This window comes from Vicugna pacos, chromosome 16 (genome assembly GCF_048564905.1).
Source record: "Vicugna pacos chromosome 16, VicPac4, whole genome shotgun sequence".
Classification (NCBI taxonomy): Eukaryota; Metazoa; Chordata; class Mammalia; order Artiodactyla; family Camelidae; genus Vicugna; species Vicugna pacos.
This window is the reverse complement of record NC_133002.1, coordinates 45,465,187-45,605,007: the sequence shown is the minus strand read 5'-3', so window position 1 is coordinate 45,605,007 and position 139,821 is coordinate 45,465,187. Positions and strand designations below refer to the sequence as shown.

Here is a 139,821-nt window from a genome sequence, read left to right as displayed (position 1 = left end):
GCTGAAGGACTCTTGGTCAAGGCCACACTGAAGTGGGTCAATTTTCCCAAGGCTGGTGGGGCCCACAATGGGGCAAGAAGAAAACAGGGGAAGGGTGTGAGCTGGGAGAGTGTCTGGAGGGGCTGAGAGGGATCAGTGAAGAAGAGTCAGTGTCACCCCCTTCCTCTCATCTGGGTCCCGGATCTCAGTGCCTGGAACCCCAGGGTAGAGCTGGAGTGTCTCGAGGCTCAGCACTGGGGACAGCCAGCTCAGCTTCAATGGCCAGGCCCGGTTAATCGTGCCTTCTCGCCTTTCTCTGGCTGCCTGGTCCAGGGCTGGGCTTCTCCAGACCCCACCTCAGTGAAGAAGCTCCAGTTTACAGACACCACCCACCTCCACCCCTACCCTGCACCCTGTCAGCTGGAAAGCCTGGCTTGGTCACACTCCCCTTTCCTCCCCCACTCCCTAGGCCTTTCTAGAGCAGGTGCTCAGTGCCTACTTCCCTCATGCCCATTTGCTTTCCAAGCCCTTCTCAGTCACCTGGGCCAGGGGAGACAGGCCCAGAGAGGCAGATAGTTCACAGGACTGATTGTAAAATCTTCCACCTCTCCCAGGTGGAAACTCCGGTGTCCAGTGGACAGTCCCTGTCTGCAGTGGGGTCAGGGACCGAGAGGTGGTGGAGTGGATAGAGCAGCTAAGGGGCCTGAGGGGCTGGAGGAGCCTGCCAGGAAGTGGGGAAGGGGGTCTGAGGTGAAAGTGATTTAGTATGAGTGATGAGGGGGCCAGGTCCCATTGCCCCCGTTGGGCACAGGCAAGGATGGCACTGGCCCTTTAAGTGGGGGTGCCAGTCAATGCCCTCCCCCAGCCAACCCAATTCGTGGGCACACTGAGCATGTGCAGAAGCTGTGCAAGGGGAGGGGAGGGAAGTGGGGGGATAGATTCCGGAGGGAGCTCCTCACCCCCCTACTTCCTGTAGCTGCCCCCACTCTCCTTCCTGGGTCTGACAAAGGAGCCCGTGGTGCTCAGCCAATCCCTTCCCCCATCCCAGACCCCCAGTGGGTGCTGCTCTCTGGGGGCACTGGAGCCTGCAAGGGGTGATGGGCAGCCTCTCTTGGCCCTGGGAAGTCTCAGGGAGCCCCCCCTCTGCTGCCCAGAGGTGACTCCCACATTCAGCCCAGTGCCATCCTCACTTCTCCGGTGTGGGTGGTGGGTAATCTTCCTGCTGCTTAACACGTTCAGTTTCATTCCATTGGTGCCAAGGTTTTTAAAGGAATTATCTACCTTGATGACGCTCTGCTCTGAAAATTAAAAACAGCTAAGATGAGGTCCTGCCCCCACCCCCAGGAGCTTCCAGTCTAAAGTCTGAGGGGAAGCAAACAGCTTAGAAGCTGAAAGCTCCTGTCCCACTCCCTCTCCTCGTTCTCCCTCCTTCCTCACAAGTTCACAGGAACAAACTGCTTCCTCAACCAGCTGCATCCTCCAGGCCACCCTCCCCTGCAGCCTTGGAAACCCCCCTCCCTCAAACCTTTCCCCCACCCCAAACTTACCAGTTTCTACAAGTCCTACTCCCTCCCTCACACCTGGGGGAGGGTCCTCCACCTTTCCTTCCTCGACACTTGCTCCCTCTTCTCCTTCCTTTAATCTCTTATCTATTATAGGTATCCTTGTTTTCAATTGAGGTGAAAGTCACATAACATAAAGTTGACCATTTTACAGTGAACAGTTCAGTGGCATTTAGTACCTTCATAACGTGTGCAACTGCCATCTCCACCTACTTCCAAACCTTATAAACCCAAAAGGAAACCCCATACCCATGTGGCTACTCCCCAGTCCTGCCTTTCTCCAACCCAGGCAACTACTAACCTGCCTAATGCCTCTATGGATTGATTTATTCTGGATATTCTGGTGGTAGAGCCAAAAGGGAAAAGGGAAAACTGGTCTCCTGGGCCTGCATGTGAAAAGCAGACTGAAGACCTATTGTGGAGGGAGCACTGGACCAGGAGTTCTAAGACCTGTGATCCATCCCAGTTCTGCTTCTAACTCAGGGGCCTCCTCTCCTCTGTTGTCCAAGGGGGTGGGGGGCTTCAGGCCAGTCTAGAATGCTGGGCCCTCTGGGGCTTGCCCCTGGCTGGGGGCTTCTGCCTGGGATTGTGCCTGGCAGGAAAAATATACCTCTTTGATTCTCTTGGCTTCTCCCTGCCAGGTCCAGTGGAGGTGGCCCCAGGGTCAGAGTGATTAATACTATGGGGTTTGGGGTCAGAAGCATGAGATGAGGAAACTTTGGCTCAGACAGGTTGAGAAATTTGCCCAAGGCCACACAACTCCTGCTGCACTAAATCTGCAGCCAGTTCTGTCTGATTGTATTCGAGCTCTTGACCACTGTGTTCTCCTCTCTTCAAAGAGACAAAGTAAGTGAAGGGCTTAGCCAAGTGCCAGCTGTGTGGGAGGTGCTCTCAAATGGAAGCAACCATAAATTTTACTCCTTGCGGGAGATTGCATAATCGTGAATAGCTCCCTTCCAAGATGGTTACGTTGTCTTTTGGAGAGGGTTTCCTCTTTGCCTTCCCCTGGCCTCCCCACAATGACATAATGACAGCTTCTGTGGGGGCTGTGGGGCTGCCTGGGCCCTGAGACTTCAGGGCAGGTGGGAGTGACAAGCATGGCTCCCTCTCCCCAAAGAAGGAGATGTCACTGTTTCCTTCAGCAGGGCTCAGTTCATCCATTTCTCCATGGCTGACATCCACCCCTGCCCCTCTAACAGAAGGGACTTTGTGGACCCAGGAGAGGGAGGGGACCGCACAGGCCTGGCCTGGCAGGAGACAGGCGGAGCAGCTGGCTCCTCAGTTGGCCACTGTGTCCCAGCTGCCTGTGGGCATGGGCATTCCAGAGACCAACTGCCCCAGAGATCCTCCCTGGACCCCATCCAAGATGAAAGGCCCAGATCAGCCCTCAAGGAACCTGCTCTCTTCTGCCTCAGGACAACCAGGATGGGGTGCCTGCCCTGCTCCCTCCTACCTGTGTCCAGTGGGTTTGAGAGGAAATTCTCAAGGAGACCAAGTCGTAAGGAGGACATTATGAGCCATGAATGTGTCCAGAGTCTACCTTGGCCACAGCCCAACCGTCTACGGAGAAGAAAGGGAAAGGGGTCTTCTTGGGGCTCATAATCTCTCCTGGTTCTTAATCCTTCCAGCTCCCTCCTTGGGGTTCTCCATAGGCCCACACCTGCCCAATCCGTCATTCAGACTCCTATACCACGGTGTGAGGACCAGACACTGAAAAGCTGCAGGCTCCCCCGCAGTTGTGCCTGCAGCCAAGCCCATGGCTGCCCGGCTGGCCTGCTCTCTCTCTTACCGTTGGGTCCTCAGGCCCCACTGGCCTTTCTGGTGAGATCTCCCTTCCTTGGCTTCTCAGTCCCAGCCTCAGCTATTTCCCTCTTGGGACTTTGATGATAAGCAAGATCTCTTTTTTTTTCTGGGCCCCTGGTCCAGCTGTCCTCACTTGTAATCCACATCGGCTGTGTTGGTAGCCACAGGCATCACCCCTCCCTGGACTCACCCCGCCCCAGGATCCCCTTTGAATAACCAGGACTTCCCTGGCCTCCCTGGGTAGTGCGCCTTAGCTGCCTCTCCCCGACTCCTCCCCTGGCTCCAGGTAGGCTGGAGGCCTACCTTGCCAACCCAAATGGATTCCCCAAACCCTAACACTATTAATCAATTCTTTTCACCATGATTTGAAATTCCATGTTTATCATAAATCACCTTCATATACACATTTGTGAGTTTTCTATTCCACTAGTTCTCTATCTCATTTATTGATAAACCAATCACATTAAAAAATTATTATAGTTGCATAATATGCTTTAACATCTGATAGCTATATTCTCTCTCCCTATCCTTCTTTTACGAAAGATTCCTGGATATTCTTAGATTTTTTCACTTTTCTAGAGTACATTTAAAAGCAGCTTGTCCAAAAAAAAAAAAATTCAGTAAGGCAAGAAAATAAAAGACATAAAAATCTTAAAAAAAAAAATCACCTTCTTCAGATCCCCTCCCCAACTCCCCAAATCTCATCTTATACATAAAGATATAGTTAGGTAAATAGATTTGCAGATATAGACACAGATATAGGTATCTTGGAGGGAAGCATGTGAGACAGTTCTGGATGTTACCTAATTCAATTTCCTATCTTTAGGCTACATTACGTATCTTTCTAAATCTGGCTCTTTCATGTTCTTTAACCATTTTTAAGTGTACAGTTCAGTGGCATTAGGTACATTCACATTGTTGTTTACCATCACCACCATTCATCTCCAGGACTTTTTTCTTTTCATCTTCCCAAACTGAGACTCTGTAACCATTCAACAATAATTTCCCATTCCCAGCTTCCCCCAGCCCCTAGCAACTACCATACTTTCTCTCTAGAGGCCTTTTAATATGATTGCTTCCCTGCTGCTTTCCAGCCAGCTGGAGTACAGGTTCCCTCTCCTTATTGGACTCCTTTGTCCAATAAATGATTGCTTCTCAACTTGACTGCCTATTGGAATCACCTGGGAAAAAATTTTTAAAGTTCCCCAGTCTGTAGGTGCCACCCCTAGAAATTCTGATTTAATTCTTCTGGGATGCAACCTGAACATTGGAGTTTTTAAGGCGTTCTGGGGGATGCTCAGGTTCAGCCAGAGCTGAGAAGCAGAGTTCTAAGCACCCCAGATGTTCTCTGCCCAGCTCGCCATGGCCAGGAGTGTAGGTGCCCACATCCCTAAAAGGACTCCAAGATGGCATGACCTCCAGTATGCAGACGCCAGACAGGGAGATAGGGTGTTTGGGGGGCCTTGGAGGGCAGACTAGGAGATGGGCAGAGCTCAGGTTAAAGAGCAAGGAGGAATTTCCATCAATCAACTGGGGGTCAAACTGTCCCTGAGACACCCAGCTGCAATCATTGGATGTGTCAGGGCTCATGAGGAAAGGCAGGAGGTGAGACCAGAAAACATGCCAAGGCCCCCTTCAGCAGTTGGGTTCTGAAATTCTGCCTGGCAGAGAACAGTAGCCTCACTCTACAGCAGCACAGCCACCGGTGGTTCTTGTGTGATGATGACTTCTGCCCCATCCAGGCAGGAGAGAGGGGCTCTGGACTGGGGGTTACCCAGGCCTCCTGCTCCTGGTATCCATCTGTGAGCAAGTGTTGTTATGAGTCTGCTGGGAGTTTCAGAATCAAATGCTATCCTTGCTTCCTTTTTTAGTGCCTTCTTGATTATCTTCTGCCCCATTTTTTCTCACTTACCTAGAGCAGAGGTGGGGAGGGAGGAAGCCACTTGGAGGCTGGGCAGGGAGGGTTCTCTTGAGCCAACTGGGCTTCTCCAGTGCAGAGGTGAAGAGCACAGACGCTGGCTTTGGACTGCCCGGTTTCATGTCTGCCTTATTCTGTCCACTGCTGCTCCCCACCTACAGCAGAAGAGGAGGGGCACCTTCCCCATCGCCTGCCTGGACACATACCTCCTTCTCTGCTGCTGAAGTTATGCCGTGCCTCGCTAGAAGCACTGTCTGTCTGTCTAACAGATATTTGCTGGGTGTATTCATCTTCTAGAGATTCCATAACAAAATACTATGAACTGGGACAACAGAAATGTATCGCCTCACAGTTCTGGAGGCTGGGATTCTGGAATCAAGGTATGGGTAGGCCACACTCCTGAAACCTGTAGGGGAAGAAGCCTTCCTTGCCTCTTCTTGGCTTCTGGTGGTTTGCTGGTAATCTTTGGCATTCCTTGGCTTGTAGATGTATCCACTCCAATTCTGTCTTCCTTCTCTGTGTGTCTGTATCTGTTTCTGTGTCCAAATTTCCCACTTTTATAAGAACACTGGTCTGGTTGGATTAGAGCCCACCCTATTGACCTCATTTTAACTCGCTTACCCTATTTCCAAATAAGGTTCCATTTTTATTTGGTATTGGGGGTTAGGACTTAAACCTATCTTTTTTTCGTGCTGGGGGGACACAGTTCAGTTCGTAAGAGTGGGTGTCCATGCTGTAGCAGGCACTGTGCCAGGCACTGGGGAGATCATGGTAAGCTCAATGGACAGAGCCTCTGCCCTCGTAGAGCTTAGCTTCTCTTGTCATCTTTTTTACCTACAGCTTCTTATTTAACACTAACTCTTGTTTATGAATCCCACTGGAGTGTTCAAAGTGCATTTATTTATATGAGTTTATTTGGGTGATATGATGAGATCCCCATTTCACCGATGGGGAGTTTTGGAGAACTAAAGTAACTTGTTCAGGGTCACGTGATTAAGAAGTAGTGACACAAGTGATGACAATATACAGCACTTGCTAGATACCAACCAGTGCAAGCTTCCCACACTACATCACACCTTTGATCCCCACAAGCATTTTCCAAGATGAAAAATGGAAGTAAGTTACCCAATGTCATGGGCTGATAAGAGGTTGCATTGGACTTGAACCCAGAGAGTCCAGTTCCATGTCCATGCTCTTGGCCACCACCATATGGCTCACTACAGTGAGATGCAACTCTGTGCCTTTTTGGCTGCTCTCTGCTCTACTCAATGTGCCCTCCACACCTAGCAGAGAGCCACCTCTTTGCCCTTTCTTATCGAACTTCTCTAAAGTCTCCCTTCCTTCTTCCTTTCTGTCCCTCTCACTCTGGATAGAGTTGCTTTTTTCAGCTGTTTTATGTACTATATCATACGCTAGACATAAAACAAACATCCATGTACCCACCATCCGGTTAAAGAAATAGCAGTATTGCTATTATTGAAGTCCCAGCAGCATATCACTCCCCCATTGCATTCCACACCCTCGAGAGATCCAGGATCCTGGACTGGTGACAGTCATTTCCATACATCTTTAAAAACATGATGTTGCTTTCGACTGACAGTAAGGGATTTTTCAGCTTGATTCTTGACAAGGAAACAGAACAGGAGGTGGGGATCAAGGCGGAGGTGTAGCTTGAACTGACTCTTGAAAATATATTCTCATGAAATATTTCAGACACAGAAAGGCACCTAGGATGGTAGAATGAACCTCCTCCTTAGGAAATAAAACTTTAAAATAATCCCCAGGGTTTTCCTTGCTGATTGCATCCTCCCAGATGAAACACCTACCTGAACTGGGGGCTTATCGTTTTGAGCTGTATCTTGAGATTGGGGGCAAGCAGTGCTTTATAGGCAGGTGGGAGTGGGAAAGGGCATCACTAGCAGAGAGAAGAGCAGGGCAAAACTCAGAGAAGCAAGTTTGGGAAGTAGTGTTGGGCATGGATGGCAGGCTGGGTGGCTGTTGGGGAGGGGCAGTTGGGGGAGGTAGAAAAGCAGCCAGCCCCGCCCTCCTTGGGAATATCACTCTATCATGGCCCTAATCACATGGACTCATAATTATGTTTGCTTGATTCCGAGATCCTAAGGGTAGGGATCCTCTTAGTCACCTTTGTCACCCCAGCATCTAAAACAGTGACTGGTGCAAATGGGGTTTATTAAATGTTAAACTGCTAAATGAGTGGATGAATACCTGTTTAATTGATCACACTCTGCCTCAGTGGGTGATGCCAGTGGCAAGAGCACAGTCTGAATGGAAATTCTGAATGAGAGGGGTTTTGCAGAGAATCGTCATTTTATCCCCGTAAAGCACAGCATGGCCCTACCTCCATCAGTGCTGCCAAGCAGAGACCTTGCTTGGAGGCATATTGGTGATGGTGAGGAATCTGCTGTGCAGATCAGTGTGTGATGATATGACGGATGACCAGACGGGCTTCTCCCAGCTCCAGCCACCACCAGTGTCACTCACAAACCTTCAAAAATGGTTAGCTCTGGAGGTAAGTGAAAAATCAGCCTCCCACAGAGGTAGGCAGGACCTATTTCTCTTTCTTAAAGACAATCCCCTCTGCTGTGTTCATTAGGCGGTAACTCTGCTTACTGCTGCAGAGGCAGCCCCTCATTTGCACGCCTAGAAGCCCCTCTCAGGGCTGGGCATGCTTCGGTGGGTTTTGAGAAGTGCTTTTCTCAAAGGCTGCATTCCACATGGGGCCTAACAAACAGATAAAAATGTGTCTGCAATTAGTGGCATCTCTTCACATGCAAAGAATTAATGTGCTGAGGGCTGTTTGTTGATTCTCTTGCACTAGTCAAATGTGCCCCACAATCCTGTTTTGATCAAACATTGGTTTAGAAAGCCCTCTTTTTCTGTTGCATGGTGAAGACAAATACCCTAATACAAAAAGACACAGAAATTGAGTGATTGTACAGATAAATCTTAAAAAAGGTTTTGGATAAACAGCAAGTTATTAAAAGATTTTGCCCATATGATTCATAGAAATTTAGGCCACCAGATTTGCAGAGTTCTGATGAATGAAGTCGTTTTGTTCCTTCTCTGTACCCTGCAATACAGTAATTCTATAATTCAGTTCAGATACAGAGAGTGTTGAGTGAGGCTGAGGCCTCCATTCTTGCTGCTCCTTCCCAGCCTCTCCCAACTTGTAGGGTGGGGAGCAGTGTGTTGGGCATGCCCTGGACTTGGAATTTGGTGTAGAAAGACCTGACAGTGAACTCTGGCTCTGACACTTTTATTGGCCGAGTGATCTTTCATTCACCAAACATTTGTTGAGTGCCAGGCACCAGGTTGGAGCTGGAAAGACAAAGATAAGGTAGACACAATTTCCCCCCTTTCTCATTTTTGTTTTTGTTTGTTAATGCTCAGGAGTACTTTTAAATGTGTCAGGCAATCAGAAACTTGTAAAGTATGTAGAATAATAAAATGAACCCCTATGATAAGAATCACCTAGCTTCAGAAACAAAGCTAGAAAAACACTTGAAGTTCCTTGTGCATACCTAAGTCCCCTCTCTCTCACTAAAATGGAACCTCTGTTCTGCATTTGGTGTTTATCATCTCCCTGTATGTCTGTTATTTGTATGACCTCGGTATGTATGCATAAACAAAATGTAATGTTAGGTACTTTTAAAATTTCTATGAATCTTAAAAAAAGGGAGGGAGATATAATAGCTCAGTGGTGGAGTGCATGCTTAGTGTGCACGAGGTCCAGGGTTCAATCCATAGTAAGTAACTCCATTAAAATTTAAAAAAAAATTTTTCTATGAATCGCATGACCCAAATCTTTTAATAACTTGGTTTTTGCTTTAAAATGTTTTAAGATTTATTTATATGAATGAATAGCTCAATTCATTTGTCTTTTTTACATGAGTGTAAACTTTTCATTGAAGTACAACATTTGTACAAGTGCATAAGTTCTAAGCATAGTGAATTTTCACCAGTCTAACATACTTGTATAACCACACGCAATAAAGAAAGAGAACCCTACCAGCATCCCAGAACTCCCCAAGCCCCGCTTTTAATCACCAAAGGTACCCTCTAGCCTGACCTCTAACTTTTATTAGTTGGCTGTTTTGCGATCATCTAAGAAAATAAACATGCTCTAATACACCTATTTTGTGCTCAGTTTCTTTCCCAACATTATGTCTGTGAGATTTATCTGTGTTGCTGTGAGGAGCAGTCGTTCATTCTTTTCCATTGCTATGTAGTATTCCATGCATGACTACCCTAAAATGCATTAATTCATTCTTATGCTGCTGGACATTTGGGTTGTTACTAGTTTTTGGTGATTATGATTAGTGCTGCTATGAAAAATATTTCATGTGTCTTTTGGTGTACGTGTGCACACATTCCTCTTGGGTCTATATCTAGGATTAAAATTGCTAGGTCATACTGTATGCATATAATTAGCTTCAACAGGTACTGCTAAATGGTTTTCCACCTCTACCATTTGAGTATGAGAGTTCTTTTGCTCCACATCTTGGCCAACACTTGTCTGCTTTTTTCACTTTAGCCATTAAGGTGGGGACAGGATTCCCTTTTTAAGTTAAATTTACTGTGGTAAGCACTTTATATGCATCTTTTTTTTTTGCATCTTCTAATTTTACCATTACATCAACCTTATGAGGAGGGTACTGCCATTAACCTTGTTTTATAGATGAGAAAACTGAACTTGAAGAAATTAAGGAACTTTCTCAAGGCCACATATCAAGGGCTAGAACAGGGCCCCCAGGCTTCACTGTCCCCAGTCATGTGGTCTGGAACCTGGTCTGGCAGGGGTGGGTGACCCGTGAAGACAACTGCAGTAACTGAGACATCATGTGGGTGCAGGGGTGGCCCCAAAGCTGAATGAGATCAACCCCACTGGGCAAGTCAGGAGGAGTCACAGAGGAGCACTGGATTGAAGTGGATCCTTGGACAAGCCAATAATAATAGTAACAAGTAATAGGGCCTGTCTCCAATGGTCCTAGGAAGTATTTAAGGTGCTGGCATGAAGTAAAGCTCCTTGTACCTTGCACAGAGCTGGTGCTCAATGAAGGGCTGTTAAAGGAATTACTGACACATTGGATTGGGAGAACTTAACACAGTTACAGTCCTTTCTGGAGACTGGGGGATGGAGAAAATGACCTCTCTAGGCCCCTCTCACCCTGAATCTGGGAAGGCCACGTGAGAGCTGGAGTAAATAGCCAGCTCCACCTCCCAAGCAGGGAAGACCCCCACCCTAGTCCACTCTACTGCAGAGGGGCTGTGAGAGCAACTCCTTTCCACACAGGGTTTCAGGGCGCCTCAGCACCCTGTCCCCGCCTCCTCATCTCCATCCTGGATCCCTGGACCCAGGGGAAGGAACTGGGGTCTAGGTGGAACAACTCCTGGAGAAAGGCCCAGGCAAGCTGGGGATGGTCTGAGGAGGCGTGTGTCTGTTTTGAAAGCCTGGGGCTGCTCTAATAGGAAAAGGAGGATGGGGGCAGGGAACGAAAGGAGGAGGGGAGAAGTGGAGAAGAGGGAGATGGGGCAGAGAAAAGGACAGTATTAACTTGCTACTCAGACTCTAGGGCTGAGGACTGAAGCCTCTTCCTGCTTATCCCTTCTATTCCTCCACCAGGCGTCATCCAAGGGAGTTGCTTTGGGACATCCAAGGTGGAGGAGGGGGTACGGGGAAGCTGAGGGCCTGGGAGTGGGAAGTTAGATCCGAGCAAGGATGAGCGAGGCTGCTTACAGACCCCTGTTGGTTGGGTTCTGGAAGACACCTGAAGGGCTGACCCTCTTCAGGTCCCGCCTGAGCCCTTGCCAGGTTTTGCCAGAGCTGGCTCAACAGCGGCATCTGCTGGCTGGGGCCCTCCCTGCGGGGTGGGGCTCCCCCCTCCGCCCAGGGAGCCCAGCGGGTGAGTCACTCCTGGCTGGATTGGCGGCTGCCCCAGCTGTCAGATTAGAAAATGTCGGGGCCGAGGAATGTCCCCAAGCGGTGGGCCTCGTCCCTTTGGGTCGCCACCCGCGCCTCTAATGCTGCCTCGTACATACAGGACACCCACTGAGGGTCTGCCCTGTTCCAGGCCAGGGCCAGCATTGGAGGAAAAGAGCAGGATAAAGGACCCTAATTTCAGGACGCTCCTGGTTTGGGTAGAGTTTTGTTGTTATTGTTTTTAAACTTTGTATTTGGAAAAATTTTAAGCTTACAGAAGCGTTGCAAGAAGATGCAAACATCCTCCATATGCCCCTTACCCAGATTCACCAGTTGTTAAAATTTTGTCTCATTTGTTCCCTCTCTTACTCTCTGTGAAATACAGATTTATATTCAACATTTATTTATTTCCTGAACTGAGAGTAGTAAGTGGCAATCATCATGCCCACTTACCTGTACATACTTCAGTGGGTATTTTCTGAGAACAAGGACATTCTCTTGCATAACCACTCTTTTCAACTTTGGAATAACATTGACACAATACTTTCAACTAATTTACTGTCCATATTCCAATTTTACCAATTGATTCAATAGGGTCCTTTTTTTTTAATTCCACAATTTCATTTTTAAAAAAAAATTTGGGTGTGTTTTTTGGGGGGAGGTAATTAGGTTTATCTATTTATTTATTTTTCAATGGAGGTACTGGGATTGAACCCAGAACCTCGTGCATACAAAGTACATACTCTACCACTGAGATATACCCTCTTCCCCACTATGGGTCCTTCAGAGTAGTTTTTCCCTCTAGTGTAGAATCCAAACCAGGATCACAGATTACATTTAATTATCATGTTTCTTCATGTCATGTCAGGCGTCTTTCATCTGGAGCAATTTCTTATCTTTTTTCATCTTCCGTGACAATCTTTCAGAGTAGACCCCACTGCCTTTTCTTCTTTTAATTGAGCATTCCTCATTTTGGGTTTGTCTGGTGTTTCCTTATGGATAGATTCAGGCTACACATCCCGGATGGGAATACTACATAAGTGATATTTTATGTTCTTGAGGGGCGCTTTATGTCACTTTATGGAGTTCATGGAACCCCTGAGGCTCTAAGGATTAACCCATGAGTTGTCTGTAAAAACTGGAACCAGATTTTCAACACAGGTTACAAATGGCACCAATAATTATGTGTGTGTGTTTCCTGTCTTTTGATGACTGGCTTAGATTCTGACCCTCTGGTCACTCCCTTCTTTTCTTCCTACTGCCAAACTTGCCCTTGAAATTCACTGGTTCATGTTGAAAGCATTATTCTTTTCAAAGGCCACTAGGGACACCCTAATTGCCCAACTCAGTCGTCTTCATGGTCCCTCCCCTCTAGATCTCCTCCCATGGCTGGACTCCCCTCCTCCCGGAAACCTCCTGGGGCCTGCTTCCCCAGTCTCCGCCCATCCTCCCTCTTCAACAAAAGACCAAGTGCTTGCTGTGCCTGCTGGCTGCTGTGGGTGTCAGCCCAGCAAGTGTGGTTTATCCGGGGAAATCCACAGGTCCTGGTCTTTGTTGTGGCCTCCCCACAGCCCACTGAAGACATCCTCCCAGTTCTTGTCCTCAGATGGGTCTCTGGATTTGTTCATCTCCCTGGGAGAACTCAGCCTTCTAGTGACTTCTACATCCCCTGTCTTCTTCACCAACCTAGGAGGGCAAGACTGGCCCAGTGTCCACCCTCCTGTCTGGACTGGCCCAACGAATGCCCCTCAGATTCTAGGAATTCCAAACGGAACTGTTTACTTCTCTTGCAATCTGTAACTCCTCCTTCGTCCTTGTCCCTGTATGACCTGCCATCTTTCCGTCTCCTGCCTTCCAAACATGAGCTGTCTCCACCCTTACATCAAAGCCATGTCTTCCCTCTCAAAGGTTTCTCCCTTCCCTCCCCTCTGCTTCTCTCTGTTGGTCTGTTCTGTTTTGTTTTGAAATCCCCAACTGGTCTTCAGTTCTTCCTTCTTTTTCTGATGTGCCCAGCTGAACATCTCTTGCCCCTCCTGCCCCCATCAGCCCCTGGCTCAAGTCTCATATCCTTAGCATGGCCTCCCGGACCTTGAAGATTGGACTTGTGGATCCTCCCAGACTCTCACCCTCCCCCTTTTAGTCCCACGACCCTCATTCCAGTGGCCACTGGACCTTTGCACATGCACACACTGTTCTCTCTGTTTGAAAGGCCATTCACATTCTTTTTTTCATCCTCTCCCACTAATTTGGTCAAATGCTCAAAAGACACCCTCTCTGTGAAGATTTTCTGACATCCTCAGGCAGTTCTGCCTTTATATCTGGGCAAGGGGGACCCACCTCTGCCTCCTCCAGCTGTATCCCTCCCACAGGGTCAGGAGCCCGCTGGGAGTCCTGCCTCACTTTCTAGACCAGCGCTGTCCAGTAGAATTTTCTGTGGTAAGAGAAACATTCTCCATCTATGCTGTCCAGTGTGTTAGCCACCAGCCACATGTGGTTATGGAGCACTTGATATGTGGCTCAGTAGGACTGAGGAACTGAATTTTAAATTTCATTTAATTTTAAATAGTTGAAATTAGCTACATCTGGCTAGTGGCTACCATATTAGATAGCCCAGGACTTGACTATACCTAGGTACCTGGAATCTTGGGGTTCCCTGCCCAGAGGGCCCCAAGCCTGCTTCCAGGGCCTGCACAGGCCACCCCCCGAGGTTTATCTCCTAAGGGCAGAGAGTACAGCCCTCAGTGAACAGCCCTCTGTGTACAGGTGGGTAAGGGTGCTTGGAGGGTGTGGGTGTGGAAGGGGTTTGGCTGTGCAGCCTGGTGTGTGTGTGTGTGTGTGTGTGATTGTGGCTCCTCTCAGAGCAGGACAGATCTGGGGGTGGGAAGAGAAGGCGCACTCTCCCTGAACAGTCATGTTCCAGTGCAGAGCTGTAGTTGGAGAATTGACTTGAACCTGGCTTGCCGGGTCCTCTTGAAGGTATGTTTACGTGGGTGAGAGGGTAGAATTTATTTATCTGGGTTGGCCTGCTTTATAACTTTTAAACATTTAGATGAACTGTAAGCGGGTTCCTGTTGACTTCTTGTCCCGGACCCCCAAGTGTCAAGGCTGGGGCTGGGGTTAGCTTCTTCTTCCATGGCCCCTGTGGCCACGGAACCTCCCCTCACAACCCCCACTGCAGCTGTGAGCTTTTCCAGGGCAGGCCTGGGTCTAGTTCTCTCTTCCCCGGTGCCTGGCAGGCTTTTGGCCCACCAGAGATCCTTATCAAATAATGAGGAAAGCGGTTCAGCTGTTTGCTGAAGGCCTTGCCCTGATCTTGGCTTTCATCACAGTGACCTCCCAGTCAGCTGGCTGAGAGGGAGACTTTCAAAACCGGCTGTCCCTGTTCCGGGGGAAATGGTAGGGAGAGCTGGGCCCCAGGCCTGGGTTCTTTTCTCTGCTCTGCCACTCTCTTGACCTTGAAGAAGTCACAGAATCTCTCTGAGCCCCAGTCCCCTTATCTGTAAAAAAAAAAAAAAAAGGAATGATAATACCAACTTTAGCATGTTACCGTGAGGATCAAACTAAAGTAAATGAGACCCTTTCACAGGCACAGTGACTGGTATTCAGCAGGTCTTCTAAAAATGTCCCTTCTGTCAGCACTCATTAAACACTTATTGTGTGCCAGGGTCAAGGCTCCCCATCGTAGTTGACCTCTAGCCTGGAGGGTGGGTCTGGGTGCCCCTGGTGGCTCCCTCAGCCCAGCCTCTTCTCTCAGCTCAACAGCTCTGGACACTTGTGTGCCCAGTCCGTGTGGCCGCTGATTGGATGGGGCCTCATCTGCCCCAGTCTGTGTGGACTTTAGGGCCCTGAAATGAAAGATCATGTTTTTCAGTTCTGGCTGGGCTAGCAGAGCTGGTTGAGACCCAGCAACAGACAGATGGACAGACCCATGAAGTGACGGCTGTGGTTTGTGGCCTCTCAGCTCAGCCAGACACCCCAGAGCTTGAGAGGAGAGTAGATGCCTCCTTGGCAGGCTGTTTCAGACACTTGATCTGAGATCAAGATTTATTGTTAACCAAAAAGCTGGTCCTTGCCTCCCTCGGCTGTCCCCTCGGGGGCACCAAGGGGGCACCAAGGAAGCGAGAAGGCCAACTTGGGTTTGCATCCTGGCCATGCCATTTTCTGACTGGGTGACCTGGGCTACCTCCCCATGAGCAGCCTCGGTGGCCTCATTAGGAAAAATGGGGCCAGAATAATCTCCAACTCACAGGGCTATTGTTTGTAATTCATCCTTTAGGTCCTCCCTTCCCAGACTCAGTGGTGACCTTCAAACTTGGCCCTTCACACTGTACCTCCTTTGACCTCAGAATGGACTACCGTCAAGTTTGCCTTATAGACACCCCCCCACCCCTGCCCCACAAGGTGTTGCTACATCCTCGTCGTCATCATTCTCACTTCCGTTCTTAGGGCACTATTTGCTCAGGGCTTTACACATATTCTTTTTTTTTTTTTTAACATTTTTTATTGATTTATAATCATTTTACAATGTTGTGTCAAATTCCAGTGTTCAGCACAATCCTTCAGTCATTCATGGACATATACACACTCATTGTCACATTTTTTTCTCTGTGAGTTATCATAACATTTTGTGTATATTTCCCTGTGCTATACAGTGTAATCTGCTTTACACATATTCTTGATATTCTCTTCTAAATAATTTCTTTTAGGAGTTCTTCATCCCATGAATTATTTAGAAGTACATGCATTCTTATTTTTTATTGAAATATAGTTGGTTTGCAATGTTGTGTTAATTTCTAGTGTAGAGCATAGTGATTCAGTTATACATATATATATATATTCCTTTTCATATTCTTTTTCATTGTAGGCTATTGCAAGGTATTGAATATCGGTCCTTGTGCTATACAGTAGGACCTTGTTTATCTATTTTTAGAAGTGCATTTTGACATTTTCAAATGGATGGGGTGTCTTTTCTTTTTGTGTCGTCTTTTGATGATTGATTTCTAATTTAATTATATTGCCATCAGATAATGAGGTCTAAGTGATTTTTTTGAATTGATTGAGACTTGCCTTATGGTCTGATATGTGGTCACTTTTGTAAATGTGTGCCTGCAAGCAAAAGTGTGTTCTCCAATAGTTCACTGGAGTATTCAAAATATTCAATTAGATTAAGCTTGTCAATTGTATTGTTCAAAACTTCTACATCCTTACAGAATTTTTTTTTTGTCTGATTAAACTACCAATTACAGAGGGAGGTGATTTAAGTCCTTCTTTATATTGATGGACTTGTCTCTTTATCGCTCTATTTCTGCTTTATAATTCAGAAGCTATGTTATCAAGTGCTTACAATTGTTGAATGGTTATATCTTCTTGATAAATTTAGGCAGGCAAGTATCCTACCATCTCTCTCTGCAAGGTGGATTTTTTTTTTAAAAATCAAGTTTATCCAAGGATATCACCTTTTGGGCACCTTTCACTTTTTGTGAGGGCAGAGTATCTCTGATCCAACCTTCTATCTTAAGAAGCCCCAGCTTTTGTCTTGTTCCTTTTTGGGTTTGTGTCTCTTAGGGATTTTTCTTTTCTTGATAGCTCAGCTTTGCATTGAAAATAACACACACACACACACACTTTATCTTTTATCTAGTTTTCTATCACTTCTAGCTGTTTTGTACCAGAAGGGTTTCTCTGGACATACAACCCACGTTATTGTTGGAAACAAAAGTCTGTTAGCCCTTTACTTGAAATTTTATTTAATATTCAAAAATTCTATGAAATCCTATCACCATTTTTTCAAAATGAGAAACCTGAGGCTCAGGGGGTTTATTACTGCGTTTGGATCCTAGCTGTGACATGACCAGCTGTGTGACCTTGAGTAAATCAGTCACTCAGGAGGACACTGAGCTTGGAGAGCATGGCAACTACATCTGCCTTGCAGGGCTGCTCTTCAGTTTTGAATGGCACATAGAAAGCGACTGCCTCTGCGCCTGCCATGGTGTTGGTGTTTGGAAGACATCAGTGACCATTTCTTCAGGGAAGGGACGTGGGCCTGGTACTAGGGGCTTGTCCTCTGTTCACTGGGAAGTACTGACAAGGATAGTTCAGTGTCCGCCTGAGAGTTAGCTGGTAGACCATAAAAGGCACAGATCCCTGATTCTACCTCCCCCAAGATCCCAGATCCCTGATCCTACTCCCCCCAAGATCCCGATTCTGATGCACAGCCATGTTTGGGCACCTTTGCACCAGGGTTGTGGCTCACAAGGCATTGTATATCTCACTCCCCTGGGCTGTCCTCTGGTGGGTCACTTAGAAAGGTTGGTGTAGTGGGGTTACTTCCCTCACTGGTGTACAAGTTGCCACCAAGAGGGACAGAGCAGCCCTCCTTGGTAGGCAGCAAGCAACTTGCTTTTATTTTCCCTTAATTTTTTGAATAGGCAATAAAAGCATGTGCTTCAAAAATCAAAATGATATAGAGAGAAATGCACTGAGAAGTCTTGCTCCCACCTCTGCCTGGTCCACCAGGTTTCTCCAGAATCTTATGGGTTACTACTTTTATTACCTTCCTTATGTAAATTCAAGTAAATGCAAACATTTATTCTTATTTCCACCTCCCTTTCTTACACAAAAGTGAACATACTATATATATACTGTTCTGCACCATATTTTTGCTTCAAAATATATCCTGAAGATATTTCCATATCAGTACCTGGCATCCTCATTTTTTTTTTATAGTGTCATAGTTTTCCATTGTGGGGATATACCATTATGCCATAGTTTATTTAACTCTTCACTGTCCAGTATAGTAGCCACATGTGGCAATTTACATGTAACTTAACTACAAATAAGTAAAACCTGAAATTCATTTCTTCAGTTGCACCTTTCGAGTACTTAGTAGCTACATGTAGCTAGTGGCTACGATATTGGCCAGCAAAGATAGAGAACACTTCCATCATTGTAGAAAGTTCTATTGGATTGCTGGTTTAACCGATCCCCTATAGCTGAACATCTGACTTATTTCCAATCTTTCGGCAGCTCAGGGATGATGAGGCCCATCCCTGGGATGCATGAGAGCTGAGGGAGAGCTGCCCAGGGGATGCTGGGCCTCCGATCTCAGATCACAAAATCTGGGAGGCTTCTACAAGGGGAGGGCTTTGGATTTGGGGCAGAGGCTTGACTGGGGCCTGCAAACAAGAGTGGCCCTTAAAGCCATGCTTCATCCTTAACTCTAACCCTTTACTTCTCCCTCCAGGCCTACCAAAATGGAGTCCCTTTTTCTGTCATTCAATATTCAAGTCCTGTGCTGGGGAAACAGGGACAGAAAAGACACCGTCTTTGCCTTGAAGAAAGAGGAAAATCATCATCTGCCTTGTGACAAAGACTTTCAAAGAGGCTTCACCAAAACCTCAAAGGCCTGACAATACCCTCTGTTAGGATGGGGGAAACAGGCAATCTCATTCATTGTTGGAGGTTGCAAATTGGTGCAAACTTTTTGGAAGGCAATTCCAAATCTATCCAAATTCCAGTGAAAATCTATACAAAATTTAAAAGCATATAACCTTTGACCCAACAAAGTCATATTTATAAGTTTGTCTTACGGATATATACATAAGTGCAAACAAATATATGTACAAAGATATTTCCTGAAGGCACCATTGTTTATAATAACAAAAGGCTGACACAACCTTAATGTCCACTACGAGGGGAATAGTGAAATGAACTGTGGCACAACCAGATGATGGAAGACTATATAGATTTTGAGAGACAAATATAAATGAAAATAGCAAGGTGCCAAACGGTGTGGAGTATGTGCTACCATTTGTGTTAAACACACACGCGCGTGCATACACACACACACTGCTTGTATATATCCAAAAATATCTCTGGGAAAGATACATTAAAACTTTTTGTTTTTAATTGTGCACATGTATTATTACCTTTAAAAAAAATTGAGGCAGCAAGTGAGTAAAGGTGAGCAGGGAGGAGGAGGGAAGAGATTCCTGGGGAAACCTGCTCAGTTACCTGAGCTCTGAGTGTGTCCAGTGACTACATAATCATTCCATTGGAGGTGACAAAGTGACAACAGTTCAGAAATGTCACCCACGCTATGACTCCATCTCTATCATTGCTGGAGGCCTCGCCCTGTCTTGGCTGTCATACCTTCTGTGCCCAGCAGGGGGAAGCACAGACCCACCAAGGCATTGGTCCCAAATTTCATCAAGCATCCCTTCTAGGATTTCCTCCTTCGTGGACCACGATTGGAAAGATACTTCCTGCCAAGCCAACCAAATCTATTAGGTAATAATTGATTAATTTTCCTCCTTTCCCTTGTTTTGGGTGTCTTACATGAGAGAGAGATAATGTAGGCTTGCTAAGTTGATCATTTTCCACACAAGAGGTCCTACTTAGAGCAGGCTTATTTTCATCAGGCCTTGGGTGGGTGGTGGGCGGCAATGGCCTGAACACCCCCAAGGATTGAGGATACTACTACATTAGAGGCTACCTAACCCACTCGGGTTTTCAGCTGCTGGGCACAACTCCCACCCTTGCCCTACCCACTTAAAGAAGTAGTTCTGGGCAAAAGGAAGCATGAACACCTGGTACCACAGGCTAACTAGTAGCAGCCACCCTCCTAGATATGTTTAGACTCCATCCCTTTCTAGACTGTGAGCAGCCCAAGGACAGAGACTCTTCTCATCTGTCATAGAATCTCCAGGAGTGAGCACAGTGCTGGGTACACAGCTGGTGCCAAGTAAAGGTTTATTAAATGGAAAGAGACAGCCACTGAGGAGGTCAAGGACTAAATTTTTTTTAAAAAAAGGAAGGAAGGAAGGAAGGAAAGAAGGAAGAAAAAGAGAGGACATAGCTAATCTCAAGGGCAAGAACCCAAGGGCAGAAACCCAAGGGCAAGATTTCGATCTGCTCTAGGCTAGAGGTGAGGGCAGTGGGCATGGAATGGACCACCTTCTTCACCCACCCAAGGCGAATCCTGCTTTGTCTTACCTTATGGTCCCTGGCTGGGACACGAAATAAGTGACAAAATCTCTCACCTGTCAGAGTTGCTGGTTACCTTGGCAGAAGAAAGGCTTAAATCAGGTCAGACTGGGGAAAGGGGCTGGCTCATTCTAGGGCCTTCTTTAAGATTAGATTTTTAAAAGTTAGATATAAACTTCCCAGCTCCTGCTTAGACTCTTGTCTGTGGTTCTGAGTTTGAAAGGGAGGGCAGAAGGAAGAGGAAGTTATAAGGGGAGGGGACACTTATGGCCCTGGCCTAGCCTAGAGAAAATCTAGGGCTCATTAATGGGCCCTCTCTCCTCAATGCCTTGATAGTGTAAGGAGGGACCAACTGGGGATCCCCACAAATGAAATGGGGAGCGAGAGAAACAACTGAAAGAGAAAAGCCTCAAATTCAGGCTGAAGATTGTGCCCAGAATTGGGGTTCTATTGCCCCTTGCCCCAATACTCTTTCATCCTTTGGTCCTTCCTGATTGAGAGGGTCAGTGGGAGGCCAGGACAGCAGCCCCAGGGCAGTGTAGATTCTGAAGGAGGCCTGTTTTTGCCCTTTATCAGCTGTGTGCCCTTGGGCATGTCACTCAAGTTAGCCACTCTGAGTCTCAGTTTCCCCATCTCTAAAATGACGATATCAATACCTACCTTCCCTGGTCATTGTCAGGATGAATGAAAGAAGACATCTGGAAGTATTTCTGCAATTCCCAGACATCAGAGATTGTGGTTCTCCAAGGCGAGAGGCCACTCTAGCTCCCTGGAGGTGATAGCGTCAAGGAGATTTGCTTCCCCTCTGTGGTGCCTGCTCCTTTCCCTGGCGTGGATGCTGGCTTTAATCCTCCATTCCCCAACCCCTGTGTTCCTCTTTGAGACTGCCTTGGTGGTCCCGGATTCTCGGAGCCTGCCTTTTCCCATGGGAGACCCCATTCTAAAAGCACTGGAGATGCCGGCCCAGGCACAGAGTTGTTCCAGAGTGGAACTGGTCACGGGGGTCTCCGCTGGCCTGGATCTGCGCCCTCTGCCCTGCTTTGGGATTCTCATTTGCTGATGGTTCCCTCTAGTCCTCAGCTCGGTTCTGGGCTAAACAGAGGAGAGAAACAAGGGGTTGGGGGGCCTGGAAGGGGGTTCCCACCTTCTCTGTCAGGAATCCGAGACGGGGAAGCAGCCCTTGCGCTCCAACGCCGCATCATCATGGGTCTCCAAGCCGCCCTCGCAGGTGCTGGCAGTCCTCGACTCCGAGAAATGTCCCCTCTGTCCCTCGGGCCTTGACCCTCTTCAGCTAGACCCCGCCAGCCCCCCGGCTCCGAGCGAGCTGGAGCCTGCGGCTCTAGGACCCGGAGACGCCGCCGAGCGCGCCGCCGCTTCTTCCTTGCCTTGGTCGCTCCCGCTCCGGCAGGTGAACGCGGCGCCGGCCGCCCCCTCTGCGGCAGGTGAAGCGGGTCGGCAGACCCCTCCCCGCCGCGCCATGGCTGCAGGCGACCCCCGGCCGGCGCCCGGCGCCCGCCCCCTCCCTCCAGCCCGCCCCCCTGGGGCTGGGTGCGTAGCTGCGGCGGCGGCGAAATGCGGTTTGCGCGCACGCGGAGCGACAGCAGAAGTTAGAAGATCGCCGAGGGGGGAGCCCGCGCCGCAGCTTCCTGCCCCCAGCCCAGCCCTCTGGCCCCGGCGGCCTGCAGCCTGACTTCCTCCCCCCACCCCGCAGCTCGCCGCGCGTCTCCTTGGACGGGGCCGCCCCGATGGGACGCCGCGCCCCGGCCCCTGCGCGCCACTGAGCCGAGCGCCCGCGTAGCTGATCCCCCGCCACAGCCGCTGCCGCGAGCCGCTGCCCACCTCGCCCCCCAGGCCAGGAGCCTCGTCCGCGCTCCCGGGGAAAGCTGGATTTCCGAGGCTGGAGGCGCCTGGCCGGCTGGGTGGGGACAACCATGGGCAACGCGGCCGGCAGCGCAGAGCAGCCAGCGAGCCCCGCCGCGCTGTCTCCCAGGCAGCCCACGGCGCCCAAGCAGCCGATGCCCGCTGCCGGAGAGCTGGAGGAGAGGTTTAACCGGGTCCTGGTGAGTGTGACCCGCTGTGCGCAGGGCTCGGGTGGGGGGTGGCAGGGGCTCGGCGCGCGTCCCCGCCCCCGGGGGTTCAGGTACCGCTTAGAGATCCCCGGCCCGGTGGCGGCCCCTCCAGGGAGTGGGAGTGACAGTGGCTTCTTTCAGAGTGACTTAGCACTCTCCCCCCAAAACTTTCTTCTGCAATAGTCCAGTCTCCCTCCCCAAGACACCCCCCCTCCCCCCTGCGCTTCTGGGTCTAAAGGTCTAAACAAAAATGTCCCGTGAGGAAGTTAGGAGCAGAGTACGCAGGAGGGAGCCGGGCACCCCCTTCCCCACTGCACCCAGGCCCAGCCATCAGGTGCAGGTCTGGAGCATCATGTGTCTCAGGGTCAAAGATGGAAGGGGTTACATTTTAATCTCCTGGGAGGTGGAAACTGAGTAGAGGTGTTTGGTCCCGATTTGCTGGTGCCTGAGCTGCTGGGAGCTGGGTTGTCAGATCATTCAGATGGAGTGTCTGTGTTTCTCACTCCCTGTACATCTGGGAGAGGTTGGCTGCGGGTCCTTGTCTTGTTTTGTGCATCCCCTCCTACCCACTGGAGGGATTAAGGTTAGAAAGGGTGGGTTGGGGATGGGTTGGTCACTCTGGCTTGGGATGGAACAAAAGTCTGGAAGCCCCCTGCCACATTGTCACCTGCTCCAGGGAATTGGGGGGCTTGGGGACTAGGCCACTGGGGAGGAAGCCATCAGCTCAGGCTGAGCCTGGAGCCAGTTAGGATGGATTTGGTGGGTGGGGGCTACAGAGCAAAAATCAGGGTTCCCTAAGACCTCGTAGAAGAAGGGGGGAGGGGCTACTCATTCTCACTTCCCTCTCCCTACCTCAGCCCTGTCCCAGGCTCCCTTCTTTAACTAATTGCCTGGTGGCCTGTCTGCTGTCAACTCCCTTGCCAGACCCTGGGTGACAGGCAAATAAGGCCGTGCTTTTCCCCAGAGGCACTTCCAAGTCTGAGCAGCCTGGCACTGCAGGTCTGAGGGTGGGGGCCCGAGGGAGGCACAGATAGCAGAGCAATACAGGCTGGTGACAGTGCTCAATTTTTCATCCCCTCCACCTCCTTGACATCATTTCCCCTCCCCTGGCCCAGTAGGCCAGATTGCATGGCCCTTCCTAACAGTTCCTGGAAATCTTGGCTGCTGCCCCCTCCCAGGAGGAAGGCTAGGGAGATATGGAGGAGCTATGGAGTAGGATGGGGTCTGATCCTTCCATGTGAAGGTACCTGGCTTGATTAGGGGAGAGGGAGGGACTCTGAAGGACACCTTACGCCAGGCTAGGCTCTGAACACCCCATCTCCACCTGCTTTCCTTTCCCCAAATCCAGAGCTTGACAGAGCTGAGCTAGCTGAGCAGATGGGGGAGGGGGAAGAATGAGGAGAGAGTCTCCAGAAGCATCTGGGAAGCCTGAGTTGGTGGTGGATCCCTGGACCCTGGCCAGCCTGACTTGGGGGACACCAGTCTGTCTTTCCCCTTAACTGTGTGTCTGTGAATGGGGCGGGCTGGGTTCTGAGGGTGAGGTCCAGGCCCCAGCCTGTTCTGTGTTATACACACACTAATGGGGAAGAGCTGTGTGAATAATTCAGACCACTGGAAAATCCAAAAGTCAAGTGGTGAGGTTCTGATGCATGTGTAGGACTTGATTGCCCTGCTTGTGGGTTTTTTTGGCCTTAAGCTGTGATTGGCTGAGACTGACACTAAATGCCACTGGAAGTCCCTGAGAACCAGGGCGTGGAGGGTGGAGGCCCAGAGATGGGTCTGAGGGTGTCCTGGTGGAGAAAGCGGTGGAGGCTGGGCAGAAATCTAGGGCAGCGGCACCCACTGGGACTCATCCCCCCCAACCCACCCCCAGGAACCCAGCATGTTTACACTTCCCCCTTCTTCCTGGGATCAGCTTGTCCCTTGTCTTGTATGGGCAGTATCCAACTCAAGGTCGCTCGGCTAAGAACCTGGCTCCTCTCACTCCTCACCAGCAGGGACAGGAGCCATGACCCTGGGTCCCTGTCTGAGATTGACTGGGGCTACAGATTTGATTAAACCTACAGTCCCAGCAATGGGTATTCCAGGGAGCATCTCCATTTGAGCCCTGCCTCTGTGGCCAGAGCTGAGCCCTGTTCTCTGTGAACGTCTAAGAGGAGAAGAACCTCAGATTGCTAAGTGTGGGCCTACCACCCCCAGGGGTCCCCCAGTCTTGATGGAAGAAGCACAGCCCTCACCTTGGGACCTAGTCACATGGCCCCAGGGAACCTCTTCCTTGGACTTACACTCAGCCCTTTCATCCCTGGTGGGGAGTAGGATCCGGAAATTCCAAACCACTTCTTGGCTCCTGGCTTTGGGACTCCCTTTGTGGGTGAGGGGTGCCCTGACCAAGGCCCACAGTCAGACAGGAGATGAGGGAGCTTGTTCACCCTTTCCCGATGGGCAGCCTTTCTCTCATGCAAGGGTTGGTGGTGGGGGTGACTTTTCAAGGAGGCTGTAAGAGAGAGGAGCGCCCTGTTTAAAATGGGGGTGGGGAGAAAGAGCAGGTTGAGCCAGGGTTTCTGCCTGCTGCCTTAGCAACAGCAGAGGAGTGATGGCTGCCCGGCGACTCGGGTGGGAAAAGCAGCCCGCCAAGCTAAGCGCTCGCCTCTCCTAGGCTGTGCTGCAGGATGGGTGTCTCCAGCCACTTCAGGCCTTCCCTTGCAGGGTCAGGGTTTGGGATGGCAAGGTACTCTTTCCAGGCCTGCGGAAGTGCCGGGCTCATGGCCTGACCTAGGACACCCCTGATCTATCTGGGCGAGGAGGAGCCTGTAACCTTGGGGCAAAGGGCATCATGATTTTGGGCTGGAGGCTGAGTGATGCTGGGTCAAGAAGAGGCTGAACCACTTAGAGAGGAATTTACCTGATGGGGCCTAGCACCCTGGGGTGCCCTTGGCATGTGCCCAGGGTCATGGGCCCTTGGCCAGGCAGGCTGTGTAGGGAGGTCAGGACAGTCCTGAGCAGGTTGTGGATGATGAGAATCCTGCTTTCAGCTGGACCCCTTCCCTGCTGGGACTGAGACTAGTGAGGAAGAGGGAAAGTGGATGTCTCCTTACTGTTGGCTGAAGTGCTGCCTCCTGGACCAGCTGCCTTCTCTGGGGTGGGGCAGATGGAGTATGGGGGAATAGAGCCGTGGTGTCTCTCAGGCCCTGTGACTCCCATTTCTGAGGTCTTACCGGAGGATCCCAAAGGGGTTGTGGCCATGTGGTCAGAGGCTGGGCCAGGCAGAGGCTGTGGGGCGCCATTCCCAGTGGGCAGGGCTGGCACATGCTGCCCCTGGAAACCCGGGGATGTGGTAGGCATGATTCACAGTGACATCTGGGGCCAGCTGGCAAAGAGCTGGGTGAGATGGGCAGGAACAGGTGGGCCTGGGGACTACCTCTGCATTTTTCCTGGGAATGGGGAGCACTAGAAGGTGGCTCGGGCCTCCTTGCCTCTGAGAGGGGCAGAGTTTACTCACGAGAAAGGCAGGATTGCTTCCTGTGCTTTGGGGTCATGGAGTTTGGGAGTTGTGTTTTGTCTTTGCCACTTATTACCTGCGTGGCCTTGAGCAAGTTACCTACCCTTTCTGAGCTTCAGTTTTCCTCATGTGTAAAAAGATAATAAAAATGGTATATGCCAGCCTGCTAGGATTGTTGAAGGGATTAAACGGAGTTGAGGGGATTAAATAGATGGCTTAACACGATGCCTGACACAAGCAAGTGCTCGATAAACACCTTCCACTGTGAGGACGGGATGATGATAGAGCTGATCGGATTCTCTTCATCTTGAAGCCCTTCTAGGTGAAGGAGCCTAGACCATGCCTCTTCCCTCCCACCCCCTCTCCATTTCCAAGATCAACCAAGGGTGCCGTCTTTAGTCTTCAGCCATCACAGGCTAGGCTGCCCTCCCTACCACCACGCAGGTCAGCAACAGTAAGGCCTAGATGAAAACTGTTTGGTGGCCGGAAACCACGAGAGGGAGGGCCCAGCTCTCCTGGAGGGTGGGGCTGCGGCTGTGCTAACGGTAGCTGGGTGCACATGGGGAGGGGGTAGGGAGGCCTCCACTTCCCTCTGAGAGAGGGCGTGCTGGGGGGGGTTCCCCAGTGAGTAAGAGCTCAGTGTGGGCAACAACAGGAAATGTAGGGTACTGGGTGGCAGGAAATGGGGCTGGCTGTTCCTGGTTCCTCAGACAGGGGACTGGGGCCAGGCTGTCTGCAGAAGACCCCCAGGAGGCCGGGACCCCCATTTCTCATTGTCCTGAGGGCTCCTTCTTCCGAGAGAACTGAGTCTTCCTGCCAGCTTACCAGCTGGGTCCCCTCGGGCAAGTGACACAATTGCTCTGTGCCTCAGTTTCTCGTTTGTGAAATGGGGACTATAATAGTATCTACTTTGAAAAACAAAAACCAAACCCCAAAAAACAGAAACAAACAAAAATAGTATCTACTTTGTAGGCTTGTTGTTGAGGTTTAAATGAGTTCGTAGATGTAAAGCGCTTAGAATGGCGATATTTATTATTGTTATTGTTGTTGCTGTTATTCTCCTACCAGCCTGGATTATAAGGGCAGTGCCTGCTGCCCTGACTCCTACCCTGTTGCCATTGCCCCTGCCATGGGGACCCTTCAACCCTGATGGGAGAAGCTGTTAGCTTTTTTGTGTTCGTAGCACCCAATCCTAGGACCGGGTCACCCCACACCCTCCTCTAAGCCTGGTATTGTTTGTAAGAGCCCTAGAAAGTCTATATACTGGAATTTTAAAAAGTAGATAAAATTGATTGTTTTTGGAGATGCATTAAGAGCTCTAAAACCAAGATTGAGCCATATGGAGGTGGATGGGAGAAATGGAAGAGGAAATGGGGGTTGAGGGCTGGCTTCGGGGCCCATCAGGCTGCAGGACCCTTGGGCTGAGCCTGGGGCTGGTGCCCACGTTCGAGGGCATCCTGGGGCTTGAAGGCCTGGGCTTCCTAGGGAGAGGGTCGGCAGGTGAGTTGGGACGCGGTCTCCGCTCAAACTGAAAGTGAAACTGGAGGGTGTGGCTGTGTCCACTTGCAGGGGAGCCCCTTTAGTTCCAGATGTCAGCAATGGGGGGAAGGCGGTCTGCCAGGGGCTGGTCTTGGGTGTGCAAGGCTGGAGGCCCCCCCTGACAGCCAGAGAGGGGTGCTAGGAAGGAAGAGAATGATCCTCACACATTCTAACAGAGGGACTGGGGAATGAGCTCCTTGTCTTGGCCACACCCTGAGCAATTAATCCTCTCTCCCTCTTCTCAAAGCATGGAGGGTGGTGGGGAGGTGGGGCTGAAGGGTCAGTTCATTTTTGGCCAAGCCTTGGAGACAGGTCTTCTTTATCTGGATGTTTTCACAAACTTCTGTTTACCACACCCCTCACCTTGGGGTCTTCAGTGGCCTCCCCCTAACCCCAGCCTGTGAAATGCCTCGTCATAGTGGTACGTCCCTGAAGAGTATTATTACATCAAAACACAGCTTCTCACTGGGTGTTTCTGGGAGCTCTGTGAGTGGGTGAGGCAGGAGGGAAGTGTGCCCATTTTATGGAGGAGGAAGGTGAGGCTCCAGGAGACAAAGAAACAGGTGGGGGAGGTGGGCCCAGAGCCTGGGTTTCCTGAATCCAGCTGCCCCTCCCCTCAACGAGCCAGGTGTGCCCCCCATACACACACCTGGACTTCCCTGTCCTTTCCTGCCCACTCTGAGCACTGTCAGCCAAACTTCTGCTTGCCTCCCAGCCCCCAGCCCCATGGTGCTGCCTCCTTGCTGAGGGCCCTGAGTCTGGGGGTCTGTTGCTGTTTCCAGAATGGCCTCACCCCACATCGAGTGAGTGGCATCCATTGGCCCCTCTCCTGCTCCCTAGGGTACCCGTCTCCTTGGTGGGCGCAGCCGAGGAACAGCTGCTAATTAGTGCTCAGTGCTGTCAGAGCTATTTCTGATTTCCAAGCCTAAATTTAGCATGTCTGGCAGGCTGGCATGTAGGCCTGGGGGCCTGAGGAGGCCCAGGTGGGGAAGGGGCAAAGGGGCGCCCTGCCCTCCACCACCACTGGGACAGGTGTGCCGGCCCAGCGGAGGCCTCCCCCTCCCCAGTACTAACCACTGGCCATCCTGGGGGTGTGGACCTGGGCACTGGTTCAGAGTCAGCTCAGGGCTCAGAGCCATCCTGGCTCCCCTCTTGCTGGCTTCGTAACCTTGGGCAGGTCCCTAAACTAATCTGTGCTCGCGCCTGTAAGATGGGAATAATAACGGTGCCGCTAATGGTGGTGCGGGTGGAGGGCTGGTGTCTGTGAGCAGGGCTCATAGCAGTGCCCAGCGTGGTGAGCATTCGGGCAGAGCTCGCACCACAGTTGCTGGAGTCATTATCATGATGAGTTGCTGCGTCTAGTATTGCTGTTGGGGCCATTCCAGGAGCGACAAGTCCCTGGGGTGGGTGAGGGCCTGGAGAGACCTGTGTCGGGGAGCTGCTCTCTCCTCTCCAGCTCGGATGCTGGGGCTCAGCCCTCCCCCTCACTCCTCTGCACCCTTCTCCTGCTGCCACTTCCCTCCTCCGTGCTGGCCACCGGTCCAGTTTCCCTGGCTTCGCCTGCCTTCTCGCCCTGCTTCCTCCTTTCCCCTCAGCCTTGCCCTGCCCCCTGCCCTGGCCCCCACCTTGGCCTTGCCTCACCCTGGGTCTCTGCGGGGGCGGGGCGGGAGGATAGATAAGAAAGGACCAGGGGGAGAAGAGAGAGAATGGCCCCAGGGACGCCTTCCTGGCCAAATAGGCCCCTCTGCTGGGCTCCAAGGCCCCTTCTTGGGCAGTCCCTCCTGTGGTGGCAGGAGCTGTCCTGGCTGTCGGAGGGCTGGGGGAGGGCGGCACATGAGACTGCAGTGGTTTCCTCAATCCGGCCTTACTTTCGCAATGAGGTAGGGGAATGACGTATCCCCATCCCCAGCCGGCCTGGAGGAGGGTGCCAGTAGATGGGCAGTTTCACCTCGCAAGTGGGGCCCCAGCCGGAAAGCTTGAGTAACGGGGCCGAGGGTAACCCAGCTTCCTGTTGTCTGGGGCTGACCTAAGGCAGTGATTTTAGGGATGAGGTCTGGCCCGAGCCCTAAAGCCAGGCCCAGGCCCGGCACCCCAGAAAGGAAGCTGGCTGAGAAACCTCAGGTGGGTGTGGCCCCTTCTCTGCTCCAGCTGTGGCCTCCTCTCGGGGCCACATGACTGAGGATGTGTAGTCTGAGCCATCAGAGCTGGTGGCAGGGGGGCCTCCTCCACTCTGGGCTGGGGCTCCCTGGGACTCCCACATCCCCCGTGGAGACTCTGAGCTCCTTGAGGGCCAGAACTGTCTTTTGGGGCCTGATGCATAGTAGACCCTCAATGAACCTGGGGTTTACTGAACTGGGGTGACCTGGCATCATCTTCTGGGTCTATCAGAGAGACATGTCACGTCCTGGGGGTCCAGGGAGCCTCTAGGGCTAGAAGTACCTGGAGATTCCATAGCCCCAGGTGGGACCCTAAGTCTGTCCTGTGGGGAGAAGCTTGGCAGGCGTATTGGACCCTTGTCATCTGTGGCAGGGGGAGGAGGCCCCAGACACAGCAGTGCTGACCTTTCTTAGCTCTGGAGGGGAGTCCCAGCCTGGGCCACCAGCCCCACAGGCCCAGAGTGCTGGCTGCTCTCCTCAGTTCCTGTGACTGGGTGACCTTCCCCTGGAATCCCCCTGGCCCCTGCAGCCCAGACACACTTGCTTAGAACCCCTGCCCATCTGCCCTCATCTCCCTCAGCCTGTCCCCAGCTCCTTCCTTCCCGGAGTGAGAAGGTGGGAGGGGACTGGAGAGGGATGGAGGCTGCTGGCTGCTGTCTCTGGCAGAGGTTTTGTGACGTTTATGAGACACTGCTGCCCTGGGCTAGGACTGCACACGTGGTGTCTGATGGCCTGTGGGAACAGGGTACAGTTCATGCCTGGCCACGCTTGAGCCTGGCTGGAGATGGCTCCTTGTTAGCTTCTCACCCGAATAGAAGAGATGATACCCCTCATCACACGTGGGGAGACGAGCCCAGAGGTGCCTGAGGTCTTAGGAAGTTAGGCTGAGAACCCATGCTTCTGCCTCCATGCCAAGTGTGCCGGGGGGTGGTGTGGGGGTGATGGGGCCCAGGCCCTGGCGTCAGACAGACTCCGATTCAAATCCCAGTGTCACTTTCCAGCTGTTGGGCCTATGGAAAGGTACTCGGTGTTCCCATTGGCTAATGCTCCTCATCTCCAGGGGTGGGATGGTGACAGGCATTCATATGTATGACAGGCCTACTAGGGAGCTGGCCCCTAGCGGGCTCCCCCAAAATACCCGTGCTCCCTGTCCCCTCGTGTTGGGGCCCCAAACTCAGCGTCTTTACCTTGCCGTCTTCCTCCCTAGAACTGCATGAACTTGCCCCCTGACAAGGTCCAGCTGCTGAGCCAGTATGACAATGAGAAGAAGTGGGAGCTCATCTGTGACCAGGTGGGTACCAGGCCCCTTCTGTCATTGGGGTGCCCTGCCCTGGCCAGGCTGGGGCTGCCAGGAGAGGGGGCACTACCACGCTGCCACAGGGCCAAGACCCTGCCCGGAGAGCAGTGTAGCATCTGGAGAGGGTGCTGGGTGGGTCTGCAGGACTCCAGAATGCCCCTCTCTTGGGCATGGGCCTCCCCAGGGACTTATGAGTCAGGAGAAAGTCTGGGCCTGCCCTCTGAAGAGCTGACTGGGGCTTGTCCAGGGCACTGGCTGGTGTAGCTGGGTCCGTGTCCCCCTCATCCTCACTGGGCTTCCTGGAGCAGCCTCTGTCAACCCGCCAGCTCTGGGCTGGGGAAGAGAAGGGGCAGCCCCAGGGTTGGACATCTCCGTTCCACCCTGTGGGAGACGGGGAGGAGGGTCAGAAATTCCTGTCCTCCTTTGACCTTGGGTCCAGAGGAGCTGTAGTCAACCAAGGAGCTCTCCAAGTCAACCAGTTCCCAGGTGGCAGAGCAGGGACTCCTGTCCCCTGGTGCTCAGTCAGGCACCTGGGCTTGCCACCTTTGTAGCTCACCTGGCTGCCCTGGCCCCTCTGGCTATAGGGCTGCTGTCTGTGATAGCAGGGAGGACCCCTCTTTTACCGCCAGGGCAGGGTGGTGTCGCAATGATTCAGTGAGGGAGGGAGGCGGGCCTGTGGCCAGGGAGGCTGGGGGTGGAGAGGTGGGGAGCAGGGAGCCTCCCCTGGGAGCCAGGGCTGGGCCTTCCGCTCTTGCTAATGGACTGGGATGGGATGAGCTGGCCAGGCAGGAGTCTGGTAGGGTAAGGGCATGGCTATGGGGAGAGGGTGGGGAGCTGCCTCCAGAGACTTTGGGCTGTGGTAGGGGTCCCTGCCATGTGGCCTGGCATCTCAGGTTGTGGGGCTTGAAGTCCTGGGAGAAGTGGGAGGTTGAGGGTGGTGGCTGGGCATATCTGAGGGGTCTGGGTTGGGAAGGGTGGGAGCTCCTCTGGGTGGAGGGGCCTTTGGCGTGGCCCCTGCCTCTTGTGTGAGTGGTTCCTAGAGCCCTGGGTGGGGCCAGGGAGTTGCTTTTTGAGCACAGGACATGAGCATCACAGGTACTTACCAACACAGGTGAGCAGGGCAGCTGGAGTGGAGCCCTGGGGAAGGAGCTCGCCCCCAGCCGGAAGTAGGGCCCCTTCCCCTGTGTTCTTCCTCCTTGTCCTTCCAGCTCTGGGCTGGGGTGTGGCCCAGGAAGGAAGGGGGTGGGGGACGGGCTGGGAGGGTGCCACCTACTGGCCTGTCTGAGTCCTCCCCCAAGCCCCCACCCCTCGTGGGGTGTATGGTAGGGCTGACCCCTCCATTCTCCACCAAAAGGCTGTTCTAGGCCTGTGGCCACAGAGGGGAAGGAAGGCCTGTCTGGGGACTGGGGTCTTTTAAGGTGGCTGTTTGAATTTATGCCTTTGGTACAAAGAGGGATCTTACAAGAGCCTGGGACCTTGGGTCAGAGCTGAGAGAGGGACTCTGGGCCAAGGGCTGGTCATTTGCTCTGGCATAGCCCTGGCTGGTTCCCTGTTCACCCCATTCCATCTTGGCAGGAGCGGTTTCAAGTCAAGAACCCCCCTGCGGCCTACATCCAGAAGCTGAAGAGCTACCTGGAAACTGGTGGGGTCAGCCGCAAGGTAGCAGCAGATTGGATGTCCAACCTGGGGGTATATGTCTGCCCCTTTTTCTCTGTCTCTTTCCCTCTGCACTTTCCAGGCTCCGGGCAGCTGGGGCCACTGTTGTATAAACTTTTCTGCAGGCTTGTGTGGGTCCATGTATGAGTATGTGGAGGTGCGTACAGAGGACTATGTGTACCCTGTGTGCCCAGGCATGGATGTGCGTGTGTGTGTTATGTGTGTGTGTACCCCATGTGTCTGTGTGTGGATGTGTGAGTACATTATGTCTGTGTCTCCATGGTGCTTGTGTATGGATGTGCACGTGTGTGTGTACCCACAGTGTTCATGTTTGTGTACCCTTTGTCCTCGTGTGTGTGTGTGCTGTATGTCTGTGCAGGGAGGTCTATGTGTGCCCCCTTAGTGTCTGCACATGGGTGTGTGGTGTGTACCCTGTGTGTTTGTGTGTGTGTGGGGGGTGGAGCCTGAGAGTGCTCATTCTGCTGGGCAGGTGTGTGGAGGTGGTAGGGGAGGCTGAGCGTGAAAGGCCAGTTGTGGGGGGAGGGTGGGCACTGCTGGCTGCTGTTTCAGGGCTCAGCTGGCCTGGGCCTGTGGGAGGCCTGGGCTTTGCCTACCAGACTCCCCTGTTCTTGGATCCTAGTTTAAGAGGCGAGTTCAGGAGTCCACTCAGGTGCTGCGGGAGTTGGAGATCTCCCTGAGGACAAACCATATTGGGTGAGCAAGGGCTCAGGTTTCCCTGGGGGCTGGGTAGGAGAGCTCTGCCTCCAGGCAGTCCCTGGGGCTCCCACTTGTCCCCTGTACCTGACTACACCGGCTCAGGCTGTGACTGTGGATCCCCTCCGGGGTGGGCGTCCAGATCAGCTTCCCTGTCTCCTCTCCTACCCACCCTCCGCCTACCCCTTGAGGTCCTGCCCGAGTCGTCTAGCATCATCCCCTGACATCGCTGGGTCTTCAGAGCCAGGGCTGGTTGCTGTCTTCCTGGGGGAAGGGCAGCCCAGGGCCCCTTACTTGCACTCGTTTCTGTGCCCACTCTGGGCAGGACCTCCTTCCTGGCTGGCACTCAGGGAACCCTGTGCCCTGCAGGTGGGTGCAGGAGTTCCTTAATGAGGAAAACCGTGGCCTGGATGTGCTGCTCGAGTACCTGGCCTTTGCCCAGTGCTCTGTCACGTAAGCCCCAGCCCCCGCCCTCCACGCCTCCCCCTGCCTCCCCGTGCCTCACCCACTCCTCCATCCACTTCCAAGCAGTGCAGCCTGAGCACCTTGGAGCAGCTCTGCAGTTGGCCCTGAGCAAGGCCCCTTCCTGAAGGCTGGCCATGGATGGGGAGGGACATGGCCTGTGGCGGCTAGCTGAGATCTGGGTGGCTTACTGTTCCCTCTCCCCTACTATGCCCAGCACAGTGCCAAGAACACAGCCGCCTCCTCCCACCCCCTAGTCTCTCCTGCAGATCTGTCTCTCCCTCAATTCCCTTACCTCTCTCTTAAGTGCCCTGGAAGTGTTGGCCTCCATCGCTAGTTTAACCCCTGCAGGTATGACATGGAGAGCACAGACAACGGGGCACCTGGCTCTGAGAAGAGCAAGCCGCTGGAGCAGTCAGTGGAAGATCTCAGCAAAGGTCCGCCCTCATCCTCGGCAGCACAGCCCAAGAGTCGCCACCTGACCATCAAGTATGTGTGCCCCATAGCGGGGTGGCAGGTGGCGGGGTGAATGGAAAATTCACCCCTGGAGTGTTGTACCCAGCCTGCTCCACCTGGTCCCTGGGGGTGGTGGGAGGGGTAGCCTGGTATCGGGGATCAGAGAAAGGGTCTCACACAGGGCTCACGAGATGGGTATGTTAGGAAGCCTTTGGGGTAGGCACCTAAAGACTGGAATCTTGGTGGGGAGAGGGTCTGGGAAAAAGAGGGGGTTTCTGGGTCAGTGGGACCCCTCTTGTATCCATCTAACCCCCTGTTTTCTCCCATGCGGCCTCCAGGTGTCCCCCTTCTCCCCGGTACGTAGCCACCTAGGGGCAGATGCATGCCTGGTCAGCTCCAGGGTCGGGGTGGGGTGGGGTGAGATGGTCAGCTAATATCCCTGGATCCAGCTGTATCAGATAGGTCATCCTTCTGGAAGGTGGGGAGGGGGAAGGAGATGGCCCTGGAGCCTCATGTGAACCCCCAGCTTCCTCCCTTCCCACTCTGGGTCTAGGGAAGCAGCTTCATATTAATCCCCAAACTCTCACAATATATTTCTTTGTTCATTCATTTAACAAACATTTCTTAGCATTACTGTGTATTAGGCATGATGGTAGGAGCTCAGGAGACACATTACCCTGCTCTTGGGATTCCTCCATCTAGTAGGGGACAGTGTATGGCAGGCTATCATGGAGGTATGACTGGGAGCTCTGAGAAGGGAGGTGGCCACTGCCTGGGGCATCAGGAAGGCTTCCCAGAAAAGATGACACTGAAACTATGTCTTGTAGATGGATACAGGCTTTACAGGCAGCGGTGGGGACAAGGAAGGGTATTTCAGGCAGAAAGAACAGCATGAGCAAAGACTCAGAGGCATATTTGAGCAATGACGGGAGAAGAGTGATGTGGCAGGCAGAGGAGGAGTGGGGCCTCCCAGTGTGGTTGGAAATGTGATAGAATTGTCAAGAGGACTCGATGATGGAAGCATTGACCAGTTTTGTGACAATGGAAAAAAATCACACATCTTTTAGCAAAGAATTAGGGAGAGCATTCAGGCAGCACTTAACGATGTGCCAGGCACTGTTCTATGCTCATTTCATAGTCCCAACAACCCTATCAGGAATGTCCTGTTACCACACATTACTATTTTACAAAGGAAATCGAGGCCCTGGAGATTAGGTAACTTGTCCAGTAAGTGGTGAGCTGGGAATTGACTACAAGGCAGTCTGAATTCTCAAGATGGAAGATAAACCAACGTGGCCATGAGCGCCACCTTGTGGAGAGCATTTCCATGGCGTTTTATAAGCTTTGGCGGTCTTTTCCCTCTGTAAGCTCTCCATCCCCAAAATACAGCAACCCTTTTTAATGCCAGGTTGCTCTTAGGGGTCTTTGCTTCCATGACCCCCTCCTTCACCTCCTCTAGAAATGCCATGACCCAGGCCTAAGGACTGAGGAAGACTCTCTGCCCTCAGCTGGCCTCTTTGGTTTGGTGGATGGGAAGCAGGGTCCTAAGTCTCTAGATGTGCCCCCTCTTACTCCAGAGACCCTCTGAGTGGTGGGGGGGACAGGAAGCTGGGTTTGGGACTCTGACCTGTGCTGCCTCCTCCCTACCTGCCCAGGCTGACCCCTGCCCACAGCAGGAAGGCCCTGCGGAATTCCCGCATTGTTAGCCAGAAGGATGACGTCCACGTGTGCATCATGTGTTTGCGTGCCATCATGAACTACCAGGTTGGTCAGTGGGCATTGGGGTACCCAGGGAGCCGGGCCTGTCCTCCCTGGGGACTGCCTAAGCTGTTGAGGTCCTGGGACCAGCTGTCCCCTAACCCTGTCCCCACTGGAGAACCCTGGGGATTTGGGGTGTTAGCTCAGGGTCTTGAGGCTGAAGGAGTCTTGAGGGAAGCCCAGATTCCTGCCCTCTTCTGGTCAGGTCCCCTAGAGTATCCTGAACATGGCTGGGGGTGTGGATATGCCTCACATGGGGACTTAAGCACAGCTACCAAGAAAAGCTGGATACCAGGCCCACAAGAAGAGCAGCCTGTGGCTTATTCCGTTTAGAGGGGTGACTGGTGAAGCTGGTACCTCCTACCCAGACAGCTTTTGAGGACTTACTGTGTCCAAGGTGCTGAATCTTAACACTGGCTTTTGAACAGACAAAGGTATTTAAAAAGAGGGTCCAGGCTTTGTGGTTGGATATGAAGAACTTCCTGAGCTTGACGGCAGTTAGAGACCCAAATAGTAAGGCACTGACCATGCCAGAGATGCTGGGCAGGAGGATGCTGGCAGTGCTGGGGATCTGCCTGGAGGAGCTGACCTCTTCTCTCTCCCTAGTCTGGCTTCAGCCTTGTCATGAACCACCCAGCCTGTGTCAATGAGATTGCTCTGAGCCTCAACAACAAGAACCCCAGGTGAGGTGCAGGTCCCTAACCTTTCTCCATGTCTAGATTCTCCTCCTACTTAACCCCGGGCTTACTCTCGTCTCAGTTCTCAGGACTACTGCCCAGGCTCATTATTGCCACCCTCCCCATCAGTCCCCTGTCCTCCCCCTAGTCAGGCCCTTGTCCACCCTTGCCTTGGGGCCTGCTGTTCTCAAGGGACAACCTGCCCCTTCTCTCCCCAGAACCAAGGCTCTGGTGCTGGAGCTGCTGGCAGCTGTGTGCCTGGTGCGGGGAGGACATGACATCATCCTTTCAGCCTTTGACAACTTCAAGGAGGTACTGGAGCCCCTTCCTGCACCTCGAACATGTACTTGCCCTCCAGTGTTGCTTGGAGCCCTGTTGCTGGCAATTGTGGCCTCTGCTGGGGGCAGGTGGGGACATTGTGTGGGTATCTGGGGAATTTCACCATCTGGGGAAACTCAAGGGGAGGTACAGGGTCATGAAAGGGCACTGCCTGGGTCAACAGGGATGCCTGTGGGATCTGCTGAACCTCTGACCTTCAGCCTTGCAAGACCCAAACTAGACTTGATCCATACATCTCAGAGTTGCTGACTCTGGTTAACAGGCTCATGAGAAGTAAATGCCAGAGAATATGATGCATGAGGCAGCACACGTTCATGCGCTTCTTTAATGAATGTTCCTTGAATGCCTACTATGTGTCAGGCACAGAGTGGGCACTTGGGACACATTAGTGAACAAAAGAAACAAAGAAGGCAGGGGGAGACAGATAATCAACAATATAATAAATGAGCAAATTACAGTGTGTTAGAAAATGATAAATGCTCTAAGGGAAAAAAGTCAGGGAAGCTGTCGAGGGAGGGGAAACTGGTTGCTGGGTGTTCAGGGAAACCTCATTGAGAAGGTGAGATCTGAGCAAAGCTGTGAGGGCAGTGATGGATTGGTGTGGTGACTGTCTTGAGTAAGAGCACATCAGGCAGATGAACAGCAGGTGCAAAGGCCCTGAAGTAGGAATGTGCTAGGACACCATTGTGGCCAGAACAGCATGAGTGTTGGGGAGTGCTGTGAGAGACTGAGGGGGAATAGAGGTTTTGAGCAGAAGAATGGCATGGCCTGATTTAGATTTCACTTGAGAGGGGCCCGTAAAGCCATATGGGTGGCAGCTGGAAGATGACTGGGACCTCAGTGACAGCCATTTCCCCTATCCAGGTATGTGGGGAGCAGCACCGCTTTGAAAAGCTGATGGAATACTTCCGGAATGAGGACAGCAACATCGACTTCATGGTGAGCTCAGGAGCCCAGCCTGGGCCGGGCCCTTCTTGGGTGCAGGAAGCAGCTAGAGGGCTGGGTATCTGGGATCCGGGCTCTGCTCCTGCAAAGTATGAGGACTGCGGGGTTGGTGGGGGAGGGATGTCAGAGATGGGAGGCTGGAAGGAAAGGATGTCAGGGAAAAATATGGGTAGGGACAAAGCTGGATTAGTAGGGTGAGAAATATGGAGATGGTGGGGGCTTGGGGGATAAATGGGGGTGGTAGATATGGTGGTTCACTGAGAACCCCCCAGCAAGACATAGACCTGCCAACCGCCAGGTGGCCTGTATGCAATTCATCAACATTGTGGTGCATTCAGTGGAGAACATGAACTTCCGTGTCTTCCTGCAATATGAGTTCACCCACCTGGGCCTGGACCTGTACTTGGAGGTGAGCCCTGCACCCCTCCTCCCTGGACTTAACCACTTGCCCACTGCAGAGTATGGCTCAGTGGTTAGTAGTCCAGGCGCTGGGGTCAGACAGACCTGGGTTCAAATCCTGGCTCTGCCACTTCTTACCTCATATAACCTTAGATGGGTCTCTCCCTCTCTCTGAACCTCAGCTTTCCCATCTGTAAAATGGGAGAATCATAGAAATAATAAAATACGGTAACCGAGTAGAATGGGGCCTGCCGCATAATAGACACCCAGTCCTGGGAGCTGTTGTTGCAGGTGCTAGAACAGGCTCTTAGTGGCCCTGGGTCTGGCTCTGAGTCTTAGTGGCCCTGGGTCTGGCCCTGGGTCAGCCTCAAATAGGTGTTCTGACTTGAGCACTCAATGGGGAGCGCAGAGATACTGGGCCAAAGTGGGAGTTGGCTCATGCTGTATGGGTCTGGGTCATGGGGAAGGTGGGCAGGGGAGCTTGGTACTTCCTGGCCCAGCCTGAGCAGAGAAGTTGTAGTTTTCTCCTCTGATTTCCCAGAGGAGCAGGGCCTTTGGGATTGGATTTTTGAAAGCCATGATCAACAAAAGGTGAAAAGCAGGCTAGGGTGATCCATTCAAACAGTGGAATATTATTCAGCCATAAAAGGAATGAAGTACTGATACATGGTACAGTGTGGATGGGCCTTGAAAATATTATGCTGTTATGCTCAGTGAGAGAAGCCAGACACAAAGGCCATGTATTATATGATTCTTTTATATGAAATGTCTGGAATAAGTAAGACCATAGAGACAGAAAGATTGGTAGTTGCCATGGGCTGGGACAAAAGAGAATGGGGGTTGACTGCTAACAGGTACAGAGTTTGTTTTGGGGGATGATGAAAATGTTCTGGAATTAGATATTGGTGATGGTTGCATAACCTTATGACTATATTAAAAAACTACCAAATTGTATACTTGAAAATAGTGAATTTTGTGGCATACGAATTATATCTCAATAAAAAATAAAGAAAAAGCAAAAGCAGGCTAGGGCTCTGTCTGGGCTCTGGTGGTGATGGTGGTTACTGGGAAGAGCCCTCACACCAAGCCTCACCCTGCACCTTCCATCTGGGGGACAGAGACTTCGGCTCACGGAGAGTGACAAGCTGCAGGTGCAGATTCAGGCATACCTGGACAATGTTTTTGATGTGGGTGCACTGCTGGAGGACACTGAGACCAAGAATGCTGTGCTGGAGCACATGGAGGAGCTACAGGAGCAGGTGGCCCTGGTGAGAGCTGCTCCTGGACTTCGCCCAGCACATAGTAGGCCCACAGAGCACCACACTGATATCAGGCACTCAAACACTGGCTCTAGGTGTGACTTGGGAGTGGCTGTCTGCCTGGCCCCTGAGTTTGACCTGAATCCTTTAGGTGTCTTTCTCAGTGAGTGTTCATTGAGCTCCCACACTGGGCTGGACCTCTGAGAAAGGCAGCCCCCCCCCCCTCCAGGTGCTCAGACCCCAGGCTCTGACGGGTGCAGCTGGGTGCCTGGGGCCCTTGCCGGTTCAGTCTCCTCTCCACCTCCCTCCCAAATCAGTGCTGCGCTGGTTTCCCCTCCTGAAAGCACTTTAGTGCTCTCACGACATCACCTATTTGGGTTCAAGTGCCAGGTACGGCCCACCCGCGGCACCCCGGGGTTTAAGCACATCCGGAAGCCTCCCCCAGCCCTCCAGGCAGGCATGCCTGATGCCGCCCCCTCATCGGCGGTGCCAGTGCCCGGCCGCGGGTGGGAGCTCACCATGTGCTGGTGCTACAGCTGACAGAGCGACTTCGGGACGCGGAGAACGAATCCATGGCCAAGATTGCGGAGCTGGAAAAACAGCTAAGCCAGGCCCGAAAGGAATTGGAGACCCTGCGGGTGAGGCTAGAGGCGTGGGCAGGGCCAGCGGCGGGCCGGGCTCCCAAGAACAGACCATTTGGGGTTTCTAGGCTTGAGACCTCCCTCCACGCCGGCAAGAGAATGGGGGCTCTGTGCCAGGCTTGCCGGTGGGTACTGACCCCTCCCTCGGGGCTCGTAGGAGCGCTTCAGCGAGCCGATCCCCACGGGCACCTCCAGACGTTCCCCTGAGCCTGAGAAAGTGCCTGCCCCCGTCCTGGCGCGACCCTCAGCCCTAGAGCTGAAGGTGGAAGAGCTGGAGGAGAAGGGGTTAATCCGTATCCTGCGGGGGCCCGGGGATGCTGTCTCCATCGAGATCCTCCCGGTCGCTGTGGCAACTCGGAGCGGCAGTGATGCCCTGACTCCAGAGGTGCCCTTGGGCTCCCCCAGCCCAGGTGTGCAGGATCTTCGAGGTAGATGGGGTAGGGTTGGGGGAACCAGGGTCTGGAAGGGGAGCCTGGGGAGATCTCAGACCGGGAAAGGTGGAAGAGGTAGGTTTGGGTTGTGGGCGTGGCTCAGGTAGGTGCGGGGGTGGGTGGCCATTGAGAACAGCGCGCATGTGTAGGGCGGGGAGGCGGAGACGAGACCGCCCAAGCTAAGAAATTGACACGCCCTTCTCCGCGCCCCCTCCCCGGTTCTCTCTGGGCTCGGAACTTCCATCTGCAGTAGAGTCGGTTCCTGGAGCGGCAGCACCCCCACCACCACCTTCACCGCCGCCACCGCCCCCACTGCCCGGCCTCCCCACCCAGCAGGAAGCCCCGCCCTCAGCACCCCCACTGGCCCCGCCCCTCCCAGGCAGCCCAGAGCCCCCACCCCCGCCGCCACTGCCGGGAGACCAGCCGCCCCCCCCACCCCCGCCACCGCCACCTCCCGGCACCGACGGACCGGTGCCCCCGCCGCCTCCACCGCCTCCAGGAGGTTCTTCTGATGCTCCTGGGGGGGCTGGTTCAGAGATGGGACCAGGTCAGTGGACTGCCCAGGGTAAGGGGGGAGCAAGAAGAGGGGGGGTCCCCCCAGCCTCAGTGTTCTCAAGGACCCTCTGTCTGTGGGCCTTCTACTGTCTCCAGCCTGCCCTGTCTGGCCTCATTGGGCCTGAGTCCTGGTTACCTCCAGCCACCCCACCCACTACTGCCCGAGTGACCACTTCCTCTCTGTCCCAGGAGTAAAGGCCAAGAAACCCATCCAGACTAAGTTCAGAATGCCACTCTTAAACTGGGTGGCCCTGAAACCCAACCAGATCACAGGCACCGTCTTCACCGAGCTCAATGATGAAAAGGTGCTGCAGGTGAGTGCAGCCCTGCTTTGCTGCCAGTGTGGGTGCCAGGGAAGAAGGAGACCTGCCTGGATCATACTGGGTGCTGGGAGTGGTCACATCCTCTACCCCATTTTACAGATGAGGGCATGGAGGCCCAGGAATGGATGTTAAACTGAACTGGATTAGTGCACCTAGTAGGCAGTGTATCCTGACTCCTATGAAGGCCTTCCCTCCATCCCTGCAGAGAGGCACATCCCTACCCCAAGTCTGGCTGCTCTCTCCTCCTTTCAGGCCCCTCTCCCACCATCTCCTCACAGACAACAAAGGACTCAGCCCTTCTAATTCCACTTTCAGTTTTCCAAAAGGGATGTGTTCTGTTGCCTCCAAGTCATTGCTCATGCTAGTCCCTCAGCCTGGACTCTTCCCTTTCTTCTTTTTAACCCTGGCCAATTCAGCTCTTCCTTCAGAAATGGCTTGTAGTCTTGGTCACCTGGGTTAGGTGCTGCTCCTGCTCCTCCTCTGTGCTCCATGTGCTTCCCCTGTATCCCCCATCAAGGCCTGTTGTCGGGCTGGGCACTGCTTTGTTTCTCTGCTAGTGCCCTGGTCAGGGCTGGATGGGTGGCTCTAGCACCAAACACAGTGCTCAGCCAGGAATGCACCAGCCCCAGGCCCCGCCCAGCCCCACCTCCTCTCCCTGCACCCTCAGGAGCTGGACATGAGTGAATTTGAGGAGCAGTTCAAGACCAAGTCCCAAGGTCCCAGCTTAGACATTAATGCTCTCAAGAGTAAGTCAGCCCAGAAGGCCCCCAGTAAAGCCACACTCATCGAGGCCAACCGGGCCAAGAACCTGGCCATAACCCTGCGCAAGGGCAACCTGGGGGCTGACCGCATCTGCCAGGCCATCGAGACGTGAGTACCTCTGACCCGGGCTTGTGGGCAGCCCAACCCCTCTGCTAGGCCAGGGTTGTCAGGCAGATCTGAGTAAAAGAGCCTCAATTATGGGACAGAGTTCATTAAGCTTCATATCAACCTTGGTCAGGGAGTAGGGCAGGGAACCTTGTTCCCATTTTCAGGTTGAAGAAACTGAGGTTGTACGGTGAGTCCAAGCCCAGATGGAGATGTTCCCATTCCCTGCTTGTCTTCTTGCCCAGCTATGGGCACTCAGGCCTGGGCAATTACAGATGGACATCTGCCACTGATGTGTGATTGGGACTCAGAGCTTCCTAGCTCCCAGCTTACCTTGACTCATCTCTTATTCCCTGAAGCTGTTGGTCATTAGCAAATCTGAAGTTCATTTACCCAATCAAGTAATGGGGTGAGGGTAGGCCTGCTCTCAAGAACAGGTGTGGAGTGATTCCAACCCCTTTCCTCACAGGTACGACCTACAGGCCCTTGGCCTGGACTTCCTGGAGCTGCTGACCCGCTTCCTGCCCACAGAGTATGAGCGCAGCCTCATCGCCCGCTTTGAGCGGGAGCAGCGACCGATGGAGGAGCTGTCAGAAGAGGACCACTTCATGCTGCGCTTCAGCCGTATCCCCCGCCTGTCCGAGCGCATGAACACGCTCATCTTCCTGGGCAACTTTCCAGACACGGCCCAGATGCTCATGCCGGTGTGCGCGGGCAGGCAGGGCGGTGTGGCCTGGGCTGGGATTGTGGAGAGGTCCGCTTGCGGCCTGGGCTCCAAGAGGGCATCTGGGAGTATTTGAGCCCTCTATGGGCTTCTCCTTCCTCCCGCCGCAACTTACCATGCCTCCCCGGCTCCCACCCCCAGCAACTGAATGCCATCATTGCAGCCTCAATGTCCATCAAGTCCTCAGACAAACTCCGCCAGATCCTGGAGGTGAGAGCCTAGGGAGAGGGTCTAAGAGTTGAGGCCCAACCATGACGCCTTGCCTGTTCTGGGTTGTGTGAGAGTGGGGCCCTGCCCCCCCCAGATGCAACAACTATAATGTTCCCACTCTTCACATCCAGGCTCAGAAGGACAAAGCTAAGGCGTGGTTGGGGGCCCTGTTACAACATTGCACCTCCCACCCTGCCTGAGGGCTCATTAGCAGAGCATCCTATTGTCAGGGAACCAATAGAAATGGCTGTTAGAGCTGTGACCTCACAGCCTTGGAGGAGGTGTGGGCAGCACAGTTTCAGGTAGGAATAGCAGAGGGCAAAACTGGGTGTGCCATGGTGTTAGCCGTGCATGTGTGTCAGACACATACACACTGTGTACACGTGTTCTGGTCCTGAGGCATCCACGCAGAAGTGCAGTAGGGGTGGAGTGTGGGGCTTGCTCTTCACCACATTTCTTGTGTAATTTATACTTCAGGGGGTTTCCTCAGCCCCGGTACACTGCTCAGCTTCCCCTTGCCTCTCTGGCAGATTGTCCTGGCTTTCGGCAACTACATGAACAGCAGCAAGCGTGGGGCAGCCTATGGCTTCCGGCTCCAGAGTCTGGATGCGGTGAGAGGGGCGAGGAGGGGTCCCCTGGCCTGGGGGATGGGGGACAGCTGGTGGCCTGTGGCTTACAGCAGGTCCTCATGCAGCTGCTGGAGATGAAGTCGACTGACCGCAAGCAGACGCTGCTGCATTACCTGGTGAAGGTCATTGCAGAGAAGTACCCACAGCTCACAGGGTTCCACAGCGACTTGCATTTTCTGGACAAGGCGGGCTCAGGTAGGGGTGCGGGGGAAGTGGCTCAGCCCTGGGGACTGGGAGAAAGCAAGGCGATCATAGGATGTAACCAGATCGGAATGCTGCCTCTCTGATTTTCTGCTTCTCTCCTGCCCTACCCCCTACTCAGTGTCCCTGGATAGCGTGCTTGGGGACGTGCGTGCCTTGCAGCGAGGCCTGGAGTTGACTCAGCGGGAGTTTGTGCGGCAGGATGACTGTGTGGTGCTCAAGGAGTTCCTGAGGGCCAACTCACCCACCATGGATAAGCTGCTGGCAGACAGCAAGACGGCTCAGGTGGGTTGGGGTTGGCCTGGTCCTGGAGGTGGGGAGGCTGGGGTCGGGGATGAAGGACTACTGAGGTGGGGTTATGTAGCCAAGGCCTGGAGGAGTGTGACCACAGCTGGGACACCTTAGGGGATGGGGCAAGAGGGAGCAGCCACCTGCCTGGAGGAGCAGAGATGAGGTGGCCAGTGTCTTAAGCGGGTACAGAGCAGCTGTCAGGCTCCGAGGGGTCTGTGCTGGTGGGGCTGACAGGCTGTGCCTGCAGGAAGCCTACGAGTCTGTGGTGGAATACTTTGGAGAGAACCCCAAGACCACGTCCCCCTCCATGTTCTTTTCCCTCTTCAGTCGCTTCATCAAAGCCTATAAGGTATGAGTCTGGTGGGCAGGCTGGGACCCCTGCAGGGCACTGTAGCCTCTCTGCATGGGCAGTGGGAGGGGTGCGGGCTCTTTCTGCTGGGGGGTGGACTAGGGAAGGGAGGACTCCCCTCATGTAGACCCACCTTGGCCCCTCAGAAAGCTGAGCAGGAGGTGGAACAATGGAAGAAAGAAGCAGCTGCCCAGGAGGCAAGCACCGATGCCCCAGGCAGAGGGGAGCCCGAAGCACCCAAGGTAGGCTGCTGCCCCTGAGCTTAGCACTGGAACCCAGCGATGCTTGGTATGCTCATTCCAAGGACCTGGCCCTCCTACACACCCTCATTTTATGGACTGAACCTGCCCAAGGCGAGGATGCCCCAGTAGCCTGGGATGGGAATGGGTTCCTTTTCCTTAAACCAGCTCTTCTTGCTGTGGGGACCAGACAGATGTTCTAGGGTTTGGTGGCACAGAGGGCAAGGGGATCCTGGAGCTGGAGCTATACACCCTCCCCCTCCACCCAGTCCCCACCCAAGGTCCGGCGGCAACAGATGGACCTCATCTCTGAGCTGAAACGGAGGCAGCAGAAGGAGCCACTCATCTACGAGAGTGACCGTGATGGGGCCATTGAAGATATCATCACAGGTGAGGGCTTTGGCAGGGCCTGTCCTGCCCTCTGTCTGTCCTGTGCTGTCCTCCATCCACCCCCCAACCCTGGGGGTCTGGCTGCCTCACTGCCTCTTTGCTACTTTTTCTGTCTTTTTTCCTTTTCCCTTTTTCTCCCCTCCTTCCTCCCTCCCAACGCTCAGTGCTCAAGACGGTGCCCTTCACGGCTCGCACGGGCAAGAGGACGTCCAGGCTCCTCTGTGAGGCCAGCCTGGGAGAAGAGATCCCCCTCTAGCCCCCAGGTACCCAGTGGCCTGGCCTCTGATCCCAGTGGCTGCCCACAGCCCTGGGGGCTTTTGGGGGGACAGAATCATGCTGCTCTCCCCTGGGCCATGCATGGCTGGGATGTGTTTGAGGGGGGTCTGGTAAACATAAAGAGGCCCCCTCCCACATTCACACAACCTGTGTCCTGGAATGGTAGTCCCAGCCCTGGGCAGACTCCTGAAAGGTAAATGTCTCTCTTCTTCGCTGTCAGATCTGCGGAACCAGCCCTACATCCGCGCAGACACAGGCCGTCGCAGTGGTCGCCGGCGCCCCCCGGGCCCCCCCCTGCAGGTCACATCCGACCTCTCGCTGTAGCCACTGCTTCTGCAGACGGACTCTTGGAGACCACAGGGGAGGGGGCGGGGGAGGCGAGTGTGGAGACCAGGAGGCAAGCTGGGGTTCAAAGAAGGTAGTCCTCAGCTTGGCTGGGCCAGGCAGCCTCCTCCTGGGCCCACTTCAGATGGGTGGGTGCACCCTCATCTTGCCACAGAGGGCAGCATCTCTGGTCCCTCCCCCAAATGCTGCTTGCAGCACCCCTCTCCCAATAGCCATACTTAGCCTCAGCGGGAGCCTGGCTTGTAACTTATAAAGTGCGACCTCGCGCCCCTTCCCTCCATCTCAACCCCAGCTCTGGGGACTCTCCATGGACCTTATTTTTATACAAGATTAATAAAGACATTTGCAAAAGATCCGCGTCCGTTGCGTGCCCTCCCCGACCATGCGCAGCCCGTTTCGCTTAGCAAACGCTTTACTTGTACAAGTTCTTCATAGCCGGTCTCTGCAAACAGGTTGGATGGGGAGAGAAGGGCTGCTTCTGCACTAGCGTTGGGGGCGAAGGAGCTCGCTTCGAGGGGCGCATACTCCCTAGTGGCTGGCCCATGAACCCTGCGGAAGCGCGGAGGGGGCGTGCACAGGGTCAAGCCTAGTGCTCCGGTTAGAGAAGCAGAGTTAGCCCCACCTCAATCCGCCTTCCTGCCGGCCCCGTCCCATTCCCGCCAGTCCCGCCTCCTACCTGCGTGCTCCGCCCCTTTTCCTTATGTCCCGCCCTATCGTTAGTCACACCGTTGAATTGTGTCATATTGCATTTCCACCTGTTCAGTCCCAATTTCTAGGAGTCCTGTTACCACTCCTCTCCTGCCCCTCCTCTCCCCGCCTGTCCGGCCCATCTATCTGCCCCACCTCCGCTCTATCTTCCCCGTCCCTCTTCTCCCGGTCCCGCCCCGCTCCTGACATGACCCGGCCCCACCCGCTGGCCCCACCTCCCTCGACTTTCACCTTGGCTGAACCGCCCGCGGTTGGGCCGGAGCTTGGAGCCGCTGGGCTGGTAGGACTTGGGAAGTCCGATGTCGAGGCGGGGGGTTCGGTTCTGACATTCTGGCTGCGTCCGCCCATTCAGGTTAGGCATCTGGGAGTAGGGGCTGCGCACATCTGGGGCTAGGAAGCCGGCAGGAGGAAAAGGAGGGGTCAATCCTGAGAGCGGGTCCTGAGAGAGAGTCCCCAGCTCCGCAGGTCCCCGCCCAGCCCGGGGCGCACCTGCTTTGTGCAGTCTGTGCAGGGAGCGCGCCAGCTCGGCGTTGGAAAGGCCGCTGAGGCGGACGGCCTGGCAGAAGAACGTGAGGCCCGCGTGAGAGCTCCCGGTGCTGCAGTGGCCGCGAGACCGTCCCTTCCAACTCGAGTTCAGCCGCAGAGACCGCTGCTTCTTGGAGTAATAGCTCGAAGGAGAAGTGTGTAGCCGCCTCAGACAACGCCTCCCCCAGTCCTCTCCATCTCACCCGCAGGGAAACCAAAACAGAACAGGAAGCCACTTGTTTCGGGCCTGGAGCAAGTTGGGGCCCAGGAAACTGACCCAGAATTCAGGGCTCCCGTCTCAGGGGCAGGGACATCTGGGGACTTCTGCACGGGGAAGAGTCTAATCCCTCCATCCTGAGCCCCAAAGCTCGGTACAGTTGTGCCCACCTCATCACCTCCTGCACCGACTTGTGGGGCACAAAGCCCAGACTCATCAGTTTGAACATCATCTCTAAGAACAGGGTCTCCCGGCCCTGGGGGCCACAGACCCGGCTGTTCCTCACCTGGCCTAGGGGCAGAGAACATGGAAAAGGTAAGGAGGAGTCTCCCCCAGGCCAGGCCCACTCTTGCTGCACCAGCCTTGCCCCTCACCCAAGGACTGAGCCAGGCGGTGGCTGTCAGTGAGGACACCCAGAAAGTCTTTGAAGCTTACAGTTCCATCACCTGGGAAGAGAGAAAGGAGGGGGTGCTGTAGGTGTCTGTCCCCCGCAGTAATCCTACCCTGCAGACGTGTTAAGGGCTTGCCAGCAGTTTCAGACATTAAAGAATCCAGTCCTGCCTCTGGTTGAGTGGGGGAGAAACAGTCCTTGCCCTGGGGGACCCCCAAATCAGGTTGAGGATTATCATAAATGTTAGGGGAGAGGGGATAGGCACGTTGATCAGGGTAGGCTTCCTGGAAGAGGAAACTTTAAAATAGGACTAGGCCAGAGATATTGTGGGGAAGGGAGGCATTTTCAGGGCTAGAGGTGAGAGAGGACAGGAGGACAGGGATGGGGGTACCCACCATCCAAGTCTGCCTCCTGCAGAGCCTCATACATTTCCTGTGGGGTCAGCCGGACACCCATGTTGCCCAGGGCAGCCTTCATGCTGCGCATGTCCACAGTGCCTGTCAGGCTGGAGCTGAACAGTTTGAAGACATCCTGGAACGCTGGGGGCAGGGACGGGGGAAGGTCAGAGAGGTGAACTGCACACACAGGAACCCTGAGATCCACCCACTCTAGCTCAATGGGACTGAAGACTAGTGTTTTCCAACCCCCTGGGCATTATAACTCGATATAAAGAACAATAGCTGCTTGGCACTTGTTAAGTGTCCACTCAATTCTCACATCTAAAACTCATGTTTGGATATGTTTATATGAAAAACATTAAAACCTCATGTCCAAGGTCACTCCACCAGTCAGGGCAATGCTAGGCTTTGGACCCCAGCAGTTTGGCTCTGGAGTCCAGGCTCCAGGAGCCCTGCTGGCACCATGTGGCAGGCACTGAAAATTATTGGTGATAAATAGAATAATTCTGCTTTAAGGGGTCCTTGCCAATATCAGGGCATAATCTTTGTGGGGGCATTGAGGCCCCCAAATGTAGAAGTGATTCCTTCCACCCCTACTCCCACAGCCCCAGACCGCAGCTGGGCAGGGACCTCAGATTCTTTTTCTCCATCCATTCTCCAAATTTCCCTTCTTCCTTCCATCTTGTTCATCCACTCACCATCTATCCATCCACCATCCAAACACCTTGCTGTCTACCAGTCCCTCCCTCCCTCACTCCCTCCTTCACACACACACACACATACCAGTGAGCCCAGAAATTATAGATATGAACAAATTAGACTGGTGTGGGGACAAGTTTACAACACTGTCACTGGCTTCTTGCAGTGACCCCAGCCCCTGGGCAGGCAACCTGCTGTATTCTGCTCTGAGCACCCCTAGTTTTCCTCCCTGCTCCCAGCCCTGAGGCCCTCACCTGCCAGCTGCCGGGGTGTCAGGGGTAGTGGGATCTTGTCTGCAAAGCTGCCTCAGGTGGAAGAGGTTGGAAAAGGCCTTGGCACCTGCTACAGAGAGATGCCAGGCCAGGCAGGCAGGCCTTTCCCCAAACCCAGCACCCCAGGCCTGGCCTCGCATCCCTGCCCTCACCTCTGAGACCCAGTGTTTGGGCCTGACTCTCCTGTATGGGTGGCCGCAAGATCCTTGATCTCCTTTGCCCTCTGCGAGGCCTGCTCAGCCCCTGGGGCTGTGGCTGCTGTTGGCTCTGTCTGGGTCAGCAGGGCAGCGCGCTGCTGCAGCCTCCCCTTCTGCATCCTGCCAGTCTGCTCCTCTCCTGGGTCTCGCGTGAGCAGTCTCTGAGGCTTCTGTGGTAGCCTTGGAGGTGGGGAGAAGACAGGGCAGAGGGGCCTAGCCCACTTGAGTGCTCAGACTCCAGACGACCCGGGACCAGACCTTTGAGTGCATAGCTTCACCTCCCAGGATCCCCCACGCCAGCTGCACCCCCAGTCCTCTCCCCAGGGGATCCTGGGGGCAGTAGCTTGGAGTAGTAGGGGACCTTTCCCCAGCCCTGGTCACCTGTACGTTCTCTTTGCTGATGGTGATCTCTTGCTCTTTTGCCCTCTGCTGCCTGAAAGGCGGAGTCACAGGCTTGGATGCTGGCCCAGTGCCCCAGGCCCGCAGCCCCCAGGCTGGCTTTGGGGAAGATTTTAACAACTTTTGGCAGGGGTGAGTGTCTCCCTCACTACAGGTCTCCTCCTCTCTGCTGGGGAACCTGCTGCTTTATTCTTTTGAGTTTCTGCCCCCTAAAGGTATGTAAATTTGTGACTCCACTCCAAAAGCTAACACAGGATAGCAGAGGCCCAGGGGAGAAACAGGCCCTGGAGAAGGCCTGAAGTCAAGGCGTGGGAGGGTGGGGTCCAGCCAAGGTGGGGCTGTGGCCTACCTAACCCTAGGCCCCCTGGGAGGGAAGGATCCTTTCTTCCAAACAATGCAAACCCACAAACCACATTAAAAGAATACTTCAGGAAGATGCACTCCAATAGCCAAATGACGCTTCTGGCCTAGCCCCTCCCTGACGCTCACCTCTGCGTCTCTTCTTCATCCCTCCTCCCAGCCTCCTGCTCCCTTCTCTGGCCCCTGGACCATTCCTCACTGCTGACCCCCTCCAAGTCCCACTCTCCCAGGCCCTGGGCATGTCCGTCCTCAGACCCCCTCAAGCACCTGCAAGGCTGGGCTTTCACTTGTTGGGGAGCCGTGGCCCGGAGTAGATCTCAAGGCTCACTGGGGCCCAAGGCGAGGTGCTGCCTGCCCTTCTGTTTCTCCTTGACTTCCTTCTTCCTGCCCACGCCATCCCCACACCCCGAATTCCCTTCCCTCTTCTGCCTCCATCTTCTCTTCCAGAAGCTTCCCCACATGGCCTGTCCTCCCCGCCATGGGAGGCTTGTGCATTTGTGTGCATGTTTAGTACACGTGTCTGGGTCACAGGCACTGTGTTTATGTGTGCCCATGTGCACAGCGCATGGGGAATGTGCTACCTTGGCCTGTGTGTACATGTGTTAAGGGAATGTGTGTGTAATGTGCTAGTGTGTGTGTGTGTGTGTGTATCTGGGTTGCATGCGGAAGTGCACTATTACACATGGGCTCTCCCCTGCACTGGAGGTACCTCTAACTCAAGGCCGTGGGCCCCTGGAGGACCAATTCTTTGGCTTCATTCTTCCCTTCAAGCCCTGGACCCTATCCCTTCCCCAAGCCAGGTCTTCCCCATGGAGAGAAGCAGGAAGAATTCACTCCAGACGCCTTCTCACCTGCCCAGCCCCACCCTCAGGAGGCTCTCGCTTCAGATGATCCCAACATGCCTCATTTGGGATGCCCCAATGATCTAAGAAACAGAAGCCCTAGAAATGGTACCGAGGCCTCCCCAAGACTAGTTATGAGTCTTTGTTGCTGGCCCAGAGGTCTGGCTAGATGCAGGTGAAGTGGAACTACACATGGGGAGAGAGCAGGGACAAAGCAGGGCTGGCAGAGCCCTGGGGTGGGGGTAGCTAAAAATGGGGTTGGCATCCCCCCAAAAAATTGAGACCGGGATGCTGCAGCAAGATGAGCTCACTGGTTCAGGAGCGTTTGCACAAAAAGTCTGAGCCGGGGGTCAGCACTGGAGGCTTTACTGGTTTTGTCTAGTCATTTCTCTGGGGAATTAGGGGACGACAGCTTAAAATGGATTTTCAGCAATAATGGATTCCCTTTCTTGGTTCCCGGCACCGAGCTGCAACACAAAAGAGAAAGCGTCACTTGGGCCCCAGTGGAAGGGTCAGGGGAGTGGGATGAGCCCAGAGGCCCCTCTGAGCAAGGCTCTGGGGCTACAAGGGCCTCTTCCTGCCCACACTGATGGGCAGCTGACAGTCTGTTGTGTTCATGGATCACCAGCACGGGGTGCTGGGAACCCTGTGCCCTCATTCTCAGCCTGATGGAGGTGTCCTGAAACCAGGGCTGGAGCCATCGGGTTCTCAGCAGGGCAGAAATGCCTGGGCATTTCCAGTGAGGGTGAGGCCAGCTATGCTCTGGGTGAGAAGCTTCCTAATGCTAGAATGGCCCTTCCCATTTTGAACCCACATCCCTGCCTGAGCCCTGGAGTGCTCACCCTCCATAGTTCCCGGGCCTCCTGCAGTCCTGGCTTCGGCACTGCACCTCAGGTCACTGGAACCTGGTTTCCAGCAGCCTTTATGAGGTCACTGAGGTTGAGACATCACAGCTCACCCCAACCGCAGCCAGCCCCTCATTCCACTGTCCGCTACCTGCACCTGGCTGTGCCCCCCAACCCCATATCCGAGCACTGCCCTCCCCTGGGCCAGCCTCACTTACTCTTTCACAGCTTCTTGCAGCTGAGGGGACATGTTCGGGGGCTGGAGAAACTTCACTTCCCCTTCAATATTGGCACTCTTGAACCCCTGCTTGCTGAAGTCAAGGTAAGGGTGGGGGAAACTCTTGTCTTTCTGCTTCAGAGCTTTCTGCAGCTCCCCGGCTTCTAGTGGTTTCTCTAGCAACTCATTAGTGAGCTTTTCCTGCTCTGGCTTGTCCATGGTGGGCTCTGTAGGAGGCTCCGTGGCCTTCTGGGGTGGGGCTTTGACCATGTGCTCCAAATTGGGTAAGTCCATCTTGCTGGAGGAGGCCATGGCCAGGGAAGATGCGAAGTTGATCAGGTCTGCCAGGCCGATGGTTGCTGGGGAGGAGGATGGCTGGGAGCCTGTGGCTGGAAGAGCTGGCTGGGCACTGGGGTCCTGGAGCTGCTCCTTGGAGCACATGGTGTCCTTGGGGACCGACTGTTGCTCTAGATGGCTGGTGGTCTCATCTGTGCTCTTTTTGACAGGCTGTGGCTGTGGCTGCGTGCTGATCGCCTTCTGCAGGCTGTGTTCTGAGGCCTGGATGAGCTTGTCTGCCCAGAAGAGGTGCTTTGAGGTCTGCACACGGATAGAGCGATGGTTGGTGGACACCTGGTCATCTTCTGAGGAGCCCAAGTAGCTGGAGTTTGACCTCATATGCCATCGGCCAGCGTCTTGCTGCGCGAGCCCCTCAGTGTAGGGGTGGAGCGACTCTATCCTGTACCCCTGTGGCCCAGCGTCTTCACTGCAGAATTCCAGATTGGGCACCTCCAACTTGGGCTCCATGTTCAGCTTGACCTTGGACTTGAGCTTGGCTGCGGGGCACAGCTCCAGCAGTGAGGAAGCCTCGGACTTCTGTTCCAGCTCCAATTCTGAGTCCAGGTCCACGACCTCTCTGTGCGGAGGCTCCAGCTCTAGCAATTCCTTCTCCAGCTGTAAGGTTTCAACAGGAAGCTGAGGAGGTACCTGCCCCTGAGGTCCTCCCTGTCACCAGTTCCCTGTCCTGCCCCCTTTGTCCTCCTGCTCATTTCCTCCCCAACACTTGCCTCTTCTAAGTGACCCAACCTGGGGCAGGGAGGTGGTGTGGACAGCTGGGTGTGCTTGCCTGTGCCGACACTGGCCTGGTACAAGAGTCCCAGAATTGTCAAGAGTAGGGGCTGGTCAGGCTTTAGAGAAGATGGGCCCCAAAGAACTCTGGCCCTTGCCTCCCCCCGCCCCCTAAGAAGTGACACTCCCCACTGTTACCTCCATTTCATCTTCGTCTTGTGTTGGCTGGAACTGGTATTGGTTTATGTTACCCCTAAGACAGAAGGAGACAGAGTGGGTGACAGGGCTCTATGGGGTGGGTGAGGTGGCTTCAAGGGAGGGTCTCTGGAGCCCTCAAGGCCTCCTGCCTTGTATAGGGGCTGGTAAGATGCCCCCAGCCCACTCCCCTGGCTGTGGCCACTCCCACCAAGAGTTCTAGAATAACAGTCTCAAACTTTAGTGAGCTCAGGAAGTGCCTAGAGAGCTTGCCAAGTTGCCCCCCACCTGCAAAAAGGGATCTAGGCTGGTTGGAGGTGAGGCCCAGGAATCTTCATTTAATCAATCATCTCAGTGAGCCAGTGCCCTGAAAGTGGCTCCCCACAGAGGGAGAAGTCCAGAGCCATGCCCTCTCCCAGACTTGCCCAATCCCAGCATGGCAGATCTGAAGTGTGGAGATGTGCATGGAGGGTTCCTTTGGTTCTTGTGGGTAGTTGGCTGACATCTTGGCTATTGCCCTCAGTGCTCAGTCATTGTGACCCCCTCTCCATCCTTAGGCACCTGCCCACCCTCACCACAGAGAGCTCTGTTCTCAGAGATAGGCAGCTCTAAGGGGTCAGGTCCCATCCATGCCTCTGAGTGTGCCCCACCACCCCTCAGTCATCAGGGGCTGGTGGTGGAAGCAGAGGGTGATTGTAGCCACACTCTCTGCTTTTTGGCCTGGATTCTGCCCTCAGAGATTTTGGAAATGGACACGATAGGTGAGGGAGATCCTGGGTTGGGGTGGGTACATGAAAACTTGGCAGCAGTGGCAGCTGGTAAGGGTTGGTGGTCTTGGAGGGTTGGGGAAAGGTCCTATGATAATGGGGGACTGGTTCTCACTGTGTATCCACAATGTCCACCGACTCCTTGCCACAGCAGGGAAATCCATTGGCACCTGACAGGGAGAAGGAGGTGAGGGCAGGGGAGCTGCAGGTGGGGACAGTCCCTGAGGGATTCTGGAGCCCAGGCGGGTGGTGCTGTCCAGCCACTCCTTCCCTCCCTGTCCCTTACCTAAGCCCATTTGCCATCTCCTCTTCCATCCTGCCCCTCGTCTCCTCGCTCTCCCTTGCCAGTGTCACCAGCCCTATCCTCCACGTCTGCTCCCCTCCACTCTCCCTGATCCATCACCGTCCTCCATAAGGGCAGATACTAGCAGTAGTCGCTTCCTTTGATTGAATGCTTCTAGCCCAGGTATCATGCTGAGCACTTTATATGCTTTAGCTCATTGATTCAACACAAAAAATGAGAAGAGTCATTTGCCCAAGGTCCCTCAGCTGATTATTCGGAAAGGCAGGAATTAAATGCAGGTTTGACTCAAGAAACTCTTAGTTCCCCTGCCTGCATGCTGTCCTACCCTGGAGCCCACATCTGTGGGGTTCCCCATCATGCCCAGATGAACCTTCTTCACCTCCCTCCATTCCTGCTCTCCTGCCCTCTTTCACCACTCTCTCTGTCCAGGCTTCAGATCTGCTGCTCACCCTAATCCTGGCCTCTCCTACCCTGAAACCTCTTCTCTCTTTCCCTGGCTTCTCACTCCATCACACCCTGGGGCCACTGACCCCAATTCCAGACCAGGGTTCTTACCCCAGGTGCTTGATATATAAGGATAGAGCGATGCTGACACCCATCTGATTATTTATGAACTCCGATCACCCTCCATAAAGGAGACTAACTCCTTGGGAGGGGTCCCCCAACTCCAGTCCCTTTTCTAGAAGCTTGTATCTTTTACTGCAGAAGTTTCATTTTCATCCTTTGGGGGTGGGGACCACCAGGATGTCCCATTCTCTGTTCTCCAGGGTAGGGGATAGGGGTTGATGGAGAGGCCATCATGGCAACGGGCAAGCTGGGTTCCTATGAGCCTGCAGTGTGGCAGGAAGTGACAACCTTGGCTCTAGCTGAGAAGAATTGCTCCCAGGATTAGATCAGAAGGATTAGAATGTGCTGTGGCCTCTTCCTAGAGAAGTAGAGGCTGGGGAGGGTCCTTGAATGGCCGGTCCTGGCCCTGGCATTTGGGTGCATCCATGTTCAGCTTGGGCTGGGGGATCTGGGATCAGCTGGCTGGCTGGGCTAGGGACAGGGACAGGCTCCCAGTGGCCAGCTCAGTGGTCTCTTCAGAACCTGTCATCTCCTTGACCACCATTCTTCCTTTGACCACCCCTCGGCTTCCTCCTCATGTCTCTCTTCATCTCCAACTCTACCTGCCCCAACTGTTGTTGAGGAGGTTTCTGATGGCACAGTCTTCCTTGCTTGCTTTACAAAGCTTCTCTGGGAAATTTAACCCTCCCATCTCCACAGCAACTGGATGCGGATAGAAGAAATGATTACGGTATGAACCTCATTGCAGCGCAGGGGTTTGGAAGCAAAAATCTGAGGTTGACTCAACTGGGGTCCTCTGTTCCCAACTTGGCAATGTTCTATTAGGGATCCAAGTGACATTCTGTAGTATGTGAAATAATTTTTATTTCCAATTGCAGGTTGCTATTATATAGAAATGTATTGATCTTATATCCTGCAACCATTCTAAAATCTTATTAGTTCTAGAAGCTTTTCTTTTTTAAAAGATTCCATAGGGTCTTCTACACAAACAATAATGTGTGTGACTCAACCCAATCTGGATGTCTCTTCTTTTTCTTGCCTTACTGCACTGAGAATAATCTCCAGCACAGTGTTGAATGGAATTGAGGGTAGACATCCTTGCTTTGTTCCTGAGCTTAGGGAGATTGCATTCAATATTTCACCATTAAGTATAATGTTAGTGGATTTTTTCTCCTAGGTGACTCTTAGCAGGTTGAGGAATTTCCATACTGTTTCTAGTTTACTTAGATTTTAAATAGGAAGGGATGCTGGGTTTTTTTCTGATGCTTTTTCTGCATTTATTGAGATGATCATATGGTTTTCTTTTATATTCTGCTAATGTATTATGTATCTTATACATAGCATATATTATAATATGTTAACATATAAATGTTACATATTATTTTGCTAATAATTCTTTTATATTTTGTTTATGGTAAAACAAATTGATTTTTTAAATGTTAAATCAATCTTGCATTCCTGGGATAAATCTCATTTGGTCATAATGTATTATTTTTCTATACATTATTGAATTTGATTTGCTTTTAAAAAGAATTTTCACACATATGTTCATGAAGTATATCGGTGTGTAATTTTATTTTCTTATAATGTCTGTCAGGTTGTCATATTACAGTAATGCTGGCCTCATAGAATGAGTTAAGAAGTATCCCCTCTTCAATTTTCTGAAAGAGTTTGTATAAAATTCGTATTATTTTTCCTTATATTTGGTAGAATTCACAGATGAAGCTTATGAACCTGGGCCTGGAGTTTCCTTGTGGGGAGATTGTTAATTACAAATCAATTAAAAAATAGATACAGGGCTATTTAGTCTGCCTATTTCTTCTTTTTTATTGTTGTAAAATACACATAACATGAAATTGCCCATTTTAACTGTTTTAAGTGTATAGTTCAGTGGCATAAAGTACCTTCACATTAGTGTGCAACCATCACCACCATCCATCTCCAGAATATGTTTCTTCTTGAGTAAGCTTTGGAGTTTTTTTTTTTTTTTAAGGAATTTGTCCATTTCACCTAAGTTGTCAAATTTATTGGCATACTTTGTTCATAACATTCCCATATTATCCTCTTTCATATCTGTAGAGTCTATAGTGATGTCATCTCTTTCATTCCTCATATTGGTCATTTTTGGCTTCTTTTTTTCCTGTTCAGTTTATCAGTTTTGTTGGTCTTCTTGAATTAGCCAGATATATGTCTGGTTTCTGTCTGGTTACCCTAAAATGACATCCGCCAGGCAATGAGTCCTGCAGTCACAGGTTCCAATCAGCATTTTACAATTTCATTCTTAAACATGGACAACCAAACATCACCAGACATTTGAGGAAACTGCCAGCATGCAAGTAACAGATCAAGAGAAAAGATGACTCCAGAGTTCCAGAGGTAATTTGAGAAACAGAAGGAAACCTAAAGAAAAACTCCAATCATCTTCAGAGAGTCAGAGATGAAGATATTGAACAATATATATATTATATCCAAAAAAAAAAAAACAAGAACAGGATACTATTTAAAAAGAATCAAGAAGAGAAAGAGCTTTTTGGCCAAATAGAATTGGAAAATAAAACACAGAGAATCTTCCCAGAAAATGGAATCAAAATATCAATATAATGTGAGAGAAAAGGATGAATAGGAAGTCCAATTCTGGGGTATAGAAGGGAGATCTAGAAAGAATAGAGAACATGAAGAAAGGAGAAATCAAAATTTCCCTAAGCTGAAGGATATCATTGGCTTAAAAGAGTTTACTGAATGCCTAGCACTACAGATGTCAAAAGATCCTTGCTGTAAAAGTTCACTGCACCAGGAACAATGAATTCCTAAATGCTTCTAAGGTAGAAAAATCAGTCATCTACGAGGGGAGGAGAATCATACTAGCAGCAGAGTTAGTAACAATGGTTACCTTTCAAATTCTGAGGAAAATTGTTTTTAACCTAGAATGTTATATCCAGCCAAACTACCATTTCAGACATGGAAAGACTCAGAAAATTTACCTCCTCTGTTTTTTTTTTTTTTAGGAAGTTTTTTGAGGGTGTGTTAAAGTAAAATAGAGGTGTAAAATAAGAGAGTCAGGAATTAAATAGTGTGTCCACCTCAGGAAAGCAGTTAAGTCCCAGGATGTTAACAGTATAGAGGCCTACAACCAGGATGGAGGGTCCTGGGCAGCACATCTTTGAAATAAAGAAAACCAGACAGAATGGATGGTGGTTAGAGGTTGAAGAAAATGAAGATTATAATCAAACCAAAGAGCACAAAGAAAAGGCAACTAAAAACTCCAGGTAAAACAAAAAGCTACATGAGAAAGAAAAGGTAACTGTGGTATCTGGGTTCTGCAGTGAACAGTAGTTATGTAGTCACAATAATGTAAATCCTGTTTATTAACTTTCAACTTTTAGAATCAATATATAGACAAAATTTGGAAAACAATTATGGTGATGAGAAAATGTAAATGTTACCAACCTTGATATTTAAATAATAAAAATACAGGTTAGTCTTTGTGAGACTTCCTTCAGAGAGGAAAGCTGAAGGGAAGGGTAAGGGCACTAAAAATTTCATCTTACTATTTATAGTATTAAAAGATACTGTCTAAAGTTTATTTTTTTAAAGAAGATAAAAATATGTTAAATTTACAAAGGTATCAGCAGATCTCAAAACAACTGATGTTGGGAGGATAGGGGAAGGTGGTGCCATTAGAGCAGAAAGGTGGTACTGTCAGGAGCTGATAAACTAAGAAAGAGCCTGTGAACTTCTAGAGAGATAATAAGGTAACTAGGCAGAAAAAGTTTAAATGAAACAACAGTGGCTGCACAGAGGAGAGAGACTAGGGGTGTGGTGTAGGGGATTCTTGCTTTTCATCACTGAATAAGCTCTTCAGTACTATTTAACCACATACATTTCTTTGATAAAAGAAAATGTTGAGCCTGGTCTAGGCTCTCTGCTAGGGGCTGAGGATACTGTGATGAACATACACAGTCCCTGACCCCTTGGAGCTTTCAAGCCTGTGGCTGTGACCACAGGAGACCCTCCAGTCTCTATTTCTTATTCCCATTTCTTCTGAGCTCTAGACTCAAACTGCAGTCACTCATTATACACTTCTCCCTCAGGAGACCTCAACTTCACCTTGTCCAAAACACTACAGATTCCTTATCAGAGCCTGAGATGTATCCTCCTGTCTGGAATTCTCCTGTTTCCTATTGTAATGATGCTCAGGGCTCACCTCTTTCTGAAGACCTTCCAGAATCTACCTGGAGTCACTGGGCTAGGGACTCCTCCTTCAGTTGCTCCCATCCTGCCCCTGCAGACCTCTTAAGTGCATGACTTCTGGCTGACCCTCAATTAGAGGTGGGCAGAGTGTGTGGGCTGCTCATTTTGAATCTCTGACCCTCTGCACAGAGTCTGACACAAGATGGATGCTCAGCAAAAGTCTGTGCAAAGAAATGAATTCCTTCTCTCTCTCACTCTGCCAAACCCTGCAGTTTATTTTCCATTTCTGACCTCAAGTCACAGCGTGGTGGCCAGGCTCTAGCACGGCCAACATGGTTCTGCATGTCTGACCTGTCTTTCTCTCCAATCTCTTGTCTCTTGATAACTCCTCTCCCCATTCCCTGATTCATCCTTCATCCTGTCACCCTAATTAGAAACCTGGGTCACCTGTGACCCGCCTCACTTCCCCAGCTTCTGACGTTCCCACCACTGCTAATGCTGACCTTGTGCACATCCCTTTCTCCATTCCCCACTGCCTCGCTCATCTTCCGACACCAAAGTCAACATGAACTTAGGACTTATACCCATCAACACTCCATGCTGAGTGATTTGCACACATTCAATCCTCATAGCCACTACTATGCACAGGTGGCCATGACTCTCTTCTCACAGATGAGGGAACTTGTACAAGGTCACACAGTTCTTAAGAGCAGTGCCATGAGCTGAATGTGGATCAGACTAACTCCAAACCCCAGGATGCTAACCATTGTGCTCTGAAATTTCTTTAGGCTTCTAACTGGACTGCTGAATCACACTCCCTGCCATGTCCACCAGCCTGGGCTTCTCAATGATCTCAGAGTGAGCTGCTGCATCACACTTGCCTCTGCTCCCGTCCAGACACTATAGAGGCCTCAGAGATCCTGCATGGTCTGCCTCTGTCTTCTTTTTTCATCTCTTGCTATCCAGCTCCCTCCCTTGTCCCAAGCCCAAGGCACCCCGGAGCATGGCAGGACTTTTTGTGCCTCAGTGCCTTTGCACATTGTATTTCCAATACCCAGAAAGTCTCTCTCCTGGCAAAATCCTATTCATGCCTGACAATCCAACTCAAATCTCCAGTGTGGCATCTCTGTGACACACTTAGCTGTCCAACTTACATTTTAACTTTTAGTTAACACATCAGACTTAGGGCCTAGCACAAGAGGAAGTCCCAGAGTTGGGGCAATAAATGTTGCAGGAGTGATTTCAGGTGTCTGCATCAGTTTGGCCTACAGATTTGAGACAGGAAAAGCTGCTCTCTGGTTGTCAGTTCTTGGCACATTTTGAATACTGGCCCACGTCCTCCTAGGAGAGAAGGCCCCAAGAAAGCCCCGATTTGGGGGCGCGGAGAGGAGGGATCTGAGCCTGGGAGGTCCTGGGCCCTGCGGAGCAAACATCTTTGCTCAATGGTACACAACACAGGGCAAAGCACAAAGGAGGCGCTCAAATATTTGTTAACGCAGATTGTTTTTTCCTGCAAAGCTCCAACCATCAACCAAGGGCAACTTGACTTGATTTTGGGGTTTCTCTGCAGTCTAGGATTATTCATGAGTCGTCTCCGGGGCACAGAGAAGCCCGCCAAGAACTCGCCGAGTCTGCGGCCTTTACCCCACGGTGTGCACGTGTCTGTGCACACACCCGCTTGTGCGCCGCGTAGGGCCGACCGTGGGTGTGGTAGTCAGGGTAGCACTCGCCCCTTGTCCCCGCGGGGACGGCGAGGGGTTTTGGCTGGGGTCGACCTTTCTCTCAGGCTCCCAGGGTTTGGGAGCAGCTGCAGGGATCCCAGTCCGCCCCCGCCCCCGCCCCCCTCACTTTCACTTTTCCCGCCCCGCCCCCGCCCTCCCTCCGCGCCTGGCTCCGCCCCGCCGCGCGCCCGCCCGCTCCCACCTGTCACCCCCATGCTGACCGAGGCTCTGTCGGGGAGGCGGGGAGCGGGCTGGTGGCTGCTGCCCCTCCGCCTCCAGTGCGCTCTTTGCTGAGGGTCCGTGGGGGGCGGTGGAGATGCCGGGGGCGCCGGCGCCTGTGATGTCGCCGCCTCTGTGACGTTTCTTGCGCGACCCCCCGCGGGCAGGAAACAGCGCTCCCGATTCCTGGCGTGGGTGGGCTTGGCGGTTGAGGGCGGTCCTCCGTAGAAGGTGAGTCCACCCCTCCCCGCAGCCAGAGCCCCTCTCCGGAGATACAGGACGGGCGGCTCTACTCTCTGAAGTAGGCCCAGGGCAGTGAGGATGGCAGCGACCTGTAAGCCTTGGGTCAGCTGGGGTGACCTTTACACCTGTCCTGGGCACACCGGCACAAGGCTGCTGCCCCTTCTGGGTGCTCAGGGATCTCCAAAAACCTGCTGCCCAGGCCTTGGCGTCTTTCTCCTCCTCCCCTCAGCCTGGCAGTGTTTGGCCAGGGAATTCCCTTCTGTCATCAGCTGGGGTATCTTGCCTAACTGGTCTGAATGGGTAGCCTACAGGTGGATTTGGAAGCACCCACTGGGAGGAGTGGTGGGAAAAGTAGCCCCACACAAGGGCTGAAAACAGTCTCTGCCTGAAACCAGGGGCAGGCTTGACAAGATCCCACCAAGGAGGCAAAGGGAAGCAGCAAACAGGCAGGTGAGGGTGGAGACAACCATGGCCTAAACACCTTTATCATCACCCCAAACTTTATTGCTTACAAAGAGTTCTCTACAACCTGAACTTGGCAGTACGAAGGCTGCAGTTCTTCACGTACTGGGGGCCGGGGGTCTCTCCCTGGGAAGCAGTATGGCTTGATGTGGATAGCTGGACAGAGGCCACTTTGGCGAGATGTGGGGACAAGCTTCTCCCCAGGAGGAATCTCAGGGGACACACCCCTCACCCCACAATGATTCACAGTTGATTAATGCTACATGAGTCCTGATCACCCTCCCACAAAGAAGAGGCTTGGCTGGGGCGATGGGTTGGGGGGAACTCATCTTACAGAAGTCTGGAGGGCGTTTGAGGGGTCACACGCATGGAGAAGGGTCAAGATTTGGGTCCCTTCACCCCATCTCCTGGCCTTGTGCTCATGCGGAACCGCTGGCCGCCCTTCTGGAGGACAGCCATGAAAGTGCTTTGAGGTCATCAGAGTGCAAAGTGCAGCTGGCGGTGCCCCTGAGACCAGGGGCGGGGCAGGGTCAGTGAGTGTGGTGCTGAGCCGTGTCTCGGGAAGCTGGTGTGAGGATGTGAGAGCCTGGGTAATGGCAGCGCCTACGGCTTTCTTTTGTGTCTGTTGTGCCCCGTCCTCAGACTGTTTCTGTCATGTAGGTCTCAAGTCACCCTTCACTTCTAGGATGAGGGAGCTGAGTACCAGCTAGGTAGGGGCAGTGGCTGGGCCTGTGGTTGGGGCTCGGGGCCTGCTGCTCTGGGTAAGACTGGTGGCCAGCAGCAAAGGGGCAAGTGCTTAGGGACTGAGAACAGTTTAATTGAAACGCCTTCTCTGGTCCTTGGCTGAAGCTGTGCTCAGCTCAGGGCCTGTGTTGAAACACCCTGAGAAGGGTGGTGTTCTCTCTTAGGGAGACCCTCAGTGTCAGGCATTCCTTCCTCTCTCCCTGACTTGGTCTGAAAAGTTCCTAGAGCTAAAAAGGGGTTTGCTGGCCAGGCAAGGCCGGGCGAGGGGGTGAGAGGGCCCCGCATTAAGCCAAGGGCAGGCATACCCGCTGCCCTGGGCGTGTACTGGGCCCGGGTGTGGGTCGTTAGACATGCCACACCCTCACATCTACCTGGAGACTGAGGGAGGGGCTCGCTCACCCCTCCCTGACCTGGGCTGGAAGTCGCTCTCCCCTGACTGCCAGCAAGTGGTCACTGATCCTAACGGGTCAGGCCAGCTTGTTAGGACCAAGGCAGAGAAGATCCTCTTTGTTCCCCGTGGGAAGAGGCCTCCTGCCTTCTTCCTCATGTGGGGGCAGGCAGGACACAGGTGGGAGATCGTGGGAGGTGTTTTGCTAGTCCCCACCTTACTGCTGCCAGTCCCTGGTCCCACTGCTGAGCCACTGTCTCAGGGGCAGCACTGAGCACCAAGAAGGAAGGCTGTTTCTGGCTGAGTGGAGCCGGTGGTGGGAGGCTGGTTAGGGCCTGTTCTCCAGCTGGCCGTGCTTGACCCTCCAGCTCCAGGCGAAGCTGCCGTCAGGGGCCAGGGTGCACTGCAGGTCAATGCCCGAGTCTGGCACCTCCATGTCATAACGCACGGGCTGCCCGTCCTTGGTCACCAAGCTGAAGGCTGCAGCTGGGATCTGGGGGCAGAGCAAACCAGTGGGCCTGAGAGTGGCAAGGGGTGCTGAAGCTTCCTAGGAATCTAGAGCTGGTGGTCTCCTGCTGCGCTAAGAGACACCTCCCTCCAGCCCAGCAGGCAGCCCTGAGGGCATGATCCGTCTTCCATTCTGGAGGATGCAGAGAACCACATGTGCCCAAAGTGTGGTCCTGAGGACCCTCTGATCGACCCAAAACTGCCAGTCTTGCCCTGGGATCCTGGGGGACATCTGGGGCTAACTATTCCCTGTGGTACTTTTTCAAAAGTCTTTTATCTGGAGGGCTGTGCTAGGTGTGCTGGACTCTGGGACTCTACCACTAAGTGTGTACCCACCCCCTTACCTGGCTACTGATGCCAGTTGCGATGTCTCCCACCTTGACCCGGTGGAACTCCCGGATGTGCAGGTGTTCGCCATTGAGGGACTGTATTTGGACTTTCACACCTAGAAGGCAGGCAAGTGGGCCATCAGGAGAGTGGCTGCTAGCTCCCTAAGGCGCCCTACATAGAGGGAAGCAGGGTGGTTGTGAGGAAGCCACAGAGAAGACATTTAGGTTGCAATGGCCATAACGGCATATACCTGCTAGCTCTTCCAGCCATTTTCCATCAACACCGGGAATTTGGCCTGCATAGTGCAAAGAGCTAAGGTTGGGTCCTATGGGGAAGTAGTAATCCTACTCGCACACAAGGCAGAAAGGAACTGGAAACAAAGATTCTTAAATTAGATTGTGGGCCACTTAGATTGTAATGTTCCTTGATTTGGAGTGGCCTCTGGCCAGGCATGGTGGCTTGATGCCATAAGTCACACTGGCCCTGGGAAGGGCCAGGGAACTGTGAGCTGATGCAACCCTTGTTCTGTCAAAATCACATGACCTATGCAGCTGCACTTGAAAACAAGGAAGTCCTACATATGCTGTCTTTCTCATCTTCTGACTTCATACCCTAGAGGAGGATCCCAGCAATCTGTTGCTGAGTTCTTGATTAAAATGTTCATGGGGTCTTGTTCTTCCTCTTCCTGTCAGAAGGAAGTTAACTGCTCAGTTTTTTGATTCCAGGCCAGAAAAGACTGCTGCTCTACGCCCCAAGTTAGACGCCTTCTGGGACTCCATCAACTGCCCACGAGGGTCAATGGTCCTCCACTGACCCACCAGGAAAGACTCTGGGCAATCAGGGCCTTGGCTCTAAACTGACGTCCTGCCCAGGTGCCTTCCTCTCCCTTCCCCACCCTGTGCCGGGGAAGGGGGACATAAATCTCTCAGACTCCCCAGTCCCAGGCAGATCAGGTGACTGTACCATTGAAATAGCTCGGCGTGTCGGTGGGCCGCCCCCGGGCCAGCACCATGTTCCAGCTGGAGCTGCGAGCCTCCGTCTGGCTGCCCCACGAGTGCACGCCGGAACTCAGGGTGTCCCGCGAGCTCTGAGAGGCCTTGGATGGGTTCTGAAGTGACAAGGATGGCACAGACTCAGGCCGCGGGCTCAGGGAACCATCTCTGGCCTTGGTCTAATTTGGGGCCAAGGGACTCTGGGCCCTCCCCTGGGCAAGGAAGCCCCCATGTCCTAGGCTGAAGCACGGCTCTCCTGGGTGCTTTTGGGGCTCAGCCGGGGGCTGAGTTCATGAGGAGCCACTGGGCTGGAGGAGGGTGAAGCGTAGTTCTATGGAGACCAAAGCCAAGCCTTTTTCCCTGCTATCCTAGTAGCCAGACTGTTCCTGAATTCCCAGGGTGTTGGAGATGGACAATCTCATTCTGAGAAACCAGGACCCCTGGCCCGGGGAGGACCCCTTCCAGGAGGAAGGGGTGACCCCGTTACCTGCCTCGTACCCTCTACTTGCACAGGGCCCCTTCCCTGGCTGCACCCAAAGCCCTATGCTCTGTGCCCTGGCTCCCGGTCCATGCTGGCTCACCTTCTCACTGTCATCCGACAAGGAGAGGCTGTCAATGCTGAGGCACGAGAGAATTTGCTCCTGCTCCTCCAGAGAAAATGGCTGGGAGAGGCTGTTCAGAAATAATTCTGTAGAAAAAGGCAGAAGACGGCTGTGAAAGACTGGGAGGGGACTGGCTGTGCTGTCTGCGTTTTTCTGCCCAGACTGCCAGAGCTGACCCCGGGGAAGGGGCTGGAAGAAAACGCATTCTGGCTGTAAAGAGGAGGAAGCCCCGGCCCGTGCCCAGGGAGCCAGAGGCTGCAGCCGCCCATACCTATTTCCAGCTGTTGCAGCTCCTGCTCTGGGAAGGTTGCCTTCCGCTCTGGTGAGCTGGGGTTTTTGGTGGGGGCTGGATCCAGGGAGGACAGAGGCAGCGGCTCCCACATCCCGGACTCCCCCTTGCCCCAGTGCAGGCTTGGAGACTTGTTCCGCTCTGGGGGTTCCGGGGGTGGAGGAGGTTGGAGCTTAGGGGCCCCGCCTGTTGTGTCCTCAGCTGGCTGGGGTCGCGGGGCCCCTGGCGAGAGCACCCTTGGCAGGGCATGGAGGGTCTGGTGAGAGTGGGCTGGGCTTGGAGGTGGATGGGCTTGGAGTGGCGGTGGATGTCTTGGTTCTTTATATTCTCCCCTCCAAGGGCTCCTCAGACCTCCCACTACAAAACAGAGAGCACACGTGGTAAGGTGGAAACGGGCCAGCAGGGTCCCTAGGCCACCCCAGGTGGCCTCTCCTGAGCAGAGCCGGCCCAGAAGCAGGCAGTGAGGGAGGACCCTTGCCCCACCAGGACACAATTCAGGAGAGTGGTGTGTGGTCTCCAGAGGAGGCCTCTTCTATAAGATGGTCCCCTACAGTGGGAACAGAACAGTATTTCTTTCATTCCCTTTTCCTCCTAGGTAACAATTGCAAATTTAAAAATCACAGAATTGGCTCCAGAGAAGGACTTTGTTAATATTAATAGTAAAGAGAAGATTTAAAAATAGCTCTGGGGGAATGCCAACACGGAGTTCCAGGTAAATGGGCCTTGCTGGCCCTGCATTTCTCTTACCCCTCCCTTCCCAACAATCAGTGCTTCCTGAAGGCAGCATTTCTCTGGAGTGGGGTCAGTTCAGCCCCGGAGCCCTTATAACTACCATCTGTGGTTGGGGTGTAGGGCTTTGCAATGTCTCTCTCCTGTTTTACTTATTCCCTTTTCATTCCCATAACTGCTACCTTTCCCCTGCCGCCCCCAACACTGCCCCCCACTCCAGCTGACATTCTATTATGTTTGATGTGTCACTTTGGATTAGACTGCTTTCTTGCAAAGTGTGTATTGCTTTTATTTATCAATTTTTAATTTATAAAAAAGGCAGAGTGTTCTAGGCTTTGCTCTGTTGGTCCTCTTATCACCCAGCACTACGGTTTTCAGATCCAGCCAGGTTTCTCTGTGAACATCGAGTTGCTTTAATAACTGCTATGGGTGCTGTGTGAGGCATCCCCCAACCACTCCCACCCCATCCCCACCTTTGGCCTCTTCGCGCTCTCACAGGGGCACACCCGACTGCATTCAACTCCCATCCCAAAAATGACACTGCAGTGTGCGTCCCCAGGCATGTCCCCTTATGGGTCTGGGGAGAGTTTCTTTGGCGGTAAGCCCTGGAGTGGGGTGCTGGGTCCCAGGTCTATGGACGTCTGCCCAAGTGCTGCCAGGCGCCCTCCAGCAGAGCCTAAGGGCTACAGCCCCACCAACACCTGGCACTCCCAACTTTCTGACTGTACCCACACAAATGGCTGGAAAGTGATACCTGGCTTTATTTCATACTCTGATTACTGATGAGTTCTAGCCCCCCTTTCTATGTCGTAACCCCTTTCTCCCAGCTCCTGAGCACTGCCCCTGCATCAAGGCACAGTACCAAGCACTTGGACTCACGTGACCTCAGTCTTCCTAACAAGCCTGAGGTTGGTGTCATGCCCATGCTCTACATGGGGAAACCAAGGCTCTGAGAGGTGGAGTACCTTGCTGATGACCACCACATGACTCTCTTGCCCCCTGTGGCCAGCGCGGGGCTCTTACCATGCTGTAGTGCCAGGCTGACCTTCCCCCCAAGTTCTACGGCCGACGCTCGGTGGTCAGGCTCTTTCCTGAGGCCCTCCTGGATGGCCTGTGCTGTGAGGGGGGCACAGGAGGGTGGGATCTCCCTCACAGGTGGAGGCTCGCTGGCAATCTAGGGGTCAAAAGGCAACATGTGAGGTCTGCCTCCCCATCACTTCCCTGCCCCCAGTTTTCTGTTCTTATTCCTCCCCACCCTCCCCACCCTGCTGTGCTGTGGTGGGCCACAAGGACTGAAGAGGCCTGGTCTAGAGTAGGGGCTGGGATTTTTCCAAGAAAAGGGAAAAAGGGGCCAGGTAGGACAGAGCAGAGCAAGGCGGTGAGGCATGCATGACTTCCAGGTCCAGCCTGTCAGGAGGTGGGCAAAGAAGGGGGCCCGGGGGGTGGACACAAGAGAGCCCTGAACCATGAACTCAAGGAGAGTACTCACCGACAATCTCCCCTGGAACCCTCAGATCTGGGGGGTAGTATTTTAGTCAGGATCCCACATTTATGAAGAGGGCTTTCCCTACTCCCTGTTCCCACCCCCCACTGAAGAGCACCAAACTTGGGGGCCCCATAGTCCTGCTGGCTTTGCTGGTGCTGGCCGGCACTGACCTTGAGGCAGAGCGGCCCTCGGAAGTACTGGGTCCAGGGGTGGCAGCCGTTGAGCATGTGCAACATCATGCAGCAGCTGCTCCAGATGTCCACCTTGGCATCACAGGGCTTGCCCATCACCACCTCTGGCGCCATGTGGGTCTCTGTGCCTGGGATGTAGTCCCCTGAGAAGGTGAAGTGAGGCAGAAAAGGCAACTGTGAATTCTTGATGGGTGACAGCCTTGGCAGGGACCACCCCAGTCAATCCCTGAGACACCTTGAATTTGTCTCAAAGTCCTTTAAGTAGACATAAAGCCTCCGAATCAAACTTGCTAGGGATGAGCCAAGTCAGGGATTCTGCTGGGGACTGTACAAAGAATCTGTCATCCAAAACATGGGCTCTGGACCAGACCCTTAAAGTGCTTTCTAAAAGGAAGGAGGGGTCTGGACGTGGAAAATTAGGTTGCAGAGACTAATTCATGGTATTTTCCTGAAATTTTAGTAAGTTAAAAAGAAAAAACAAAAAAAGGAAAAAGGTCTTCTATGTATATAAAAGGATTGATACCAGATGTCAACAGTATTTTTTTTCCGGTGTTTTATATGTTTTTGCAGAAAAAAATACAAATCACCGGAAAAAAATACTTTCTGCTTAGCTCTACTTTCTGCAAAAGATATTAGAAAAGATATTTTTGTAATAAGAAGAAAACACTATAGTTATTTTAAAGTGAAGGACAGGTGTCCATGCTCAATTTACATCTTCAGAATTACCAATAGTCTTTTAGCAACAAAGAATCACTTCTAAAAAATGTTTTTCCTTTGGTCAAAATGAAATCATTTTATGCTAATGGTATAAATAAAAAAGCAGGGCACAAAATTGTGTTATAATGGCCTTAACTATGTACAGAAAAAAAAAAGACGTGGAGAGAATTATCTAAAATATTCATGATTATCTCTCTAGGCAAGAGGAATGGTTAAGAATTCTTTTTTTCCTCCCCTTCTGAACCACTTAACATTATAATTGCCAACTATTTTACAGTGGGCACGGATTACTTTGATAATCAGAAAAATATAGGTTAAAACCAGGCATTTCTCCAGCTGCAGAGCCCAGCCCCCTTGGTCAGCCTTCCCACTGTACTTCCAGAAACTACTCTCAGAGGTGCAAGAGGGCTGAGGTCACAGGCTGGGAGCACAGCTCCCTGAAAAAGGCTGGACAAGATGGGTGGAGCTGGGGTGGAGGGAGCTCTGAGGTAGAAGACCTGGGACCTAGGGCGAGGCACTCAGCCTTTCTGTTCCCTCCTCTGTGTAATGGGAACATCAGAAATGAGCATCTGAGTGCATTACTGCATTAAAGCTTAACAATAAAAGCCTCAGGAGAACCCAGAGTGGTGTCTTGGTGGACATAAAGTGCTCTGTCTCTGATGCCATTAAGGAAAGTACAGGAGAAGGCATCTGCGGAATGCCTGGTATACTGGCTGTTATCATTGTGGGGAGGGGGAGAGGGGACGGACTCACCTGTGAGCAAAGACTTCCCCAGGCCATCGGGTTGAAGGCACACAGCATGGCCAAAGTCGCATAGGGCTGCACGGCTCCCATCGCTGGACAGGAGGACGTTGTCAGCTGCCAGGCCACCCCAGGGAAGAAGAGGAACAGGTGAGTCACAAAGTGCCCTGGCCCAATCTGGACCTCCAGCAAGGCAATTTTCTGGCTGACCCTACACGGCAGCTGCTGCTTCTGATTAATTTCACTAGTCGCGGAGGGAGGGAGAGAGGAAGGTGTCAGTTGAGGCTAGAGGCAGGCAGCAGGCAGGATCTCTGAGGGTGAGGGCACGGCAGCAGAGTTTACTCCTGGGGACGCTGCTGCCACTCAGCTCTGTGCCTCTGGCCCCGCCGGGGTCACCAGTGGGTAGGAGCTCGATCTGCTGTTCCCTGGGGACCACCCACTGGAAACTATGGAGCCAGGCTGAGGGTTGGGAGAACACACTTCCCCTTCTTACTGGTACAGCCCTGTCAGCCTGACGCAGGCCCAGAAGATCAGGCAGGATGGGGTGAGGGAGGAGCCCAATGGAGACCAGGAAAACGGGGGCTCGGAGCCTTACCTTTGACGTCCCCATGCAGAATCCTTCGGGTATGGAGGTATTCCAGCCCTTCCAGGGCCTGGCCCAGGTAGTAAAGGGCCCGGTCCTCCGGGAGACAGCCCTTCTGCTTTATGAGCTGGCCTAGCGAGCCACCTAGGAGACCAATGGCCAGTCTTTACATGGGGCTTTTCCAGGCCTCCAAGGGAGCCAAGGGCAAGGGCTTCAAAGGGCAGATGGTAGAAAGCAGGCCTTTCTTGACCATGTCACAGAGTCAAGAGATTAAAAGTGGATTGACTGGGGACCGAGGTCAACCTTGGCAAGACTCGGGGGAACCCTGGGCTCTGAATGTGGAGGGAGGAAGAGTGGCATGTGGCTCCATACCTTCTAGCAGTTCCATGAAGATGTTAATCCAAAGACCTTCCTTCACTGCTCCATACAGAGGGACGATTCTGGGTGAGGTCAGTCCTGCACATGCCATCAACTCCTCTGCCCGAAACACTTCGACTCGCACCTAGAAGGGCCCAGGGGTGGCTGCAAGTCAGGGTGAGGGACCAGGGCTGGTTCCCTGGCATCCTGTAAGGACCCTTGGAACCCCCTGAATGGAGGCTGCTGATGCTCCCAGTTACGATTCTGAGGCCAGGCAGGGGGCTGGTGGGCCTCCTGGACCCTCAGAGACTACACTGTGCACCCTGGGGGGCGGGGTCAACGCCTCATACTGGATTGAAGTTCTGCATTGCTGATGTTTGTGAAAATACTTAAAGTCACACAAAAACTACAATCCTTATTCAGGCCCCTCGCATGCTGCCTATCCTCAAATCTGCTGAACACAGAACTTTCTTTTCCCTAGCCCAAATATCTGGACAATTTCTAGGTCATAGGACCTTTTGTTTATCAATATCCATACCTACACTTCAGATGCTGTGTTTTTGTCACCAGAGCTGATACGACCAAGATTCTGGCTCTGTCAGTGCCTCTGGCTCCTCCTCATCCTTCTCAGCACCTTCCCATCATTTGCTCATAATTATTTGCCTTTTGCCCTGAGGATTAACATTTCCATGTGGATGGAGCAGTGATTGTTTATTTTGTTTGCAGCTGTTTCCCCAGGATCTGGGCAGCGGAGATCCTATAGGGAGAGGTTTGGCCAAGGCCTGTCCCACAGTGGACTGGTGGGCCAGGGACCACCCAGTCTTTTCTGCAGGGAAAAGCATGGCATGGCAAGAAGAAGTAGGCCTTGGATGCAAACATCCTGGGCTGAGACCAGGTTCAGCCATTTCCAAAGGTAGATCACTTCCCCTAAGCTATGTGTTTCCATGTGCAAACAATGGGGACAGTGACATCTGCTCCTGGGGAGAGTGAGGATTTGGAGGGATGATAACCATCACCGGGCCTGGAAACCAGTGGGTGCTCAGGAAGTGCTAGCTCCCCACCTCCTCCCTCCAGCTCAAATATGGTTAGATTTCCTAATAGAGACTCAATCTCTTTTCTGGCAGCAGCCGATTCTCATGTTAGCCCTGAGAAATACCACCAGAGGGCGCGAGTGGTACAAAACTAGCCAAGAAGAACTCAAGTCGGCGCCTGGCAGTTTTCTCTGGAGACCTGCTGACTTGGCAAACAAAAGCTCTGACGTTGTATGGCTTTTGGACTTTTGCCTATCAGTGGAAAATGTCTCTTTCTGATTACTTGCAGAATACCTGGTTTGGTAATCAACTCGCATGGACTTTGACTCCCTGTCAGTGTTTCCAGCTCTGAACCTGAGTTGGAACTAATTCACCAACAGGACTTGTATTAGCAAAGGTTTTTAACCCTACTGCTCCCAAACGGTGAGGTGAAGCACCCGGGGCACCAGAGAACTCAAGGGCGCTACGGGGTATTTTACATTTGAGGGAAACAGAGATGATCAAAATCTGCGGACATCATGCAGACTACTAGCTCAAGACAGCTCGGTTTCAATGATCATATTGCATTATTTTGATGACATATTTCTGTGAAGCTAGGTTTTTGGAGGTTGCTGTGACAAAAAGGTACTTCAGGGATAATGTGGAGCAGGAAATGAAGGTGATGGCGTCCACTGATTTCAGAGCTTGAGAAGTTGGGTGTGCCCAACAAGACATACATCCCATTAGTAATTATGGTTGTTTTAGAACAAAAAACATGTATTTTTCAATTTTTATGTATTGTCATTCAAATGGCTAGTAGGTTGTTAGGATAAAGACTTATTATTTGACCTAATGATTTAATAAATGGAACTGTTAAGTACTTGTTTTGGCCTGGAGCACCATGAAAAAATGACTGAGACATTCAGGGCTATGAATCAAGAAAGTTTGGAAGCATCTGCCTCGACTTTTAAAAAAACCGTAAGTCCTCTAGAGTGTCCCAGCAATGTTAAAAACATTCCTAACCGCCCAGACCAAAGGCAGTCAGAAGGGACACTTCAAAACACAAGATGCGTTAGGAGCCTGGGCCAGCTCCAGGGAGAGCAAGTGGAAAGGGTAGACCCGAGAGAGCTGGTTGGGAGAAAGGATGGCTTACTGGTCCAGGCCAGCTGCCTGTTTGGCCCACCTCTCCTCTCTGGACTTCAGTGTCCTCATCTGTAAAGTGAGGGCTGGACTCTGATGAGGCTGATAATGACAACTAACATTGAATGCCAACTTAACACATGCTGGGCACCATGCTAAGCACTTACAAGCATTAGTTGTTACCTCTTAACAACAGCCCATCAGGTGATGATATCTCATTTTACAGACAAGGAAGCTGAAGATTGGATGAGTAACCTGCTCAAGGTCACCAGGTATAAATATCAGAGCTGGAATTTTGGTGGAAGAAGCCTGACTCTAGAGCTGCCAGCTACCCTGGCTCATGGAAGGCCTTTCCAGGTGTGCGAGCTCGAACATCTGTGCTCATACTCAGGAGCGTGCATACCCAGCGGGGAGCATGCTCAGCCATCCCCTAACTGCCAAATCCACAAGCCACTTCCCTTTGCTTACCTGCCAGCACACATCATTCTCCTCACAGTCCTTGTTCCGATTTCCTTCTCTTCTCGTCCTGGCTGACCTCACCCATGTCCCTGGCTGATGGCTGCTTCTACCACCTTTATACCATCTCCCATTACAACCTGAGCTCCTTCGGGTCAGGCATGTGGATTCCACACCTCTGTCTCCAGTCCCTGGCACAGCATCTGGCACAGAGCAGAGCTTGGTAACAGCTGGCTTGACGTGGCCAAGGCCAAACTATCCCAGATCAGGGATGAGTAAAAGGAGGCTCCCAGGACTCCATGCTTGAGCCAGATGCTCTCAAACAAACAGTTCTTAACCCTCACTAGGCCATAGGCCCCTTTAAAATCTAATAAATCTCCATACATGCCACACTTTAGAATAAACACACACACACTTTAGAAAAGAGTTCCAGGAGTTAAAGGATCTTATGAATTCATCCACTGACTAGGATAAAAACTTATACATTGGCTGTTAAAAGTACTAGAGAAATGGATATGTACCAAAAAAGAAATCTATGATATACTGTTACATGAAAAAAACATGGTACAGAAGAATCTCTAGAGTACAACTCATTTTAATAAAAGAACAACTACATGTTCATATATGCAAAACCAGTCTAAAAAGATTTATGTCAAAAGGTAGTTACCTCAGAAGGGGATTGGGGAACAGGGAGACTTTTGCTTTTTGGAGTATCATTCTTTTATAATGAGTCTCTATTTATTTGTAATTAAAAAGATCAATTGAAACCTTAAAAAACAAAAACGGAAAATCCTACATTAAACTCTAGACTCAGGACCAATCAGCATCTGACTTGGGGCCATGGATGTTCCAGAAGGAGGACCAAGGCAGTGCTGATGTTACCACATGGTACTACATGTTCTGGATCGTCAGGGAGCATAGAGGGTGCACAGACTTGCTCTGACCCTATGTGCAGCTTGAACTCTGTCCCCTGGCCCCCACGCTGACCCTTACCCCCTTACCAGGGAACTGTTTCTCAGATCTTCCAGCTGAAAATGCTAAAGGACAGCACTGCCTTCCCTACCCTCAGCCCTCGAGAGAAAGGAGAGGTAGCCTGCCCAACTAAAGGCAGCTGTGAGGGTACCGAGCTCCTGGAGGAGGGGAGGCAGAATTCTGAGAGGGGCTGGCAAGTCTGTGCACTGTGCTTGGAGCTTGTCCGACTGCCCTGGGGAGGTGAGAAATGGAGTGTCTGTCCTCTTCTACTATATTAGGGTTGTTTACCTTGTTGCCCAGGACTCTGAGAACCTCAGCAGGGGAACAGCTGAGGAGCCCAGTGACTAAGCTCTCAGCATGGGCATTCATCTCCAGGACACTTCACGCTCTCGCCCTCCTCCCACCCGCCTCTCAGGAGGGACAGCTGAGCCTTCTCCGGTGGCCGGGGAGGGGATTGCTGCTGAGGTCAGGCACGTGGCCTTGGCATCTTAGTGGAAGATGATGACCCGCGCTGGCAAGGACTCAGCACGTGTTCTGGCCAGTAGGGGTGGGCAGGTGGAGCTTGCTTATCTGACATAGTATGTCTGAAGTTTCGGGTAATACCTACGGATAGTCCCCTCTCTCATCCCATCATCCTGAGGCCCAAACTCTAGAACTCGAGCACCTGGCCATGTACAAGCCAGGGAAGCCAGGTTTATTCACATCACAATTTGTCTTGTCACCCCTTAAAGCCACAGGCACCTATGATAGTGGCAGAAGCAGTGTCCACTCTGCATGGGGCCCAAGTGGGATAGGCTTGCTTGGCCTGGCTATTTGGTCCCTTTCCTTTTGGGGATCAGAGTGTCCTCGACAAAAGCCACTGGAAAACAAGGTCCATCTTTGAGTTAGCTTATTTTACCTTGCCCATGGGCCAAGGAGATGGCCCAAAGCAATGTTTCTGATTTTTGCCTTAGGACGTCCTGGGTGCTATTCTCAGGCTGAGTTTGGGCCAGGGACAAGGTGGTTTCCAGTCAAGGTGAGTTGAGAGTCGGAAGTAAGAGAAACAGTATCTGGAGTGGAGTAGGGCTGACACCCTCAAGGACTATGGATCTGCTGCTGCTGGGCCCGGATGGTGTGATGTGACAGAAGGAGGCAGCAGTTCCAGGCCCAGCTGTGTGGCTTTGGGAAAGGCGCAGACCTTCTCTGGTCTCCAGTCCTACCATGAGTGAGATGAGGGAGTGGGAGAGGTGACTCAGGCCTCTGCCTCTAATCAAAGTCCTAGGAGCACAAGTCTTCCTCTCCTACCCCTTCCTGAAGAGTGGTCCAAAGCCAAACTCTAGAGTTGGACAAGCCGAGGGCTCTTGCTAAGTCTCATTTCCTCATAATGTCCATCTTGCAGGACCTACTACATCCAGGGGACCAGAGGCAGAACCTGAACTCGATAAACTAGATGTGATTCCTAAGGTACACAGCCTCTTTCAGGGGGCACCTGTCAGGTGGAGGCTATGCCCTTGCTGTTACCTTCTGGCCCACTAGTGGTGCAGGGGTTTCAGCTCAAAGAATTTCGTGACAATCCAACCATCTTCCAGGTTTCAACTTGCCCTAGGGGCCTGGCATCAGGAGCGGCCCAGGCTGCGTGCACACTCTCACACTCCCTGTCACGTACACACGCACCAGGTGCCGGCGGGGATGTGACAGAGACCGTTCCCTTCCAGCTCCAGCTGACCCAGGCAGCCAGGATAGCCAGGCTCTGTTAACAAGTCAGACCCACAGCTGCCCTGAGACTGTTGTTGAAAGAAAGCAGAGGGCACGAGACAGGCCTCTGCCCAACTCCCCCTGCAGCCCCGGAGTCCCGGCATACCTTTTTGACGGCACACTGGAAGCCTGTCTGCTTGTCCTCCATCCTGTGTACCTCTCCGAAGGAGCCTCTGCCCAGGCAGGGCTGGCGCGTGGCCCAGTGGACCTCCTCTCGGTATTCATAATCCACTGGCTTGAGTTTCTGGGGTTGGCAGGAGAGAGAGGCCAGTTTCAGTGGCCAGGGCAGTGGAGGGACGAAGGGATACAGTGAGGAAGGCTCTCAAGCCAGGGCCCCTTCCAGGTTGCTGGGCTGAGCCCTCACAACCAAAGACACTACTGGGTCTGAGGCCGGGCTTGGGCGTGTGGGCAGGACCAGAGAGAGGTTTACAGGAATCAGGCAAAGGCAAAGGAGAGCTTCACCGGCTGCCTGAGGCAAGCCGATCCTTGTGATGAAAGAACCTCCTCCCCAGACTTGTGGTTGTGGGACAGAAATGAAATTGTCCACAACCCTGACAGTGAAAAAATACGAGCTAAAGGCAGAAGAAAGAGAAGGACAGTGAAGGGGCAGGGAACAGGAATAATGTCAAAGATGGATGGAATAAAACTGAGAAATCTAAGTTCGGGAAAATCATGTAAGGTTACAAAGTTATCCAGTAAGAGAACTAGAGGAAGAAGGGAAGGAAAGGAGGGTAGCAAAGACAAACAAAATCCTCATTGTTCACCCTGGGGGTCAAGAGGTAGCCTCTGCTCTTGACACCGGCTTGTCCCTGTTTCTCAGCATATGTGTTATTCCTACGGTGCACACACACAATGCAGCAATGATGGGGCAGCCAACCAGAAGAACTAAGAACAGGAATAGCTGATAAGACTGAAAAAGGAGCTGGAAATGGACCAGGAGACTACTGCTTTCCATCAATGCTGAGCACTCTGCCAACTGATTTGTTATCACATGAGTGAGTGACTCTGAGAACGAGAGAAAACCGTCCCCCCAGAGGGTGGGACTTGAGAGCGGGTCAGGCAGTGATGCCTCTTCTCCCATCGAGGTCCCACCCTGACTCCCAGCTGCTGTTCTCAGCCCTGGAGGTGGAGGTGGAGGTGGTGGTATATGTACGTATGTTTGAGGATTACTCACCTCAATAAGCAGGACCCCCTCGCTGTCCTCAGTTTTGGGGCTGGGCTCCTGGGGCCTGGAGCCCCCTACTGACCAGGTCTTGGCCAGGCTGGCCAGGCTGCGGGCCTGGCCTGAGCTCACGCTGCCTTGCAGAGCGTGCACCAGGTATTCCTCCACAGAAAACTTCTCACTCGTGCCGTGAGACGGGCAGCTGGGCTTCAGGTGTGGGCCAGGCAGGGGCTTCTGACTGTCTACACAGGCCAGTCTGCCCAGGTGAGGGCCAGGCAGGGGCTGCTGGCTGTCTACACAGGCCAGTTTGCCTAGGAAGTAGGACTCTAAGGGGTGAGGTTTCCAGGGCTGGAGAGGGTGGAACGGGAAGGGGTGGGGCAGTCTGCTGTAGGGGAAGGGGTGAGCGGGCTGGGGCAGGGGGCCTATGTCCTGGGGGTGGTGGAGTTTCCACACATGGTTTAGACACTGCAGGGGGCTGATCAGTTTGTGGAGCTCCGGTCGAGGCAGTGCGGGACGCAGGCCCTCCCCGAGTTTCTTAAACCAGAGTTGGCCAAGGCCTGGCTCCTTCAGAGGCCTGGTGAACTGGGGGGCGCTTCTAACATATGGGGCACCTAGCGAAGACTCGTCCTCCTGTGGGGGAAAACACAGGTGTTAGGACCCGGGGCTGGGGCCAAGGCACAGGCGCCATGCTGAAGGCCCGTGAGCCGGGTGCTGCCAGGGACCGAGGCCCAGGGTAGGGTGACGGCTCTCACCTGCACCGGGACTGTGCAGCTCTCCTGCTCGGGGGTTCTAGGGAGGGGCTTGGCCAAGGCCACTCCCGCCTGAGCCAGGGACTTGGAGCTCTTCTTCTTGCGTTTCTTCCGGGCTTTGCTGCGACGCTTCCCCTTCCAACACACACGGGCCATTTTGCCCTCGGTCGCGTGGGCCACATTGTTGGGGATTTGATCAAGGCTCTCAGACTGGCTGTCAAAAAGAGGACACAGAAACACACTGTGAGCATGAGGAGGCAAGAATATGGGCCAGCTTGGGTAACTGCAGATGGAGTCATAGACTCGAGGTCAAACCCCAGCGTAGTCAGTACTTGTGTGAATGTGGGAAAGTTCCTAAGCCCCAAGAACCATCGGTCTCCTCATTGATAAAATGGGTGTAGTATTTTCTGTCACGTTGGGTGGAGATGGGGGTTAAATGAAATAGCTTGTTTAAAAAGCCCACCTGGGTGCTGGCCCCAGCAAGCTTCTGATAAACAGTAGTTACTGCTATTGTGAGGGGATCCACACTGCTCTTCTGGTGGGGGGTGGGGTGGGTGGACACAGTTCTCTCACTGCTCTCCAAGGTGGCAGAGGTCCCAGAAGGGGGCATGTGGCTCTGAGGGCCACAGCCCACACTCAGCATTCTCAGCTCTGACTGACAAGAGTGGGTTTCTGTTGCCTCTGGAAGGAGGGACAATTGAGGTTGGTGACCTCCACCTCCTCTGGTTCCAGGGCACACCTGGCTGCCGGAGACATGTGAGGAGTTGCCTGGACTGGGGACCGGGTGCAGGGGAGCCCGCCCTCCTCTGATAGCCCACAGCTCAGCACCATGGCAGACTAACTCAGCTCTTATCCCTGCCAGGTATTAAGACCTGGTGGCAACAGGCTTTCTGACAGGACTGCTGCCAAACAGCTGTGGAGCAGACCCTGGCCTAGCCACCCTCCCATAGCCTCATCTTTTGCCCCTCACCAAGAAGGCAGACTCATCCCAGCCCGGAGGGTCGCTAGGGGCCTACAGATTTCTTTCAGGCAGCTGAAAGAAGTGGATTTATCAGAAACCCCCAGGAAGCCCCTATCCTGGGCCAAAAGGCATCAGGGGTGACATAAGGAATTCGACCGAACACTGAGCATTTCTTAGTTCAAGGGCAGCAGCCTTCCCAACCTTTTTATCACTAGCAGTTCCCAAATTCCAGTGACAAAGAAGTGTGCCTGGTGGCGGAGGAGGAAACAGCTTCCAGATTCAACCTCCAGTTGACAAAAATCATCTCTGGGGCTGGGGAGCTTGGGAACAGACTGAGTCTCACTTGGCTCCTTCTATAGGGCCACGGAGCAGTAAGTCTCTGTCCCTGCCTGTTTCCAAGCCCTCATCCCTCCTCGGCTGTGTCTCACAGGAGAAAAGACACAGCAGGTTTCTCCCCAAGTTAGAGGCCTCTCTGGACCTGCACTCGTGGTCACGCACCAGCAGGAAAATGCCTCCTGTTCCCAGCACCCTCCCGACTGATGGGAAACGGGGAGGAGCAGCAAGGACTCTGAGGAGAATAAAAATAAAATGTCAAGCTGATGTGACCCAGAGGCAGTCATCTACACGCTGTGAAAAGCTTTTGAAAAGCTTATTTGGCCAGGAGAGCAGCTCAGCCAGGAAAGCCTGGGCGACTTCCAAGAGCTGAACCACAGGTGCTGAAGGAGGGAGCCAGGGGTCAATGGGGAGCAGCCTGGGCAAGCAGCTGGGGTGGGGAGGACGCTGCGTCAGCTCCCACTCAACCTGGCCTCCTTACCTGTACTGTTTTGACCCAGCGATGAAGATCCGTTCTGAAAAGGTGGGGCTGAACTCTTGACTATTCTCACCTTTTAAGTAAAGGGAAAGGGGTTGGAGCAGAAAAGAGAAAGGACAGGAATTCAGCACTCAGGAGGGAGGCATTTTGCAGGTACCCTCTTGGCCACTCTTTCTCCTTCCCAGACCACCTCTGCCTGGTGGCTCATCTGCTGTCACTGATGGGCTCACCCCACCCTCCCAGCTTAAGGGTCAAGGCCAGAGAGTGTGCCTACAATATGGGATCATGATGCCCACCTCATTTCACATACTGTGAAGCTTAAGTGAGATCATCTATGTAAAACTCAACGCAGTGCCCCGGCACACAGTTACAGCTTAATAAATGCACCCTATTGTATATGTGCATACATATGTATGCGCGTGTGTGCGTGTGTGGTCTCACCATTGTTATGTCACTCACTCCATTTTAATTTTCATTCTCTTATCCCTCATCAAAGACTAGCCAGAGGAAGGGGAAGGCGAGCGGAAGGGTGTGTGTGTGTCCATGGGAAAATACCACCATGAGCTGTTGGTCTCGCCAGGCTCTACCCCCTGGGGTGGAGGATAAGTGCTGGGGAGAGAGGGGACTCCTGGCCCTACCAGCCCTCCTGGGAGTTTCTCAGGCTCTGGTGGCAATCACCGTTCCAAGTCATTTTGAGGTATTGTGAGTGGAAGCAGAAAGGACCAGACAGGCCTCGCCCTGAGGCCCTCTGACTGGCCTCGCAGGCATTCATTCTGTCAGGGGTGCTGCGCTGAGGTGGACAGTGGCGAGGGGCTTAAGGCCCCACCCAGGTGGGCTTTCCAGGAGACCTGGCCATTCCTGTCCCGGCCTCACCAGAGATGCTCAGGCTGCCCAAGGCCAAAGCAGAAGGCTGAGGGCCTGCCTGATGATCCTGCAGAGTCCCCAGGACCTCAGAGCCCACGCATCCCTGCCTCCCGCCTCCCTTACCCTGCTCTGGTCCCAGTGGACAGGGGCCCCGTTTGCCCCTTTCCCTGCTTGTTTCACTCCCTGGCACTGTTCTAGCTCCCATTTCACACTGATTCTCGGCTTAACCCTCTGTTGTGTCTTGTGAGAGTCTGCTATGGTGGTCACCCTGACCTCCCTCTTCCAGAGAGGGCCCCTGAGCCCAGCCTGAATGGTGCGCAGCCACTCTTGCACAAGCACTGGGCCCACCTGCAGACCCCCTACCTGTCCTCTCTGCCGACAGCCCCCCTACCCTGGCCCCTTACATTCGGCCTGGGCGATGATGGAGATGGCGGCTGGCCCGCCCTCGGAGCCTTCCTTGGCTGTGCCTTTGGTAATCACGTCGTTCAGGATCTCCCACTTCCCACAAAACACAGGGCTCTTCTCCACAGCCTCAAGCTTGTGGACGGAGCTCTGCTTCTTCCCCATTGCCTGTGTCTTCTCCTTGGCTTTGGCGAACTCCTGCTGCCCAGCCGCCGAGCTGGGGGCGCCTGGGCAGGCCATCTCCATCACTGCCATCTCCCAGGCTCACACTCACCCTGAGAGAGAGACCACACACAGAGCAGGTTACCCCCAAACCCTGAGGGGCCCAGGTCAGGGGTGGGTGGGAGGAGAAAAGCAGGGGGCAAGGGATCTCTGCCTCTTCACGCCGCAGGGATTTAGCCTCTAAATGGTCCAAATGGCAAAGGAGTCAACCTCTCACCATAGATGCTGTTCCACATGGTGTGACCTCTCCAGCCCTGCTGGCCCCTCCACCGTAAATGGCTTCTCCACTTGACCTCACAAGGAGGACTCCAGCCCGCCTCCCCAGGACAGCTATGGACCAACATCTGGGTTGGTTCTTTCTTGCTTTTGTAAATAATGGCTGAATCTTTTTTCTGTTGTTTGTTTTGAGGAAACTTCGCTTCCCCAGAGCAGGGTAGTGGATCCCAAAACCATTTGTCACCTTGTTGATTCTGCACAAGCCTTGCCTTCTTAGAGGACATGCCTACACTGTCCAAGCCGGCTTTTCTCCAAGTGGACAGAATCAAGGTTTTGTTTTGTTCCCGAGTGGGAGGTAGCTGTATGTGTGTATATATATGTGCGTGTGTGTGTACATAAGTTTGGGTGTGTATCTTTACATATACATGTTACCTATATACACATATATGAAATCTTACAATGTCTAAAGATCAGCATGCAGATCAGCATGCCAGCACTTTGCTCCCTTTCTGAGATTCATCTATTTGTAGCTCTCCAGGAGGAACTGACACGCTTCCTTCTGTAACGTCCAAACTCACCTGCTGAAAACCTCTCCTAGGTAGCATTTTTCTTTCAGGCAACATTAGTAGTGGAACTTATATTAGAGCCCCCGACACTAACCGACACCTCTAGAAATACGAGGACAAAGCACAAGAATTCACCTCTCTCTGGGCTCCATCTCCACCTGCCCCGTGTTCCCATGAAGCCAGGAGGGAGAGTGAGCCCACTGTTGTGACAATCTGCAAACAGTACAGGTGCTAGAGTTGTCAGGAGAGAGAACTGCCCACTCTGAGATTGTTACCACTTGGGAACCTTTCTGAAGACTGGGGCTGCGAACTCCCCAAGGGCAGGGCCCTTCCGGGTTGGGTCATGACTTGCCCAAGACAAAGCCTGAGAAGGTGCCCACTGCAGACAGGTCTTTAATAAGTGCTCTCTGATGGCAGCTTGGTCCTAAGGCTGTTCCTAACAGATGTAGTCTTCCCTACCCTAGCTCCATTCATCCTGGATCCCACCTCTGTTTGTGCCTGAGGGAGAAAGGCAGACCACAGGAAGCCAAGCCTCTAACCCCTCTGGCCTTTTGCCTATCAGGCTGGAAGCTTAAATGAGACAGTGGGAAGCTGGGAAACACTTGGCTGAAACCTTCCTCCTACTGCATCTGCCTCAGCACAAGGGCTATGAAAGACTGAGCCAGCTTGACTGGGGTGTGGTGAGGGGGGATGGGTTTGTTGGTCTCTATGAATTTGATCCTCATATCTCTGCCTTCAAGGGCATCCAAGCTTTGAACTCAGAGCAGCTCCAGCTTTTAGCAGGGATACCTGGGTGTGGTCCTGAAGGCTGAGGAGGCTGAATGGGTGGCCTCATTTTTATTGATGGCCTTAAGAAGTCTAAGGGATGTTCTGACTTCAGTGAGGTGAAAGCTCTCCAAGGCAGGCTGTTTTACTCACAACCATACTTTCATCCCACTCCACACCTCCTCAACCCTTTCCATCTCCCAAAAGGACTCGATCCAGGGCCTGGAGTAGTGCCTACCTTTCTCAGCCTTTTTAGGAGGGGAAATGAGATCTTAAAAACAAACCCCAAACCCTCAAGTTCTAACAGTATTAGAGGTGTACTTACAGGGACTCCACGTTACTTTTACCTCTTTATTTCACTTGAAACGGAGGTCTAATTAGGCAGAGGCTTGCCCAAGATCACCTAGCCTGTGCGGGGCAGTGCAGGGCTGGACATAGTGGGCTGTGCCCCCTACTCCCAAGGACCCTGGCTTCAGGGAAATACAAGTGGGAAAATCATGGTCCTCCCTGGGCAGAAGGCGCCGAGGGCAGAGGGATGTCCCTGGTATACAGTAGAGCGGGGCACAGATGAAACTACTGGCTGCATGAGGGGATCAAAGGATGATGCTGAGCACCAGGGATGAGGAAAGAGTTTAACCTGACGGGTGAGGGAGATGAGGCCAGCGGTCAGCGGTTGCTCCGAGGGCGCCCAGCTGCTTAGAGCGCTAGCTGTACCCGGGCTCACGTGGCCTGTCTCTGCCTGACCCGGCTCACCCCGAGCTGGAGCTCCTCCAGAGGGGCTACGGGGGCCCCCTCCCCCCAGGAGCTGTACTTTCACCTTGGTGGTTAGGTGGGCAGCTGACCAGGGGCCCCGATCCTCCCTCCATGAATACTCCAGGCAACCCCGTCCTGGAGAAGGGGAGGCCGAGGCAGCGGAGCTCAGGGCCTCCTCCCTTGCAGTTCCCTGATGACTCATCCAACAGCCTGGCAGGCGGAGAGAGGAACAAGGCAGCCTGAGAAACTAACCCAGCAGCTGGCAGCTGAATCTGTGAAGGGCACGGGGAAAACAGGCTGACCCTCACCTCCCAGGGGCACGAAATCACAGCCTGGGAGCTGGACAGCTTCGCCGGTGGCTGGCTTTCCTGTGCCACATGACCATGACTCAGACCCTCACTGACAGTCCCCAAGTTCAAGAGGCTATTCTCAGGACACTTTGGCCTGACAGCAACTCTCCGACACATACACACACATGCTCCCTCACTCCTTCCCCACTCCTACATGGGTTCTGATCTACAAAAAATGGGGTTCTGCACTAAGCTTGGGACTGCTGGTCAGGTGGTCTGCCCAGCCCTGCAGCTTTGCCCCCCCGCCTCCTACAGCTTGTGGGGAGTGAGGACTAAGTGGGAACCCGTTGTGTCTCTGCCTTTGAAGGCAAGTCAAGATCCTGATCCATTACTCAGCTGCACACTCCCCCCAGCTCCACTTAGGCCTCAAGTGCCTTCTTCCCTCAGCTCCCTGTGTCAGAGCTGCGGATGTGAGCAGTGGCAACAGCCAAACCCACTCAGCTCACCCACCAGACCATGAAAACAAAAGGGGAAAGGAAAAGGGCAGGATTAATTCAGTATTCTTTTAGGGCCTGATCCACATTCTCATCTGTGGTGCCACCATAACGAAAAGCTAACATGTGGCAGTGGCTTTGGAATCATGAGGCGGGCTTCCATCACATTCTCCAAGGGTCTGACATTTCTTAGAAGATTGCTGTAGTCTCCCCAGAAGACCCAGGCCAGGGCTAAATGCCCGATTCTGGCTTCCTTCTTTTACGCCAAGGAAGTGCTCACTAAATGCAGTGCCCTCCTACCTGACTGCAAGTTAGAATAACCAGATGAGAGAGAGGGTATAGCTCAAGCGGTAGAGCACATGCTTAACCTGCATAAGGTCCTGGGTTTAAACCTCCTCTAAAAAATAAATAAATAAATAAATAAATAAATAAATAAATAAATAAATAGACCTCCTCCCCTCTACCCCAAAACAATAATAATAAAAAGATTAGGGAGGAGGGTATAGCTCAAGTAGTAGAGTGCATGCGTAGCATGCACGAGGTCCTGGGTTCATTCCCCAGTACCTCCTCTAAAAACAAATAAACAAATAAACCTAATTATCCCTCCCAAAAAAAGAAAAAAAAAGATTAAAAAAAAAAAAGAAGAACCAGATGAGTTTTACTGAATCAGTCACTGGGCATTTGGCCCAGAAGCTGTACTTCTGACAAGTTCTCTGGATGATTCTGATGCCCAGTGGCCAGGGACTGCTATTTGACCCCTGCTCTAGACAGCTGCACAGTCCAATATGGCAGCCACTAGCGACATGGTCATTTACATTTAAGTGAATTCATTTTAAATAAAATTTAAATATCAGTTCCTCAGGTGCACTAGCTAACCACATAGGATAGTGCACACAGAGAACATTTCCATCACTGCAGAAAGTTCTATTAAGACAGTTCTTGTCTAGGGCTCTGATAGCAATGCTTTCTCTGACAGCAAAATTTCTGTTCCTAGGATTCTGGGACAGGAATGTGATTTAGACTAAATAAATGTCTGATTAACCGGAAGGTACAAAAATTATGTTTTACATTTTGATCTTTAGTGATAATAACCTTTCTAAAATGTATCATACTCAGTTCCCTGTTTTAGTAAGTACAGTAAAAATACCAGATTAGGAACCAGAAGACATGAGTTCTAGCCTTGGCTGCTTTTCCTTAAAATGAATTCATACCTCAACCCCCAATATATAGAAGAGTGAGAAACATGCAACTGATACGTAATTCATGTTAGAAACAGCTGCTCTGCTGAAGAGGGTGGGCAAGGGCCAGACATATTCAGCTTCCCTTCACCCACCAAGGATCTCTGCGGAATCCTAGGTCTCCAAGGAAGAGTTTGAAAACCAGAGGCCCGGGGAGAGTTTTGAGGTTCCTTCTAGTTCCCAAAATGCCACTGATTTGTCAGGATTATTTGAGGGCTGGATGAATCCAGTTCAGAATGATAATGTCAATATTTACTAAGCACCCATTATTAATGTCAATTTCAGGTGTGCAAGCTAAGGCTTAGAGGGGTTCAGTAGCCTGACAAAACTGTCACACAGTGACAAGTTGCAGAGGTGGGGCTGAACCTGTGCTGTTGCTTCCCCAGCCTCCATGCTAAACCTTGAGCTGGCCACTGAGTTTCTTCTCTTAATTTCTCTAGAGTTGTTTTGAGGATTGAATGGGGGTAGACTACATGAAATGCCAATCAGCTTGCTTGGCCAAAAGAAGATGCTAAATCAAAATCCATTCCCTTGCTGGTCACCAAACACATAAACAGCATCACTGAGGCAATGGGACTTCTCTGTTTCAGCACCATACAGACAAGCTGTCGAGTCTTATGTAAGGCATTCACAACTTTGAGTCTTTGTTTGCTCTATATAAAAGAGAAATATAGGGCCATCTTGAAAATGTCCACTGAGGGGCCAGGGCAGACCAGGGCAAATCCCTCTCATGATATTTCATCTGGAAGAAAAAAACTTATCCTTCTCTGAATGCCCAGAGGGGACAAATAGCAGAAGTAAAATGACTCAACTTCCTTAATAAGATATTAGTTGAAAACCAATCTCATTCTGATGCTTCCTCTTTTAAGCCTTCAGCTTGCCTGGCCACTAGGCCACACTGGGCCAGCCTCTGCCTATCAAGAACAAGGGGTGTGCAGGAAGGGGAACCAAGGGCAAGTGCTAGGAGAGTGAGCTGGCCTGGCGGACCCAGAGATCCCCATGTGTTCTCAGCCCCAGCTCCCCTTTATGTCTTTCCTGCCCTCCCCAAACCCCTACCCACCAGCCCCTGTTCCAGACACACTGCTCCCTTCACTCGCCTGAGCAGGGCAGCAATGGGTGAGCCTCTGATTCTTTACCTCTGCTCATCTTGTTCCTTCCACAGAGAATGCCTTCTTCCTTTATGAGTATCTTTCAGGTCCCATCTACCCTTTACAAGCTATCTCCTCAATGAAGCCTTTAATGGTAGGCTCCTGCATTTATTCAGCAGGTATCCAGTGAGAGTCTCCTAAGTGCCAGGACGGTAACAGCCATTACTGTTCTTTAAATGTCTTCTGTGTGCTGAGCATGTGCTGGGTGCTTTGTCTATGTTACTGATGAACCTCATAGCAACCCTGTAAGGTTGATAATATTATTCCCATTTTACAGATGAAGAAACTAAGGCTCTGAGAGGTTAAGTTACCTGCAGAAACAAATGAGGCCCAATTTATACAACCAAAGCATCTAACATGGGCTTTGGGTTAATGCCAAGACACTCCTGGCCCTTGCCCCTGGGACCCAAGAAATCTTCAGTTCCTCTACAATAAAAAGCTTGTTGGCAGAGGTACCTGGAACTCCAGGAACTAACCAATATTACTACCCAGGTGGATATTACTACCCCTATTTTACCTGTAGGGTCTGCCCACTGTTAGTAATAATTTCTTAGCCTGTGTAGGCAGGAAGCACAAGAATCGAAAATGAAGGGTCTCATCTTTAAATGCTGAGTCAGCTATAAATTGTCAGACTTCTAGTTAAGTTACACCAGTACATGTTGCTAGGATGTTACAATTTTTAACTTGATTAGTTTTAACAGGTTGTTTCATTTTCTTAAAAGAATTTTTAAAAAGCACCCTCCCCCCAACACATACACACGGAAAGAAGAGTTCCAGGAAAAGTGGTACTACCTTCATTGAAAGAACCACTGAAGGATGTACTTTGGCAAGGAGAAAAGTAAAAGAAATGCGATGCAAGAAACAGTGGTAGGCACAGGAACCCACACAATATGTTGGTGAATTTAATCAACAACTGAATGTAAAAAAAATTCTTTTAAACCACTTTAAAACATTACGTTCTAGATAATGTAAATAAGGAAGAAGGGTGGGGTGGGTTGTTCGGTGAGTAAAGTGATTAAAGCCTGTCTTTTTGTGAAATTTACATAAGAAAATTGTACACGTCATTAGAAAAAATTATAGTTAAATATGTATGCTAAAATTTAACAGTAACTATAAGAATAGAAATACAATTCAGAGTTTCCAAACCAGAAGGGTAAAGAAGGGAAAATGGAAAACTTGATTACTCTTACAAAAGGCCAGGAAAGAAGGAAAAAAGAAGCAAAGAAAAAGGACAGTATGTATAAACTGAAAATACAATTTAAGGTGGTAGAGATAAGTGGAAGTATTAATATATCATTAATGACAATACACATGAATAGATTAAGCCCCTCCCATTAAAAGACAATCAGATAGGATTTTTAAAAGAGCCAGCTAGATGCTAACTAAAAGAGACAAAATAAAATTATGCAGAAAAATTGAGAACAAAGGATGGAAAGAGATATGCCAGACCAATTCTAGCCAAAAACATGTAATGTTAATATTATACAAAATACCTAAGGCAAAAAGATGCAATAATCACTTATATGCATGCAATAAAGAGCCTCTAAACCCAGAGACTGGTGGCAGGGAGAGGCTTTATGGATGAGTAAGGTCTTGGCTTCAGAGTGTCCCGTCACACTGCAGAGAACTGCAGGATCTTATAACACAACATTCTTTGAACATGGATTGGTCTGTTGGGTGTTGGGCCCTGTCTGTGCTGAGCGCAGGGTGTATATTGAGGAAGAAGAAGCAGTCCCCTGAGGAGCTTACAATCTACTGGCGAAAGAGATTAGTAGTCAGAACACCACAATACAATACAGCAATGCAACGACCAACACAGACGCACAGCAGATGCACTGGGAACACACGGAGGGACAGCTAGCCCAGCCTGGGGGGGTACCAGGAAAGGCTTCCTAAAGCACATGATGCCTGGGCTGAGTCTCAAGGGTTGGGCAAGAATTTCCCAAGAAAATGGAGAGTGTGTTCCAGGTAAAGGGAATGGTAAAAGTTAAGCAAGAGAGGTGAGACTATGTAGGAATCACAAACAGCTTGAAGTTGTTGGTGAGCAAAGCTTGTCGGGAGCTGCAGGAGATGAAGCTGCAGATGGAACTTAGGTACCAGATCATGGAAATGTGCTTGGTCCAGACACACCCCCAGGGTGAAATTCTCAGGATGGGGAGAGGAGTTTAATTCAGGAGCAGAGTTCTAGATGGAAGCACCTACAGGTAGGTAGATGGTGGGTGCTGGGTATTAAATGAAAACCCTGCCATTGGGATAGAACCCTCCCCTACCCCACCTGCCCAGCCTGGGCTGCCACAATCACAAGTTCCAGGCCTCTGGAAGGCTTGTTAATTCCTTCCCTTCAGCAGAGAGACGGAGAGGGCATTGGGACGTAGAAACAGACACAGGGGAAGGAGTACTCTGAGTGAAACTCAGCTGGAGGCATCTCAAAACATGCCTCCTGGCCAGACAGAGGCCTGCTTCCCAGGAGAGCAATTTCTGTGCAAGCATTTCCTGTTTAAGAGGATATGAAATGTGAATACACATTAATCATTAAAATCTTACAGGTCAATTATAAAAAGGAAAGCTGTCCTGCCCACAAAAGCTCAGTGTTGCTGCCAATTCCATAGATCAAACTGTCAGGTAAATGAAACGTATAGAATAAAATTTATGACTGTCCCTAATTCCCACCACACACCAGACAATGTTACCTAGCCCCACACGTGCAGAAACACTGCTGTCTACAGGTCCCTTCAGATGTCTAAGACATGATATCACCTCACATCCATGCTATTAGCGTGGGCCTTATCCACTTCCAGCCGCTCCCTGACCTCTCCCATCACATGCCGATGTGAAGCTAATCTAAACATTCTGTCCTTAAGATAATTTCAAGCTCAAAGACATCTGTTGGCTGTGCACTGCTTACAGGTCCGGCCCCAACTCTGTGGTTCATAATCTGACCACTGTTCCCCTAAACACAGGGTTTGGCTCTAGCCAGTCTCATCTCTCCACATCCACTGGCTACTCAAACCGACAGTGCTCTGTGTGCCTTGTCCTTGTGCGGGCTGCCCTGCACATCCTACTTGTCCTTCCCAGAAGCTCAGACCTTCCACCTCCAGGAAGTCCCTCCCAACAGCTCCACCTCACCAACGGCCTCCTCTTCTGACCACACCTGGTCTCCTTACTGTCCCCACCCTCACTCTCTTAATTCATCAGATGAAATAACATTGATGAAAGAACTCTAAAAATGATAAAGCATTATATAGCAAGAGAAGACAGCCATTTCTTGGGTGCACAACTCACAGAATTGCAATCAAGGCATGTAGCATGTAGAAATATGGGAACAAGAGATGCACAAAGATGTTCAGTGTACTTTGATAATAGTTAAAAACCCAAAGAAAAATGCCTAATTACAAGGGGACAATACTTATTAAATAAATCATGGTACATCCATTAAAAATGTTTACAAACAATATTTAACTATATGGAAAAGGCTTATAGGATACAATGTTAACAGGAAAAGGATACAGAATTATATCTAAGGTATGATCACACCCAGCATGTGTCTGTATATTTTACCAACATTTATAAAAATGCAGACACCCACCAGAGACATGCAGCAATGGTTCTCGCTTGGTGGTGTTTTAAAATTCTTTAGACTTTTCTAATTTTTCCACATTTTTTGCAGTGGGTGTATTACTTTTCTCAGCTTTCATTTTTTTTTTTAACAGATAATGTTTCCAAGTGATAAAAATAAAATTCAGAAAGGATATACATTGAGAAGTATAAGTCTTTCCCACCCTTCCCCATTCTTCTGAGGAGAACTCCATTACCAGGTTCCTACATATCCCTCTAGAGATGCTCTCTGTGGGGTCTGACTTTTACAGTGAAAACAAGCTACAACTGAAAAAGAGTCTCTTGGTATGGGAAGAGAATTTAGGAGGCATCCAGTCCACATTTGAGACTAGGGCTTCATAAATACGTGATGACTGCTTCCCCAACCCCGCATACACACCACCCACACTGGAAACCTTGCCAGAACCTCTGTGGCTCAGCAGTGAATTCTGGCAGCAGGGCCACTAAAACAGAAGCTGGAGATGGGCAAGCTGGCCCCTCCTGGTTTTGGTTTTCATTTTACTCCCTTTCTTGTTCTCCCTTGGGGACTGTAGGTTTTATCAGTTGTGACTCAAGCAGGAAGGTGCTCACAGATGGCTCTGCCAGCCGTCCTTACCTCTGACAGCCACTGCTTCCCCGCCTTTACTTACAACCAGCCAATGACAAGTGTATGTAGCAGTTATGACCTGTGCCAATGCCAGATGTAAGACGTGCTCATGGGCGCAGGTGGCCCCGTGAAGAGAGGGGTACAGCAGAACTGGGCCCGAGACAGAACCACCGTCCCCTCCTAGGCTGCTTATGTCAAGGGGTGGGATCTGAGGGCTGGTCCCAACCTGGGGAACCGGAAAGAGGCAAGTGTTTCTGGCTAATCTTTCCTCCCTTCCTTGTATAATATCTCACCCTGCTTTTTCCAAAAAAAAGAAAAAAAAATTTATTTTGTTTTCAAATAAAAATGTAATACTTGATCATTAAAAAAATTTAAGCAATATGAGAAGTGTAGAGAGAGAGAAAAAAATTTCTGCACTATTCCTTTCTCGCTGCAATGTAAGAAACACTTTAGTTTGATGTAAACTCCTCTAGTTCCATTACTGTACATGTACAAACATATGGTTTGGGACTATTTTTAAAATAAACACAGGATTATACACATGGAATATTCTACAAGTTGTTTCTTTCATTTAACAGTGGATTAGGGATAGTGTGCTGTCTCAGTGAGAGGTCTAGATTCATCTCATACTTTTAATGGTTCCGTAAGAGTCTATGTATGGTACAGATATACCATCATTTTTCCACCTATTCATCTATGGGTGGATTTTCAAATTGTTTCTATTTTTTCATTCTTATAAGTAATACTGTAGAAAAAAACCAAAACCTTTGTTCACTTCTTTGCACACTTGTACAATTCTAGGTAGTAAATTCCTGGGATTGAAATTTCTGGGTGACCCTTTTCTTAGTGGGCCCTCTCTTCTCTCCTGTTTCTATGTGTCAGGGAAGTAGGCAGCCTCCATCTGTTAAGGACAGGTCGTTACCAAACACAGTATTAGTTATTAGCTAGAAAGACTATCCATGCCCTCAAGGTGCTTATAATCTAGTTGGGGAGAATGGGTGTATGAATAAATAGATGATAAAGGAATCACAAAATGACCTTGGGATCAGAAGGGCCCTAGGAGTCATTTATTCCAACATATCACTTAATAATCCTGAGGGAGGGCCATCCAGCTACTTAATAGGATGGCCTTAGAGTCAAAATATCTGAGTTCGAAACTTAAGTCTCAACATTCTGGTGTGTAATCACCAGCAGATCACTTGTTCTGAGACTCAGGTGTCTCATCTGTTAAACCAGGATCCTCAAATCTACATTACAGGAGTTTACAGACAATTAAATACAAGAAACAATGTTTAAACGCCCAGTACAGTGGGTGCTCTAGAAACATTAGCAGAACCTCCAGTGAGAGGGAAGCTGTTACAAGCAGTCCTTTCCGTGACTGGAAGTGCCAGTTGTTTGACAGTCCTCGACTGTGCAGAGCTGAAGCCCACCAGCCAGCAGCCCACGTCAGGAGGAAGGTCTGGAACAGGGACTGTCCAAGGGGAAGGGGAGAACCCTGAGAGCAGAGAGGCAGAATCGGTGAGCAAGAAAAGGACCACCCATGAAGGGGGATGTTCTTTGAAGAGCATTCTGCATACACCATCCAGCCTCTCTCTGCTGGTTGTGCCTCAGCAGTGGATGGAATGAAGAATGACCCGCCAGTGCATGATGAACCAGGACCCAGCATTCCTTGGCAGTTAGAGCTGAAAACAGTTGTCCTGTGAACATCTTTGGGTGTTTTCAACAGACTGCTGCTATATGCATACATGTAATTATATGCTGATTGCCAATAATAATAAAAGTAATAATGGCAGCTAATATTGTTTGCTATGTATTAGGTACATTAGGTAATGTTTGCTCTCTATTAGGTATGCATTATTTCTTGAATCCTCATAATAATTCTAGTATCATTCCCCTTACATGGAGGAATAAATTGAGGCTCAGCAGATCAAGTAATTTGCCAAGGTCACACTGCAAGGGAGTGGCAGCATCAGGACTTGCACATGAGACTCTTTTATGTCAAAGTCTATACTCTTAACCATGACACTATATCCACTTTCAAATGATCCAAGCTTGAAAATATGGGGACCCAAGTGCAGAAGCTGCCACAAGCCAAAGGTTTGTTAGTGAGAAACCAAAGGACTGACCCAGGAGGAAGCATCTCAGTTAGGAAGCATAAACACAGCCAGCCTATGTTCTGGATAAAGCAACTTTAAAATGGTAGTGGGGAGCAAAGACTCCAAGCTGAGCATGTGACAGGCCCGTGTTCCCTAGCCCACCCATGTCCAGCATAGCTGGGCCCATCCCAGGGACCAATTCCACGACAAAGCTCATATTCACCATTCATTTTACAAAGCTGGCTCCAGGCTTCTTGAGCCTATTTTGATTTTTTTTTTTTAATAGCAAAGCCTTGAGCATCAGTTACTATCTTCATAAATATGGTCAGTACTTTGTCTCCAGGCCCCTGATATAGGGCATTCTACAAACTTTGAAAGTGTTACAATGACATTTTCAATTCAACTTTCAAAACCTTTGCATGAGGAGAGCCAAAAGCATATAGAAAAGATGCCACTGGGGCATCGCTGACCCACAGAGACAATTATGGAATTGGGATGCAGGAGAATGGGGGGTGGTCGTATTGAGGAAAAAACCCCCAAACATATGTGTACTTCATTTTACACAATAAACAGTAAAGAATTTTTAATGTATGCTATGTAAAAAAAATTTTAAGGGTCGCTGAAATCTGCAGGTTGGGGTGTTTGATGTAACTGAGTGTTCTGATTAAGTGGGGGCTGCAGTGTGTACGATTCAATTAACGACCAGTTTCCAAAGATCGCAGAGCCATAAACTGCCTGCGACACTAAACTCATATCAAACACAACTAGCTTTCTTTGATGAGTCAAAATGCACTTCTGGATCTTGTTAAGCCTTGAGGTCATCATTACAAGCAAGGTCTGGGCCTACCTGTGTTCAGAGACAGATAAAGACAGGCTCAGCCTCCCTGGGAGGAAAGAGGCTTCAAGTTCATTGTAGTTACTGGTGACTGGTTCTGAAATTGAGGAACTAGTTTGAGGAACTTCAGAATAAACAAGAAACCCAAACAACTCGGCTTTCCACACAAGGCTTCCAACGCAGAAGGGTAAGTGGAAGGAAGCACATGGTCCAGCTCTGCCCTTTGGCAGTGGAACCCTGACCATAACCTCGTCTCAGATGCTGCCCGACACATCCTTTGACAGATTGGCCTGAGTGAGCAGCTTGAAGACATGTCCCTTTCCAACACAAGGTCACATTTTTGTCCTTCCCCAGGAAGGGAAGAAAAGGCTTGGGACCTGTGGCATGACAGAGAATATTTGCAGGGGATCTCAGATCAATTCCTTGGGAAAGGACGGGGATTGTGAACCAGCCCATGGCCGTCTCATCCTCTCTCAGGCCAACAGGGCTAGAAGGAGTGTGGATTCTAGTCTTGCACTTTCACACAACAACAGATACTCGGCTAGCGGCTACCAGGCTCCAGGTGCCGAGCTGGCCAGAGCTGACGCAATGGTGACCAAGACCGACAAGGTCTGAAAGCTTTTGCTATTGTAACTCTGGAAGGGCCTTCCTGAAATGCTGAAGTCAGTTACTGAGAAGCACTGTCATGGGTCATTTGCCTACAACTCTGTCTGAGCAGCACCAAGCACAGTGGATCTGCCAGAGTGGTCACTGCCCTCTCTGTTGGAGCCTGGAAGGTTAGGATAAGCTGGCTGTGCCTTTAACAGCCCGCTATTATTGTCTGCTTCTGCTCTAAACTATGCACGAGCAGATTTCTACCGACGGTGCCTACACCTCTGCCAATGCGCTCCTTTCCCCCAGAGTGCTGAAGTTTCCAGATTGCTCTCAAGCTCCTATTCCAATTTGACCAGTGGTACAAGGCCCTGCGATGAGAGAGGTGCTGTACCCAGACACCTGCAGGATGGGGAGGTGGGGTTCCTCCCCTCTGAGGAGCTCGGACTCGAGCTGGAAAAGGAGGGCTACTGTCTGAGGGGACTTCCTCGCTCCCCTCCAGCTCCCACAGTCATGGTTCATGACACGGCACCTGGAACGTGTCTGCTTCCATGTCCATCTTCCTGCTGCCCTGGCGAGCTCATCAAGGGACAGCACCTCAGCTGTCCTTGTTTCAGATGCTGGCACCTACTAGAGCCTGCACGCTTGATCCACATGGCAAATATTCACTGGGGGAAAGGATGCCTGATTTACTCCTGAGAGACAGAGTGCCAATGGGCTGAGAGCCTGGCTGGCCTGGGAAATGAATGTCCAGATGGTCCAGTTACCTGGTAAGCTGGAGGGAACAAAGCCAGCTCTGTGCACAAGGGGTCACAGCTTGGGGGCTGTATTCTGACTGCACCCTAGCAAGAAGGTGTCATGCAAGCCAGCTACTAAGCCACCTTTGTCGTCCCCTCTCCTAAATGCTGCCCGGAGACCCAAATGATTTCCAATTCCTTGAGAAGATGACCTTTCTGAAGTGGACAGTATGGATCTGGGCTCAGATTTGCATATACATGCTAGATGGGAGGTGGTATGTATATCTCTGCCTTTTACATTTATCTCTGTAAAGCTGCTCCTGCCTCTCAAAGTACAGCATCTTTGGGTTGGGACTGTTGAGCATTGGCTCATGTTGCCTGGTTCATCTAACCAACTTCCTGGTCCAAAGGAGTCTATTTCAAATCTTAATTGGCAACAGCATCCTCATTTGAGGCTGGCAAAACCCCCTTCCTCCCAAGCCCCCTAGCTAGCCCGAGTATTGACCAGAAGACTAATTCTGGGCTGGTAAAGGGAAATGCTGATGTCAGCAGAAGCTGGGTGGTGGCTCTCAGATATAAGAGCTCTTTGCACCCTCAGGGGTCACCATCCAGATATGACATCAAGCCCTGCCTACAAGAAAGAGCCTCTTTACTGAGAGGAGCTCGATAGATCCAGCTGGAATGACGCCCAACTATTCTGGGTCTTCTGGCCCCCTGCATGCCATGGGCAACCTGATGGGAGAAAGATGCAGAAGAGCTTCTTGGTGCTCAGTGGGCTTGTAGCCTCACAATCAATCATTTGCAGTTCCTGAATTTCCACTTTGGCTAAGATACTGCCTGGTGAGGTAGGACAGTGCCCTACAAGTGTAGACAACCTTTGAGACTTCCGGGTAACCCTGCCCAGAATTGTATTTTCTTATCAACCTTTACCTCCTTTTGGTTACACGAACCTCATGGTACAAGAGAGCGTCAAATAAATAGCTTTCTGTTTACTTTTTCTTAGAGTCAGAGCAGCTGCTGCTCTGGCTTCCCCCTCCCTAGGTCTGGCAGAGCTTGAAGAAAGGCTGAGAGTGATGGAGTTGGGTGGGGATATGGAGGAGCTAGCTAAAACACACAATTCCCGCTCCAGGAGTAGTTCCTTTGTTCAGCGGCAGCAAAGCACAGTGAAAAGAGCCGGGACTTTAGTTCAGATTCTGCAGTTAACTAACTGTGTGGCCTTGGGCAACTCACTCAACTTCCTTGGGTCACCATTTTCTCTTTTGTAAAGTAGAGGAGTACACAAACGGTAATGATCATTTCCAGGCTGTAACTCAAATAGCTCTTTCTTGACAGAGCGGTTAAGGCCTCAGGTCACTTAGCCACGCCCACCCACAGTGACTGCTGGCTAGTCTAGATGGATGAGGTGTGGGTAGGGGACTGGAGAGAAGTCTGTGACAGACAAAGGAAACAAGGTAGTACTAGCTCTTCCCCTGTGGCTTCAATAAAGTCAAGCCCATCTGGTGGGGCGATCCTGTACATTGCTTAGAGATGTCCCTGACCATCAGCAGCTCAACGCCAACCGACTGGTCTAGAACAGACAGTCTGAACAAACTCTTTGCCTTGATGGACACCTGGTCGCAGCTTTAGTGGTAAGAGGGTCAGCAGAAGGCACAGCAACCAGAAACTAGGTGGAAGGGGTGGCCCAGGAGTTCCCTCCGCTGCTTCCTTCCGAGTGCAAACACTGGCTCTAGAAGTGTGGCAGGCTCGCAATTCCAAAGTTTCCTGAAATCCAGGATCTAATCAAGCCTTCTTATCACTGGAGTTCTTCAGAGCTTCCAACTCAGGTGGCAAAAAGGAAGACATGTAGGGAAGGCTTCCCCAAAAGGTACTTCATACCAAAGTATGGTATTTCTCTGATTTTTGCCAAGGGGTCTCCCGGCTCCCCAAAGCCAAAGGTCCCCTCCTGTTTCTTTGTTGACTATCACTGGAAGTGGGCCATTTTCCACCCTCAAGGTGGCTGGACGCAAGAGTGCAGTGACACTGCTGATCTGGGCTCTGTGCCCAGTTCACATGACAACCCCTCCCCCGCTAGAAGATCCATCTTTGTTAGTCGGCAAGCCCTGGACCCTCCGGTTTGCTTCTTTATCTCTGCCCCCAAAGGCCTTAGACTGAAATGACATGATCTTTGGCAGAGGACTCTCAACAAGGTCTGCTTGAGACTTCCTCTGCGACTGTGCTGGGGAATAAATCGCCTGTCACCTACACCCCTGCAACGGTGACTCACCTTCCAGAGAAAGTGCTCTGCTCACCTAAGTAAAGCTGCCTGGAAAATGACTAAGGCACCTATCAAATGCAGTCTGTGGGGCCAACCAGTTGTTGAGCTGGGTTCAGACACACTCTGCCTCTCACCTCCAGCCTGAAGTCAAGTGTGGAGCTGCCGTTCCAGGCCTGCTGGTTTCATTTTCATCTGAACCGAGCTCCACACGAGGCTTGACATCCGGTGATCTATTTTTTCTAAAAACTAGGTTCACTTTAGAAATGACTCTCTGGCCATGAAGACAGCTTCCCCAAGAGAAAACAAAATGTTATTTAAAGGGAACGTCAGTCTGATGGGAGCCTATATTTTTGTTTTGTATTAAGAAAGGGAAGAAAAGAATTTAAAATGTAATGTGAAACTTTTTTTTTCTTGGGTGATTTAAAGTGAAATCTGCAAGTCCCTGAGTGTGGATCCAGGGCCCCTAGACCTGGTACTGGCAAGAAGGTGACATATTCTAAGAGGAAAGGGCGGTGAGCTGAGGGTGCCACATGGTGGTGGGAACCCTGCCCCACAGAACCCAGATTTCCCCTCTAGTCTCCTAAACAAAGAAGAGTAAGTCCTTGTTGACTTCATTCTACACAGTATTTTCCCTTTTATCCCCTCCAGAGTTCAGGCTGGGACACACTTCACCACATGGGGGACATAGGAGAGCCCTGGCAAGGCCAGCTCTGCCTCTCACTCACAGTCCTGGGAGGGCGGAGGGTGCGCAAGGTGTAGGTTCACCAACTCTGACCAGGCAGAGCCAGGGCAGTTTCAGGCTCACTTGGAGGCCAGTGAGGATGGTGTTTAGTGTAAGATGGGGAGAACCTAACGGCTAAAACCTCTCAACAGAAGCAATGCTCCCCTGGAGGTTCTGCTGAGAAAATGACTCTGCCTGTCAGGCAGTCAGACCCTTTCTGACATCATCTTACAGAAAACAAGTCTAGTCAAAGTGGTAATCGGCAACTACTAGTACTGTGATTACTTCTACCGCCACCAACATTTACAGCCATCGTGTCCTGGGGCTTATTAAATGCTAGGCACTGAGCTCAGAATTTTACATATATTCTCTCATTTTCTACTCAAAACAACACCACGAAGTATTTTCAGACGAGGCACCCGATGCTTAGAGAAGTGAAGTGATTTGCCAGAGGCCACACAGGTAGACCTGGACCTGACTGACCCACGTCTATCTGACCCTACAGCCTAAACCCCCACATTTGACATGGAGACACCATGAGCTTACTCTTCAAATCACTTGAACACTGGGCTTTAACTTCTGCTGCATTTGTAAAATGGGGATAAGAAGACTTGCCCAGAGGATGTGCTGTTCATCTCTCAGACTTTTATTAATAATTATTATAGATAATAAATATCAACTGATAAATAATTGTTAACATTTATTAATATTAATTAACACTGTTAACATAAATAGATGGATAAGCAGCTATTATTAAGCAATTACCCTGGTTTAGTTACATTCAACAGTGACATGTTTTAGGAAAAAAACAACATCCTTTCATGAGTAAGTTAGTAGAAAAAGCAGTGAACTAGATGTCAAGAAACGTGGGTTTAGATTCTGGTCATGACACTGATTTTCTGAGTAATCTTATCCACTTTATTTCTCCTTACCAGGGCTCACACTCATGATCTTTGTCGCTGCCTTTCTTTACAGGAGTATTGTGAGAAAATAGAAAAAAAGGCTACTACCAAGTATTATTGCTCTTGATGCTATATAATTTCAAGGGATTTATATCAGAAGGATAAGAGATTAAAGGTTATAAAATAGCAAGAAAGGAAGGGGAGCTTTTAAACTAGAATACAAAAAAGGGCACAAAGGCCACTGAGGAAAAGCGACTTTGTCTCTGCACTGTCACTCAAGTAGTGGGACAAGGCCAGAACCAAAGACCCCAAATTCAACATACTTCAATGTCTCGCTCAGCTCAACTGAAATGCTCTACTACACAATTTGCCCTATGTTTGGCCTTCCATTTCTAATCTACTGCTTTCAACGTTTCAGTCAGCATCATCAAGTAAATGTGAGCCTTCACACGTGCATCACTTTAAACTCCCCTTGAAGATGCTCAACTCCCACTCCTTTCCCTGCCGAGAGAGCTTGGTGTGCACAGGCCAGAGGGGCTGGCTTCTCCTTAGAGCTCCCCAAATCCACTGACAGGGAATTGTCCCCGTTCCCGCCAATTTCATACAGGGTGCCATCAAAAGTGCCCACAAAGCTCAGATGTTTCCAGTTTAACTGAAATACTAAAATGGAGCAAACAGGAAGCATCAGACACAACTGCGGTAGTGACTTATTAATCATGAAAGCAGAATTTTAGTTGCATTTTAACCTTTTGCCAGGAAAAAAAAAAACAGCTCTGAGATGATGGAAGCCATTGGTACAAAGATGCTGCCTCTCTGTGTATCAAGTGGACTTACACTTTTAATTTAGGAATGAATTTGGTTTTAAGATTTCTTAACCGCCCTCCCAGAAAGAACATCTGTCAAGCCAATCAGCATGAACCTCTCAGCTCTTCATCAAGGCAGGCACTAGGAAAGCTCATGTGCTTTCCATTGAGACAGGAAAAAAAAATAGCAAATTAAAAGTGACTTCACAGGCCAAAGTGATAGGACATTCTTAAGAAGGTGCCAACAACAACAACAACAAAAAAACCCAGATTAGGTTTTACCTCTTTCACATCTCTACGAATCTCTCACTAGACCATGGCCAGGATGAACTGTTACCCCACACCAAAAAAAAATCACAACAGTTGCCTGGAGTTGGACAACCAATCAGGGCAAGCCTGCTTCTCAACATTAAATGATATACAAACACTCTAAGCTGATCACAATGGAGTCAGTGTTCAACAGAAGAACCAAAATGAGGAACCAAACCTCCATCTGTTGAGGCGAAATGGCCAACCAGACATTTTTGTTTAATTTTGCTCATTTGGCAGGGTCTCTGCCTGTGGTGCCGCTCCCACAAACTCTAACAGACAATACCAGGGGCAAAAAACCCCCTTCAGAATTGCTCCTTATACTCTGAAAACAGTCAGAAGATGACCTAAAGCTTGGCAGCTTATTGTTGTCCGATTTCACAAAAGTACTGGAACATATACCTGGGTATGTATTTCTAAAATTAAAGTCAGAGACTACTTTTATTTTGAGGCCTTCTGAGAAGTTCACCACACCCTTCAAAATAAACGAGGATGTCTTAAAGTTGTCTGAAAAACTCAGAGGTCTGGCATAGCTCCACCAAAGGAACTGACTTTGACATCACTTAAGAAACATCGAAAGTAAATCCAACCACTTTGTAAGTAAGACAAGCACCTGTCCTCTCATGTTAAGAGTATAAACACTACCACACCACACGCTTCTCCCTCTGTCCTGCATTTAAATCCTGTAATGTGGTCCTAGTCCAGGAGAAGGAGCCTAGGAAAGACTCCAGTGGCCCAAGCTCCAGTCCTCACCCTGAGTCCTAGCTGTGAGGCATTAGGCAAGATCTATTACCCACCACCCTCTCCCCACATATACTTGCCTCAGGAGTCTCACCTCTAAAACAGGAGAATACTGTCCTATCACACAGACATCTGAAGGAAAAAGGTTACAGGTATGAAGACACTAAGTAAAAAAACACATCACTAATGCTCGGATACGATCTCCCTCTAATCTTTCGGAAAGACCATGTTTCTAGTCAAGGGGTTTTCAACATTTTTCCTGGAATAAACTTCAGCCTGCTATTTTGTATGAGGCCCCACCTCTTATCAGTTAATTTCACTTGCTTTTAGACTTCTTAATCAAGGAACCCATGTTCATTATGCTCCAGTTAGCAAAAGTAATTTTGCCATTTACACCACTGATTTCTGTATCTCTTCTCCACTCATTCCCCAGTCCACCCTTTAGGACTAAGAGCAACATTTTAACTTCAATTAGGAAAAAAACTGCTTTTGCTGAAGTAACCCAGCACCAAGGAGGTTCCCAGGCACTGTACAAGTGGCCTCTTTCTGCCTGGTCCAGGGTGGTTGCAGGCTGCCAGGGCCACGATGGGCTTCCAAGATGGTATGGTTATCTAAGCCAACAGATAAAGTCCTAAGTGGAGCGGACAGAAAAATTACAGAGGGGTCGGGGAAGGAAGAGGATGCTGCGAGTGGCCAACACTGCTCCCCAGGTGCCAAGGGCAGGCTCTGCCTCTCCTCCCAGGCTCGGGGTGTGACCTGAGAACTTCCCAGGGAAGGCCGGAGGGTTTCACTGCCCGGGCAGGTGGGAGAGATCCGACGCATCTGGCAATTAGGCACCTTCTGCCCGGTGCCAAGCTGAGTTCCCATCCTGGGAGACAACCAGGGAACGGAGCTTGAGGGGCAGGCCTGGCAGTAGGGGCAGCAGAGCGTGGGGGAAGGCGGGTGCCGGGGAAGGGGAAGCAGGGCGCCCCTGCGCGCGCTTCGGGCCAGCGTGTGGCCTGCGGGTGTGCGGGGTGAGCACGGCGTGCGACCGTGGCCCTGGCAGCGAGCGTGAGGGCAAGCCGGCACCCCGCCGCCAAGGCGGAGGGCCGGCGCGCGAGTGGGTCTGACCCGCCGCGCCGCCCACCCCCACCATTCCGGGGTGGCGGGCCAGGCCTCAGCCCAGCTCCGGACTGAGGAGCGACCCATCCCCCTGCCCCTCGCTCCGGAGCTCGGAGTACCGCCCAGTCACCTACCGGCCGAGCGCCGATCTCCCCCACCAGCGAGTGTAGCGCTCCCCTCGGCAACGCTCTCCCGCCGCTGGTAGCCGACCGCGGCTCTCTGGGCCCACGATCGTCCGGCCCACGGTCGCCCCGCCCCACCTCGGCCCCGCCCCCTTATCGCCTTCCCGGCCGCCCCCGGGGCCACGCCTCCGCCGACGGCTGCAAATTTACCTCGCTTCGCGCCTTCTTGCTTTGGCCGAACCTAGACCCTTGGCCCCGCCTACTCCCGCAATCTAACCAATGAGCCAGCTCATCCCAGCCAGTTCCATCCTACCGCCCCAAGCAACGATTGGTTAACGAGGCCTCGTTTCCAGAAAAGGGCACTATTTCCGGACAGTGTTTATAGAGAAGAGATTGCTGGGCGGAGAAGGGATTGACAGAAGGCGGAGGCGGCCGGGGTGTTGGTTTAACTACACATGCGCGCTCGACTTCTGGCAGTCTTACGGGTTAAGTTCTGGAGGTTACGGGAAGGAAGGGCGATTGTGCGCATGCGTGGGCACTCCCCAGCCTCAGACCTGGTTACCTAGGAGACAGCGAGGCGCGGTCTCTCCCGGGTTTTGCTGTGCTTTCTCTTTGCTCGAGGCCGTGGCGGCTGAGGCAGGTGTGTGTGCGGCGGGGGGCGACGGGGAGGTTAGAAACACTTTTAGTGAGTACTTACTGTGTGCCCAGCGCTGTAGTCTCTGAGGATAAGAAAGTTTCTAGTGCTTGCCCCCGAGAAGCTTGGGGAGCTAAAGGCCTACACAGGTCAGACCTGGATAGGTCTGATGAGAAGGTACGGCTGGCTCTTTCCAAAGCCTGGGAAGCAACGTGGTGTGAAGCATATCCTCACGGGGTTTACAGCTTACGGAGCCTGGAAGAAGACTAGAGCTTTATTTATTTAAAAAAAAAAGAAAAAGAAAAAGGACTTGAAAGAGTGGTCCTGAGCAGGTCTTTTCTCCAACACTTTCAGAGATGGGGAATAAGCACCCAGGTGTCAACAGTGCTTGTCTGGAGCGGGGACAGGGGGGAAGTGGTTAGAAAAGGTATGGATATTTTTTCTTTTCTAACTTTTGCTTTTCCGTATTTTCCAGTGCTTCCACAGTGTGCTTGTATTTTATTTATAATAAAGAAAAATTCTACACTTAAAAAATAGTTTGTAAAATAATAGATATGCTCCTCCCTGGGTACCCCACCCTCCTCAGTGGTCTACAGCAGGCAGGTGTGGTAAGTGGCTCTAGCAGTAGAGTTAGGCAGGCCCCATCCAGGGCTGTCTGGGGAAGTAAGAATTACCCCATCTCTGGAAGTGTTGGAGAGAAAAGACCTGCTCAGGATCACTTTTCAGACAGTCCTTCATAGCCCAAAGCCTGTTTCTGGAGATCTGCACCCAACAGACATCTTCATTGTGGGGGAATACCGAAGACAATTCATTTAGACAGAAAACTTACAATATAAGGGCCTCACCCACTCACTCAGGCCATAAATAAGTTTTCTTTGGCTGGCCCAATTTTTTTTTTTAATTTGAACTTGAGCAGAGCCTGCAGTTCCTCACTGTCCCTGCCGCCATTGTCTTACACCCAACCACTTAACCTTCTGTCATCTGCCTGGCCACTGAAGCATTTGTGGCTATGCTCCCAGTAGAGACCATGCTTTGGAGCTGGACAGTCTCTGTTGCATAAACTGGCCGTGCTACTAACTGGCTTGGGAGATGGTGGGCAGGAAAGAAGCTGGTGACCCTTAAAACTGCTTCAAACCCCAGGGTTTTCATTTCAGTGACTCATAGGGAGGGTTACAGGTCAGTATCAGCAAGCCTGAATTTAGGGCTTGCCTCTTCCACCACCTGTTTGCCTCTGGGCACACCACTTCTCAGGAAAGATGTGGGCACAAGGCCAGAGTCTGCAGACATCCCCTGGCTCACCTTTGCCTTCTCTGTCTTTCACCATTCCTTCTTCACTACTCTTAGTGCCCATGTACCCAGCTTCCCTTGATACTTCTCTGGGTCCCTGGCACACCCCACCCACCCTATCAAGATTCTGTCTTTAAATCTATACACTAACAATGTGTATTAGTGGGAGAGAGTGAACGTGTTGACTCAAAGTTACAACTCCCAAGAAGGAATTTCACATCAGGTTGCAGGAGGGAAACAGACCTCTACAGGTTAGTGAGGAAGATATTTGGGACCAGCAGGGCCTCGTGGTTTCAGCTACTTTTCTCAGGCCTTTCAAGCTCCGCTGAGTGTGGGGTGAGGTAAGAAACAACATAACACCCAGCCTGAGCAACGTGGAGTCTCTGAGCCTTGAAATGCTGGCACCTTCTGGAAGGAGAGCTTCATGGCAAAATTACTTCCTTCCAGCCCAGCCAACAACCTGAGACAGTTTCTAGCCCTGAGTCACTTGTGCAGCCTCAGCTCTGCTTTAAATAAAATAAATTGACATTTATAGGGTGACTCACACCTGGAGCAGTGAGCTAGGTTCTCAGCCATCAAAGATTTCCACATCCCACCCCAGTGGTTCAAGTCTGGAAATGGAAGGGCAAGACTGTGCTCTTCTGAAAAGAATAGCAGCTTCTGTTTTTTGAGAGCTTATGAAAAATAAACTGGATATTTCTAAGTGCTTAGTATGTGTAATAACCTCTCTGAATATTCGGTCCTGTGCAGGGTTTTCCAACCTGGCACTCTTAACATTTTGGATTGGATAATTGTTGTGGGGGGCTGTCATTACATACTGTAAGATGTTTAAGAGTATTCCTGGCCTCTGCCCACTAGTTGCTAGTAACACCATCCTCCTACACCCAGTTGTGACAATAAAAAATATCTTCAGATATTGACAAATGTCCCAAAGAGAGCAAAATTTCCCCCAGTTGAGAACCCTTGAAGTCTAACCGCATAGAAAAGGTACTAATATTATCACCCCCATTTTACAGATGAATAAACTGAGGCTTAGAGAAAACTAACTTGCCTAAGGTCACTTTGCTGTAATAGAAGACCTGGGATTCAAACAAGGTGTGACTCAGAGCTCCTGTTCTCCTGCATATGGGACTCTGCAAAGAGACTGTGGGCTTCAAGGAGCGAATTGCCCAATCACTTCTGTTGAAGAGTGATGAAGAGTGAATGAATTTTGTGCATCAGTGAGAGGTTGCTATTCTTGGATCATTTCTCCTTTTCTGTTTGCTTTGGAAGCAAGGAAATTAAATTCTGATTTTTATTGACTTAGCACAGTTCATGGTACCCAGTCATGTCTAGTGAGAAAGTGGCTAGTGATTCATCTGTGCGTCTGTGGATCTTAGGGCCCCAGATTCTTGTGCAATTCTGAAATTATGCTTGAGAAGAACTCAGGTGTGAGGTTGAGATCAGAGATGACTTGAGGGGGTTGGGGGTGGATGTTCCTGAAGGAGAGGCAGTTTTACCTTCTCCAGCAGGGGCCTGGCCAAGGCTACAGCTGTTGTGCTGTCACTGCCCTCCTGGGCTTGGACCTGCCCCATTGCTGCCACCCAGTCTAGAGGTTTAAGGAGGGAACAGGGAGGCAGGAGAGGGAATGGATGCAGGCAGTGATATGCTGGAGCTCTCTTCCTATCCTGTGATCAGGACCTCATGTCGCTTGAAATCAGACATCATGGGTTTATACCATGGAAATTGGCAAACAGTATAAACCAGGGCTACTTACCCCCAAGCTGGTGGTTAAACATTTACCAGCATGCCACTGCATGCAGATTCTGGATCCTGATTGCTCCTCACCAATTCTGCTCCACATGGGGAGGTGAAAGGGGGCATGGTGAACCACAGAGCTATGGGACAAGTGGAAGAGCCATGGTGAGGAGAAAGGTGCCCATCTCCACAAAGGATGGAGCTGCCTGGGTGGGGGTCTCTGGAGCACTGGGCAAAAATGACCTTACCAAGAGCAGGTCCTGGCATACCTTTCTCAGACCCTTCCTGGCCTTAGGGAGCTGTGGGTTAAGGCTTGACTCAATACTTCTCACTTCCTGATTGGTTATCCCCTCCTAACGCACCTCCCTGCCTCTGGTCTCTTGACACCATCCTCAAAACTTCTGGTGGATCATGTGTTCCAGCCTCAATGTTCCCACATCTCCTGCCCTTCAACTCCTCCCCTTTAACTTTTCTTCTCAACCTCCAAATGTGGTCAAGTCTCCTCCAGCCTAAAAACAGACTAGTAAAGAAAAAAAACCCCTTCCCCTGTCCTGGCTTTCCCCTACACTATAACCTTCTTTTCTCTCTCAACCTCCAAACTTCTTGGTACCCCTGGTGTCTGGTTCATCTCCCACTTGCATGTACCTGCTGCAGTCTGGTTTCTGCCCACCAGCCCCTCTCTCTGTGACTCTTACTAATTGCTTTTGATTCAGATGACTTTGTCTCAGCTCCACCTGCTACCAGGCACAGATGTGATGCTCTGAGCACCTACCAATCAGGCCCTGGGGAGGGAGTGCCGGCCCTCCAGGCCCTGCCCTGCCGTTAGGGAGCTTCCTATCTAGTGGGTGGGCAGACTTTGAACCAAGTGACTACAGATGAGGACTTAAGTCATGATGAGGATAATGAGAGGATGGACAGGGCATACTGTATCAGGCAGGGCCCAACCAAGGAAGCAGAACTCACTCTTAGTTTTTAAACGTGAAATTTAATGCAAGGGGTGGGTTACACAGAATGGAAGAGCTGAGAAGCTCAGGAGAAGATGGTGAGGTAACCAGAAATCCACTATTAGTCTTGGGTTGGAGGGACTTGAGGGCAAAGCAGTATAATCAGTGGCTGAGGGCCAGGGTCACTTGGAAGAAGGTGGAACCACAGAGGAGAGACAATCCACTTCCACTGAGGTAAAGATTATCCTTTCCTTCTACCTTCCACCCTCTGGTCTCCTGCCAGAGCCTCTCATTGGCCCAGGACCTGCAGAGGTCAGTCACCTGCAGTGCTAAGCAGAGAAGATGAGAACTGGATGGGAGGGCAGTAGCCTAGGACCATCACAGATATGGGATGCAAGAGAATGAGGGGGGACTAACTTAGTGGAGGGGGCTCAGAAAAGGCTTCCCTGGGGAACTAAACTGAGACTGAAAGGTGAAGGAGAGTTAGAGGAGAAAATATTCCTGGCAATCACTGGCATTTTTTGAAGACAACTTTTTTTAGAGCATTTTGAGGTTCACAGCAAAATTGAGCAGAAGGTACAGAGATTTCCCATCTACTCCCCACCCTCACACATGCAAAGCCTCCCCCATTATCAACATCCCCTACCAGAGTGGCACCTTGATTACTACTGATGAGCCTCAATTGACACATCATAATCGCCCAGAGTCCACAGTTTAAATTAAGTTTCACCCTTGCTGTTGTACATTCTGTGGGTTTGGACAAATGTATGATGACATGTATCCATCATTATAATATCATACAGACTACTTTCATTACCCTAAAACTCCTTTGTGCTCTGCCTATTCATTCTTTCCTCCTCCCATCCCGCCACCCCTGAACCCTGGCAACCGCTATTAGTTTTACTGTCTCCATAGTAATAAATAAATAAATTGTGATATATCCAGACAATGAAATATTATTCAGTGCTAAAATGAAATGAGCTACCAAGCGTGAAAAGACTTTAATGCATATTACTTAGAAGACTTAAATGCGTATTACTAAGAGAAAGAAGACAATCTAAGGTTATATACTGTATGATTCCAACTATATGACATTTCTGGAAAAGGTAAAACTATGGAGACAATAAAAAGGTCAGTGGTATTCTCTTGCCCCATCTCTTCCTGAGGCTTCACAGATACTTTACTTTCGATTTCCTTCTCCCATTCTTAAAGATTGAGGCACACCCCCAAGTTTTAGTCCTAAGCCCCCCACTTCTCTGCACTTTCTCCCTTGGAATTCTCATCCAGTCCTGACTTCATTCAGTCATTCCGTAAACATTAATTCCATAAACATTAATTAATTAAACATAGTGTGTGCCAGGCATTGATTAGGCTCCTGGTAACACAGAGAGATGAATGAGTCATAAGGCCTGCCTTCAAAGAGGAGACGGGCAAAGTTGCAATATAACATGGAGGGTAGGATGTCCTGGGTGAGGTAAGAACACATAGAAGAGATCAAAGAAGGCTTCATGGAGGAGGTTGTGCTTGAGCCAATTTCTGCCAAGTACACTAGCAGTGAGCCAGATGAAGGAGGTGGGAAAAACATTTAGGTGGAAGGAATAACATGTGCAAAGGCACTGAGACTAGGGGCACGACAAGGCACATTTGGGGAACTGGGTGTGGGATGTGAGGGATGAGGTGAAAGAGAGCCTCAGTCTGGCCCTGTAGGCTGTGATCTGAATTGCAGTGGGCCTTGTAGGCCATATTTAGTAGGCTGGGCTGGGGAAAAGACATAACATTCCCAGAATGCAATTTTAGAAACATTTTTCTGTCTGCATTATGAAAGGTTTGGGGTGGTGGAGCAGGCTACAGAGTGGGAGGCTGCTTGGGGGCTTTCAATACAGGTGAGATATCATGGAGGGCTAGACTAGGGCAGGGCAAGGGGATGGGGACCCAGGACAGGTTAGCAAAATACAGAAAGATTCAGAATTGAGAAAATAAGTTGGATGGTAGGGTGTGGATGGAGGATGGGAGGGGTGAGTCTGGGATCATACTGCTGAGGTCAAGAGTCATAGGAGGAGACAGGTTCTGGGAGAAGAGAAGTGTCAGCTTTGGTTATAGTGTGTCTGGGGTGTGTCTGGCCCCATCAATTATCCTTCTTGACTATTGACTTTCAAATTAACACCTTCAGCTCTGACCTCAATCCTGAGCTCCAAACTGTAATTCCCAGGGGCCCATAGGGCATTTCCACTCTCTAGCCACCTGTCATCTCCAACTCTGCGTGGTCCTCCAAACCTGTTCCTTGCCCACCTCTTTCTACTGATGACATCACCATCAACCCCAGGAGTCTTCATTCCCTCCTCTTGCCATCTCACCTTGAGCCATGTTGATTCTCTCTGTAATGCCCTTTGTGTCTGTGCCCTCCGTTTGGCTCCCCTTTCTGCCAGTGCCCTCGTGATGTCTTGCTGTTTCCTCTTGCTTCCTGTCATTTTCATTCTGAGTCTTCCTACTCTGTTCTGTTACTCCCTTGCTCAAAACTCTCAGTGGCTCCCCATTGTCTCCTGATAAAGTACAAGCTTGTTATCTGGCTCTCAAGACCCCCACTTAACTTTTTTTGCTCCTAATTTTTACAACTTCCCAGCGGACACTCTTCTGTACTACTTACCATTGCCCCAAACCTCCTAGCGTCTTGTGCATCCAGGCCACAGGCTGTCCTGCAGACTGAAATGCAACTCTTCTGCCTCTAACCATCAAATCCCACCCATTCCCTCAAGGCCCCGATGAAATGCTTTCTCTCCAAGCACCGCATTTCCCAGTTCATTGCCTGCCTCTTCTCTAACACTTAGCAAGCACCCTGAGACAGCTTTTAATCACCATGCAGTGGGTTGGTATTTGGTAAATGTGTGTTGAACTGAATTGGCTCAAAAACCATTCCTCAGATCAAGAACCTGCTGTGGCTCCATCACTTCAGAAGCCTGTTCCTAGTGGCTTCCCAGGGTCTATCTTAGGTATTTAACCTTACTCCCTGACTGTTCCACCAAATATGTCTCTCATTCAACTTGAACTCAATGCTAGAAGTGTGAAAGATATAAAAATGAATAATCTTTCCTCCCTTCCCTTATCTAGCAGGGTGGATAAACTATGCATTCTGGTAGCTAACATAATATTAGCTTAAAATAATGTCTTTCACTCACAGGGTATCCTGCTATCCTTCTTTAAGATCAGAATTCTAATTTTGTTCACTGTGGTAACTGCTCAATTTTAAATGCTTCCTGGACTCCCTTGCAGCTAGTATGGCTAGGTGACAGAATTCTGGCCAGTGAGATGGACATGAAGTCTCTGGGTGGGGCTTCTAGGAAAACTTGCTATGGAGGACCAGCCCAGCTGGCACATGTCCTTTTGTCTTTTGTCCCTTGTCTTATCGTCCTTCTTCAGCCTGGAGGTGTAGCAGCCAGTGTTTGAGCATAAGCATGAAAATTTCATTCCCTGATGGCAGAGCAGAAAGCTAGATGGTCTTTGAGTCTCAGATGGCCTCATGGAACCGTCATACAACCAAGGACTTCCCACCTCCCAGGGTCTGCTGACCTCCAGCTCCTGGCTACCTGATGAAGTCACTGCAGTTGGGTTTCTGTTAGATGCAATATTGACTGGTATGACAAGATATATAAAATTTATCCAACTTGAGAATTCCCAACAGTGAAAAATGGCCCCAGAATTAAATCACACTGTGTCAGGCACCTAGTATATGATGGATAATGAGCTTATGCTTATGAGGGATTGTGTAACACATGGGAACAGTAGAGAAGGACAGGTCTGTAGCCTAGGTCAGTTGAGAATTCCACTCCTAGTTCCCAAGAAAGAGAGCCTTGCCTGGGAACAGCCGTGGAAGGAGATGAGTGACTTAATGGACTGGAGAAGGTGTTGGAAATGTCAGCCAAGGACTGAGTGGCTCCTGTGCTGATGAACCAGTCAGAACCAAGATATGTTTTACCTAGTTAAGATAAAAGATGCTCAAAAAATTAGGTGGAGGGAAAAACTCAGAGATTAGAACAGATGTCAGTCTGTGGAGATGTGAGTGCTTTCACAAGATCTGTGCCATCTGGGCAGAGCTTTCCTGTAGACCCACAGTGGGCACATGATTCCCCAGTGGTGACTGGACAGTGTGTGGTGGCCCATAGCTCCCAGCAACACTGGATCACATACTGAGAAAGTTCTTCTGTTTCCAGTTCTTTTTTTTTTTTTCAAATTTGTCTATTCCTTGAATAATTCATGTGTGCACTTACTACAAATTTCAAAAGAGTGTGTTTCTCCCACCTCTGGCCCCAGATTCCATGATTTTGAAGCAACCATTCAAAAATACAGTTTCTTCCAGATATGTTTTATGCATCTACAAACACATAAATTCATACAGCCCCTTTTTAAACAATTTATGGAAACATGCTTTACACAACAGCTCTGTACTTTGTTTATTTCACTTGCCATATCAGTGAGTTCCATATTGTAGGTACTGAGCTGCCTCATCCTATTCCATTGTATGGCTGGTGTATAAGTTACCTGGTCCCCTATTGATGGACTTACTGTTTCTAACCATTTCCTGTTATAAGAACTGTTGCAGTAAATATTCTTATACCCATTTCATTTTTCATATTAATTAATCCATGCATTCAACAAATGTTTATTGAGCATCTGCTACGCACCAGGCCCACTCTGGGCACAGGGGGTTGGGGCATAGAGTAGTGAGCATGACCGACCCAGTCCTTGCATCGCAGAGCTGCCATTCCACAGTGGAGGAGAGCCACAGGATAAATCCCTAGAAGTGAGTCACACTTCCTTTCAACTCTTCTAATGAAGTCAAGAAGGAAATCTCACTTTGGTGAGAAAGTCTCACTTTAGTGCCAGTATGTCTTTAATACTACCGCTCTCTAATACTTGTTAATCTCTTTGAGACCCAGAATGTTGGTCTCAGGTTAGATTCTTTGGCAGGCCCCAGAGTCTAGCTAGAGTTTAATAATAATGTTTGGTTTTTATTGAATTTAGTTTTACATAGATTTTCCACCTACAGTCAAAATATGAAGGTTCCTTTCAAAATAATTAAAGTAAAAAAAAAAGGTGAGTCCATTTAGAGAAGAATGTTAAGGAAATAACATAGGTGAGAATTCAGAGGTGGCAAAAACCCATGAAGGTGACATCCCAGTGACTGAGGTTAAGAAATCACTGATGGAAACAAAGCCAGGAGAAGAGATGAGGCTTTTTATACTGTATTTGATGTTGATTTTTGTTTCCTCACCTATCTTTGGTATTGAAATAGCCTTGCCTCCATGTTTCTTCCTAGGCAGCTTGTTTATCATTTATAATTTACTTGGTAATTCTTATGGTTAGATTTCACTGAGCTTCTCTGATTGTGAATGCTTGTTTCATTCTGTTTTTGATGAACTGTTAACTAATTTGCATTCTCTCAGAAAAATCTCTTTCACTTGAATTCCCCAGATACCCCAACCTCTTTGTCATTGCTGGCTCTGGAGATATTTGGAAACACCTCCGCCAGAGGCGTTCATGCAGCACCCTTAGTCAGATTTTCATAATCTGTTTGAGGCTTGCTAAATAATGCTCTTTAAAGTGTAATATGATGAAATAATCAAACCCAAGTAGGTCTTTGTGGCGATCTCAAAGCCAAAACCTTCTGAATGATCTCCACAACCACTAGTGGGACTGTAATCACCCACGGCTTGTCAGCTAAACACACAAACAATTTGCTTGGTGGTTGCAAATATAAACAAATGGACATTTCACAAATGAGCTCTTTCTGCCAAGTAGATGGGCAGAGGTTGTGGGCTGTGGTCAGAGGGTGGGCGGTGCCTCGAGGCCCTGGGGCAGAGAACCTAGGATGATAAGAGGGATGAGGTTGGGGGTGGTGGCAAGCAGGGCTGTGGGCCACAAAGGAGCATCTGAGAGCTTGGAAAATGAGAAACAAAAAAATAAGGCCATCCATTAATGATTAAATCCTTGCGTTTTGAGATCTGATGGAAATTAACTGCTGATCATCAATTACTAAGGGCCTACCATGTACCAGGCACTGATTTAGGCATTTTGAAAGTAGTAACTCAGTGCTTCTCAAATTAAAAGTTTTTGAAGACCCCCTCCCTCCCCAAAGAGCTTTTGTTTCTGTGGATAATATTTGGAGCTGTGTTGTTGAATAACTGGCTTTCTGGGAGAAAAAAAATCCTGATTTGTAGTATTTGCCAGTTCCCATGGTGTAAGTACTTCCACCGTGGCCAATTTTAAGATTCCCACCTGACGTAACCAAATGTGAAAGGAGAGAGATGTGCACAATCAGCTCTCCCAAGCCAGTGACTCCAGCCCATTGCTGGGATATTTATCAATATTTAAGATATTAGAAATTAAAATTGAGAAAAAATGTAAACTATGCATCCATTTAAAATACTAACAAACCCATTATATGTTAATCCAAATCACATCAGTTGTGAAAATAACGGTTATTTTCCAAAATAAAAAATATTTCGTGAAAAGGATGACATTTTAAAAAATATTTTTGCAATTCTCTGTAATGTCTAGTTTCATCGAAGATAGCTGAATTCACACATCTTCTGCAATCTGTTGTGATGTCACATATCATATGGTCTCTGGAAAACACTGGAGGGCAATAAAGGTAAGTAATGTTTTACTATTACTATGAAAGTAGTTTTGACCTCTTGGACCCCCAGACAGTCCTGAGGACTCCCAGTGGTCCCTGGACCACCCTTTGAGAATTGCTGTACCAATGCATTTACTTTTTCCAAGCGGCCCAGTGAGGCAGGTTTCTTTCTTATTTCCTTATTTTACAAATGAGGAAACTGAGGCACAGAGAAGTTAGGTAACTTACCTGAGGGCACTAGTTAGAAAGTGGCAAAGTCAGGATTCAAACAAAATCAGTTTATAGAGATGGGACTGAGTTGGTGCCTGTCATTAGATGTGTGATCTTGGAGAAAATTAGTCTCTCTGAGTCTGAGGTATTGTCATTTGATTAAGCCATTGTGACCCTCTGGGCTTCATTAGACTTGACTTCCTCCCTAACACTCAGGTCTCACTGATGGGCCCCTCATCTGTGCTTCCTTAGCGTTCCCTCTTTTTTCTGCCCACATACCACTTTATCCCACACTGTTGTGGCATCATTTAATTGTCCCCATTGGACTGTACACTCCATGAGGGCAGATACTGCATCTACCTTGATTACAATTTTTTTTTAATGGAGATACTAAGGATTGAATCCAAGACCTTGTGCATGCTAAGTAAGCATGCGTTCTATGACTGAGCTGTACCCCCAACCTGATGACAGTTGTTTTATCAGGGTCTGGAACAGGTGCTCGAAAATCTTTGCTGAAGAAAGAAATTAATAAATAAATGCACAGACATTTCACACGAAGGCAGGATGAGTCCCTCCTACCCAGGGTTCTCCTCTGTGGCTCCAGGGAGGGAGGGAATGGGCATAGAGGAGGGGAAGGGGGTTGTAAGCACTTACATACACTTGCCCAAAAGTGTTGCATCATCATAGTCACAGAAGGAACCACAGGCTACAAAAAGCCTCTTCCTAAAATCTCCAAAGCCATTCAGATCACCTCCTTTTTGCCTGCAGTCACCGCTACTCAATCTTCCCATCAGTTGGCATTCAGACACTCAGTTTAGCAGTCCCTCCTGATAGTTTTCATCCTTCTAGAAAAATCTCCATTTCCTCCTGTGGTGCTGGAGAGGGATGGGAAGCTCTCTGCCTCTTCCTTTCATATCCCAGGCTTTGTATGTTATCAGCAACCCCCCTACCCTTTTCTGTAAACCTTTTTATTTCATCACCTGTAGAAAGGGTCAGACACATAACAGTGAAGGTGTTCTTGTTCCAGCGTCCCATACCACTTGATGCCTAATTAGTGGCTGCATTTCTGGAGGCTCGTGACGCTGGGGAGATAGAGCCTGGCAGGTGGGAACCAGCTAGGTGGAGGCCATCTCCTCGGGCTGGAGCCTCTCAGCTTCCTCTTTTGCTATCTATATATGGTCCTTTTCAGCAGTGTGACCTTCTAGGATTCTCAGAAGCCGCTGAAGAGAAGTGTAATTGTGGGGGAGGGGGGGAAGCAGCACAGAGACAATCAACCAGGATTCTGCCTGGAAGGTCATGGAGCTGAGCCCTGGCACCAGAGACCTTTAAGAAGAAGCAAAAAGGAACTGAGAAAACAGCCAGGAGTCGGCTCAGCCTGGAGTTCCTGGAATTCTGCTTTGTGTGTGAGCTTCCCGTGGCTGCCAAGGAGCCTTCTGACTAACAGGAGATGACACTGGGAAGGGAGAGGGCGGGTAGAGAGACAGCTTGGGCTGATGGCTCTCCTGGGCACTGTCAGCTCTGCAGACTGGCTCCAGGTTTCCTCCGGGAGCTGGGAGCCGGGAGCCAGGAGGGTGGGTGGCTGCCTACTCTATGAGAGGTGGAGAAAGTCTACAAGTCAGGTTCTCCTCCCACCCAGGATCAAGCTCTCTGCCCACCTGGTCTGCAGCCGGCAACCAAACTGAGGCCACTGTCTCCCAAAGGCCAGCTTTAAAACATGGCCTTTACCCAGAAGGGAACACCTGACCCCACGACCATTTTTATGATTCAGTACTTGTCATCTTGGAAGGCATCTAACCTGGCCTGGGCCACAGGACTGATGGGTTTCAGTAGGAGCAAGGAGGAGGAGGGAGCAGGAGCCCCAGTGGGGTTGGGGTGGGGTGGGCTTTTTAGCAATGGATACAAATGGAATCAGAATTATTCCTTGGGTTGCAGACAAACCCAAGGATCTTTTTTCCTCCCTCCACCCAATGTCAGTGCAGGTGAAATCTTGCTCAAATAAAAATCAAGGGTAGCCTTGGTGTACTGTCGCCTTCTCACACTCTACCCCAAGAGCCATTCACACACCTGTCTCTTCCTCTTACACATCCGAGCTCCCAGTGAACGGAGGGTGGGTCTGTACTCCCCTCTGTATCCTGGTGTCCTGCCCTGGGCCTGGCACACTGGGAGGGCTCCGTAGGTGTTACATGAATGAATGAGTGAATGAATAAATGAAGCCACAAACATGAAGAACTATAGTCAAGGATGGGGTGTTGTTGGGAGGAGGCAGTAAATTCAGGAGGAGCTACAAGCAAAGGCAGACTGGGAAGAGGAGGTGGCGAATGCATGTGTCCCGCTGCTACGTACTGTGTTTTAAAGGGCTCCAAGCAGCTTCTCCTCCTCCTTCTCCTCCTCTGACCCCCAGCTGCCCTGGTCTCTAAATGCTCAGATAAGATAGTTAATCCATCCATTCAACAATTATTTATTGAATGCCTGAGTTCTGCAGGCTTGGGAATGAGACTTCCACATTGCCTGCCTCAAGGGGCACCCAGTCTAGTGTCACTAAATAAGTAATAGCAATGAGCTGTGATGAGTGCTGTGACCTAGTGGGTCTCATGTTGCTGGGGTGACTGTACAATTTGGTCTCCTAACTAGGACACTATTGAGAGTAAAAGTGATTGAGTTCCCCAGGAAGCAGATTCTCAGATGATGATTCGTGTGTAGAAGGTTTATGAGGAATGTTTTGGGGATCGACACCTGCGGAAAGGAAAGGACAGAAGCCAGACTGGTCAGAGGGAGAAGTTGAGATGGGATACAATTTGCATGAAGCCCTCAGCCAACCCTGCAGGGAGCCCAGAGCTGAGATGGCCCTTCGGCATCATCTCCAGCTGGGGTGAGGGGGCCTAGCTGGTCTAACATCATGTTGACCAGTCACTGGATACTGGCGGCCTCTGGAAGGAGGTGTGACCTTGGGTGAGGCGGTTTACTTCCAAGGCTGAGGCAATGCCTGAAGAGGGCTGACAGCTGAAGGCATCTTCTGGTAGCATTCCCAGCAACTAGGGATTTGGGTGGTGCCTCACCGCATCTGCCACAGGGGCACTGACGACAGCCACATCAGGGCAACAGGTATAAACCAAGCTGTCTCAGGTGCCCCCAGCAGGAGCACCTGCTGGGCGTTTCATCTGGAACCCTGTATCAGTGCAGGATGGCGTGAAGTTCCAGGCAACAGGAACAACTTCAGGGCTTGTTCAACCTGCAGCCTCTTTATCACTAGCCCTCCTCCTTCCCTTCATCTGTTTCCTTTGCATTAGAGGACCATTCGAGGCTTTTACATGCATTGTATCATTCACTTCATATGCATCATATCACTTAATTTGCAGTGAGGTTGGTATAATTATTATTCTCACCTCCAGATCCCGACCATCCAGAAGTCCTTTCACTGTGACCTCCAGAACAAAGCCCCAAACCGTTCACTTTCCCCATCTCTGTCTCTTTCCTAACTGCGGACGTTGTTTTGATTTTGAACCAAGATGGCCAACATTATGGAGCTGCTGAAAAGACAGGTGACAATGTGAACAAAAAAATTTAGAAGACCACCAAAGGAGCCTCAAGTAGAGCACATGAACTAAACGAATTTCAGGAAAGCCACAAATGTGATATTTGATCTGAAATATCATCACATTACCTGAAAGTTGAGAATATTCTCTCTCCAGAATAAACTGAGAGGCAGGAGAGGACAGTGGTTAGCGACATGGCTGCAGAGGTCAGAGGGCCTGGGTTCCTGTAATCTCGGGCCAGCTTCTTGACTTCTCTATGCTTCAGTTTCCTTGTCTGTGAAACGGAGGTGTTGATAACAGAACTATTACACAGGGTTGTTAGGAGAAGTAGTGAGTCATAGGGATAAGACATTTAGAATAGTGCTTGGGACACACGGGAAACGCTTCTCCAGGGTTAGCTATTGATATTACCCTGTGGGCTACCAAAGATGGTCCACGTTCAGCCTGGCAGATGTGACTATTGGTACTCCTCCTGGTCCCCATCTTCCTTCTGCTCCTGTCTCCAACATACCCTACCTCACTCCCGCATGGTGTCATTTATCCATTCAACACTTCTTGAGTGCCTACCCTTGAACCAGGCACTAAATTCTTGTTTTAGTCTTCTGCATCCCACAAGTCCCACCTTAGGCTTGCTTTTGCTGGGGATGGGAGACCCTGTCCCTGCCATTTCTTGTTCATGCTCAGGGTCATCTAGATGTAAAGCCAGTTTCCACATGGCCCAGATACCTCTTGTCCTCCCTTTTGGACCTCCAGCTGCTAGCTGGGAGAGAGCGTCATGAATGACCCCATGGCTCCTCCTTCTTAGACTCAAGAGGGTCAGTGGGAGGGGAGGCCCTTTGTAGCATGAGACCCTGCTCTCTCATGTGACTGCATTCTCCATGTGGCTGTGGCCTTGTGTACTCCTGGCCTGTGCCTCCTTTTTCTGGATGTCTCTCCTGATGTCAGGAAAGGCCCTAGAAGGGATGAGGGGTGGGGGGCAATAAGCCAAAGACAGCAGGGGGCAGAGCAAGTAGAAGAAAGAAGTGAGGCCAAGTGAAGCAAGAGGGCTTGAAAAGGAAGAAGGGAGGGAGGATGCTGATGACATTTGACATGAGTGAATGCATTGATGCCTTAATCTGAATAATAGTCCTGTGAGGTTAGTCCTATTATTTATCCCCATTTTACAGGGGAGGAGACTGAGGCAAAGATGGGTTATGCAACTTGCCCAAAGCCTTATGGCTTGTAAGTGGTAGAGCTGGAATTTGAGCTTAGAGAGTCTGACTCTACTCCCTGGATGGAGGACGATGCAGAAATTCCAAAAGGGCATCCTGAGGAGGGCTTGCACCTGACATACAACAGGCACTCAGTGACGAGTGTTGAATGGATGAGAGTTCCAGGGTTTGAGGTTGAAGGTGATGAGCTGACTCTTTACATAAATCCTTGGTGTCTGTTGGCACCGGCTAGTGAAGCATCTTGTCCTCCCCACCCTGTAATTCCTCAGCCGCCTTGATCAGGGCCCCCAAATCCATCAGCCAGAGGGAGACCTGGATTCACCAGCTGTGTGAGGAGGAAGATGGCTGTGGTGTGGGCACAGCTTGACATCAGTCACTTCCCACCCCTGGGACCAGAGGCAAGGAATTTAGCTTCACTTTCCTCTGTCAGAAAATAGGAATAGTAGGTCTGTCCTCACAGGGTTGTTGTAAAGATGAAATTGCACAAGGGCAGGCCCCACACAGGGCAAGGAGGCAACAAACAGACACTCTTATACTGCGGTTCTTAGTCACAAGCCCTGCTGCACAGATGGCTAATTGGGTCTTTATGGTTGACAAAGCCCTTTCTGCTCCCATCTCAGCCTGACTTGGATCCTCTTAGCAGGCAGGCAGGCACTGCAGAACCTCCCTGTCTATTTCACAGATGAGCAAACTGAAGCCCAGGAGGTCAGAGAGGCCTTGTGGAGGTCTGTGGAGGTCTGTGGGGGGCTGTGGGGGGCTGTCAGGAAGAGAGAGTGCCCTCTGGGTCCCAGAGCCCAGTGTGCCTGCCTGCCGGCCCCTCCTCCCTCAGCTGCTGAGCCCATCAGCACAGCAGGGATCTGCTGGCCCATAACTGGTCCCCGTGTCCCTTTCCAGCAGCAGACTGACCTCGTCCTTTGGAGAAAAACAGGAAGCTGGGCTCTGCCAGGAATCAGAACACACCCTTCCTCAGCTCTGGATGGGAGGGAGGATGCTGCAATGGTCGGGAGCACTGGGGACAGGGCACCAGACAGCGTGTGAGCGAGGTGCGGGCTCTGCCGGCCAAGCCAGGGTGGCCTGGACCTCACCACCTTGCTGAGGGACTTGGCTCAATAGGCTGGGCTTGCTCTGACCTTACTTTGCTGAGCACCCCCAGGGACCAAGAGGATGTGGGAATATGGGCCTTTCTCTCCCATATGGGGACAAAATTGTGAGACACCAGAGCCACATACGACTTTTGCCTTTGTGGGCTCCTTCCTCCATAAAAGATACTGAAAAATATATGATACAACTGAGATAAAGAACAAGGACCTACCATATAGCACAGAGAACTATATTCAATACCTTGTAATAACCTATAGTGAAAAAGAATCTGAAAAATATTAGATAAATATATATGTATAACTGAATCACTATGCTGTACACCTGAAACTAACACAGCATTGTAAATCTACTATACGTCAGTTAAAAACACACAAACCTATAATGAAAAAGAGTATGAAAACGAATATGTGTTCTATGTATGACTGAAACATTATGTTGTGCACCAGAAATTGACACAACATTGTAAACTGACTATACTTCAACAACAACAACAAAAGAATTCCAGGAAAAAAAAACCCCACACACACATCTCAAAATAGATACATATGATATGACTGCCTTGGTATGAAAATGAATATAATCCAAGATGGATTCATGATTATACATTCATTATTTTATTCAAGTTATCTTTTGATTTTAAAATAAATAAAAATGAAAACATTGGCATGGGCCCCTGAAAGTACTGTGGGCCCTGAGCCTAAAAGATAAGGCAGCTCTGTAGGGGAAGCTTCTCGTGTTTTCCTGTCCCGCAGAGGCTGAGCTCCCCCCAACATGACCCTGAAGCACGGGGATTAGCGCTGAAATGTTAGAGGGGAATGCCTGGCTCAGCCTCGAAATAGAGCCTCGCTGAGCCTCAGTTTCTCTTCTGTAGAATAGGGAGATGAGACTCAGATCCTGTGAAGTGTCTGCCCAGGACCTGCCTGGAGGGCCCCCTCCCTCTGCCGTTTTCACAGTGTGTGTGAGCCTCAGAGCCCAGCTGCAAGGTGCCTAGCTTTGGGGTTTGTTTCCCACATCTTTAACTTCCCCCTCCTCTCCTGTCTGTCCCGCGTGGACCCCTCTGTCAGAGTCAGACCCAAGGTAACAATGCATCTAATGAATCATGTGGATCCAGCTCACAAACCACTTCACCCCATAACCTCATCAATCCTCACAACACCCCATGAAGAATGTCTTATGTGATTATTCCTCCTGATTTCTCCGAAGGGATAGTAACCATCAGAGGTTAGGTAACTTGTCCAAGGTCACACAGCTGGCAGGGACAGAGCTGAGAAGAGTTAGCTCTGTCTATTTTGACCTCAGTTGGCTCTGTTAAACCTGACAACCAGTGTGTGTGTGTGTGTGTGTGTGTGTGTGTGTTGGCTTTTGTGACAAGGTAGGTAGCAAGGATTGGACTGACTGTGGAAGGGCTCAGGACCTTGCTGGGATGTGCTGACAGGGGGTTCATAGGTATAACAGGTCTCTTGTTGTCCCTTATGGGGTCCCTGAGGATCTGGACTTTTGTCTTTGCCCTGCTCCAGACACACCCCTCCCTCCCCCCTCCGCCCTGTGCTCCTGCTCCTCTTACTAGCTGGGTCCTTACTGGCAACATAGTTAGGCACCTACTGGGTGCAGAACCGAGGGAAGAAAGTGGCTTAAGATCTGCTGCTATTTTATATTAGAGCTCTAGAGCCATCTTTAATTTTTTAACTTGTTATTGAAAAACAATTTCCTATCTTCAAATATACATAAATTCACAAATAGGAATATATTAAAAAGCTGACACTCATGTTAGATTTCAGTTAAAGAAGTCTTAGGCCCAAGATGAAGAAGTCCCAGCTCATAAATATTGTTTAAGTATAAAAGCTGACTACTGAGTAGTGTATAAGAACTGTTTTTAAAGACTTTGAGAGAGAGAGTGAATTTCCAGCTGGCAGGGATGGTTTGGGTTAAGGTTTTTATTTCTGTGATGTTTCTAATTAAAAACTTCCAGGCTCCTCTAGCTGAATTGGGCCACTTTGGTATGTCGTTATTTTGGTATTTCCTAAGAATCTGAGCTGGGGCCAGATGACAAATGTACTCCTCAGCCCTTTACCCATGGACTCCGTGGGCTTGTGGCCTGAGATACCACTGGTCCAGACCCTCCTTTGCCAGAGGAAGAGGCTGGAGGGGGCAGATCACCCAGCTGGTAGGTGCTGAGATGGAGGGTGTATCCACTTGCTGGGGGTGGGGGGGGCGGGTTCTTAATGATCCAAATCCAATCCTGTCACTGTCCTGCCTGAAGCTCTCAGGGGCCCCCTCTGGCTCTCCCAGCAGCCCACTTGTGCCCCTCCCAGCCCAGTGGGACCATGCCCCTTGCCTGCTGGAACCAGCTGGTTCTTATTCCACATCTCACTTCCTGCTTCTCTGGCTGAAGCAGGCTCACTGTTACTCCCTGTTCCAGCCTCCTGGTGGCCTTTTTCACAGCCTTCAGCATCTGGAAATGACCCGTTTATGTGCATAAGTGTTTGAGTAGAGTCTTTGAACTGAGTCCTTCTGCCTCACTGGGCTGTAAGCTCCCCGAGGGCCAGGTGTTGTCCTGTCCTACACCCAGCGCACAGCCCAGTGCCCAGCCCACAAGAGGCACCAGGGAAATAGTTCTTGAAGCAATTATTATATGTAAGCATACAGTATTAATAAAATAGGATAATGACTTCAACAACTGTTTACAGAAAGATAGGCTTAGGAGTCACACAGACCTGGGTTCATGCTCCATCTCAAGCAAGTCTCAGGTTTGTCATCTTCAAAGCGTGGGTAATAATCCCACCTGGCTCACTGGGCAGCTGTGGGGAAAGTGAGATGACACTTAGCAGAACGCCTGTTGGGGCAGAGCACGTGCTGAACAAATGCAAGGAGAGCAAGTTGCTGTGATGGGGGTTCCCTCTGATGACGAGGGTGGGTGAAGGCCCCGGACACATTGTACAAGATCGCACAGCTTTGTCTATGTCAGTGGTGGACATCCATTACAACCACGGCCGTTCTACCCTATGCTGGCTCCATCTGATTTAGAGTGGCTTTACTGCCATGGTTCCCAAACTTGGCTACATGTTGGAATCAAAGAGGGAGTTAAAAAAAACTCCTACTGCCTGCGTTTGGCTCCAGAGCTTCTGATGTAATTGACCTGGGGCATGACCAGGACATCAGGATTTTTTTTTTTGATAGAGGTCCTGGGGATTGAACCCAGGACCTGCTGTATGCTAAGTGACTTTACCTACCACTGAGCTATACACCCCCTACCCAACCAGCTGGGACTTTAAGAATGACCTCAGGGGATTCTACCATGCAGCCAAGGGTGAGACCCCGCTGCCTTACCCCAGGTGTGACTTCAGTGGCCTCCTACCTTCTCACCACCTTCTTCCCACCTGCCTGAAATTCAGACACAGCACAAAGGCTTTCATGGCATGATAGAGATAAATGGCTTAAAATGCAGAGAATGAATTGAGAGAAAATGGCTGAATCTCTTTCCTGCACATGCTCTCTCAGTCAGCTGTCAGGTTCTTTTCTGACTTCCTGGCAGGAAGAGGATTAGAGCAGAGGGGCTGGGCCCTGGGAGTTGGAAGCGAAAGGGAGAGAGGATCTGGTGTCTGGAGACCCATGTCCTAACCTCAGTTTTCCCACCATCTAAATATGGACAAATCACCCCTTCCCTCCAATCTAGGTCTCAGTTCCCTCTCCATGAAATGACATTCCTTTGAAAGTCAGCATCTTGGAGCTAGGGCCAGTTCCACAGTCCCTAAGAACCAGCCTTCCAGCAATCCTAAAGCCTGATCATCCACACTGACTTCTTAGACTCTAGCTTGCCCTGCTTTCTGAAGTTTATTTAACACAAGTGATTATAAAGCTTAATTCCCAGAAGACATCATTGTACTTTTGACGTTATGAAGCAACTCGTAGTAAACTTATGAGGTGATGATAAGTAGAGGTCATGGGGGGATCAGCTTTTTATTGCATAGATGAGAATCTTCTATAATCAGCTGGGGGCTTATCTGCAGTTAGATGTTGCCTAAGAGAGTGAACTCATTTCCTCTCGAGCAGATCAACAGGGAGCTACTGTAATAATTTTTGCACAAGTTATTTAAAGGGAGCCCCATTCTTTTTCCTGTGGCCACCAATTAACTGATGAGATTTTGTAGTTCCTGGAAAAAAAGAGGAAATGGAAGTTCCAAGGAAGAGACAGGAGGCCTAACAAGCTCTTTTAATGAGACACAGAATAAGCAGGTTGAGGTAGGGAAATACCTTGGAAGCAGCCTGGAGGGTAGGCCCTGGAAGGTGTCCCTGGGCAACTATTCTTGCTTTTCAGATCTTTTTCCAAGGTCAGGGCCGAGGACCTCCCAGCCACAGAGCCCAGTCAGTCTCCAATTATTGCACAAATCACAGACATCTAGTGCCAGCCCAATCAGGCCCAAGCCCAACTTTTTTGAATGTTAAAACTTCACATTTGAGGTCAAGCTCTGTTGGACACAGCGAGGAAGGGTATTTGGGAAAGGACAGACTTTTCCCAGAAACTCTCTGACACCCAGCCCGCCTCTCCCCAGTTCAGATTTGGGAGCACATCCAAAGGCACCATCATGAAGATGGCTCAGATACCCCGGGGAAGCTTCTAGATGACATGTATTTAATCACCTCAGAATATACATTGTCTGAGTCTCCTTGTGTCTAGCACTGAGTTAGATGCTGTAGGAGCTGGGAGGTAAGGAAACTTGGCATTATCCCTATGAGTGGAACAATTCTGTGTACCAAGCACTGTGGATTCAGTCTGGGGAATCAGACATGGGAAAGACCTGCCCCTATTCTGGAGGGGTTCATAGTTCATGGGAGAGACAAACAACAGACCTGGCTCAACTCTCCTGCTCCAGGACTAGACCCCTGCTGGACAGACCCTGGCTCTTTGTCCCACACACAGTGATCATTAACCCTCTCTGCACTATTGCTCCCTCCCATTTCCCACTGGCTGCTTAATGGGCTATCTGATCGACCCATCCTCCAAATAATAATTTATCTTGATTATTGTGTTTTTTGGCACTTCCTGAAATTTTTGCTCTTGAGACAAATACCTAACTCATCTAACCCTAATTTAGGCCTGGACAGACCTCTGACATGGCCACACTATTCAAGCAGCTGCCGGTCAGAGGAGTGAGTGCTTGAAACAAAGCCCTGTGAGAGTTCAGAGGAATACTGAGTAATTCTGGGGGCAGGTTTCCCAGAGTGTGCTCTGTGAAACATCAATCCTGTGAGGTGCTCCTCCCCAAAGAAAAGATTTTGTGGGCAAATAAGTCTGGGAAACAGTGCATACTTTAGCTTTCCCTTTAGAAATTCACAAGGGACATGAACACACTGAAGGTTCTGAGACCCCTGTATGAAGAAATATGACTTTCCTAGCCCATCCTCTGTGGCTACTTAGCTGGGTCTGCTTGGGTAGGTCTGTCAGTGTTTCTTACAATGAAATGAGAGGCACTCATGTCAGAACCTCTTGGGGAGTGCTTGTCAGAAATACAAAGTCACCAGTCCTGCTGCAAACTTTCTGAGTCAGTGTCTCAGGAGCCAGGACCCAGGAATCTGCTTTGAACGAGTTCCCAGTTGATGGTGATGCATGCTCAAGATGAGAACCTCAGATAAACCTTCCCAGGCCTTGGCTTTTTCTCAGAATGTTGTAAAGATCAAGAGATAAGCTTGACCAAAAGATCAGTCATAAAGAAACCTAGACACTTCTAACTCATTCTATGAGGCCAGCATTGCCCTAATAACAAAACCAGGCAAAGGCACCACAAGAAGAGAAAACTACAGACCAATATATATAATGAATATAGATGAAAAAATCCTTAACAAAATACTAGCAAACCAAACCCAGCAACGTATCAGAAGGATAACATACCATGACCAAGCGGGATTTATCCCAGAAATGCAAGATTGGTTTAACATCCAAAAATGAATTAATATAGTATACCATATCAACAGAATTAAAGATAAAAGCTGTATGATTATCTCAATACATATAGAAAAAGCATTTGACAAAATCCAACACCCCTTCATGACAAAACACTCAAGCTAGGAATAGTAAAGAACTTCCTAACTTGGTAAAAGGCATCTACAAACCCCACAGTTAGCATATTCAATGGTGAAAGACTGAATGGTTTCCCTCTAAGATCAGGAACAGAACAAGGATGTCCCCTCTTGCCTCTCCTATTCAACACAGTACTCAGCAAAGAGTAGAATGGTGGCTGCCAGGGGCTGAGGGAGGGGAAAATTGGGAGCTGTTGTTCAATGGGTGTGAAGTTTAACTTATGCAAGTTGAGTAAGTTCTAGAGATCTGCTGTGTATAACACGATGCCTAGAGTTAACAATACTATATTGTGCACTTAACATTTTTAAGAGGGTAGATCTCATGTGAACTGTCCTTACCAAACCAAACAAAAGGACACAAGGAAACTTTTTGGAGATTTATTATCTTGACCATAGTGGTGGTTTCATGGGTGTATGTGTATGTCCAAATTTATCAAATTGTATAATCTACATTTTTTGTATGTCAATTATACCTCAATAAAGCTATTTTAAAAACCACATAAAATTGGAGGCTCTAGTCAGGGCAATGAAGGAAGAATATAAAGTAAAATTCATCCATATTGGAAAAGAAGAAGTAAAACTATATTCTCAGATAACAGGATCTTTTATGTAGAAAATCCTAAGGAATCCACTAAAAACTATTAAAATTAATAAGCAAGTACAGCACAGTTTCAGAATATTAAACTCAGTTGTACTTCTATACACTTGCAATGAACAACCTGAAAATAAAATAAAGAAAATAATTCCATTTACAATAGCCTAAGAATAATAAAATACTTAAGATAAATTTAACAAAAGAAGTGCAAACTTTATACTCCTGAAAACTACAAAACATTGTTGAAAGCTGTTAAAGAAGATCTAACTTCTTTAATAAATGAAAAGACATCCCATATGTGTGGATTAGAATGCTTAATACTATTGAGATGATAAATTTTATTTACAGATTCAATGCAATTCTTATTGAAGTCTTAGCTCTCTTATTTCCAGAAATTGTTTCTAATATTCATATGAAAATTCAAGAGATCCAGAAGTCAAAACTATCTTGAAAAAGAATGGAGTTGGAGAACTCACAATTCCCAATTTCAAAACTTACTGCAAAGCTACAGTAATAAAGACAATGTGGTACTGGCATAAGAACAGCTATAGAGATCAAAGCAATTGAATTGAGAGTCCAGAAATAAACCCTTACATTTATGGTCAATTGATTTTTTGGCATGGATGTCAAAGCAATTCAATGGGGAAAGAATTTCAATATAGATGCTGGAACAACTGGATATCCACATTTAAAAGAATAAAGTTGGATTCCTACTTCACACTATATATAAGAATGAATTCAAAATGGATCAAAGACCTAAATGTGAGAGCTAAAATTGTAAAACTCTTAGAAGAAAACAGTATAGGGATAAATCTTCATGACCCCAGATTAGGCACTGGCTTCTTAAATGTGACACCAGAACATGAGCGACAAAAAAAAAAAAAAAAAAAAAAAAAAAATCATTAAACTGGATTTCATCAAAATTTAAAACTTTTGTACTTTAAAGGATACCACCAAGAAAGTGAAAGACAACCCATAGAATGGGAGAAAATATTTGCAAATCATGTATCTGACAAGGGCTTAGTACCCAGAATATATAAAGAACACTTAGAATTCAATAATAAAAAGACAGATAACCCAATTTAAAAATAGGCAAAGGATACCATATGATAGCACTCATATCTGGAACCTAAAAAAAAAAAGAAGACAAATGAACTTAAATATAAAACAGAAACAGACTCACAGACATAGAATACAAACTTGTGGTTGCCAGGGGAGAGGTGGGTGAGAAAGGACAGACTGGGAGTTTGAGATTGGTAGATGCTGATGGGTATATATAAAATGGATAAACAAGTTTATACTGTATAGCACAGGGGAATATATACAAGATCTTGTGGTAGCTCACAGGGAAAAAGAATATGAAAATGCATATATGTATATTCATGTATGACTGAAAAATTGTGCTTTACATCAGAAATTGACACAGCATTGTAAACCGACTATAACTTAAAAAAAAATAGGTGAAGGATCTGAATAGACATTTCCCTCAAAAGATAGAGCCAATAAACACATGAAAACCTACTCAATGTTCTAGTCATAAGGAAATAAATGCAAATCAAAATGGTAATGAGATACTACTTCTCACTCACTAGGACAGTAACAGCAACAACAGTGACAGACAGTAACCACTGTTGGTGAGGATGTGAAGAAGCACGTTGCTGCTGGGAATACAGATGGTGCAGCTTCTTTGGAAAACAGTTAAAAACTCATCTAACCCTAATGGAGTTCCCAACAGACCTCTGACTAATGGCAATGCAAACACAAGCAGCTGCAGGCCAGAGGGATGAGTTCCTCCATAGGTTACACACAGAGTTACCATATGATCCAGTAATCCCATTCCTAGGTTTGTACCCAAGAGAATTAAAAACATACATTCATGCAAAAACTTGTGCACAAATGTTCATAGCAGTATGATTTAGAATAGCCCCAAAGTGGAGACAACCCAAATGCCCATCAACTAATGAATGGATAAATAAAATGTGGCATATCCTTATAGTGGGCTGTACAATGAAATATTATTCAGCAATAAAAAGGAATGAAGTACTGATTCATGTTATAACATGGATGAACCTTGAATACAGTATGCTAGGGGAAAGGAGCCAGACACAAAAGGTTACATGCTGTATAATCTCATTTATATGAAATGTCCAGAATAAGGAAATCTATAGAGACAGAAAAGTAGATTAGTGTTTGCTTAGGGCTGGAGCGAGGGAATGGGGAACAAATGCTAAAGGGTATGGGGTTTCTTTTTGAGATGATGAAAGTTTCTAAAATTGACTCTGGCAATGGTTGTACAACTCTGTGAATATACTAAAACCCACTGAGTTGTACACTTTAAATGGGTGAATAGCATGGTATGCAAACTATATCTCAATAAAACTGTTACAAAAAGAAAAGAAACCTGGAGGTGGAACTCCAGTTGCACCCTCTGACTGATAAAGTTCGTCAGCTTAGACACAAACAGAAAGAGACCAAGTATGAATCATTACCTACAGCCTCTTGCTTCCTCTTGCTTCCTCAGTAGGTTTTCCCTTGCTTTGCGCCACTCACCCATGACCACACTTGTGGACCTAGCATAGGAACCCTGGTTGCAAACCCTAGGCTGGTGCTCCATGTGGTCCTTGGTTTTGTTGCCTCTGCCTAATTTTCAAGATCTCATATACCCCAAGAAACATTTATTTAGAATCTGTGTTCCGCAAAGCACTTTAAGGAAAAGAAATGCAACCATTGCCTTCAATTTCTTGCAGCCTCATAGGAGAGATAAGACCTACCATTTAGGATCCACTCTGTTGATGTAAGAGAAAAACCCAAAATACCAATGGCTTAAACAAGATAGAACTTATTTTGCTCACACTAAACAGAAGCCTGGAGGCGGGTAGTACAGGGCTGGTACTGTCTGTCCTCGCGGGGTCAGTGGGAACCCAGTCTCTATGTTTTTCTGTTTTGTTCTAGCACATGATTTCCCAGCCCAAGGGTCACTTCCTGGGCCAGGATGGCTGCAGAAGTGGGTTGAGAGTGAATGGGAATTGGGTAGAGGGAGCAAAGAAATGGCACAGTATTTGGATGTTCATATGGGGTCTAAAGAGGAATTTGAAAAGACAGGAGATAGCAGAGGCAAGTCAAGTGACCTGATTTGGGAGAATTTAGTGATGACTGGGGATAGACCACCTCAGGAGTCCAGTTCTTGAGAAGATGAAAGGGGATGGCATCTATAGTCCATGTGGAGCAAATGGTCTTGGAGAGGAGCAGGGACACTCTTCCAATTTTCACAAGAATAAGCAGAACCTGGTACAGATGGAGCAGTGGGGAGATGAGGGTGCTCCTGAGGGATTACTTCCATCTTCTAACTGAAACTATCTTCCCCCCAGCCCACTATTTATTTCTTTTGTCCTTTCTTTTTACAAGCATTTATTGAGCACCTACTACATGACTACTGTTCTGGGGGCTGAGGTTACAGCAGTGATTAAACAGACAAGAACAACTCATGGAGCATACATTCTCCTGGGAGAAGAGAGTCAACTAATAAAGTGAATAAGTAAGTTTTATTGATGTTAGAAGGTAGTAAATGCTACAGGGAAAACTAAAGCAGGAAAGGAGGTAGGGTATTTTGGTAGGAAGGAAGGAAGGAAATAAGAAAGAGGGCTGTGGAGAAAAGGTGATGGGGTGACTGGATTGGAGATGTTGGAGCATTGGTGCATTGAGAAAATGAGAGTCAGAGCTGGAGGGAAGGGTGATGGGATGCCCGAGATCAAGATGTCAGAGGTAAGACAAGGTCTAGAATGTGCTATGAGAATGGGTGGCTGAGTTGGTGTGGAGGAAAATACCTTTGGAGGTGAGGAGGTCAAGTAACTGAGGCCAGAGTCTTGAAAAATCATCCCTGTGGATGGTGAGGTCACGAAGGTTGACAGAGTGTGGGAGTGACGTGGAGTCTGTGCTTGGTGCTAAAGTTCCCAATGAACTAGGAGGCTGGTCAGGAGGCAGGTGGTTGAGCTGGGGAGAGGCATGGAGGGTGGGCCAGTTGGTATGAACTTTGGAGGAAGTAGAGTTTTTAAGGGAGACAAAAAGAGAAATGACTTTGAAGGAGCAGTGGAGAGTAAGGGAAACACCTGCCCGCCCCCAACTCCTGGCTCAGAGGTGCTTGGGATATGACAGAAAAAATAGCTTCATCTTGAGCAGGAGACAGTATCTCAAGGGATTGTTTAGTTTCCATTAGGGCCAGGAGGTAGGGAGAAATTTCTGGAGGAGATTGAGGGTACAGTAGAGTGGGAGTTCCAGGAGCTTGGGAAGGGTTTGGAAGGGTGAGGAGAAAAATTGAGTATCTTGGGACGAGTGTCTGTGATGATGGATCAACAATGACTTCTTTCAGTGAACAATGTGAACAAGGATGTGGGCCCTAATGGGATAGTCTCAGTGGTCTCTTAGAAGGAGGGAAATTGGTTCAGATTGTGCTGATGGAGATTTGCTTGTTTTGCTTTTTTTCCCAAAACATTTATTATGAAAATTTTCAAACATACTAAAAACTTTAAAAAAGGATTGTATGTGAGCTCTCATATACCTACTACCTAGATTCTACAGTTAACATTTTGCTCTGCTTAATCACATGTCTAAGTGGGGAGGATATAGTTCAAGTGGTAGAGTGCATGCTTAGCATGCATGAGGTCATAGGTTCAATCCCCAGTACCTCCTCTAAGAATAAATAATAAATTCTAAATAAACCTAACTACCTCTTCCCACCAAAAAATAAATAAGATAAATAAATTTTATTAAAAAACCACAGTAATTATTTTTAAAAAATCACACATTTATGTATCTCTCTTTCTCTCGCCATCCATCCGTCCATCCAGCCACACACTCATCCATCTGTCATTCCATTAAAAAATATTTTGAGTCATTTCAAAGAAAGTTACAGACATCAGCATATTTTACCCCTAAATACTTCTGGATATCTATACTTAAATAGAGTTCAATATCTGTTTATCTTTTTCAGGTAAAATTTACATCCAAGAAATGCACAAATCCTAATTCTACATTAGGTGAATTTTGACAGATGCCTGTACCTTTATAACTCAAACTCCAGGGAAGATGTAGTACCTTATCATCGCCCCAGAAAATCCCCCATGTTCTTTCCCAGTCAGTCCCTCCCTCCTCCAACCCAGCTAGCCACTATTCTGATTCTTTCACCATAGACTAGTTTTGCCTGTTTGAGGACCTCATATAAATCAAATCATATTGTATGTACTTCTCTGTGTCTAGCTTCTTTCTCTCAGCATAATGAGAGATTCATTCATGATGTTGCATGTATTGGTAGTTAATCCCTTTTTATTGCTAAGTAATATCCCATTGTATGATTGTATCAAAAGAATTACTTATTCTCCTGTTGAGAGTCACTGGAGTGGCTTCTAGTTCTTAGAGATTATGAATAAAGTGCCAGTGAACATTCTTGTATGAGTCTTTTTGAAGACGTATGCTTTCATTTCTTTTAGGTAAATACCTAGAAATGAAATTGCTGGATTATGGATGGTTTTTATTTTAAGAAACTACCAGACCTTTATCCAAAGTGGTTGTACCATTTTACATTCTTACCAACAATGTATGAGAATTCCGGTTGTTCCGTATCTTTGCCAACATTTCATGATGTCACTCTTTAATTTTAGTTATTCTGGTATATGTAGGTTAATGCCTTGTGGGTTTTATTTTGCATCTCCCTGATGACTAATGATGTTAAGAGTTTTTCACATGCTTCTTAGCCATTTGTATACCTTCCTTTGTGAAGTTTTATTCAAATCTTTTGTCTGTTTTAAAAATTGGATGATTAATCTTTTTATTATTGATTTGTAGGGGTTCTTTATATATTTGGCATACAAGTCCTTTGTCAGATATGTTTCACAAATATTCTCTCACAGTCTAAGGCTTGTTTACTTTTCTTAATGGTGTATTTTGATGAGCAGAAAATTTTTATTCTTATGAAGTCTATTTATCAATCTTTTAAAAAATAGTTATTGCTTTCTATGCTCTATTTAAAGATATCTTTACCTACTCCCAAGTCCCCAAGGTAGTCTCTTATGTTTTCTTCTAGAATTTTAGCTTTTGATTGAGGTCTATGATCCATATCACATCAACTTCTGTGAATGGTGTGAGGGAGGGAATAAAGTTTATTTTTTTCTACATGAATTTTCAGTTGTTCTAACACCATTTGTTGAAAAGACTTCCCTTTTCCCTTCGGGTTTCTTTGGTGACTTTACAAAAATATCAAATGACTGTTTAATTGTGGGGCTATTTCTGGTTTCTCTATTCTGTTCCATTGTCTATTTCTTTACCCTTATGACAGTGCCACAGTGTCTCAGTTACTGTAGCCTTATAAGTCATGAAGACAGGTAGGGTAAATTCTCCAATTTTGTTCCTCTTTTTCAAGATGCTTTGGGTACCCTAAGTCCTTTGCCTTTCCATAACATTTTTAGAATCAATGTCAATTTCTACAAAAGCATCTGCTGGGATTATGATTGAAATTGAGTTGCGTCTAAAAATCATTATGGAGGGAACTGACATCTCAATAATATCGAGTCTTCCATTCCACAAACACATCGCTCCATTTCTTTAGGTCTTCTTGAATTTCTCTCAGCAATATTTTGTAGTCTTCAGTGCAGAGGTGTTACACATAATTTGTGACATTTTTTCCTAAGTATTTCATGCTTTTTAAAAATGCTATTGCAAAGGGAAAATTTTAAATTTCATTTTCTATTGTTGGCAGCAGAGCCGAATGCCAGAACAGTGACAGAAAAGACAGCCCATCAGGAGAGCCGAGGTGTGGGAAGTGGGGTTGGGGGCGGTGCCATCTATTTACAGGCAATTGTAGAGGGTCTAGGAGGCCATGTGATGGGAGGGATAAAGAGGCACAATGTAGTGTGGAAGACCGACTTCCTTCCTCTATCCTGTTCCTGAGAAGGGATGTTCTTCCCTAACACTCTCCTGGGAAGAGAAGGCAGGGCAGTGCCAAGGGGCCTTGGGAAAGTGCCCGTGTGCTCCTCCCAACCTTCTGGGCTGGGTGGCGCCATTTAACCAGCCCTCTGCTGGGGCTGCTGCCACCATGGGCTGGGATGAGCGTGGCCTCTGTAGGCAGGTAAGCTGGCCTCAGTGGTATAGGTGGCATATTCTGCTCTTTCTACTAGAAGCTGCCACAGCCTCTGGTCCTTTGCTGGGCCAGCCTGCAGGGAGGAGAGAGAAACTGAAATACCTGGGGTTTACTCTTCTCAAAACAGCCAAACTCCTGGGCTGGCTTTCAGCTCTCCCCGACCCTGGACTGCCACCCTCAATGGTTTCTCTAGCCCCATTTCTTCGTGTCGCCCCACCCAGTTAGAGAAAGCTGCCCACACCTCTTACAAGAGCCAAAACTTCCAACTCATGCTCTGAGGAAAGATTTTCAAGGAGAAAACTCGTCTAGCCCAAACTCTACCCATTCTAGGTCTTGTCTCTGTTTCATGGGAAAGGGTGTGGGAGGGGAAGAAGGCACGGGAGCTGCCCTTGCTAAGCAAACAGGCTGTTGGAGGTGGGGCAGTGGCCATGCCCAAGGGGGCTGTTACCCTTCTGTACTCCCCGCAGTGCTCCCAAAGCCACTTCCAAAAAGGTGTATTTACCATGCTTTAAGACAATGCTTGTTGCTGCAACAAGTAAAGCCCCAAATACAGTGTATTTCTTTCTCACCCATGTACCAGTTTATAGCAGCTGTTCCTGGTTTGCAGGTTCCTCCGCGCAGCGGTTTAGAGTTCAGGCCTTTTCGCATCATGAGGCTCTACCACTCCCTGTTCTAATAGTCATCCTTGGCACCCATCTAGTGGGAGGGAAAGAAACCCTGAGGAAGGCATAACCACTTCTCAGAAAAGCTTTGGCAGAAATGAGACACGTACTCCTGGTCACATTTTATCGGCCAGAGTCTGTCACAGGGTCACACTTAAGTGCAGGGGAGCCTGGGAGATGTGGCCCCTGGCTCCACAGCTGTTTCCCAGTGACAACGTGACTCTGGAAGGGAGAACTTGGATTTTGCTGTCCCTGCCAGAGTCCCACTGCATTCTAACCAGTCTTGTGACCTTGCTTTGCAAACTGTAGAGGGCTGTTTGCATGTGAGGGGTTGTCCCCACCTCATACCCAAACTGGGCTCCCCATAGCTTCCTCTGTCTCTGACGTTGCTTTCTACGTCACTTAGCCACCCCAAGCTCCCCCTCCTTCTAAGACACTTGCCTAAATCTGACCTCCTCCAAGGAGCTTTGGAGGTCCTCCAGGGACTTTAATATCCACACTATTCCAAAGTCTTCCATTCTCTAGGGACCCTGTTTGCCATTAACATGAGCAGGATAAACATTTAGGGGCACATCTCTTTCTTTCTCACCTGCTCATAAGGCTTCACATTCCTTCAGCTGAAAGACCAAGACCTTCTGCCTACAGCCAACACCGATGCCTCAGACACGCATGCCCCTGGGAGAGGAGGCAGAATTCTCACACCCTGCGGGTCCTTATAGGTCCTTTTCAAGGGAAAGGAAGGAGAGCAAGGGGACCCTGGGCTGAGCAGAGAAGGGGGCCAGCTGGAGAAAGGGAGGCTCCAGGCCTGATGCAAGCTTTGATGATGTCTCAGCTATATTTTTCAATCATATGTTGAGCATCGTCAAACTTTTCTGAACAAGATGAAACTAATCAAGTAGTGTCATTTATTAGTGCTTACTGTGTGCCAGGCCTTGCGAAGTACTCAGCGTTATCTGATTGCTCTTTCCAGCAATCTAATGAGGTAAGGACTCTTGTTTTATTCCTGTTTGACAGATGAGGAAAGCATGGCTCAGAGAAATGAACTTTCCCAAGGTCACATAGCTAGGGAGTAGAAGAGCTGGGTTTAAACCTGGGTAATCAACTTCACAGTCTGCGAACTCCTCTGTGCCTCCATCTCCCAGGATGCCAGTGTGGCAGAGGCACCTAATGCTCATTGAATAGCCAGGTGTTCCTCCGTACTTCCCAGCCTTCCTTGTGGTCAGGTTGGAGACATGTGACTATGATCTATCAGCTGTGAATGGAAGTGATGTGTGACATTTCTGGACCAAGGCATTAAGTGCTGTGTCTTACTCTCCTGTTCTCTCTTTTCCTTTAGTGATGATTATAGAGGCCGTGGCTTGAAATGAAGGAGCCACTAGGAAGAAGATAGCCTGGATCAGTGGTCATCGTACAAAGGACAGTTGACCTGGAGAGCTGTCCCACCTGCTGCAGCTTTGTCTAAACAAGAAATATGCCTCTGTTGTGTTAAACCACAGAAATTTGAAGATTAATTTGTTACCGTAGCATACCATAGCCTCTCCTGACTAAGACACTATTTCAATATTGGCTATTGACCACATAGTATCCCTCAGATACTTTGTTTTGTGAACTGTATTGTGCCCAAAGTAAGAATGATCGCCCAAAGACAAGCTCCCAGAAGCAGGTAGGAGAATACCGAGGTCTTCCTGAGCCCCCTGAGCTCCAGCAGCCCCCAGGCCTGGCCTCTCGCTTCAGTTCCTCCTTTGCCCACGTCAGCCATCTCCCTGTTGCTGGTTTCCAAAGCTGCTCGCCTTCGGCACAGCCCCTCTGTCTCCACCCCCAGCAGACAGCTTCCAGAGGCTAGGGCCCAGACACCACTGGCTGTTCTCCAGATGCTGGCCAAAGTGCTTGGAAGTTTCTCTGAGCATCCCGTTTTCTTTCAGATGTATCCCTGGGGATACAGAGCTCTCGCAATCAGGGCAATCACCGCTTTCTGGCCCCTGCTGACCTGGAGCCACTGGCTGTGTGTCAGGCAGGAAGCTCAGGGCAGTGTAGCCCACTTTTAGTTCAGGCCTGGGGAGAAAGTGAGGGTTTCAAGGCATTGGGCTGGCTCCTGGCTGGGATGGGGACAGCCCAGGCAGTGGGAATGTTCACTTCTCATCCGGAGAGTTCTCAAACACGCATCTCTGAGCATCTCTGTGGACCTGGCCCTGTGCTTGGTGCTGTGGGAGCACAAAGGCAAGGGGTCCTGGCCCCTGGCTTCCAGGGGCTTCCATCCTGTAGGCTCAAGTAGGACATTAGCTACAGAAAACCAGAGCACAAGGGAGTAAATCAGGCGGGGATTTTTCAGTTGCAAGTAACTTGACCTCTAAAGAGAAAAGTTTGTGTGCTGCTCACTTCTGAGAGTAATTCAGATGCAAATGTTATTTTCTGAAATGTTAATTTTTTAAATATGTTTCTGGTGTGTGTATGTGTATGCCAGAATTAACATTGACTCCTCAGATTTTCTGATTGCCAAATTCCAAGGAAGTTTATCAAAGCTGAAATCTTTTCTCTTCTTTTCTTTTCTTTCTGTGTTGATCCCCTAAGTTAACTAGTGCCCTAACTCCATGCTTTGAGTTATCCATCACTGAACCAATCTCAAAAAGGGAATATTTTGTCCCCATGTCTGAAGGGATTCCAGCTTCAGGATTAGCTAGATCCAGGTCCTTGTCACAAGTTATCTGAAACCTGCACGACTCTGCTTCTCTCTTTGACTTCATTCTTGGAGACTCTCATACTCCTAGGACTATCTCCTGGGATTATCAGCCCCACATGAAAGAATGGGCTCATTTCCTGGTCACGACAGAAAAGCCCTTATTTAACTGACTCTGATTGGGTCACAGGCCCATCCCTGAACCAATCTCTGTACTGGTTGGTGATGGGGATGACGGTGGTTGGAGAGAAGATGCGATGTTCTGACTCCTCTCTGGATCCTAGAGTGAAGCCAACTTTTTCTGGACCACATAATTGAAGCTGGGGGATACATGATTTCCCAGGGAAGATTAAGGTGTTATGATTAGAAGGAAGATAGATGCTGAGTGGGGTAACAATCAATACCTACTGCTGGTAGGATGATGGACGATGCCCTCAGAGAGGTATGAAGCAAGGACTATGGGAGGTCAGAGGAGGGAGATGTCATTTGCAGTTAAGGGGATCAAGGAAGGCTTCATGGAGGAGGATGCATCTGGGTTGGGCCTTGAAGGATGACCAGAGTTTGAGTGTTGGATCTGGGGGGATGGGGAGGAAAGGGAATTCTGGGCAGAGAGAACAATGTGAGCAAAATCCTGGAGGCAAGCATAGAGGAGCAAGAACTGAAACTGAATGAGGGAAAGGCTTTGAATGCCAAACTAAGTGGCGTGGATTGAATTTGGGAGGCATTCGTGGATGGTTCTGGGGCCAAGGATGGAGTCATTAGATCGTGGAAGCAGATACTATCAGCCACAGGGGCCTGGACCCTCTACTCCACTTCCTGCCCCTTCCCCCGGGCTGCCCTGAGGGCCCACAGATCCCTCTTTAGTTCAGTTCAGACAGGGCTGGAGTTTTCCAATAGAAATGCCTACTGAGAAATAAGGGAAAGTGAAAGCTCAAAGTGTGATTAAGGAGTTTCGCTTTCTCCTGCCAAAGTACAGAAAGGCTGAGTACCCCGACTTCCCCTCTGCTCTGGGCTTAACCTCCCCTCTCCCACCCTGCAGGCTGAGCCCCAGGCTGGGGGCGGGGCAGGCAGGGTCTGTGCAGACCAACAGGCTCTCCAGAGTGCATTTCCTGCCCTTACCCCTGTCTTGCTCAGAATAGTACTTGTTCTGTAGCTGCCCTGGCTCAGGGCATGGTGGGGGGGCACCCTCAATCCTCACCTCCTAAATTCCTTCCCAACCCTGGAGCTGCACTGTCCTCATGTGTCACCCTCATTGTGTCACTGGTGGTATCCCCAAGATGACTGCCAAGAATCAGAGGAAAATGAAGCAGTGGAAATGAAGGCTGAGTGTGCAGTGGTTCTCAGTCCCTCAAGGGTAGGGTCATGGACCAGTCAAAAGTGGTCTTTGGAGTTCCTTCAACCTGTGCTTGAATTCCACCGCTATCCCTAAGGACAAGTTGTGTAACCCTCGTGAGCCTCTATTTCCTCTTCTGCAAAATGGAACAAATAAGCTCGACCTCATAGGATTGGTGGGAAGATTAAATAGGATCCTGTATGTCAGGTACAGGCAGAGGGTACACAGGGTCTGCAATAAATGGTGACAATGGTGATGATAAAAATGACAAAGGAGATGAAAGAACCAGTAAAGAAGGAAGAAAATGACCAGCAGAGTCCTGTCCCTTGGAGTGCTCTGAGCTTAGCCTGTGCGGGAGGCCTTGTCTCTGGCTGGGCAGGTGCAGGAGAAGGGAAGCCAGGAAAGGGGCAGCTTCACCCCCAGACCACGCTCCTGGGCTTTGAGCTCTCCTAGCCCTAGGGGTCAAGGATCCCCAACATGAACACATCATCAGGTCATCCTTCCTGCAGCACCTCAGATTAAGGGAAGCATGGGCTCTGGGTCATGCCAGAGGGCCCTGGAAATTCAGACTGTACTGGTACTGCCTCAGGTGGGCCCTCTCGGAGCCTCAGTTTCCTCCATTGGTTAAGGGGTCCTGGTCAGACTATTTGGGGGCCTGAGGCTGCATGAGGATCAAGCATTTAACAGAGTTTCTACAAATCTCAGGATGGCTGGAATACGCCTGAAGGCTCAAGCTGGGGGTTACCAAGCTTTATTGATCCCCTCACAACAAAATAATTTAAAGATGTAGCCCTAATGTATATGTATATATAAATATATATATATATATTTTTTTTTTTTTGAGAATAGAAAAGTTTATTAGGTTACGCTGCCATGGACAACAGCAGGCCACACAGACAGGAAGTGCCTGTGTGAGACCCAAAATATATTTATTTACTCATTTATGTCAGGAACATATACTATTGCACTAATATATTATGTCCACTATAAAATACGTATAAGATGAAACATTTAAAGTGATATCAACTGGAAATAAACAAATTATGGCCCATCGATATAAGGAACTACTGTAAGAATGAGGCTTATAAGTCAAAAATAAGAAGATAACTAAATTTAAAAATGAACAAAAGATTTGAATGGACATTTTATCAAATAAGATATATGAAAAATATGTGAATGGCTAATAAACACATGAGAAAGCTCAATTTTATTTGCCGTTAGGGAAGTGCAAATTAAACCATACAAGATAACCCTTCACACCTTGTAGCATGGCCTTCTTCAATAAAACAAATAATACCAAGTGTTGTTGAGGATGTGGGGAAATTGGAACCTTCATGCATTACTGGTGGGAATGTAAAATGGTGTGGCACTTTGGGAAGACAGCTTAGCAGTTTTTAAAAAAGGTCAACATAAACTTACCACACAACTCAGCAATTCTCCTAGGTATTAACCCAAGGGAAATAAAGATATATGCCCACACAAAGACTTGTACGTGAACATTTGTAGCAGCATTATTTATAATAGAAAAACCTGGAAACTGTGGTCCACCTGTAACTTATATAATATTATGCATCAACTGTATCTCAATTTTTTTTAAAAAAGTAAAAAGAAAAAGAAAAGGTGTGCAGATATATACTTTCATACATATTTCTATTTATTTTATACACTGACGTGTATATGTGCATTTGCCTGTATATGCATAGACTCTGGAAGAATACACAAAAACTGGAGACATTAGGTGTTTTGGCTGGAGTTGGACAGGTGTGAGAGAGTGACTTTTGTACCTTTACATTTTTCTTCTTTTTTTTTAATTGTGGCAAAATACAAATAACAAAACTTACCATTTTAACCATTTTTAAGTGTACAGTTCTATGGCACTAAGTATATTCTGTGTTGTGCAACCATCACCACCATCCATCTCCAGAACTCTTTTCATCTTGCGAAACTGAAACCCTGCACCAATTAATCAATAACTCCCCCGGCCCCTGGCAACCACCTTTCTACTTTCTATCTCTGTGAATTTGGCCGCTCTAGGTACCTTATATGAGTGCAATCGTACAAAATTGGCCTTTTGTCTTTGGCTTCTATCCATTGGCATAATACTCTCAAAGTACATCCATGATGTAGAATGTGTCAGAATATCCTTCCTAGTCTGAATAATATTCCATTGTCTGTATAGCCTACATTTTATTTCTCCACTCATCTGTCCATGGATGTCTTGGCTTACATCTTTTGATACTGTGAATAATGTTGTTATGAATATGAGTGTACAAATATCTCTTGGACATGCTTGTATCTTTAACTTTTTAAGCATATGAATTATACTGCTTATTTGAAGGAAGAAAAAAGTTAAAA

General features: G+C 49.7%; 3 protein-coding genes and 3 long non-coding RNA genes across 19 annotated transcripts; 4 read left to right on the top strand and 2 right to left on the bottom strand.

The window, feature by feature from the left end:
- Positions 1 to 21,817: 21,817 nt before the first annotated feature.
- Positions 21,818 to 46,237, top strand: FMNL1 (formin like 1). 3 transcript variants are annotated; one of them, XM_072939152.1, is made up of 27 exons: positions 21,818 to 22,248; positions 30,659 to 30,742; positions 32,324 to 32,437; positions 33,045 to 33,118; positions 33,488 to 33,571; positions 33,932 to 34,069; positions 34,375 to 34,392; positions 35,692 to 35,800; positions 36,401 to 36,477; positions 36,690 to 36,783; positions 37,675 to 37,749; positions 38,054 to 38,164; positions 39,273 to 39,422; positions 39,950 to 40,051; positions 40,212 to 40,482; positions 40,736 to 41,032; positions 41,230 to 41,354; positions 42,031 to 42,233; positions 42,700 to 42,934; positions 43,096 to 43,164; positions 43,695 to 43,775; positions 43,859 to 43,988; positions 44,116 to 44,279; positions 44,533 to 44,634; positions 44,781 to 44,876; positions 45,143 to 45,263; positions 45,760 to 46,237. In XM_072939152.1, the coding sequence occupies exons 1-27, from the start codon at positions 22,120 to 22,122 to the stop codon at positions 45,861 to 45,863; spliced, it is 3,357 nt and encodes a 1,118-aa protein (XP_072795253.1). In that variant the 5' UTR covers positions 21,818 to 22,119; the 3' UTR covers positions 45,864 to 46,237. The 3 variants fall into 3 exon arrangements, with proteins under 3 accessions (XP_072795253.1, XP_072795255.1, XP_072795254.1); XM_072939154.1 differs by lacking the exon at positions 34,375 to 34,392 and having other exon boundaries at positions 40,212 to 40,464; positions 40,739 to 41,032; XM_072939153.1 differs by lacking the exon at positions 34,375 to 34,392 and having other exon boundaries at positions 40,212 to 40,464.
- Positions 46,238 to 46,278: 41 nt separating this feature from the next.
- SPATA32 (spermatogenesis associated 32) lies at positions 46,279 to 61,271 on the bottom strand. 3 transcript variants are annotated; one of them, XM_072939156.1, is made up of 12 exons: positions 60,967 to 61,271; positions 54,097 to 54,151; positions 53,218 to 53,272; positions 51,956 to 52,905; positions 49,247 to 49,471; positions 49,077 to 49,123; positions 48,121 to 48,264; positions 47,709 to 47,780; positions 47,505 to 47,625; positions 47,082 to 47,260; positions 46,824 to 46,982; positions 46,279 to 46,433 (listed from the first exon to the last, which is right to left on the bottom strand). In XM_072939156.1, exons 1-12 carry the CDS (start codon positions 60,977 to 60,979, stop codon positions 46,297 to 46,299), a joined length of 2,157 nt encoding a protein of 718 aa, XP_072795257.1. In that variant the 5' UTR covers positions 60,980 to 61,271; the 3' UTR covers positions 46,279 to 46,296. The 3 variants fall into 3 exon arrangements, with proteins under 3 accessions (XP_072795257.1, XP_072795256.1, XP_072795258.1); XM_072939155.1 differs by lacking the exon at positions 46,279 to 46,433 and having other exon boundaries at positions 46,829 to 46,982; positions 47,082 to 47,315; positions 60,967 to 61,109; XM_072939157.1 differs by lacking the exons at positions 46,279 to 46,433; positions 46,824 to 46,982 and having other exon boundaries at positions 47,154 to 47,364; positions 60,967 to 61,109.
- LOC140686162 (uncharacterized) lies at positions 51,852 to 56,654 on the top strand. The gene is made up of 2 exons (XR_012059740.1): positions 51,852 to 52,059; positions 52,461 to 56,654. It is a non-coding gene; the product is annotated as an uncharacterized lncRNA (long non-coding RNA).
- Positions 60,974 to 72,234, top strand: LOC116283682 (uncharacterized). 10 transcript variants are annotated; one of them, XR_012059731.1, is made up of 5 exons: positions 60,974 to 61,214; positions 64,383 to 64,529; positions 65,413 to 65,573; positions 66,136 to 66,252; positions 67,097 to 72,234. It is a non-coding gene; the product is annotated as an uncharacterized lncRNA (long non-coding RNA). The 10 variants fall into 10 exon arrangements; XR_012059733.1 differs by having other exon boundaries at positions 65,163 to 65,573; XR_012059739.1 differs by having other exon boundaries at positions 64,383 to 65,573; positions 67,097 to 69,554; positions 71,469 to 72,234.
- On the bottom strand, positions 61,709 to 101,846 carry MAP3K14 (mitogen-activated protein kinase kinase kinase 14). The gene is made up of 16 exons (XM_006217478.4): positions 101,723 to 101,846; positions 80,608 to 80,880; positions 79,343 to 79,412; positions 77,571 to 77,781; positions 76,831 to 77,448; positions 75,763 to 75,900; positions 70,360 to 70,489; positions 70,000 to 70,131; positions 69,417 to 69,521; positions 67,926 to 68,089; positions 67,293 to 67,443; positions 65,523 to 65,897; positions 65,231 to 65,337; positions 64,621 to 64,765; positions 63,672 to 63,772; positions 61,709 to 63,313 (listed from the first exon to the last, which is right to left on the bottom strand). Exons 2-16 carry the CDS (start codon positions 80,858 to 80,860, stop codon positions 63,149 to 63,151), a joined length of 2,865 nt encoding a protein of 954 aa, XP_006217540.1. The 5' UTR covers positions 80,861 to 80,880; positions 101,723 to 101,846; the 3' UTR covers positions 61,709 to 63,148.
- Positions 101,847 to 102,230: 384 nt separating this feature from the next.
- LOC116283681 (uncharacterized) lies at positions 102,231 to 135,995 on the top strand. Its single transcript, XR_012059729.1, has 4 exons — positions 102,231 to 102,350; positions 112,865 to 112,958; positions 129,074 to 129,203; positions 134,796 to 135,995. It is a non-coding gene; the product is annotated as an uncharacterized lncRNA (long non-coding RNA).
- The last annotated feature ends 3,826 nt before the right edge of the window (positions 135,996 to 139,821 follow it).

Bases quoted from the DNA above. Each gene is read 5' to 3' on its own strand.
- FMNL1 (XM_072939152.1), top strand. From the start codon at position 22,120: ATGGGCAACGCGGCCGGCAGCGCAGAGCAGCCAGCGAGCCCCGCCGCG. The intron at 33,119-33,487 runs GTGAGCAAGGGC...TGTGCCCTGCAG, and splicing joins CTGAGGACAAACCATATTGG to GTGGGTGCAGGAGTTCCTTA. The intron at 43,989-44,115 runs GTAGGGGTGCGG...CCCCCTACTCAG, and splicing joins TCTGGACAAGGCGGGCTCAG to TGTCCCTGGATAGCGTGCTT.
- SPATA32 (XM_072939156.1), bottom strand. The intron at 49,472-51,955 runs GTAAGTGAGGCT...CCCACCTCCAAG, and splicing joins CTGCAAGAAGCTGTGAAAGA to GCTACCACAGAAGCCTCAGA. The intron at 47,781-48,120 runs GTGGGTACCCCC...CTCTCTTCCCAG, and splicing joins GCAGGAGGCAGACTTGGATG to GTGATGGAACTGTAAGCTTC.
- MAP3K14 (XM_006217478.4), bottom strand. From the start codon at position 80,860: ATGGCAGTGATGGAGATGGCCTGCCCAGGCGCCCCCAGCTCGGCGGCT. The intron at 65,898-67,292 runs GTAAGAGCCCCG...TCTGTTTTGTAG, and splicing joins CAGCCTGGCACTACAGCATG to TGGGAGGTCTGAGGAGCCCT. The intron at 65,338-65,522 runs GTATGGGCGGCT...CTTTTTCTACAG, and splicing joins GCTGCAACAGCTGGAAATAG to AATTATTTCTGAACAGCCTC.